The sequence below is a fragment of the Peromyscus eremicus genome, chromosome 7 (assembly GCF_949786415.1).
Source record: "Peromyscus eremicus chromosome 7, PerEre_H2_v1, whole genome shotgun sequence".
NCBI classification, from domain to species: domain Eukaryota; kingdom Metazoa; phylum Chordata; class Mammalia; order Rodentia; family Cricetidae; genus Peromyscus; species Peromyscus eremicus.
Genome location: NC_081422.1, coordinates 48,950,223 through 49,087,376, shown reverse-complemented (window position 1 = coordinate 49,087,376; position 137,154 = coordinate 48,950,223). Strand labels below are relative to the sequence as shown.

At 47.3% G+C, this 137,154-nt stretch overlaps 2 protein-coding genes across 2 annotated transcripts; one reads left to right on the top strand and one right to left on the bottom strand.

The window, feature by feature from the left end:
* The first annotated feature begins 33,069 nt into the window (after positions 1-33,069).
* Positions 33,070-94,382, top strand: Acsbg1 (acyl-CoA synthetase bubblegum family member 1). The gene is made up of 14 exons (XM_059267905.1): positions 33,070-33,373; positions 48,529-48,626; positions 62,760-62,980; positions 63,382-63,470; positions 63,727-63,847; positions 77,376-77,456; positions 77,546-77,695; positions 77,987-78,163; positions 81,978-82,159; positions 83,311-83,541; positions 85,077-85,294; positions 90,041-90,180; positions 90,654-90,900; positions 93,816-94,382. The coding sequence occupies exons 1-14, from the start codon at positions 33,129-33,131 to the stop codon at positions 93,899-93,901; spliced, it is 2,286 nt and encodes a 761-aa protein (XP_059123888.1). The 5' UTR covers positions 33,070-33,128; the 3' UTR covers positions 93,902-94,382.
* A 494-nt stretch (positions 94,383-94,876) lies between these two features.
* Positions 94,877-114,762, bottom strand: Idh3a (isocitrate dehydrogenase (NAD(+)) 3 catalytic subunit alpha). The gene is made up of 11 exons (XM_059267904.1): positions 114,671-114,762; positions 109,577-109,639; positions 106,619-106,702; positions 103,913-104,027; positions 102,841-103,028; positions 102,018-102,151; positions 100,665-100,767; positions 100,499-100,563; positions 99,471-99,555; positions 97,700-97,852; positions 94,877-96,049 (listed from the first exon to the last, which is right to left on the bottom strand). Exons 1-11 carry the CDS (start codon positions 114,743-114,745, stop codon positions 95,966-95,968), a joined length of 1,149 nt encoding a protein of 382 aa, XP_059123887.1. The 5' UTR covers positions 114,746-114,762; the 3' UTR covers positions 94,877-95,965.
* Between the last annotated feature and the right edge of the window lie 22,392 nt (positions 114,763-137,154).

Genomic DNA, 137,154 nt, shown 5'->3' with positions numbered 1-137,154 from the left:
TTCAACTTCTCTAGGCTGCTCTCAACGGGTGTCATCATGACTGTGGGTGTGGAACGGCCCTTGCAGCGCTATCAGAATATTGCAGGCCCCTCTGGCCTAGGCTACCTAGGCTTCTGTTGGTGCAGCCCTTTACCTGGAAGAAGAAGCCGCCCTGCCCAGGTCCGTGGGATCCTCCATAGGGATACAAACGACTCAATACCCATGAGAAATCAAGCCAGGCCTCTAGCGTCTGTTCCCAGGAACATGGATTTTCTCCCTCTGGATCTTACCCCTGTAGAACAATCACCTTTGGGCAGATCCGGAACTGGTCAGGAATTTGGGATCTCATTCCCATATCTCCACCTTCATGAACCTCTGCCTCTGGGCTTATTTCTCCACTACCGGGACATGGTCATTGTCAAGTACCCATATTTCTCACAGGACATCTATCTATAAGGACCAAACAGCATGATGGCTATAGAGCCAGCAAGAACCTGGCTTGCTCAAAGGGATCACTTGGAACTTTTTATTCTTTTCCTGGTTTTGGTATACTGTTGGATTTTGAGACAAGGCCTTGCAACATAGCCTAGACCACCCTTAAACTCAGGATCCCCCAGCCTCAGGCTCCCAAATGCTGGGATTATAGACATGAGGCATTACATTGGCTGATCTGAAAACTTCTAAAACTCCAGCCTGCATCCCAAACATTGCAGAGCTCCCAGGTGGAGTGCAGGTAGCCCTCAGGTGGGCCCAGTGTTGGAGCTAGAGCTGAGAACACAGACCGCCTCACATTCTGGGTGGTGACAACAAGCCTTGACCATGAGAGCTGGGTGTGCCCCCTCATGGAGAGGGCTGAGCTTGACAAACAGGTTTGAGTGGCTGGCCCAGAGAAAGAGTGTGGGGAGGGAGGGAGGAAGGGTCAAGGAGAGGCAGTGGGGAGCACTTGCTTGGAGAAGATGGAAAGCAGAACAGCCATTAGTGAGGCAGAGATAACCCCTGACCCCCCACCCCTAAAATGGAAAGGAGCTGAAGCCACAGAGGATCAGAGCAGTGAGAAAGGGAGAGAGGACCGCTCGGGACCTCCAGAGCCTAGGCTGGCAGGCCTGGTATGTGGCAGGGGAAGAAATGGGGCTTTCCAATGAAGGGATACTTATTGGCCTACAGAACAGTTGCCATCCAAACTCTTGTTTCACTATCACAAGGAACTTCTGCTTGGAGAAGCTCCGCCTCTCACTGGCTGTGTGACTCTGGGCAAGTAATTAAATCTCTCTCTGGGCCACTCCATTCTCTACAAAATGAGAGGAGCGCCTAGTCCAGCCAGGCCAGGTGGCAGAATCACAGCTACTCCGGGGGCTGAGAATCCTGCCTGCTGCTCTAGAGTATATCCAAGGCCAACCTGGACAACTTAGTCCCTCCATATCTCCAAAAGTAAGAGAAGGGCTTGGGTTGTAGCATCCTTCTGTGTGAGCGTGAGGACCCGAGTTTGACCCCCAGCGCTCACATAAAAGCTGGGCATAGCAACACCCCCAGCCAGTAATCCTAGCACTAGGGAGGCAGAGAGAGGAGGATCCCTGGGGCATGCTGGCCAGACAGTCTAATCAGGGAGCCTCTGGGTTCAAAAGAGACCTTGTCTCAAAAAATCAGATGGAGAGTGATTGAGGATGCCACTTTATGCCAACCTCTGGCACACAAGTGTACCACCACCACCAAACATAAAAAGAGCCGAAAGGGTGGTGAAGTGTTTGGCTAGCATTCCTGATGCCCTAGGTTAATCCTCAGCATTAACTGTGGGAGGAAGGGAGGGAAGGAATAGAAGAGAGAGGAGGAGGACAAAGAAGGAAGACTGAAGGGTGGAGGGGCGGCCAGCAGCAGCTGTCTCCATGGCTACTTTAATTGAATGGGGAGTGTATCAAGGGCTCAGCATACACAGAAAATGGAGCACGTGATCATGCCATGGTTTGTGTGTGCCTGCTCTATGGTGACACCTGGGTCCTTGAGTTGCTCACACACTAGCTAGCAGTCCCTGAGTATCTGAGTGACTCACGGAGCTCTCCACACCATGGGAGTTGTAAAGAACTCACTGAAAGAGCTCCTCACCCACTGTCATCTCGCTTGAGCAGGCATAGCCCGAGTGTCCTCTGCTGTTTCTGTGGGTTATAGACTCTGGTCTCTGAGAGGCCACTTCCTTCTGGGAGCTGGCCTTTACCCAGAGTTGATGTCACCTTTATTTGGGGATACAGAACTATGGGAATGACGATGTGACATCCAAGTGTTTGTGACACATTTTGTGGCCTAGCTGAAGAAGGTATAGGACACAGAATCAGGCACCAGTCTCACCATCACAGAGGACAGTAAGTTGGAGATAAAGCCCCTACTGTGTGCTGTGATAAGGGTAGGGAAGGAAGAGTTTTCTTGGGTGTTCTCTGTGGTCAAAAGGTGTCCTGGCATTGGTGAACTCCATGGTGGATCCTACAGGGCTGAGGAGGAAAGTGCCAGAGAAGAGTGAAGGCCAACTGGGAAGACCTTGGCTTCAAAGGAACGGAAAGGGACCATTGCCTCTGGAGCAGAGAATGAAATGGGGAGATGGACCTTTGTTGGGGGTTATACTTTTTTGGGGGACTGAGATGCCTCTAGAAGGCTTTAAGGGTGAGATTGTTTCATATTTAGTTCATAAAATTTACTTTTTTATTTTTTTTAGAGATAGGGTCTTACTATGTAGCTCTGGTTGTCCTGGAACTCACTATGCAGAACCAGGCTGGCCTCAGAGATCTGCCTGCCTCTGTCTCGTAAGTGCTGAGATTAAAGGTGGGTGCCACTTTTTTACTTTTAAGTTAAATTTATTTTTAACTTCAGCAAACTCACCATGTTGTCATAAGCAACATCTTTTCATTCTTCTAATTTTAGTAATGTGGAATTCTAAAACATTTCTTGAGTCATTGTGTCTTTTAGATTTAATTTGGAGACAGTTTGTTCTTCTGAAGCATAGCAAGAGTCTCAATTGTCAAAGCAATGTTAGATTCAAAATGACAATGAATTTTATGCATCAGACTTGAACATTATAATGGAATCACATAGAACAAATGATGGTCACTATAGAAAAACTACAGATATTTTTCTTCCGTTATGCACTTGTGATCTGTTTTTTAAAACGCTATTATTGAGGAATAATTGGCACCCAACAAATTGCACATAAAGTGTACCATTTGATACATTTGGATATCCTTATATACCCCCATTAAGCCATCCCCTTAATTGAAATAGTGAACATAGTCACAGCTTCCAGAATCTCCTCCCGAGTGATATCGGAATGGCCTGCCCAAACTTGTAGCAGTTAGCAGCTGAGTTGGAACCACACCCTGGTTTATTCTTTGCAGAATGAACCCATCAGTAGCTGGGGTGTGGGATTGACTCTGCCGGTCCCTGGCTGTGTAACCGAGCTACTTCATTGCTTCACTTTTGTTTTGATCTGTAAAAAAGTATCTGCCTCACAGGACTGTAAGGAATGTTGATACATAGTAAAAATCCCCAGGTGGTGCTTGACAGAGAAAGCAATCAATGTGGGCAGTTGTTATTCGCTACAAAGTACTCTGTCTAGATGTAAAAAAGCTACATGGTGGGTGGGGGTGAGAGGTGGTTCAGTTGGTAAGTGTTTGCTACGCTAGTGTAAGCCCCTTAGTTCAAATCCCCAGAATTCTTGTCAAAGCCCGAGGTGTGGCGGGAGCATTTTAATGCCTGTACTCCCACGGGAAGATGAGGGACAAACACCAGAGTCTGGCCGGAAGCTCAAACACTGGCCAGCCTGGAGGAAGAAAGGAAAACAACAAAGAGGTGGAAGGTAAGGCTGGGTATGGTAGCTCATGCCTTGAGTCGCAGCACTAGGCAGAGGCAGGTGGATCTCTGAGTTCGAGGCCAGCCTGGTCTACAGCACCAGTTCCAGGACAGCCAAGGGCTGTATAGAGAAACCCTGTCTCGAAACAAACCAAAAAAGTAGAAGTTAAGAACCAAGACACAAGGTTATCTGCTGACCTCCACACACATGCTGTAACATGTGCATACCCACATTTACCCACAGGAATGTGTGTGCATACACGTACATGTACACTCACACAAAGCCTAAGAGGACAGTAGTTTGGAAAAATCACTCCCTTCTCCGGGGAATCAGCTGACTCATTCATTCACCTCCATTATACCACTGTTCTGGGATGCTAAATGTGTACGTCCAGATCTTCCCACAGCTTTGGTCAGTCCTGCATCACTGGTGCTGGTTCATGATCAGCAGAGTGCCCAGCAAGCTGCATAGTACTCCAGACCAGAGTGTGGGGTTGACCTCATCCTCCAACACGTGGGCTCAGCCCTCACAGCTTCCTTTCCCTTCCGCAGTTTTTCCTTTGCCAAAGCCTCCCATCCGTGGTCTCTAAAGCAAGCTCTCTTTAGTCTTGGCCCCTTAGTCCCTCGCACCCTCCACGAATTCTCCTATTGCAGCTGTTAGCCAGATTGTGAAATTACAGGATCCAGTAGCAAAATGTGTTCCAAGCATGCAGGTTTCCTGTGCTTTAAACCCCAAGACCCACTCTGAGCAGTCTCAACTGTCAGAACAGTACAGTGCTGTCCTCAGCCCAGGAGGCTGGGAGGAGAGGGCTGGAGTTCACTAAGAAACAGAGACACATCGCAGTCCCGCTAGCCTGGAGGCGAGGGAACATTTTCAAATGTGGGGCTGGCAAGATGGCTCAGTCAGTAAAGGAGGCCTGCTGTCAAGCTGAATGGCCTGAGTTCGAGCCCCAGGACAAACATGCAGAAAACTGACATCTGCAAAGTTGTCCTCTGCCTCTACGTTTACACTGTGGCATGTACCCCTCCTACACATACAAACACATGCACACGAATAAAAATGTAATTTAAAAAAAATGTGAGTCCAAGTAACTGGCTTTGAATTCTTTAGAAACTCTAACTGGAAAAACAAACAGATAAGCAATTTAGAGAGGAATTTGAGATTCTAAAGGCCAGGCCTGAAGAAACAGAGCTGAGTGTGATGGCATACTCCTATAATCCCGGCACTCAGGAAGCCGAGGCAGGAGGATTGTCTCAAGTGTGAGGCCATCCTGTGCTATATAAAAATAAGCCAGCCAGGGCTATAAAAAAAAAAAAAATGAAAAAGACTGAGTGATGGATTGTCTTCATTGTCCGCTTGACTGAGTTGGGAGTCCCTGAGACACCTCTGCACAGGTCTGTGAGGGTGTTTTCAGAGAGGTGCATCCAGACGGGGAATGACACCGTCTCGTGAACTGGAATCCCAGGCTGAATAAAAAGGGAAAAATCCAGTTGTGAACCTTCGTCCTCCTCTCTTCTGCTCCCCAGCAGGGGCCCTGTGAGCAGCTGCCTTGTTCCTGTTGACATGCTTTCCCAGTCCATGCTGGACCTGGACCTTCAACTCATGAGCCAAAATAAGCCCTTCCCCCTGAAGTTGCCTCTTGTCCTAGCAATGACACAAGTCACCTCCTCCCTGCTGAGCGGCCGGCACAGCCCTAGAGAATGCCAGGCTCTGAACAAAGGAGTCAAAAAGGAGCCGGGCCGTGGCAGCACACACCTTTAAGAGCCAGGCGGATCTCTGTGAGTTCGAGGCCAGCCTGGTCTCCAAAGCGAGTTCCAGGAAAGGCGCAAAGCTACACAGAGAAACCCTGTCTCAAAGAAAAAAAAAAAAGGCAGTCCCACCATCAACTAGAAAAATACAAGTTCAGTGATGGGATGCTGGGGGGTTTTCTGTTTGGTTTTGGTTTTTTGCCAGTGAGGAACAGTGAGGGGCTGGGTCAGTAAGTCCCTGTGCAGTATAGAGAATGCCTACCCACCCCAGTTCTCACAGAGGATGCCACTGGGGTTCGAGCACACTGGGCAGCAGGCGCGGTGGGTCCAGCATCCAGGGAGGAGGAGTAAATTCTCCCACATCCCTAGAAGCTGGGACTGACATGGAGAAAGTGAGCATCACCCGAGTACTTGGTGTAGCTCACCTGACTGGTGGAGCATGATTTTTAACTTTGAAATTTCTCAGCGCTCGATTACAGCATAATAGCAAAACACACAAAACTCGGTGTGTTTTTGCACATGCACACACTCCCATGGCCACCTGAGTCAGATGAATCAGATATGGGACAGTTCTGTTGCCCTGTAAGTTTGCCCACTGTTCTGAATTCTAGCAACTCAGAGTTGGTCTACTCTTGACCTCCATTTAAATTTAAATGCAATGCTATTTTAGTTTGCCAGCTTTTGCTCACCATACTTTCCCCCCCTGATGTTAGGATCAAACCCAGGCTTCATGTCTGCTAGGCAAGCAGTCTACCACTAAACAACATTTTTTTTTTTTTTCAGAGACAGTCTCACTGCATTGTCCAGGCTGGTCTTGACAGTTTGATCCCCCAGACTCAGCCTCTGGAGTAACTGGGATTATAGTCCTGAGTTACCAGATCCCCCCTTGACAGTGATCTTAATGATTTGTAGGCTGAGCACTTACAACTGTTACTGTGATGGTGGTGGTGGTGTATGGGTGTGGGTGGGTAGGTGGGGGTGTTCTCCCTACCAACAGCCTAGCAAGCAGTTCTGCTGCTGAGTGTCCTCTGTTTCATGCTGTTCTGACCCTGTCCACTTGGAGACAGTGAAGACCCTACAGGGGAGGGACTCAGTCCCATGAGACTGTCCTTCACTTCAGGTGGCCTGCAGGCATGGGTTGTGACCAGTGCCTCTGACCCACTGGCTATAAACAGGTTGCCTGACACCCACCTTCCTTAGGTTTGAAGAATTTGTGAGAGCAGCTCATAGAATTCAGTTCAATAAGATAATGCAAAGGATACAGCTGAATGGACAGATGGGAGAGACTTGTTGGGCTCATCTGGGAAAGGGCAACAAGCTGATGTGCTTTCTCAGAGTGTGTCCCTTTCCAGGTCCTTCACAGGCTTGGCTCTCCAGGAATACTCAGAAACCTGTTCTTAGTTCTCATGGAGGCTCTGATAAGTGGGTAGTATTGATTCATCACTGGCAATGAATTTGCCTTTAGATCTTTTCCTGGCAATAGGGTGGGTGGGGTGTGGGAGTCCAGCTCCCACCTTTTGAAGGGTTCTTAGGTGGAGGAGATAGGAATGAGGAAATATCAGATAGAAAGAGAGACCTAGATGATGAGAAGAAAGACAAACACAGGAGAGCTTCGGGAGGGCCTGGGTCAATATCCAACAGCCCCTTCATTTATTCAAAAGGGCTTTTTATGATATGCCAAGGGGAGAGGCAAAAGACCTCCCTCTTGAAAGATCAAAGCACACCGTACAGCCAAGTGTAGACCCTTCCAAATACCTGGTAAACACGCCCATGGTCAAATCATCCCATTATGCAGCCCCGCTGGGTAAATCAAGCTCTGATTCTCTGACCCTGAGTAATTTCTCATTAGGAAGCCTCTGAGGGCTCCTACAGTAGGGCTGTCATCTTGGGGGACTACTCTTACAACTTCATCTAATGCTAAGTATGTCCCAAGGCCCACCTCCACAAACTGCTAACATGGGAATGGAGGATAGAGTTTCCAACACGTGAACTTTTGGGAGACACATACAAACCATAGCTCATCTCTCTTCCCAGCAATGATGGCTGTTGTGAGCATCCAGTGAGCAAGAAATACATTTGCATGGCGTAAAGCTGTCATTATGTGGGGACTTTTTCAGTAGAGCAGCCTTAAGTGATACAATTAGCTAGAGCCAGTTTATGCTGCCTTCAGCCAAGAATTGAAGGATCAAAATATGCATGGTGACCAGTGAGCATGGATCTGAAGGACACACACAGAAACGTTAGCAGTAGTTATCTTCAAATGATGAATGATGCATTGAATATTTTGATTTTGCTTTCTCATGTTGTTTCAATTTATTTTTTTTTTTGCATGAACATGTATATACTGCACAATTAGGGACAAATTATTAACAATAGACAGATTGGGTTTTCTGAGAGTCGGGGTCAGAAAAACACTAGTTGCTATATAAAAGGCCAAGAAACTCAGAATCCCTTGGATTTGTGAAAAGCAGTGTCTCCAGGATTTCTGTGTCTTCTCTGAGCTCCCTGCTCCCACAGACTTTCCAGCTGTCTCTCATGTGAAAAGACTCTTCCCCATTTCCTATCCTGGATGCATCCACCTACAACCCACCTGCTCTGGGTGTGAGACCCAGAGCTGAGCTCTGCCTCCAGCTCAGGGAGACTCCCTAGGCAGGCACCTGCTGTGGGTGCTTTCTCCAGACACTGAGCTGGAAGACAGGTCCCAGAGCACTAGCCCATGCCCTTCCCAGTTCTCAGAGCAGCGTTTCACCCTGGGAGGCTTCTGTGTCCCTGCCTCCCAGAGACTGGCAGCCGTGGCAGGCCCGAGTCCCCCACAGTAGAGTGGGATTGGGCTCTTGGAACAAAGTCTCTGTGACTGTAAAGGAGACATCTGCTCACTGGAGGTCCTCCAGCCTTAGAGGAGGCAGTAGGCAGTGTCTATGTTTAGTTTGGACTGAGATCAAATGTGTTCCTTGCCCCTCTCCCAGCAGGGAAGCCACTTAGCCAGGCCTCACCATGAAGGTTGTTGGGCACTTTTCCGGTAACTAGCATGCCTTGCCAGTACTGTGGCCATGGTCACGAGCGTTGAGTTATTAGTGAGGAGACAAAAACATGCCCAAGTTCACACACAGTTAAAATGGGACCCTGGCAGACTTCTAACCCAGACAAAAGGATCCTGAAGCCCATCATGTTCTTTCCAGTTCGCCACACACCTGTCTCCGTGGCCAAGGGCCAGGAATCTAGCCGACAGTAATGGAGCCAATTTGTCCTGTGACCCCCCTTTAACAGGGAAACAGGAAGCAGCTCCAGCTCCAACAGAGCCCATCCCTCCCTCCATCCTTCCCCTTTAGCTAAGTTAGCTATAGCAGCAGCATTTTGTTGAGCGTCTGCAAAAATCCCACAATCCATATGCAGCATAAAATAAAGGTACTGTGTTTATTTCTTCCTTAAAAAGTATTTCATTACATTTGTAAGTGTGTGTGCATGCTTGCACAGGTAACACAGATGATACTACTCATGGAAGTCGGAGTGGAGCTGTTGTCAGGAGTTGGGTCCCAGTGGTTAAACTTGGATCATCAGGCTCAGTGGCAGACACCTTTACCCCCTGAGTCACCTCACCAGCCTCTCATTCTGTTTTTAAAGGAAAATTTAAAAGCCGTTTATTTTCAGCCAAATATGAGTAACCATGGCCTGGAAACACGTGTTCAGATTACCCTGAATAGCATATCCCGCTGTGGGAGAGGTCACATGAATTTCCGTAGCAGCAGAACAAAAGACAGATCAATCTACCTATCAGTTGCGTTGATGATGGGTTGGGGTGGGGGCTGGGGAGTGGATACAGCAAGGTGGGCAATCTTTTCCCAGGTTTCAGCTGCCACCATGCAGTTTTAGGATAGGTAGAGGCCAGCCGCTGCTTTTGTGATGCATTCTGGGACATTTACCTAGTAGTCGTGGTGTTAGGTCAGACACAAAAGTTAAGGTAATAGCTGTTAAACAGCCCCAGATAATTTTGGTTCTGCATCTAGAGCATTTCCTCTCTCTTGTAAACACAATGTCTTAGTCAGTCAAGGGTCAGCAGCTCAAAGAATCTTTGATACAGATGAAGTTCTTCTCTGTTTACCTTCACCGCTGGGGATCAAACCCAGGATTTGGGGCATGCCAGGTAAGCATTCTACCACTGAACTATACTCCAAGACCCACGGACACAGTCTCTTCAAGAATATTCATTCTCATTATGCACACCCTTCCCATTTTTGGATGCAGGAAACAGGGACCTAAAGAGGAACCAGAGCTTGCCCAGTGTCACTCAGAATCTTAGCCCAGGCAGATTAACGTTACAAACCTGGGCTTTCTAACTCCAAGACAATATCACTCACATCACACAGGCACCTAAACATGTCCCGATACATTCATTAGCACTTTGTGGGAATTTGGGGATCCTGGGAGCAGTAGAGCACTTACTAAGCATGTCCAAGCCCTAGGTTCAACCTCTCCCACTGCAAAAAGAGAAAATGTGAATGTCTCAATAGATGTATTGTGATACACTGAACGCAAAGAAAACACACAGATTGTAAACACACATTGCAGCAAAACATCACGAATGGCTACTCGTATTTAACTCCATCCCCAAATGAAAAGACACTGCCAGTGCCACAGATCCCTGTGCCTTCTCCTGGTCATTGTTCGCTCACTCATCGCTAAGGGACTTGGGTCCTGACTCTTTTCTGTGTGTGTGACACTGGGGATTTAAACTTTATTTTATGTGCATGAGTGTTTTGCCTGCATGTATGTCTGTGCGCTACATGCATGCCCAGTGCCCAGAGGGTGTCCGATTCTCCAGGACTGGAGTTACAGGTGGTTATGAGCTGGAAATTGAACCTGGATCCTCTGGAAGAGCAGCCAATGCTTGTATGTCTTTTCCTGGATGCCTGCCCCAGTTGAGAAAGGGCAGATGATAGCCAGGGCACAAATTTGCCACAATCAATGGCTGCCAACAGTCTCTGTCACATCTGTAAAGTGCTCCCCTCTGTTTGTATCAGATAAGCCCCCTACAGAAGGCCCTGTAGCTGACAGGAAAGCACAGGCTCTGTTCAGGCTGCTAGTCACTGCTAATCTCCCAGCTTACACACACTTCCAGTCCTATGTGGCAGTTGGAATGCCCACAATGACACTGTGGGTCCCTCCCAGAGGAGGAGCTGCATTTTTTTTTTTTTTTTTTTTGGCCACATATTCCCCTGGCTTAGCCTGGAGCCTGATATGTAGAAGGTGCTTGGTAAATATTTGTGGAATGAACATAACATCCTAAAATGCCGCTTGGAGAATGCTGCTTGAAGCCTCAGTGCCTACCTGATGCTGGCAAGGAACCTAGACCAGTTTCTTGTGGTTCTGGTAATGAACAGCCACACATACATAAACTGGTGTGTGCTGGTTGTCACACAGTTCTGGATGTCAGAAACCTAAACTAAGGGCTGGTGAGATAGCTCGGGGGTAAAGGTGCTTCCAAGCCTGGTGACCTGAGTTCAATCCCCAAGACCCACTTGGTAGGAGAGAACCAACTCCTGCAAGTTGTCCTCTGACCTTCATATGAATTCTGTGGCATGCCTCCCCAAACACTCTCTCTCTCTCTCTCTCTCTCTCTCTCTCTCTCTCTCTCTCGCTCTCGCTCTCGCTCTCGCTCTCTCGCTCTCTCGCTCTCTCTCGCTCTCTTGCTCTCTCGCTCTCGCTCTCGCTCTCGCTCTCTCTCTCTCACACACACACAGGGGTGGGCGGCTCTGGGGGTGGAGACTGAATAAATAGATGTAAAAAAGGAAAGAAAAAGAAACCCAAACTGAGTCTGACGGGGGTCTAAATCAAGGTGTTCACAGCCTGTCCCCTTCTGGAGGTTGCAAGGATGATGGAAACTGTGTCTTTGCCTTTTTCAGCTTCCAGAAGCCTCCTGCGTTTGCCCTCATGACTCAGGGCCCTGCCTCCGTATGCAGAACTGGCAGAGTCACACCTTTAAGTCTCTCAAATCCCAAGTCTGTCATCATGCCACCTCTCATTCTGACCCTCCTGCCTTACGGTGTCACTGTGATTAGAAGCCTTAACTAACACCGCGTGCAAAGTCCACTTTGACAAATACATGTCCAGACACTTTGGGACATCTACCACTACGTCTACATCACCTGGAAGCCTTAGACTGAAAGGCTTCGAATGTATCATGGTGGCTTGAATGAGACATCTGTCCTCCCTAAGTCTCTGGCATGTGAAGACTTGGTCTCCAGCTGGCGGCTTTTGGAAGGATTAGGAAGTGTAGCCTTGTTGGAGGAGGCATCCCTCTGAAGGAAAGTTTAAGTTTTCAAAAGCCTCAGGCCATCCCTGGTGTGCCCTCTCTTCCTGTTTGTGGATCAGGATGGGGAGCTCTCGGCTGCTGCTCCAGTGCCATGCCGCCAGCCTGCCGCCCTGCTCCCTGCCGCGACGGTGAGGGACTCCCATCCCTCTGGAACTGTACGCACAAAACAAACCCTTCCTTTGATAAGCTGCTTTGGCCATGGTATTTTCTCACAGTGATGGTAAAGTAACTAAGACATCTATGAATCTGTCCCTTGCGCTTGTCAGCCCATAGCCTCCCCCCACCCAGCACATGGCTTCTTGGCCACCCTCCCCCCAGCCAGCACATGGCTTCGTGGCCACCTTCCCCCCGACCAGCACATGGCTTCTTGGCCACCCTCCCCCCATCCAGCACATGGCTTCTTGGCCACCCTCCCCCCCGACCAGCACATGGCTTCTTGGCCACCCTTCCCCCACCCAGCACATGGCTTCTTGGCCACCCTCCCCCCATCCAGCACATGGCTTCTTGGCCACCCTCCCCCCGACCAGCACATGGCTTCTTGGCCACCCTCCCCACAACCAGCACATGGTTTCGTGGCCACCCTCCCCCCAACCAGCACATGGCTTCTTGGCCGCCCTCCCCCCCAACCAGCACATGGCTTCTTGGCCACCCTCCCCCAACCAGCACATGGCTTCTTGGCCACCCTCCCCCCAACCAGCACATGGCTTCTTGGCCACCCTCCCCCAACCAGCACATGGCTTCTTGGCCACCCTCCCCCCACCCAGCACATGGCTTCTTGGCCACCCTCCCCCCGACCAGCACATGGCTTCTTGGCCACCCTCCCCCCGACCAGCACATGGTTTCGTGGCCACCCTTGGACTGTCATACCTTGTTTTTAGAGTTTCCATGTCCCCACATTCAGTGCCTTCAATCAAGTCCTTCCTTCAAATTTCCACTGAAAAGTCACCTGTACCCGGAAACCACTCTGCCCCCACATGAAAGTGGCCTCCTCTCTCGTCTCACACATGCCTGGTGGCTGTGACAGGGAGCCCTGCTTGGCTGTCTGAATCTGTTGTGCGCCGCAGCCCATGTAAACAAACGGGGACAAACTGGGGCCTGTGTTGTACTCTCTTCCTCTAAAAAGCAGTAATAATAGTGATCTGGGCTGGACGGTGGTGGCGCACGCCTTTAATCCCAGCACTCAGGAGGCAGAGGCAGGCGGATCTCTGTGAGTTCGAGGCCAGCCTGGGCTACAGCGTGAGTTTCAGGAAAGGTGCAAAGCTACACAGAGAAACCCTGTCTCAAAAAAGCCAAAAAAAAAAAAAAAAAAAAAAAAAAAAAAAAAAACAGTGATCTGATAAAATTGTGTAAGGCCACATGGGTATGTGTTAGGCTCAGTGGTTAAGAGTGCATACTGCTTTTGCAGAGGACCAGGGTTCAATTCCCAACACCCATATGGCAACTTACCACCGTCTGTAACTCCAATTCCAAGGAATCCAATACCTTCTTCTGGCCTCTGCTGACAGGTACTCAGTGCACAGATAGACATGGATGCAAAACATGCATAACATATAAAATAAAAATAATTTTTAAATGATATAGCACAGAGCCCTATGTATAGTAAAAGCATGATTTTAAAAGAGTACTGTCTGGGACTGGGGCTATAGCTCAATGGTAAAATGGCTGCCCAGAATGCAGGGGACCCTTAGTTCATCCCCATTACCACACACACACACACACACACACACACACACACACACACACTCACCCCACTGATCCCATTGTTGTATCAGAGGCTTCTGCCTTGTGTCTTGCAGTTTGGTCCTGGAACCCTGACTAGAGGCAGTAAGAGAATGAAGAAAGGACAGACACACAGACACATATACAAGAAAGCTAGAATCAGGCGGAGGTGTGCTCACTCTGATGAAGAGGATGGAGGACTCCTACTATGGCCCAGCAACCCTGAACATCATGTTTATTAGGTACAGCAGAGGGGTAGGGGCTCACTAGTTTCAGTAGAAGGTCTCTGTAGGTGAGCATTCTTAGGCTGTAAATGTCTGGGAGGAGGAGGAAGCTGCAGTTGATAGGTTTTGCACACACTGGCCACTCCCACACATATTGACCACATCCACACACTCTGATCTGGGAGGAAAGCTTTGCTATCCCTCTTGAGCCTGGCCTATATAGGGAAAAGGCTCTGTTAACTTCCCATAGATCTGCAGCCTTGGTCTTTGTCATGACTGTGCCCATGTCAACAATACACATTCACTCAGGCCTTCCTCCACTCCCTACGATGCCCCCTTTACTTCTTAGATGTTCAGGATGAGTCTCCATGCTTAGTCTAGGGGTGATTCCCTGCAATGCTCCACACCAGACTGTAATCATGAGAAGAGGGAAAAACAAAAACAGCCACTCTGCCCAGGAAAAACAAAAGGACGTTTCAACAGATTAAAGGGATTACAGCCTTGAAGCTCACTGCGGAGCATTTTTGCAATATTAGCAGGAGAAACAGTCTGATCACAAACCTTTTGTATTTCTAGGACATGTTGACATAATTGAGCCATGTCCTTGGTATCATTATTGTGTGTCCAAACACCAAAGAGGTGGGCCCCAATTAATTCCCAATTATATCTGTTCTAATTCTCAGGAGCTGCCACCACACATGTGTGTTGGTAATTCATATGACAAATTAAATCTTGTCTAAATCAAAAGGCTATAGCCTGCCCTGACTACTTGAACAGTGCCCACTGCGTCTCCAGGTGATTAGAACAGTACCTCCCCCCCACACACACACACAAATGGAGGGAGTCATTAGTATAAACAGGTATTAAAGAATGTGACCAAGCCACTGGACATAAAGTACATATAAGTCCAGTAGGCTTTCATCTGACAAGACTTAACCTGCACAGATATGATGCAGACATGTCAGAAATGCAACTGCTGGGTTCTTCCCTGCTCTCAGGCTACCTCAAATCTTAAGCCAGGCTCTTAGCTGAACCTAAAGTGGCTCTTCCTCCTTCAGGGAAGGCACGAGCATACTCTCGCCCCGACATCGGGGGGGGGGGGGGGGGGGGGACGGGACAGGACGGACAACGGATGGGGGGAGGGGGGACGGAAGGTGAGGGACGACAGGCCATTTCCCCTTCATAGCATCTTTTCATAGCATCTTAGGTTTTACTCCTCCTCTGTCTTTTGGACTAATGCTCCACCATCACGGACTCTAACCCTCTGAAGCCATAAGCCTAATGAAACACGTTCTTTTGTAACTTCCCTTGGTCATGGTGTTTTGTCACAGTGATAGAAAAACAACTAAGACATTTGGATACAATTTAAACAACAACAGCAACGGGAAAGCTAGCCAGTGGGGGATGCAAGCTCTGAGGCAGGGCACTCACTACTACAGGCAACCTGGAACTTCATCATGTTTATTAGGGACAGCACAGGGGGAGGGGCTGGCTAGTGTCCGTAGGAAGTCTCTGTAGGCCGATAATGTCCATCTGTAAAGATCCCAAAGGATGAAGACACTCCAGTTGCTAGTGGTCTGTGCACACACTGGCCACTCATTCACGCTCAGATTGGGGAGGAAAGCTTCATCATTCCTCTCGAGCTTTACCCAGGTAAGGCTTTGCCATTCCTGTGGGGTGAGTCCTCGACGTGGCTTCATTCATGTCAACAATACACATCCATGCGAGGACTCCACTCACTCAGATCTGATCCCTACAGGCTCCCCAGCTGACACATAACTCATTTCAAGTGGAAGATGTCACTCATTCCTGGGCCTCCAAGGAGGAGGAATCATGTTGCAATCATAGGTGACCATTAGTTTTTAATTGGGGAGACACGGGCATGGTCCCATCTGATTGCACTCCATGGAGCCAACAACAAGTCCTGTCTCCTATGACCCAGGCCAAGCAGTACCAGAAATGTCAGTTTGGAAGTGTTTCCAGAGGGCATATGAGGGTGTCGGCTAAAGCAGGATCTTCCAGAAAAGCTTGCTAGAGGAGGTAAGTGTGAGAAGCAGTAGAGGAGGCTGTGGGGTACCTGCCCTGTCTACCTGGGCCCATTCCTCAAAGATGGCAGTTCCTAGGCTCTCCTCACCCCTCTGATCTTCTATAGCATCTCCTTCTACAACCTCAAATGTGGGCTTTCTCTATAAATGGTGGTAAAGTCACTCCTAGATGTTGGGAAGGTTTCTAGGGATGAGGTGGATTTTCTTTGTCCCAGGGTTCCTCAGAATAGGCCGATCAAGGCTGGTTCCACCTGACCCGGCCAAAGTAGGCACTCTGATGTCTCAGAGAGTGGGCAGAGTCTGTCTGGATTTGCCTTGGAGAGTCCCCATAAAGAAAGTATCTCCAACAAGGATCATATTCTACTTGGAAAAAAGAAAAGAAAATGACCTTTAGACTCTTGGGTAACATTAGAGAAAAGAACAGGTCACTCATCTGTGACCCTGTACCTTAAGCTCCACAGGGCTTCTTGAGGTTTCCTGCCGGGTCACTGTCACCACAACGGCTTATCCATGGCCGACTGCAGAGTTGAACACCACCACCACCACCCGACGGGATGCAGAGGTCTCGATCTCAGAGATCGAGGCCTGGGCTGTGTGGAACTGCAGCAGGGCCGAGCAGCTCAGAGCATCCCCACTGGTGTGGTGGCCTCATTATAAGGCTTCCTGCCAGGATGGTCGAAGGCACACACGAAGCCTTGGCTGTGGGTGTCTAGTGTGAATCTGAGCATGCTGCCCCCAGTGTGACCACTGTCCTCCTCTACCTCCCTTGAGAAGACCAAGAAGCAGCAGCCAGTCCTGAGGGGTGGGGTATGAACTGCTCTCTTGCCCCCTCAATGTGGAGTAGCACATCTGGGACCCTGACACCCCCTCCTCCACTCTGCCTCCTCTTGCTTCTTTCAGAAGTGCGTCATTAAGTGAGACATGAGATTTGAGGGAGGAAGTAAATTCTCTGTGCTTAGGCGTCTAGGCCCTGGGTAAGCGACATTGCTCTGCCAGCCTTGGCCCTGGTCCCTGGCTCCCAGGCCACTTGCCAGGACCCTGGAGTCCTGCTATACACCCCTTCTCTGGTTCTTAGCCACAGCCTAGGCAGGGACTAGTGAGTCATAGACTTAGGGTGGACATGCCCTTCCAAGATCTGCGGGGCCTGCAGCAGAGGTGGTATTCTCTTTCCCTCTCTCCGTCCTTTCTCCCCTTCTTCCTCCCTCCCTTTATTCTGCCCCTTCTCTCCTCTCTCCCTCCCTCCTCCCTGCTCCCTCTGTTCCCTCATCTGTTAATGAATGCATTGGGTTGGAAGAACTCTCTTTGAATTTTTCCACATCTGACACTCTCAGACCCCACAGGTAAGTGACCCTTGGGTTTCTGTTCAGTCAGTGTAGCCACTGAAGAGAAAACAGTTCTGAGATATGGAAGTCTCTCCCAGGATCATGTGGGCTGGACCCCAGTGCCCGCCTCTGTTGGTACATGCCTTCCTCACCCTCAGGACACTCTTCCAATTCTAGACACAACTAGCCAAGTGGGGTACAGCCTACGGGAGCACCCTGAGCCCCAAGACTATGATTGCCAGGCTCTGGAGAAAGTCCTCCCTACCTCCATGCTCCTCTTGATGACCCACCTCAATCCCAGCTGTCTAAAGCTATCTCAGGCTACAGAGTGCTATGAACAAATACTAACTCTACTTCTTTTGATTTTTAAATACGCACGTGCGTGATCCTGCATAAGTATAGATGTACCACATGTGTACATGAGTCTTTGAAGGCTAGAAAGAGGGGTCAGATCCCCTTGAACTGGAGCTAGAGGCAGTTGTGAGCTGCCACGTGGGTGCTAGGAACTGAACCCAGGTCTTTTACAAGAGCAGTAAACACTCCTTTTTAAAAATACAAATGTATTTTTATTCGATTTTTTAAATGTATGTTCTACCTATATGTATGTCTGTGTGCCACTTGAACGCCTAGTGCCAGAGAAGACCAGATCCTCTGGAACTGGAGTTGTAGACAGTTGTGAGCCACCATGTGGATACTGGGAACTGAACCCAGGTCCTCTGCAAGAGCAGCCATTTTTTTTTAAACTGCTGAGCCATCTTTCCAACATCCCCCCCACCGCTTTTTTTAAATCTATTTTAATTTTTTGGACAAGTTCTCTCCATGTGGCCCAGGCTGCCCTGGAACTCTCAGGCTCAAGCTGCTGGCTCCTCTCGGCCTCAGGAGTGGCTAGGGTATACCCCTGGGCCCAGCAACACTCAGCTTTGTTGAAACACAGCAGGATGCTCTCAGGGTTCCCTGTGTATTTAACTTGGGTGACCTCAGGACTCCATCCCACACAGCTGGCTTAGGTTCCCTAGAAAACAGGGCCAAGGCAAAGTTCATGACCAGAGACTGAGGGGGAAGGTGCAGGACCCAGTGAGGAAAGGCTGTGGGGAAGAAAAGACAAGACAGCACAGGTGGCAGTGAGCTGTGCTCCGAGCTCCCTGGCATTGCCCCCCAAAAAAACCATAGATAGCTCTCTGCCATGTAAGACATCTAGACAGGTCCTGGCTCTGCACCTTGGCCCATTCCTTTTTTTTTTTTTTTTCTTTTCTTTTCTTTTCTTTCTTTCTTTTTTTTTTTTCTTTTCTTTTGAGACAGGGTTTCTCTGTGTAGTTTGGTGCCTCTTGGCCCATTCTTTTGAGAGAAGGGAGTGGATGGGTGGGCAGACTGTGAATGAACACGAATTTCCTGGGTCTCCTCCCCATTCCCGGTGTTGAAGTGCAGAGCAGGTGATGGGAAGAACAGCAGTCCAAGTGAAGGGTGGGCGTCTGGTAGAGGACGTAAGATCTCACCCACCCTGTTTAATTGCTCTCGCTGTCTGGAATCCGTGAGCCAAGCCTTCCTTTCTGCCGAAGCTGGTTTCTGATAGGATTTCTGCACCTCACGACCAAGAGGTTACAGACCAAGACAGAGCAGCCGGGAAGGTAGGTGACTTGGCCCAGGTCATGCAGCAAAGCCAATCATCCATGTTCCCGTGGCCCTCCATCGAGGCCCTTCCAGGTGAGGGAAGCAGCTGTCCCCTCTGCCGAGGTCAGGCAGGTATCCGTGTTTGCTTCCTTTCGTCTTCTGCCCTGATTTCTTCCTCCAAAGCAGACCTCGGCGGACCAGTTCCGCCCTAGCAGCGGGAATCGCCACCGTACAATCTTTGGCTCCTGCTCTGGGCACAGCCCTATCCAGATGGAGACGCTTGCCACGCATCCACCCCCAGGGCCTTGGGCTTCCGCAAACTCCAGGTTCATCCAGAGCTGGAAGAGACTGGCTTTTTGACCTGGAACCCAGGCCCACTCAGTCCATGGCGACCAGGCCCAGAGAACACAAAGGCCGCCCAGGGCTGCGCGGTTCTGGAGAACAGCGGAAATCGGGCGTACTCCAGACAGAGGTGTCCATGCAGGCAGTTGAAGGCAGGTACTGCTGGTGAAATGGCTGGAGCTCAAAGGAGCTGTAGCCAGCAGAGGTCAGCAGAGACCGAAAATGCCCACGCTTCTTCTGCGTGACAAAGTCCAGGGCTCCAGGCCTGGGGGCCCCATGCGGAGTATTTGAAAATAAAAAATAAGTAAATAAAAAGAAAGGGGAACAAAGGAGGGGGAAGAATGTTGCTTGGGGTATGCGCATGTGTGTGTGTGTGGGGGGGGGTTTGCTGGAGAGCGCGCGCGCACGCAGGGGTGGAGGTATCTTCTTGAAAGCTGGTACACAGCAATGGCCTTCCTACTCAAGTCTTAGAGGCACCTTTGAAAAGCACCGATAAAAGACTAAGGATGTAGTTCAGTTGGTAGAGTGCTTGAGGTGCTGGATTCCCTGGGTTTGGTTTCCAGCACCACATAAACGGGGCTAGTGGCACAAGCCTGTGATCCTGATACGGGACAGAGGGAGGGCGATCTATGAAGTTCAGCGCCATCCTGAGCTACAGAGCCTGGGCTTATTTGCTTAAAAATCTAAAGAGCTAGTCACCTACTACATTTGCCTCAATGACTTAGGTCATTATACTCAGCGCCCTTCCCACTTTTTTTTTTTTTTTTTTTTCTGAGATAGGGTTTCTCTGTGTAGCTTTGGTGCCTGCCCTGGATCTCTCTCTGTAGACCAGGCTAGCCTCGAACTCACAGAGATCTGCCTGACTCTGCCTCCCGAGTGCTGGGATTAAAGGTGTGCACACCACCGCCTGGCTAGTACTTAATAATTTAATGTGCTGTTTTCACCCTGGCATTTGACCCGGTTTCTGAAAAGCATTCCTGCACAATGAGGATCTGGGCATCCCCTCTCTCCTCTACCTCCTCTTCCCCTCAACCATTCCTTTACTCTGCCATTGCTGAAATAACACACTCTTCCTATTTTTTAAAGATTATTTATTTATCTATTTATCTATTTATTTATTTATTTATTATGTATACAGTGTTCTGCCTGCATGTATGCCTGCCGGCCAGAAGAGAGCACCAGATCTCATTACAGATGGTTGTGAGCCACCATGTGGTTGCTTGGAATTGAACTCAGGTCCTCTGGAAGAACAGCCAGTGCTCTTAACCTCTGAGCCATCTCTCCAGCCCAACATACTCTTTCGTTAAAGAGGGAAAAAAAGTTTTCCCACAGCAAGGAAAAGGGTGTAAAGAATGACCGAGCCAGAGGATGGGGAGGAGCGCCGTGAAATGCTGACTCCTGGGCATGACATGGGCAGTGAACTCAGGGACTCATTACAGCTGTGGTTACCTGCACAAGATCAAGCCGGGCGACAGTCCAGCATGGGTGCGGAGGGACTCATGAGTGCACACCCCTAGCTGAGGAGCTGCTGGCAGTTGATGGCTGCTGGGGTGGGGGAGTCATTTTTCACTGGGGATTGGCCACGGGTAGGGTGCCCACGCGCAGTTGATGTCCCCATACTGTCTGCATGTGGACATCACTAAAGATATGGATCATTACAAAGGGGTATGTGTGTGTGTGGCTGGAGAGATCCATATATGTATGAAATTATGAAAGAATAAATAAATTCTTTAAAAATTTATTTCCCCACTTTTTCCTATAGAAGATTCCAAAAGCACCCTATAATAAACTACACAATAGGTAGACAAGCATTTGAAAATTTGTTTCATATTAATTTCAATATATTAGAAAATACATGTATGTGCATATAGATGTATATCCTTCAGTTTGTGATTTCACAGACATAATTCCTTAGGATAAAACTAAAGCCCATTTTTAAGTTTTAAAAATGAGTTGAGGTGAATAAAAGGACTAGATGATGGGGAGATGGCTTGGAATGAAGATGGCTTGCACCTATGTAAATACCGGGTAGGCGTGACTATAGGCCTGTGAGCCCGGGACTCAAGAACAGGAAATGACAGATCCCAGGAGCAAGCTGCCTAGCGAGACTAGCCAGATCAGTGAGAGATCCTGCCACAATACAGGAGTAGGAAGCAATCAAGGAAGACAGCCGAACTTAACTCTAGCTTCCACACGCTTGCACATTCAACTGCATACACATGTGCATACACATGGGAGCACACACACACACACACACACACACACACACACACACATACGCTTTCATGCCACACGAATATATATACACACACACAAAAATTCTCAGTGACGTACAGTGGCAGAGGAAAAGTCGAGGAGGTAGCAGAGGCCAGCACTGGCCATCCTGGGCTACCCAAGCAATCCTGTGCCGGGCACTGAAGACAGGCGGACTCCATTGCCTTTGAGTTTTCATGGCTTAGTTTTACAAGTTGTTTTTCTTGATTGATAATTCCACTCATCTCGTTTTCCTCACTTGTGATCACACTTCAGATTGAGGCTTCATCTCAGTTATTCCACCTTTGACGTAGGCCTCCCCCTTTTACACAGAGACACCCAGTGTTTCTAAAAGGAGCAGTTTATCATGCCACAGTAGGCAGGGGTCCACAGCGCCTCACTTTGCCACTCATGGGGCACAGTTCCTTCATTTGGCAAATGCTGGCATAGCACCTGTCCTACACCAGGCGCTCTTTCAAAGTGTGGTAACCTGCCTCCCTGATCCACTGAAGTTAAACCTAGGCCCTGTCTTCATTAGGGTTTCCATTGCTGTGATAAAACATCATGACCAAAAGCAACTTGGGGAGGGAAGGGTTTATTTGGCATACATATCCTGAATCACAGTCCACTGAGGGAAGCCAATGCAGGAACTCAAGCTGGAACCTGGAGGCAGGAGCTGATGCAGAGGCCATGGAGGGGTGCTGCTTACTGGCTTGGTCCCCTTGTTTTCTTGTAGAACCCAGGACCATCATACAAGACCCAGGACAATCAGTCCAGGGGTGGATTGCTCACAGTGAACTGGGCCCTCCTATATCAATCATCAGTCAAGAAAATGTAGCACATCCTTGCCTACAGGCCAATCTAGTAGGGACATTTTCTCAATGGAGAGTCCTTTATCCAAAAATCTCTAGCTTGTGTGTGACGTTGACATGAAGCTAGCCAGAGCAGGTCCCAAGTAGATGGCTTAGATCAACCTTACAGATACCTTATGCATCAGCCCCCCTGATTGAAATCTAATTCGTGAATTAGGTACAGTAAAAGATTAACAGCTAATGATAACAAAGTAGAATGCCTAGAGTAGTATATCATAATAGTATATAAATACAGTCCACCGCTCTCAAACGATCTCACATGTCTGCACGGCTTCTGGGAAGATTTGAGGTGATGCGGGGCCTGTGTGATGGAGTGAGGTTAGTTATGCAGGTATCACGTGTTGGATTCGGTTGCTACTGTCTTCCTTCGTCAGTCCTGGGGAAGATGTTCTGAAGAGTGTGTCGGAATCCTATTACCATCCCTCTCCCTTCTGTCCCACATGAGCATCGTCCCTACGTCCGGCCCAATTATCATTAGCCATCTCAGTGTTAGATCAAGTGACTTCACACTGCAATGCTTACATTCAAGTTGCCCTCAGAACAGAAGACAAATCAAAACGAGTGAATTCTTTCCCTCTAGAATTTTCCATTTCATACATTCGGGCTGTGCTTGATGGCAGCTAACTCAGACTATGGAAAGGCAAATCTAGGATAGGGTAAAGCTGCCAAGGCTGGAGTAGGAATCACAGAAACACCTGCATCCAAAAGAGCTAATGAAAGACACGGTATGTCGCAATGCTGTCGGCCAGGGCGAAGCAGGAACATAATGAGGGTAGGAGCCGCTGGGGGACTGGGTTTCAGACTGGATGGTCAGGCAAGGCCTTACTTGGAAGGCGACACTGAAGGAGGGATTAGAGGTGAATGGGTGAGTTGGTAAGCACAGAGGGAAACTGTTCCAGGCAGAGGAGGGGTGGAAAGGTCCGGAGGGAGGAGTGTGCCTGTAGCTTTTCAGAGCGGCAAGGGGCCAGTGTGACTGTTGCCAGAACTGAGCTGTAGAAGCCAAGGTCAGAGAACAGAAGGCTGTCCCAAGTAAGAACTTCAGCTTTTATTGTGAGGAGGGAAGCCTCTGGAAGCTTCTGGAAGCTTCTGGCAAAGGAGCAGTGTACTGTCAGACCTGAGTTCTGACGGATCCTTCTGGTCTTCCAGCCACACAGAGGTCATGACTCCAGCCTGTGGAGAGTTCATAGAGACTCACGAGGATCAAGGCCAGCTGTCCACAGCGGAGGGCAGGCAGGCCCTCTCCCCTCAACACATATTCCAATCCTCTCCCTGCCATCTCCAGAACTCCTCCCATAACCTATGTGGCTCATTCTCCCTTCCTTCTCCTGCCTCCCTCATCCCCAGTGCCTTCTAACCTGAGAGAGGAACAGGCTTCAGGCTTATTTTCACCACCCAAGCTTAGCCAGTACTTTCTGGACGTCACGGTTTCTGCCTTGGTTTGACCTGTTACAGGAGTTAACAGTTAAGGTCAGAGTCTGGACCGTGGGAGCCCTAAGAGGGAAGGCTCAGCCAGATGGCCTCAAGAGGACAGGTCAAGAGATAAGTTAGGGGCCAGTAAGATGGCCCAGTGGGTAAAGGCTCTTTCTGTCAAGGCTGGTACCTCGAGTTCTGTCCGTGGTAGGAGGAGAGAGCCAACTCTTACAAACTGTCCTCTAACCTCTAAACACACACACATACACACACACACACACACACACACACACACACACCCCACACATATGCGTAATCTTTTTTTAATGTAAAAACAGTACTTCTACAGAACATTAATAGACAATACATAGTTGTAAAACTTCATGAAAACACAACTACCAGGCTAGGGAGATGACTCAGTCATTAAAGTCCTTGCTGCCCAGGCGTGAGGACCCGAGTTCATATCCCCAGCACCCACATAAAAGCCAGGTGCAAGGGTGCATGTCTGCAGTCCCAGCACTGGACGGAGCAGAGACAGGCAGAACCCTGGAGTTCATTGGTCAGCCGGTCTAGCCAAATTGGTGAGACCCTATCTTGAAAAATAAAACGGAGAGCAATGACAGAGAAAGACACCAGATGTTAGCCTCTGGCCTCCACACACACCTGTACAAACACATATACACATACCATTTACAGACACCCACATACACCCCCACACAAATACAACTATCAACAGCAACTACTTCTACAGAGCATTAAAAGACAATGTTTATGAAGTTGTACTGAACACAACTAACAAGAGCAACTTTAAAAAAAAAAAACTAGTTTGAAAATTAAATACTTGTTTACATATGTACCTCTCTGGTGACCAATATCCCTTTTAACTACCAGGAGGCATGGCTTGGAGTGCATAGTCTTAGGGCATGTTTGATTATCATTGCAGAAAGAAAATAGCCGTGATACATTTAGGAACAACACAAACTATGAGGAGGTTAGCACCTTTGAGGTTTGTAGGACACCAGAGACATGTTCTCCTAAGCTTTGCATCTTAGCTTCTACAGTCCACGACAACCACCATCCAGCTCTACACAGAACACACAGAAGTCCTCTGCTCATCACTCAGTTTCTCCTGAGGATCGAAATGTGGAGTTTTGGGCTCAGTAGGATAATTGGGCTACAACAGGACAAAAATAAAACAGTTTAGACCTGACAAATTTAGGGAACAGGGCTAGGGATGAGACACACACTCACTTTCTGGTGTGAAAGTGCTTCTCACACAATAACAACATACTTACTTACTTGAGGCATATGCCAGGCTTTCAAATAGCAGGATTGCCCCCAAATGGCTAGAAAATGCTTTTTTTTTTATACAATATGCATTACATATAAAATAGCCAGTAAATTGGGCGGTGGTGGCGTACGCCTTTATTCCCAGCACTCGGGAAGCAGAGGCAGGTGAATCACTGTGAGTTCGAGGTCAGCCTGGTCTACAAAGTAAGTTCCAGGACAGCCAGGGCTATACAGAGAAACCCTGTCTTGAGAGAAAGAAAAAAAAAAAAGCATTTTCTGCTTGCTTTGTGTATATTAAACTTGAATTAATTCTGTAAACTTTTACAAAATATATAAAGTTCAGACAATTGTTCTGTGTGTTTATAGTCACAGAGAGGTGTTGTACTGAGTATGATAATGTAACTTTTAAATAGATACTACAGTGCAGGCATGGTGGTGCACCACTTTAATCTGTCTGGAGGCAGAAGCAGGCAGATCTCTGAGAGTTCAAGGCCAACCTGGTCTACAGAGTAAGTATCAACCAGGACAGTTAAAGCTACATAGTGAGATCTTGTATTGAAAAATATAAAACATAAAAAAATAGGTACTACAATATAATTTTTAAAGATTTGCCTTACTTTTATTTATACGTGCATGTGCCTTTGTATATGTACGCATGCATATGGTGACCAAGGAGGCTAGAAGAGGGAATGGGATCCCCTGGAGCTAGAGTTACAAGCAGTTATAAGCTCTTCAGTGTGAGTTATGGGAATTTAACTCCGGTCCTTTGCAAGAAGAGCATCTGCTTTTAATAGCTGAACCTTCTCTCTAGCACCAAGATACAATTTTAAGTAGTCAAAAGCCTGAAAAAAATCACCAGAAGACATAAACTTTCAAACAACAAAATACAAAAATCTCATCTTTCAAGTTAATTTCTTTTTGTAGACGTTACTTAGAACAAAATAATATCTTTGGGCTAGAGCAGTGGTTCTCAACCTATGGGTCGTGACCCTTTTGGGTCAACTGACCTTTTTCACAAGGGTCACCTAAGACCATGGGAAAGCACACATATTTACATTCTGATTCATAACAGTAGCAAAATTATAGTTATAAAGTAGCAATAACCATAATTTTATAGTTGAGGATCACCACAACCCGAGGAACTGTATTAGAGGGTTGGAGCATTAGGAAGGTGGAGAACCACTGGGCTAGAGAGATGGCCATGCAAACCCTGCCATGCAAAGCTGGCAGTCTGAGTAAGGTGGACAACAAGAACCAACCCCACAAAGTTGTCCTCTGACCTCCACATGCTCGATCCATCCCCTCATAGTAACGATAAATAAAAACATATAAAAGCCATTCTTCTTAAGAAAGCTTTGTTGCTTTAGACACAAGAATTGGGCTCTAGTTGAACACTGGTACCTTTGCATTCGTCACAGACATTTCTTTAAACATATGAATCTTATTTGATCAGCTGTCACACTGTGGGCTTTTACTGTTTGTTTTTGACAGGGAGGATATCAGTTTCTCTGTTGTACGTGTCTCTGCCTTAGTCTAGATTTGTGGTCGAGACAGGCCTAATTCTCCGAATAAGGACAGAATGACCCAATAGTATCCATTACGTGATATATTTGTTTCAAAATGTCTGAACACTACAGGCAGCTATTCACAGACACAGACTGCCTTGTATTGTTCCTGTTCTCCAACAGGGGTATAAAGTACACAGCTATTTGTCAAGCAGCCAACTCTATCCACCTCCTAGAGGTTTCAAAAGCCAAGCATCTGTGGAGTTCTTCCTCGGCCTCTGCACAGTTCTCCACAGTTTATGAAATAGATAATGGATGGTTGAGAAAGAAAAGCCTAATTTTAAAATGCAATCTGTGGGCTGGCAAGATGGCTCAGCAGGTAAACATGCTTGCTGCCAAGCCAGACAACCTGAGTCAGATCCCTGGGATGTGTGTATGATAGAAGAGAGAGTACCCATTCCTGAAAAGTTGTCCTCTGGTCTCCACACACATGCTGCACATCTTACTTACTGATCTGTTGCCATGACAAGACACCTTGACCATGGCAACTTACAAAAGAAAGCGTTGGCCGGGCGGTGGTGGCACATGCCTTTAATCCCAGCACTCGGGAGGCCGAGGCAGGTGGACTTCTGTGAGTTTGAGGCCAGCCTGGTCTACAGAGACAGACCCAGGAAAGGCGCAAAGCTACACAGAGAAACCCTGTCTCGAAAAACCAAAAAGAAAAGAAAAGAAAGAAAGCGTTAAGTTGGGAGGCCTTGCTTATGGTTTCAGAGGATTAGTCCATTATCACCGTGGCCTTGGAACCTGGCGGCAGCCAGCAGGCAGGAACGGGGCTGGAGGAGTAGCTGAGAGCTTACATTTTGTCTCATTTTATCTGCAAGATGGAGGCAGAGAAAGCAAGACTGGAATGGGTTTTTCTTAATTGAATTTTTTTTTTTTTTTTTTTTTTTCCGAGACGGGGTTTCTCTGTATAGCTTTGCACCTTTCCTGGAACTCACTCTGTAGCCCAGGCTGGCCTCAAACTCACAGAGATCCTCCTGCCTCTGTCTCCCGAGTGCTGGGATTAAAGGTGTCCACCACCACCGCCCGGCTAATTGAAATATTTTTTTCATACACTATATTTTGACCATGGTTTCCCCTCCCCCAGCTCCTCCTAGATCCTCTTTGCTCCCCCGCCCACCCAAATCCACACCCTTTCTTTCTCTCTCTCATTAGAAAACAAAGAGGAATTAAATAAGAGAAGATAAAATAAAAACAAACAAGCCAGAATAGGGCAAAACAAACAAACAGAGAAAAAAAGAGGCAAAGAAAAAGTACAAGAAACACAGACTCAGATACACACACATTTGCACACACAGGAAACCTATAAAAACAAAACTGGAAACCATAATATAAAAGCAAAAGATCTGTAGGGTTAAATAAAATGCCTGACAAAGCTTTATGAACCAAAAACCTCCAAAAATGCTATCGGGACCTGTGCAGGCCTGGTGCCCGCAGCCAGCGTCTGTGAGTCCACTGACAGCGTCTGTGAGTCCGTATGTGCATCGGTCCCGTTGTGGCTAGAAGGCCTCATTTCCTTGGTGTCCTCCATCCCTTCTGGCTCTTACAATCTTTCTACTTCCTCTTCTACAGAGTCCTCTGAGCCCTGAGGAGAGGGGCTTTGATGGAGAACCCCATTTGGGACTGAGTGTTCCAAGGTCTCTCACTCTGCACACTGTCCTGTTGTGGGTCTTTGTATGAGTTCCCATTTTCTGCAGAAGAAAGCTCCAATGATGCTGGCAGAGCAAGACACAGATCGGAGTGTAGCAGAAAGTCATTAACCGTCATTTTGCTGCTACATTCCTTTAGCAGAACAACTGTAGGGTTAAATAAAATGTCTTTGTTTTTCTTCTAGTCTTATAGTCTCAGGTTCATGGCCACTGGAGCAGCGTCGAGCACGGGTTCCATCTCATGGAGTGGGCCTTCGTGCCAATCAGACCGTGGTTGGTGGCTCCCAGGACTTTTACACTACTGTTGCACCAGTGTGTCTCACAGGCCGGTCACCACTGAAGTTCACAGGGTTTGTAGCTGGAGTGGTGTTTACCTTTCTCTGCTGGTAGTGTGCAGAGCACCTTCCAGTGAGAGTAAGACAAACTCCATTTAAACACTTTTATTTCTAACAGTACTAAGGTAGAAGCTGAACCAAGTTCCAGAGACATAAATAACCAGATAGGACCCCCCCTGGTCAAGGCGACCTCTCCAGGGTGGGTAGGCTGCTGGCCAAGAAATAGTTTTGAAACTAAAACAAAGGCTCAATCCATCAAAGTCTATAGTTCTGGGAGAGTCTCCAAACGTATTTTGTCTTCCGTAGTTCTGCTACTGGCTAACTGTTCTTATTAACTGAAGTATGTTGACCCCTCACTCTGAGAGCTCAGGGCTGTCCTCCTTCACCTGCATAGCCAGAGTGTTGGACACAGGCCAAGCCCGGGCTTGCTTACTGTTAATAAACCCCTTTGGACTTGCATCGGATATTGGCTCTGTGGTGGTCTTGCTTGGGGGGCTCGAGACATGGGCACAACAGCAGCATCACGAATACTAGTCAGTAGGGGTAAAGGCTCTAGGTAGGCTTCTGCTTGACTTCTCCATGTTCAGTGAGTTATGTCTTCATCAATAGGACCTTGCTATCAGTTTGTAGAGAGTAACCAATAGCCTTGGCAATAGCCTGGGTTGTCTAGGGGTTTCCACGATGTCTAGTTGGGGATTTGTCTCCTTTTTATTTGGTGATTCCATTGAAGATTTCTGGTACGGGCTTTTGAAACTCAAAGCTACCTCACCCTCCACCCCCCCTGCAATGACACACCTCCTCCAACAAGGCCACACCTCCTAACCATTTCAAAACAGTTCCACCAACTAGAAGACAACACATTCAAAGATATAAGCCTATGGGGGCCATTCTCATTCCAGCCACAATGTGTGCATATGCACTTGAATACACACACACAAGTAAAAAAAAAAAATTAAAAATGCATTCTGGGCACCCACTACTTACATTCTAAATTTTTGAAAGGGTGAATTATGCTCAACTTTTAACCTGTAAGCATTTAAGAATATTTGCAAAGACCAAAATGTTTTTTGTTTATTTTTAAGTACTTTCTTCTATAACACTAGCCAGGTGATGGTTTTCATTAAGTGACCATTTTCATACAGTTTGTCAAACGAAAACTTGTGAAATTGCTCAGTTGCCTTGTGATCTCTACTGGAATCTTAAATTGTACACACACTGAGTAAGAATTCAAGACACACAAGCACGGCAACATTTAGAAAACCCTTCTCAGGTAAACTAACCCAACATGTGATCCATTACGGAGGGTAACAGAACCAAAAAAGCAGGCGGTGTGAAGCACAGAGAACTCATTTACAGAAACTGGATTGTAGAAGGGAGATTTGCTTTGCTTTTTTTTACTTAGATGCTTTTGGAGTTGACTCGTACACCCCATGAACTGTATCCAGACAGTACATGTCACTTGCAGAAGTCATTTCAGTGGCCCAGCAGCTAAGAGCACTGGCTGCTCTTACAGAGGACCCAGGTTCAGCTGCTAGCACCCACATGGCAGCTCACAGCCATCTGTAACTCCGGTTCTAGGAAATCTGATGCCCTCTTCTGGCCTCTGCAGACACTGCAATCCGGAGACTGATAGACTTCTAACATGCAAACAAAGACTCATACACATAAAATTAATATTTTAAAAGAGAGATAGACGCAGAGGCCCACGGGCTAACGGACGAGGGGCCTGCATGCTGCTGTCCACTGATGCTCCCCTTAGAAAGACAACCGATGAACTGAACTCAAACTGAAGATTTTTAAACTAAAAATGAGAACTCGGCTTAATAAGCATATTTTTTAGGTTTCTTTTTGTGTCATTTAATATTTATTTTATTTTATGTGTGTCACAGGATCTCAGAGCATCTTTCCCACTGACGCCTTCCCAATCATTCAACTCATTCCTCACCTACAATTTCATGACATGCGGTGTTAACCCCCCTTCGCAGCGGCAGCTTAGGCTAGGAGAGATGGAGCATCTTGGTCAGGATCACTCAGCTCCCAAGTGGAAAAACCACGAGTTGAGCTCAGGTCTGAAGAGTATCAAACTTTCACTGTCTCCATGGTTCCCCACAGTCAGATACAGGTCTCTGTGAAGGCCAGTGGTTGGGGGAGCTCTCTCCTACCCGGAGCCAGGGAGGAGCCGCACAGTAAGAGATGTCGCTAGCAACAAGGACAAGGACTTCTCTGCTGCCAAAGGAGTCGCCACGGGAGGGTAGAAGGGTGGGAGGGAGACACATCAAAATTCCAAGCGCAGGGCTGAGGAAACAACTAAGTGGGTGAGGGTGCTTGCCGAACAAGCACGAGGACCTGAGTTCAGATCCCCAGAGCTCATGAAAAAGCCTATCCTGCAACCCCCAGCAACGTGGGGGGCAGGGCAGAAAGGAGAGGGTGGGTGGGACTTGCTGGCCAGCCAGCCTAGTTGAACCAGTGAGCTTTAGGTCTCAAGGGAATACGGCAGAAAGAAACAGAAGGCACCAGATACCCCCTGGCCCTCTCAAACTCCTACACCCCTGCACACATATCCCAAGCACAGGTTCATGGACCACTCATAACACACACTCTCTCTAACCCACCTTCTGTTCTCCGCCGTCACCGGAATTGGCCTCATTTACCCAGAGCCCAGAGGCCAGGAAGTCCATGGGTGATTGGCCTAATTTACCCAGAGACTAGAGACCAGGAAGTCCATGGGTGATTGGCCTAATTTACCCAGAGACTAGAGGCCAGGAAGTCCATGGGTGATTGGCCTAATTTACCCAGAGACTAGAGACCAGGAAGTCCATGGGTGGAGACTCCCAGGGTTAGCCCTCCTCCTCTTGGGCAGCAGTCAGGAAAGTGGACAGAGGGACTCTGGCAGACAGAAGAACCACCACGGGGCTGTATTTATTTTGCAAGAGGAAACTAAATTGCTATTTTCAATGTGGCTAGAGCAGTCTCTCCCCGTCCTTGGTGTTCAGTTACCGTGCCAGCGTGGACTTTCTGCGGACACATTTATCCCTTGTCCCCAGGTGACTCTGAGGGTCAGTTCTCATCAGCCCCTGTTGGCATCTCTCACAGGGGCTGAGATGCAGGCCACTGCCTGCTCTGGGACGTAGGGCTGCCTGGCCCTATTGCCTCTGATGTTCCTCTGTGGCCTTGGCGTGGCACTCTAGGGCCTTATCACTTCCCAGGGTCCCTCCACCCTCAGGTCTCACTTACCCCTCCTGGTTCATTTATCTGCCAGCAGTAGAGTTGGTAGGGCCCTCCACAGTACGCTATGGACTCAGATCCACAGTCTGGTACTAAGCCCGGGTTCCTTTTTCCTTCTCCTTGTCTGCGTTTTAGCCTAAATATGCTTGCTTTTTTTTTTTTTTAAATCACTCGCCATTTCTCTGACTCTCATACCTGACTTTCCATCTCCTTCCTCTGGCAGGATGTCGAGGCTTTTTTTTTTTTTTTTTTACCACTTGCCATGTTGTTTCTCTCTCAAATTATAATCATCCTCAGGCTTCTTTCTGTGTCTATTTCTAAATTCTCTTATTAATGTCCGAACAGAGCTTCAGCGAGGGGCCTTATTTGGAAATGGGGTTTATGCAGGTGTAATCAGCTAAGGTAAACTCGTACAGGATTGTGATGGGCCGTCATCTGATACTTGGTGCTTTTATATGAAAACAGAGACTGAGGGGAAGACAGCCACGGGGAAGCAGAGGGGTACAGACACTGCACCTCAAAGCCAAGGAAGACAGACGAGCAGGAGCGGCCGGCCTGCAGAAACTAGGCGAGCGAGCCGTCTTCCTGTGAGCCGTGGAGGGGGTGCGGTCCTTTCACACCTGGATTTCAGGCCCCTGGCCTTTGAACGAGGAGAGAATGCCTTTCCATTGCTCTAAGCCATCTGGATTGTAGTTTTTTTGTTATGGCAGCTGTAGGAATGAATATATAGTTCACCTTAGAGGGGCTTTCTGGTATTCAGAGACATGCCTGCCCCGCGCATTTCCGGTCTCTGTTCATGGCTGCCTGCCAACTAGCCTTTCCTCCTTTAACTAAAGGGGCAAATCTTTGCTTGTGTTTAGGTGTCCCTGAATGGCCCCATTTTGGGGTTCCCTGTCATGCCTACTTTAGTGCAGAGGCTTCTATGAACTATATAGTAGTCCCCCCACCCCATTGGCAGTCTGCTTTCTTGTCCTCCCCCAATACTGAACTCCTTCACAGCAGGAGCTGGGGGCTCTCCTGAAGTGTCCAGTACAGGATCTGGAGCCAGGGGGCTCCAGGCAAACCCTCTTGGGTTGCATCCATCTGTTTAAGCTGAGGTGGCAAACTGAGCATTGGGACTAGCAGCCATATCCGGTTCAGGGTCTGGATTTGTGGTGGGAACCCCCTTTGCTCCAAAGTGTCCCTTTAAAGACAGTGAGGAGGTTTTCTGGGGGCCTAGAAGTCCCGAGCCCATTGGCTAGACCTTCTGGGAGAACCCGGGTCAATTTGCATAAAAATGAAGGCTGGCTTCATTGAAATTCTCCTCATCTTGAGTACAGCAAAACCAGGAAGAAAAGGAAAGTTTTCATCCGGAGCAACTTCACTGCCTAGGAACATTCTGAGCTTCTGAAAATAGAGAGGAAATGGGGCCCTCAGGGTCACTCCAGGCACCGCCTACCTCTGCCCCATGCCCGCCCCCGCTGCCCACTCAAGGCCAACCTCTCACTGTGGGAGACTGCGCTGTCTTCGGTGAATGCCCACAGCAGATGCCACGCAGTTCTGAAGCAGGATACTGCTGCCTGTCCAGGGACTCCAACATGCCCAACAGCAGAGATGCCCAGCAGCAGGGTGCCGACGTGGGGACCACCCAAGACAACTCCCAAACCAGGTGAGTCCAAGTCAGGTCTCCGCACGTGGAGCTGAGGGCCCAGTTCATTCTGCCCTAGGACCCCAGCAAGTAACTTGTCTTTCTGAGCCTTGGTTTCTTTACCTGATCTCTGTGATGGAAAAGGAATAGGATTGGGACACTTGTCCTTTGGAGTACCATTTAATGTGCCTGTTCCTCTAGTGGCCATAGGAGGTTCAATTGAGGAACGAGCCACACTGCTGTTAAGAAAGAAGGTTTCAGTCCACGGGCAGGTTCCTCTGTGTCCCTAGGGTTGGGGGTGGAGTGGCACATGGCATATGGGGTCGATGACGGATAAGTTCAGGGAAGTGCCCATGAGCCCAGCTCCAGCCTGCTGTATGACCTTGGCAAGTCCCTGGTCCTTTCTGTCAGTACATGAGCAGCGGCTGAAGTTGTCCAGAGCCACTGATTTGGAGGAACTGCATCTGTGCCTCACGAAGGAGTAAGAAATAGGCAGAACACGGAATAGTGGAAGACAGGGGCTCAGGGACGGCAGTGTGCTAAGTGGCTAGATTGTATACAGGGTAGTTCAAGGCTAAGTGCCAAGGTCTGAGCCTTTGGTGATAATGTGCAGAACCTGCAAGGGTTTGAGCAACAAGAACATGGCCACTGTCCTCATAAGGGCTATGCAGAAAGAAAGGTGGGGCGGATGGGAGGACATGCTAATCTGCCTCATGAGGTCCTCTGGACAAACTCGCCAAGCCAGAGTGGGCTGCTGTTCACCCAGAAGCAGTATCCCTTCCCCCTGGAGGGGATGCAAGCAAGTATAGGGAACAGCTGTGGCCCTGGACGTGGGCTCTAGGCACAGAAAGGCCTGGGCCCTAGAGACTCTGGGTACCATCTCTCACGAGCTCAGAGAGCAGGGGCTAGCAGGCCATCCTAGCTGATGCTCATAGATGCCTGAGAAGCTCAGACCTTGAAAATGAAGAGCATCCGCTGGGTTTCAAAGTCCCCTGTTTCACTAAGTGAGGGGCCTGAGTTGGGTCAGTAGCCCCAGGGTTTGCTGAAGTCCACATGTCAGGTCCCTGTTGACAAGGACTTGGCCACTAGGGAGGGAGCTGAGCATCTGAGTTGATAGGCCCTGGGTCTGCTTCGCTGATATAATGAGGTGGCTAAACCTGGGGGCCATCTCCAGCCTGGGCAAGGAAGGACTCTGTTATGGGATGGAGCAAAGGCTCAGGGCCCTGCGGGACAGACAAAGACTGGAAGCCAGGGTTGGAGTGCCAGCTCCACCACTTACTGAGCCAACTTACTCCACCAACTTACTGAGCCACTGGGTAAGTTGTTGAGAACCTCTCTGAGTTTCCGTGTCTCCCTCTGCGCAATTGAAGATGAACGGCCTGACCTCCCTTGACCTTGATCATGTATGACGATGTCTCCAGGGCTGCAGGTTCGCACACCACAGGCACAGAAACCTCAGAGCAAACCCACCCCAGGGCATCTTGGCAGCAGACTGCAAAGCTCATGGCTTGGACTCTGGTCAGGCTCTACTCCTGACTTACCCTGTGACTCAAGGCGAGACATACTCTGAGAGACATACTCGCTCTGAGCCTCAGTTTCCCCATCTGTCTGGCAGGGCAAGTCCATGTACCCCAGCAGCCTAGCAGTATAGCTGCAAGGAAAGAGCATCAAGCCCTTATTGGAGTCACCAAAGTGCCACAGCCCTGGCCAGGGCAGCTGCTCCTGGGGTAGGGATGGTTCCAGAAACCTTCCATAGGTGAAGAGACCCTTGCTTCTTCTTTCCTCCCTCATGTGTAGAGGGGTTGCTGGTGGTGGAGGAACAGGCATTGGGGTACCTAGAACTGGTGTACCTCTTGAGACTGAGGCTATAGACCCTGACATCTACCAGAGGCTTTACTGAGCATGCCCTGAGCCATTAGGTCCTGGTCATGTCAAGTCCCAGGTCCAGGAGAAACACCCTAATGGAAGAAGTCCTCAGAGGAACCTGAGAAGGGGACAGTTGGTCTCAGGTTTGAAAGGCTCTGGGTTCCAGGGTGGTAGCAGGGGCAGTATGTTTGGGCAGAAGTGGCCATCAGACCACCAGGCAGGGGCCAGGTTAACTCATGGGTCTAGAGAGTCTGAGGTACTCTACTTGTGATGGACAGACCTAGGGCAGCCAGCCAGAGAGGAGGAGGAAGCAGATAGCTGTATCCCTTCATCCTTTGAAGGTTCCAGAGCCTCTCACAGTGGGTGGCAGTCTGTGGGAAGTAAGGAATGAATCTGGTGGTGGCCACAAAGGGGCTGGGTATGAGGTAGCTGGGGGAATCGAGACAGAAGATTGGCCCATAGGATCGCTGGCTCCGAACTGCCCACACTCACCCTAAGCTGCCCTGCTACTCTCTTAGCTCTGCCTGGCAGAAGCCAGGTGTGGAGAGGACCCCCCACCTGCAAGAGCCCAAGATGGAAGATGGTCCAGGAGGCCACAGCAAGCTAGGCAAGAAAGGCCGTCCTCACAGATAAAGCTTGCCAAGGATGGCAGGGAGGGATCCCTCCATCTCAGGGACATGCTAGCCTAAGAGGAACAACCAGATTGGAATGTTACCAAAGGTACAAGTGTCCTTGGCATTGGGAACACACAGAGCCTTCCAGTTCTGAGGTCTCTCCCAACTCCCACTGCCCACTCTGCGGAGTACAGAAGTGTAGCTGCCTTTTCTTTTCTTCACGTTTTGATATCTCTATTGTTCTCCTCTGTTTTATTTATTTATTTTATTTATTCCACTCACCCCAAACTGCTTCTTGTTGAGTCTTCAGGAATTGCACTGAACACTAGAGAATATCACAGACTACAAAGCAAGCCTCTGTCGTAAGGAGTTTACATACCGACCAAGAAGACAAACGTTAATAAATAATTATGCCATGAGTCATTAAACTGTAAGTTTAATGACAGGGACCAAAAAGGAATTTCAAAATGCAAAGAAAAGTGCTGGTGTGTGTGTGTGTGTGTGTGTGTGTGTGTGTGTGTGTGTCTGTGTGTCTGTGTGTGTGTGTGTGTCTGTGTGTGTCTGTGTGTGTGTGTGTGTGTGTCTGTGTGTGTGTGTGTGTGTGTGTCTCAGTGGTAGGTACTACTTTGGATTTTGTGAGGACACGGGTTCTGTTCCCAGTGTGTGTGTGTGGGGTGTGTGTGTGTGTGTGTGTGTGTGGGTGTGTGTGTGGGTGTGTGTGTGGGGGGGCTGGTGAGATGGCTCAGTCAGAAAAGTTGCCTGCCGCCAAGCCGAACAATTTGAGTTCAGTCCCCAGAAACCAAGAGAACCATCTGCGGCCAGCTGTCCTCTGACCTCCACACGCACATTCCCCCAACACACAAATAATTTTTTTTAATGTAGTAAAAGAAAAAAAAAAAGGAAAAACTATTCAGGGTCAGAGAATGATACACTTTAAATGGTTAAAAAAAAAAGTCAATTGTTATGCTATACTTATTTTACCATAATAAAAATGGTTTTTAATGTTGGTAATTAAAAAAAGAAACAGAGGTGATGTCATAGAGATCCAACTTTGTCTTGGGGACTGAAGGAGACTTTAAATCTGAGCCCTGAAAGGTCAGCAGAGTTCCATTAGGAAAAAGAGCTCTATAGAAAAGTTGGGAAGGACCTTGGTGTTCAAGGCCAGTGAGAACGCTAATGGCCACAGGAAGTCAAGGTGTCGGTATCAAGAGTCTCGTAGAAACAGTGCCTGCCTGGGAAGTCAGAGTCCCTGAGGCAAACTAGGCCTGGTCCCAGATATGTGAAATCCAATCTGGATGTCTTCAGACTAACCCAGGCCAACTCTGGGTCCATGCAGGATTCTCAGCTGTTAGCCAGGAGCAGCAGAGACCAAGCAGGCTCAAAGTCAGGAGCTGGGACCAAAGTTAATCACTGTATCCCCAGGCAAGCCCTTTTAAATGACAGACACCCTCCATAGTCTTACCCATTCTGTTACTTCACCCACACAGAATCAATCTACTAGAACTTGAATACCTTCAGGGAAGGAGAATTTGCTGCTTAATTTCATCATCTCTGTAAAGGGCAGGGGTGGTAGGAGGGAGTTCTGTTTCACACCTGGTCCTTCAAGAGACCCCTGTGGGACAGAAAGGATGGAAGGGCCAGATAATGAGGCTGTGGGGCTGGGGAAGGCTATCTTCTAGGCATTAAGTGACTGTCAAACTCATGAGCTCAAAGCAGCTGGGATTACCTGCACAAGATTGGACCCATCAACATTCAGTCATACATGAGGGAGGGGCTCATGGGGCCTGGCCCCTCCCCCAGGTATTAATTGGCAGCTGATGGCTATGGTGGGAGGGGAAGCCATTGTCTTTAGGGGTACAGCCACTGATGAGTTGTCTATGCTGACCATGTCCATGTATGCAGCCCTGCCCAAACTCAGTGGGTCATGAAACAAAATTCATGACAATATGGGATGGAGAGATGGCTCAGTGGGTAAGAGCACATACTGCTCTTGCAGAGGTTCTAAGCTGAGTTCCCCACACCCAGTGTAACTCCAGCTTCTAACCACCACAGGCACTGGCACATATGTACCCCACCCCAACAAGCACATAATTAAAAATAATAAACATAAACCTTTAAAAAATGATAGCTGATATATGTATGACCTATTGCGGCTGACCTCTTTTTTTTAAGATTTATTTATTTATTCATTCATTCATTCATTCATTCCTTTATTTATTTATTATGTATACAGTGTTCTGCCTGCATGCCAGAAGAGGGTGCCATATCTCATTACAGATGGTTGTGAGCCACCATGTGGTTGCTGGGAATTGAACTCAGGACCTCTGGAAGAACAGTCAGTGCTCTTAACCGTTGAGCCATCTCTCCAGCCCCTCGGCTGACCTCTTTCACCTAGCATTAATGTTTTCATGATTCAGTCATGATGTAGCATGTCTTATTGTCTCCTTCCGTTTGTGCGTATATGCATGTGGGGTGTCAGGGTGACAAGGTCTCGCTGTGCTCCCCAGGCTGGCCTTGAACTCAAAGCAATTCTCTTGTCACAGCCTCCCAAGTGCCAGATTAAATGTTTGGCAGTTTTTCATTTCTTTTATGCCTAAATAAAATCCCTTTATATGTCACAACTTGTCTACCCCTTCATCCATTGATGGGCACTTGGGTGTTATAATTATCAGGCTACTATGAATATTCATGTCCAAGTTTGGGTGTCAACATCTAGTTTCATTTCTCCTGGGTATAGATCTACGAGGGAGTTGCTAGGTCAGATGAAATTCAATACATAACCTTTTAAAATTTTATTTTCCTGTTGCAGACAGGGTGTCACTACGTAGCCTTGGCTAGCCTAGAACTTTTTGTGTAGACTAGGCTGTCCTCAAACTCAGAGATCTGCCTGCCTCAGCCCCCCAGGTTTGGGGGTTAAAGGAGTACACCCCACACTCAACACTTAACCATTTGGAAGCTGAAAGACGCCAGCTTCTGAGTAGTTGCAAGGGCACCAGTATTTCCATACCTCTGCCAGCTCCTTAACCTTTTTGATTACCACAACCCTGGCAGGTGCAAGCTGTTGCTTCATATGGCTTTGATTTGTGAGTCCTGATGGCTGAAGACGTTGAGTAACCTCCAAAGAGCCCTTTATCTCCTTCAGAGAGACGTCTTTTCAAATCTCCTTTGTCTATTGTTCATTATTGACTGGTGAGGGGCTGCTCCACTTGGATTGAAGACTTTCTATTATTTTGTCTTCAAGTTCACTAGCATCTCTTTTCAACTGACCCTGTGGTCATCCGGTGAACCTTTCACTTCAGAGGTTGGACTGGTCTTATGTTTTCTTTTTTTGTGGAGACTTCCTCCCTGGGAGCTAGGGGGAAGCCTCCATCAGTGAAGAGCTTGCCATGTGAGTGAGTGGACCAACATTGATCTCCAGCACCCATGTAAATCTGGGTGGATGTTTTCATCCTAGAGTCCAGGAGGTAGAAAGAGGGAATCCTGAGATAAGCCAGCTAACTAGACTCACCAAATTGGTGAGCTCTGGGTTCATGCGAGAGACCCTGACTCCATGACTAAGGTAGAGTGTGGTGGGAGAAAACACCCAACATCGATCTCTGACCTCCATATGCACCCACACAAGCAAGTACCCACATACATCCCAGCACACACATACAGATACCCATTGAATAGGACAAAACATATACACAGCATGCATATACCCAGACAGACTGACCGACAGACAGACACACACACAGGTGATACCTTTTCTCCCTTTAATTCTCCGGTTTGTCTTAATCACTGCTATAAAGTCCTGGTGTGTTCATTTCCACATCTGTCATATCAGGGTTTGTTTCGGTTACTGCCTCCCCGCTTGACTTCACATTCTCAGATGTCTAGTCATTCTTTGCTGGATGGTCGATATTATGAATTGGGTGTTGGATGGAATGAGACTAGTTAGTTTGAAGGATTTGCAAATACAAACATATTAAGCCGGTTCCTCAGTCACCATGTCTGCTGTTCTGGGTCAGTTGTTTCTAGGAAATTCCATGTTGCTAAGACATAGAATGGAGCTGGGGCCTTCATAGAGCTGGGGCTGGAGTATAGCTCAAGGCAGAGATTACCCAGCATGCACAAGTGAATTATTCAACTTTATTCTATTCCCAACACCAGAAAACAAAATAAAAAAAAAAAAAAAAGAACTCTGGAGTCTGCTCACCTGGGTTCCAGCTGTCCCCGTCATTGCTTCATGGCCTTCAGCAATTTACTTCATCTTACTTCCTCATAAAATGGGGCCACAGTCGTGCAAGACAGTCAGTCAAGACAGCTAAATGAGCAAGTCCTGTAAAGTGACTGGGACGTTACCTGGTATAGTTTAGTGCCTCAGAAATGTTAGCATTAGATTCCCTTCTGCTGCTCAGTGACACTCCAGCCACCCTCAGCAGAGCCCCCTGCCTGCCAAGGTCCAAGAAGTACAGACTGTGGTTGCACGTCACCTCTCTCTCTTCTTTGGCTGGTGTGTCCCCCAGGACGGGGACAGGCATCAGCACTCAGCTGGGCGGACTGATGGACGGCTTCCCGCCTCCCGTCTCCCTGGGAGAGAAGCTGGGATTTACAGCCCACCCACTGCTCCAGTCCTATTCTGTAGATGGGGTAGCCGAGGCCCCAGGAACAAACGAACACAGAGACACACGCGCGGCCCTTCGAATAAAAATGGCAGTCAGTGGCTTTCAAGTCATTTTGGGGCTAGAATCCTGCCAACTTTGAGCTTCACACTGCCCCCCACTTGTATCTGTCATTAATGCCATGTAAGAGATGGCTCAGGGGGTGAGGCATTGGCAGCCAAGCCTAAAAACCTAAGTTTGATCCCTTGACCCCACACAGAACAAGAGAACCAACTCCTGCAATGTTCAAGCCAACCCCTGTTCTCTGACCTCCATATGTGTGCACACATGCCCATGTACACACACACACACACACACACACACACACACACACACACACACACTACACACACACACACACACACACACACACACACACACATACATACATATATACAATTTTGGATCTGGAAAAGAGAAGACGGCTTCCTTAGGATTTCAAAACTTGAGTTCTGACCTTTCTTACTATCCGTAACATTTGATCACAGTCAGGAACAGGTGCAGAAGAGGGTGAAATGCTCCATTCTCTACTGGCCTTCTTGTCCCTGCCCTGTCCCACTCCAATCACCTGGGGGCAGGGGAGGGGGCAAGACTTCCAGGATACATGAGCTCTGGAGCCCACCTCTCTGTATCTGAGTGTGTTTCTTCATCTGTAAGATTCTGGGCGGCAGGAGTTTTTCATTGGGCTGTTGTGAGGATGGATGTTTCCACACAGATGTAAAACATGGAGAGCATTGCACAACACCCCGTAAGCTCTCAGTACAGGAGAGTTGAGAGCACATACTCATGTGCCTCCTCTGCACTCTCGGGTGTGGGATCCTGGCCACACGCAAATGCCTTATCTCTTCTTAGAATAGCAGAATTCTCTCCCAGGCCCTTAATTGTCAATAATAATCATGAGACTGGGAGGCCTTTTATCTATGACATCTCAGAATATGGAGTACCAGAAGGGAACCAGGAGTTGTCTGAAGTCACGTGATTAAGGCAAAGCCTGGGCAAGAATCCAAAGATTAGTGTCCAGAGAACTCTGCCTCGGGTTTGACCGATTTCCTAGCCAACTCCTTTGAGTGATTATAGTAGAACTTAATGATTGGTGTATTTATTTCCATGCACAGACAATGGGATTTGGCTTGACGAAGTTGAGCACTCAGTCTAGGTACTGCCAGCTGGGTTAAAAGTGAACTGGCTAGATGGCTGCCCCACCCATCAAGATGGGAGCCAAGGCTTAGGATGGATTGTTGGAGGGTGAGGTCCCTCAGTAAACAACACACTCCTGCTGGGACTCAGTCAGTCAAGGGCCCTGGGATCCCTGCTCCAATCTGTTCCTTCTGGTGGTTCTGAGCCTATGTTAGATAGTGTATGCCTTGCCCTAACCCTTTTCCAAAGACTACACATACCCAGCAGATCTTTACTTTGGCCCAATGCCCCACCCATGAGCTGGGAACTAAGACTGGATAGTCCACAGCCCAAGTCTTTACCCATACTAGCTTCCCCTACCCTACCCCCATTGCTTCACATGAAATAATCGTATCTTCAGCCCCACTCAATGTTCTGTGTCTGCCCTCCCCAAGGTTGCCACTGACGACACCTCCCACCCCCCAGTAGCCCTGAACACATACATTCTCATTGACCATCAAGCACACGATCTCTAAGCCACATTCAGTTTGCTCACCTCTGCCCACACAGCCCACATCTCACCTGGCACATAGAAGGCATTAAATCAACTCCCAGGGTAGGAGGGAGGACCCCTAGAAAGCTGTCCATCTCTGGGACAGGGAGAGGTTATTTGCAACTCTGGGAATAAGGGCTGAGTTAATCTAGTTTCCTAATGATTGCTAGTCCTTAAGTGCTAACTAACTGCCTTGGACTAGCTAGCCAGCTCCAGGAAGAGACGTGACAGCTGGGGGTCCCTCTCAGAATGCTTCTTGGAGCAAGTGGGGCTTGGAGAGATAGGACTCAGCTAGAGGAGGCCAGCTGATGGGTTTTTCAAAGGATTGGAAAGGGGCTTATATATTTCCCAAGCTCCCTAAACCCCATCAATTTAGAAACTATACCCAGCCATCCAGGGGGCCTGAAAACTTAGATCCGAGGCTACCTTTGCCTTCAAGTGGAGAGGTTACCACCCCTCCCCCACAGCAAGACCCAGTGCTGATCCCAAGCCATGCACCACTACTCAGCCAACCCCAGGGAAGGAGGAGAACTCCATCACTAGCTCTCCAGGTGGGAGGAAAGTCCGAAGGCCTTTCATATGGCTGGGCCTGGACTCCTCGGGTCCCACAGATTTCTCAAATAGGAAGAGTGCTTCTGAGTGTGGAAGCCTATGGATGGAATGAGCAGTGAGTTTCTAGAAGGTTCTCAAAATGGCTCATCACCAGGCTTCAGAATGAAGAGTGAAATGCCTTGGATGTCACCAGGTGGAACAGCGGACAGGGGCCGCTTGGGAACGAAGCTGTTAAGGACTTAAAACAGGAGGAAGGGTCAGATTATCTGGAAGATGGGGTGCTGGTAGTTATCTGTCACCCGAATGGGCAGAGGACCGCCCTACAGTCCCCTGCCCTCCTTGCTGTCTCTGTGCCCTGCTTGTGGGTTTAATTAGGGTTTGAACTCTCCCCTCAGGCTGGCTGGGGTGCCTCTAGCCTCTCGTCTCTGCCTAGGAGGAGTGTGATAATTAAAGATGGAGATAGGGGTGGATTTCTCAAAGGGGACGAGAAACAGAGAAGCCTAAGGAGAAGCCGGAAGGAAGGTGGGCAGAGGCTCTCCCAGCTGCAGGACCCTTGTCGTAGAGGGTACTAAAGGAGCGGCAAACTTGCCAGGGTTGTGGGCAGTGGGGGCACTAGAACGCCGAGGGCAAGGTCCACGGGCGAGGGCTCTCCGAGGTAGGGTGGATAGAATGGTTGAGTCGGTGTTGCAAGTGCCGGATAAACCTGTGTCCTGGCATCCTGGCTTCAGGGCCAGCTGTGGCGGGCCAGCTTCAACCCGCTCACTCTTGCTGGCTGTGTGACATGGAGCAAGTCTAGCGCTCCCTGGACTCATTCACTCATCTGGAAAATGGGGCTATTAACACTGACATTACAAGGTAGAACAGAGGATACAGGAAGCCCAGCCCAGCCCATTTGACAAGACATGTGTACTTAGGAGCCATAAAAATGGACACCCCCCCCCCAAAACCAAACCGAACAAACCAGTCAATCTTCTGGCCCAGCCCCAGAGGCCCCAGGGTGGGCTCTCCCAGGTATATGGCCCAGTAGCAGGAGTGATTTCTCCAAGGCTCTGGGAGGGATCACAGCCAACAAGCTGTCTCCAGTACTGCTCTGACAGGTCCCTGTCCTGCTTCCTGCCCTGCTTATGTAAGAGCCACATAGGTGGGCAGCTGGGTCCTGTGCCATGTAGGTCAGAGGTATCTGGGGCCACACCTTGCCAGGAGCCCCAAGGCGGGCTGGGGCGGGTCCCCACTCATGCCCAGCCCTTATGGCTCATCACCCGGAACCCGGGCCACTTCGGCAGCCAGTTCTCAGACTCACCATGCCTTAGCTGCAGGAGCAGGGGGTATATAGCCCTGAGTCTGCTGCCACAAGGAAGAGGAAGGTGAGAGGGCAGTTTGGGGCAGAGCCTGCGAGGCAAAGCTTCTGCTGTGAGTCTTCTGTGGGGGTCTGGAGGGGGGATAAGGACTGCAGAGAGCTATCAGAGGGGTCCTCTTTAAGACCAGGCAGTCCATATAGACCAAAAGGAAGCTGGGATGAGGTCTGGTGAATGAGGGAGCAGGATGGCAAAGCATGGACTCAGCCTTCTTTAGGGAACCCCAGCATGTCTTTGGGGTTTTTAGGGTGCAGGGTGGCACTGAGGTAACACCTCCATTAAGAACTTTCTCAGGATTTCTGGAAGTTGGTTTTCCCTTTGCTTCTGAGCAGAGAGAGAGGCTCACTTCAAGCACCAGAGAGGCTAGTGGAAGTGGTCGGAAGTTTTTGCAAAGCAGGAGTCCTGGAAATCTGATTGATTTGCTCTTGCAGGTGAGCGATTGGCTCTAGGGAACATTGAGCCCAGAGCCTCAATGAAGCCACCTCCTGTGAGCTTGTGTTGTTCCCAGATTGAAGGAACGTGTGGGTTTAGGAGGCAGTAAATTGCAGTCAGGTGCCAGCCCCAGGAGCGGTGAGTCATGCCCCGAAGGAGGGCAACTGCCCCTGCCCTGCCAGGCCCGGGCAGTGACTCACGCTGTGTCTCTGTTGCAGGGCGGTCTGGTCGAGTTGGGCCTCTCTGGGGCTTCGGTGGCTTTCCCCAGGGGACGCTGTGACACGCCCTCTGAGGCTCTCGCTCTCTCCTGGGTGAGCTCGAGGGGTGCAGCCACCCCACAGGGACCATGCCAGAGGTGCTGCTTCTCAGGTCTGCCAGCTCCATCCTGAGGACTGTGTAAGGAACCAGGCTCCCACCATCCTCCTGCCTCCTGCCCATCACCACCTCCCAAGGCGGAGTACTGAGCACAGTACCTGAGTCCCAGACCGGGGTTTAAGACTATTCACCCTGCTCTCTCACCCTCCCCATCTCACTGTCTGATCTTCTTACTTCTCAAGAGATGTGTGGCAGATCACCAGGCATGATGAGAGATGACTCTGTACTGAGTACTTTTCCCTACATCATCTTCTCACGATAGCGTAGAACAGCTCAGAGACACACGGGGACTGGACCATAGCTTTACAGCTTGAAAAGTTAGTTGAACCCTAACAGACGGACAGACTTGATGCTAGGCTGTTTCAAGAAAATGTCTATCTACCACCAGCTGCATTACTGCTCGGGGATAACTGGGAAGAATGGCTGCCAAGAATATGTAGGAAATGGGTCGCTGTGAGGGAGTCCGGAGGAAAGCAAGGGCTCTCCTTAACTTACGTGTCACACAGTGATGAGATGATGGGCCGACCCCACCAACATTTACTGGGCTTCCACAGTGATTACTCACAGCCAGAGAACATTGATTGAACTGGGAATGACTGACTTTCCAGGAACTTCCTGTGTGTGACCTTCAAAGACCAAGCTAGAGGGTGTTGAGGGACTCTAGGAGGGCTTCCTGAAGGAAGAGTTAAGGAAGCTAGGGAGGCTCTGCACCCAGATGGTTCCCATTAGTTCTTCTGGCAAGCTTTGGGTGGCTAGGTGAAGTGGAATGATGGTTGAGAGAGGTGGTGAGTAGGCCCCGCCACACGCCTCTGCTCTGTTCACACCACACTGAGTTGCTCAAACAATACCTTGGTTTTCTTGTTCCCTGCACACCCAGGAAGGTGGCAAACAGCCCTGGGTTTTGTTGGTTTGTTTCTGTGAAAAGCAAACAACGTGCTTGTGTGAGGAGAACACTGGGTGAAAGGGAGCCGGCCTCTTGCCATCTTGAGATTCTCCCTCCTCGGAATTCAAAACACAGACAGACACAAGTCAGCTCAGGCCCTTCTCCCACCAACACTGTCATTTTATGACTTGAGATGACTTCCTTCTGGAAAGCCGCCAGCTTCCAGAGCACTGATTCAGGAGGAGTCTAATTTTCCAGAATGACGGGTATAAAATGTTCGTCGCCGTCAACAGGCTCGTTACTGTCCCTGGTGTCTGGTCGCCTGCTGGGGGATCATTCACTGGTCACCTGTCCTTCTGGAAAGAACAGAGCGCCCCCAGATTTTCCCCTTTAGCACTGGGGATTGAACAGGGGGCCTCATACACTCTAGGTGAATGCTCTACCACCCGGGACTTCCCAGTGCTCTCAGAGGGTCTGGGAAGAGCAGGGTTTTGAGGAGAGCACAAGGCATCCCATTTTGAGGTCTCTCTTCTGACGTAACACTCAGCCCTCTTCTTTCCTGTCCTGCCATAACAATGATGCCCTGCTAGAAGTCAACATCGACAGTGGCAAAAACTGATGAAGGAGAGAGTTAAAAACCCACAAGCTGCGCATGTGGCAGTGCCATGCTGGTGGTTCGTACGGACGGCTCTCGGCCATAATGCAGATGAACCCACTTCTGCCACTGGCTAGAACCCCGAGTGAGCGGGAAGGGCACGACACACGTTCTGACTCAGGTGATAGCCCCTTGGAGGGCCTCAGTTTCCATGGCCCTTGCAAGGGGAGAGCAGCTCAATTTGTCTGGAAAATTCCTTTTTGACCTTTTTTCTTAACCCAGGTACCCCAAATTCTTTAAGCCCAGGACACGAGGGTTGAATATGACCCTCTGTGGGCCAGCTGTAAGGGTAAGTGAGGTTTCCCCTCCCACCAAGGCCTGGTGGAAGAACAGGGCCCACCTGAAGGGAGGGAGAAGAATAGGGTTACCAGATAAGGATGGAGAGTTCTCCTGCACTGGGTGCCAGACCTCAGAAAAGGCCTGTTCTGGGAAGACAGGCTTCCCTCACTCTGTAACCAGAAGGCTCTCACCAGAATAAGTAGCTTAACCTCTGCCTTCCCCAGGGTGGCTGTCTTTTCACTTCCTCTGTGTAGATTTGTGAAAGCCAGAACCAGTTTGCCCACATGTAGTTAGGAGTGGAAGTACACCTGTACTTCCATGGTGGGGCCTTACAGACAGACCTGTTCAGAGGAGGCTGCTGAGATGGTGGGTGATTACGGCTAATTTTCTGGTGGCTCTCCAGTCTGTGATTTCAAAGGTGGATCAGCTCTGAGCACAGGGTTTGGCCTTGTGGTCCAGGCCCCATCTTTCGAGGGCACACCTCGCTAAGGGAGCTCACAGCCTCATTGGGTAACATTACCGTCTTCATCCCCATGTGGGGCAGCTTCCATCCAGCATCCCTAGAGAACAGTGGTGTAAGAGATGCTCCGAAGTCAGTGAATCCAGAATGCTCAGAAACCTCAGCTTTGTCATCCTTTCGTCCTCTCTGGAGCAGGTCGCCATGGCAACAGAGGGGATGCTCCAGCCTTGTGGCCCAGGCCTTGCCCACAGTGTGCATAAGAAGGAGCCAACTCAGTCCTTCCCTTCTGTGCCAGGTTGTCATAGCAACAGAAGGGATGCTCCAGCTCTGTGGACCATGCCCTACCCACAGTGTGCACATAGAAAGGACCAACTCAGTCCTTTCCTTCTCCCCCTTCCGGCCCTTCTCCCTTCATAACTCCCTGTGTCTTTTGCTTTAACACATATCTCAGGTTCTTAAGCAGACTGCTGCCAGGTGGGCCTGGGTGTGTTCGAAAACTTAGTTTGAACCTGCAGTACCAGCAAGGAATAAGGCCGAGTGTACGAAGCAGGTAATTGGCCTGGCTTCCTGGAAACTGGGCAGGGATGGGGATAACCCCACCCTGACAAACAGATGGGACTCCCTGGAGCCAGGGTCATACATACCCTTAGGGCATCTGTGACCAGCTATACAGGTTACCCACTACACAATTCCAGTAGGTTGTGTTTACATAGCTATGACGATGATGTGTCTCTGGTATTGTACAATCTTGCAGCCCTGTGTAGTCTTGAGGGTGTGTATTGAAATCCCTCTGCTCATCTATCTACCCGGGAAGGTGAGGTGTGGCCAGGTAAATCCTGGGAAAGATGGTGCCGAGGGACACTGGGGCTGAGATGGTAACAGAAATCCGGGAGCCAGCCTCTTCTGGCGGAGAGGGGAGACCCTTACTCAGAGCCATCCAGCCTGGGAGGAGACAGAGCTAGGACAGGCAAAGCCCCAGCTCTCCCTGGCCCATGCCCTCTCCATGGGACAGTGGAGACTACAGGCAGACACCATGGAGGGGGGAGCCCCTTAGAATTCCGAGAGTTCTAGGAACGTCCCCAGCTCCACTCCGAGCCTCTCGGCGAGTTCCAGGACTAGTGAGTATGAAGAATGATGGGGTGGGGGTCTTGCCCAAACCGTAAAGCCTGTACCCTCTTAGAAGGGAGGTTCAGAGTCCCCCAAAGCCCAACCCTTTTCTTGTCTGGATGAGTTTCCACTGAAACTCAGAGGGAAACATGATTTTATATGGAGACACAACAAGTCAGAGCACAGCCAGACTTGATTTCTCCTACAGAGGGAAAGGGAGGGGACTGGAGGAAGTGAGACAGAACACAGGATCTTCTAACCTTTGCTACCCATCTCCCCCCACCAGCTCCCTAATTGATGGGCGGACACTCTCCAAAGAGTCCCCAAGTCATGGCCTGGCGCTCTCAGCTCCAGAGAAGGCCTCGCCGCCGTCAGATGCCGCAGGTGAGTTTGCATGAGTATTTCTGGAGGGAGTTGTGGGGGCTGCTGGGAGCCACGGGGAGAATTTGGGAAGAGTCCATGGAAATCTTGCTAGGTCCACATCCCAGGGACCCCAGCTGACTCATGGCTGCCAAGCTGCCATCAGGGCCAGGCGTGATGGAAAATAACAGGGGGCTGATTCCTTCCTCGGTAAGGTTGGGAAGGAGGCCAATGATGGGGAGAACCTAGTAGACAGAGCTTGCATGCTTAGGCTGCCAGTGGACAGGAAGGGGCCCAGCAACACCTCAGGGGTTTGGACCTAGTTAACTGGGGCACGGGGCAGGCAGACGGGTGCAAGCTAGCACAGTTTGTTTTGGAAGCTGGCTTGTCACATGCTCTCTGTGGCTTTCCCCTCAGATAAGTGTGCCTCAAGGAAGGCAGTGATCATTCACCCTGAAAATTTATCTGGACGATAATCATATCATTACAGCATTTGTTCACTTTTGTGTGCAGGACAGTATTGTAACAAACACAGCATTTCAAAAATAAAAAAAAAAAAGAAAGAAAGAAACACTAGGCACCCGGCTCAGGGGTTCCCAGCTTCCCACTCTCTGTGCTGTCCTTGAGATCTAACTGTCCCTGGCATGGGTCACCTTTCAAGGCTGAGCATTGTGTTGCTGCTCTTCCCAGCAGGAAGTTAGTTTGCTCCTGTAGGCTCCTCCAGAAGACAGGCAGACAGCCCAGTGGCCCTCTATGTAGGAGCCGGTTGAGGGTTGAGGTTGAAGACAAGACACTGTTAAGTGGCTATGTTTGAAGTGGTGGTGTATTTTGGTGTATGGCCTTCCGTTTGGGTATGCCTGTGTTTTCCTCATGCTTAGAGTGTCTACGAGTTTGGGAGCATGGGTGGCAGTGTGTGAAATGAGGCAAGGCAGGGAAGAAGGGGCCGATCCTAAGTCCCCGGACCACGGAGTGATGTTAGAACCAGGGACCAGGGAAAGAGGAGGAGGCCCATGGCCTCTGTCCCAAACTTTCTTTCCTCGGATTTCTGATGACTGGACCTTTCTGGGGCCCCAGAGTGGCTAAAAGACAACAACAGGGTCCAAGTTTCTCTGCTGTGTCACAGGTATTGTCATCGGCTAGAGGGAAGTCACTATGCCCATTTTCAGCAGGGAAACTGAGGCATGAAGAAGTATCTATTTCAGGCATAATAACACATACCTGTGGTCTCAACACTTAGGATGAGGCAGGATAATTGCTGTATGTCTAATACCAGCCAGGGAGACATAGCCAGTTCCTAGCCAGCCACGTCTCTAAATAAATACAAAATAAAACAGCAATCAAAAAGGTAGAATGCCGAGAGGCCCTGGACCAGGACTCTGGCTACTCCATTCTCCAGTCCCTTCACTGAGTGGGCTTGCTGCTGCCTCTGGTGGCCTTGGCAAGAGTGTGGCCTGAGGGCTGAGAGTGCCTTCTAGAGATCTTTAACACATCCTCCTGTCAGAGGTAAAGAAGGAGGAGCCAGGCCATTCCCTGGTTTCAGAGAATGGTTTGCTAGGCTCCCAAGGAGGCAAAAGCTGAGCTAACATGAGACCCAGGCGGGCTTCACTGGCACGCTCCTGGGAGCCCAGGCACCTCACTGACCTGTCGGGTTCCCAGGGCAATGTCCTCCCCGACAGTATCCCCTCCCTGCATGAAGCCAGCTTGCTTGTGCAGATGTTTAATTGCTTCCTGAGGCACTTGAAGGGCGAATGCCAGAACCAGGGCTTAGGCCGGGGAAGCAAGCCCTGGGGCTCAGCGGTCCTGGGGGTGGGCGGTAGCATTGACATCCTTGCAGTGGAAAGAGAAGGCAGAGAGCTGATATGGGAGAGCTCAGAAGGGCATCTGGCTTCCTCGAGAGGAGTGAGTGACATTAGCCTAGGGACCTCAGTTGCTCAGCAGCTGCAGGCACGGGAAAGAGCAGGTCTGAACAGGCTGGGTATGGAAGGTGCCCAGTGAATGTGCCATGTGCAGCGGGGACAGGCGGGACGAGGAGGAGAGGACACTGAAGTTAATGTAGGGTGGGGTTACAGGAAGGGGACAAGACCACCACAACTAGTTTGCCAGGACTGTGGGCGTCTGTCAGACATAGGCCAGCTGGCCTCTGTCTTGTGTTCTGGGCTCTGGAGACAGTGTAGTAGATGAGCTTCCTTCCTGTCCTCCATGGACTCCCAGCCTGGACGCAGACACACTCTGAGGGACAGCATAGACAGAGGAAGGTAGGTCTGCTCCTGGAGGGCTGGGGCTCGTGTGGGCATCCCAGATGTGGAGGGCCTTTTGCCTCAGATCCTCTTGCTCCAATAGGGCTAGGGATGGCGGCTGGAGGGCTAATGGGCCTCTTATCCCCATGGCTGTCAGCAGGCACCCAGAACAGAGGATGCATGGGCTCCTCCAGGCCCCACTCACATAAGCCATGTCTCTGGGGTGGGGAGGATGTTGGTGGGACAGCCCAGAGTGCCAGATGTAACTGGAATGAGTGTCTATCATCAGCATGCTAGACCCCGAGTTTAGGCCTGGCATCCTTTGTCTCCCTGGGTGAGGAAGCTCCTGGGAGTCGCGGGGAGGCTGGGCTATGGCGGTCATTGAAGGAAGAGGCGGGGAAGGGTCACAGGTTGAGTGGGTGGGTTGTGAAGCCGCCCTGTGGCACAGTGCTTTTCAGAAGATTGAAAGCAGGCAGTGGTCTATTCCAAAGGCCTAGGAGGGGCATTTGTGGGATTCAGACAGGATAGAAAGCCCCTGATCCTCCCCAGCAGCACATGCATGCAGCTGCCCCTTGTTGAGCAGTTACTGTGGCCAGGCTCAGAAGGCACGTTTTCATTTCCTTCCTCCTGGTAGCGGAGGGCGAAGGTGCATATGTCACTTTCAACTGAGAAAATAAACCCACACAGAGGTTTAGAAATTTTCTACTTTTCTTCTCTCTGCCTGTCTCTGTCTCTGTACGAGTGTCTGTCTGTCTCTCTTTGTTTCTCTCTGTGTGTCTGTCTCTCTCATCTCACCCTGTAGCCCAGCTGTCCTTGAACTTGCTATCCTTCTGTCTCAGCCTCCTGAGTGCTGGGGTGAAAGACGTAGGTCTCCACAGACAGAAGTGATTCTCTCTGAGCCAAACAGCTTTCTAGAGAGAGACCTCCCAATGGCCCATTTGGTCTCTTTGGGCCCTCGACTCTGTTGCACAGAGGAGTCAGGCCAGCCCCAGCCTCCCCACCACCTAGCTACAGAGCTCCTGGATTCTTGCCTGCAGGAGTCAGGGTTCAGCGTGGGCCCCTCAGAGGCGCCTTGGTCTCCTTAGGTTCCCAAGAGGGTTGAGGGTCCTACAGTCCAGTCCTCAGGCTGGACTCCCAGGGAGCGGCCGTGCCAAGCCATGCTGGAATCTGACCTCCACACAAAGGCAGCCTTGTGCCAGGGCCTGAGACACATTTCTTTCTAGCCCTTTCAAGGTTGAACATGAACCCCAGCTGAAAAGGGGGAGAGGCCCAGGGAGAGCAGCCACCAGGGACAAGGCTAATGGGGTGCTGACTGGGGCTAGCTCTCTCTTCCACACCCCCCACCCCCAGGAAACGCTAAGCTGAGGATTGGGAGGTGGGTTACTCAGCCTAACTTGGTCCCTAGGCCAGAGAAGACCTTAGGGCCCAAAGGATTTATACCATTTCATTGTCCCTTACTCTTATCCCAGGGGCACGTGTGAGGGCCTAGGCTGGAGCAGCAAGCTGTAGAGACAAAAGGGAACAGCGTCCTACCCTTATGTCTAGAAGCTCATACCCTGAAGCTGGAGACCAGGAAGGGGTGCAGCTCTTATTCTAGCCTTTGTGGGGACAGGATTCAGGGAAGTGGGAAGGGCTTCCCCGAGATCTGGAGAAATGGTGGGGGTGCTTCTTCATCTATAAAGTGGGAACAGGAGGTGATCACAGCCCTGTCAGCCAAAGACACGTCTGAGGCGTCCTTGGAAAGCACTTTCCGGGGACAAGGTACATGGCTTCTTCCAGACACTCTTTCAGACACTGCTTGATGGTCCAACCCTCTGCCCTCTCCTGGGGACTTTGCTTTCAAGGCAGGTAGGAGAATTCCAGACTTCATTCTTCTACAGAGATGGTCTCAGCCCAGAGTCTCCTATGCGTCTTCCAAGCTGGCTAAAACCCTAGAGCAGTAACTGGGAGGGACTAATAGCAGGTATGTTTTTCCTTGTTATCATTCAGACAGGGAAACTGAGGCTCAGGAAGAACAGGCATCTGCCTAGGGTCACTCTTCTCTTGACCCATCACAGGGAAGCCTAGCAAGAACCACCAGCTTCAGGGCCTCTCCTACAAGCACAGAGAAGCAAAATCATTGCACTTTTAGCAGAATAGTCTACACCACACCACCAAGGTCTTGACAGGCCACTCAGACCTATGTGCCTTGTCCTTATCCCTCCTCATGTCCTGAGGCCAATGTGACCTCTACACCTTCTACATCCCTAAAAGTGCCCCTCTAGGTGCCCACCTAGAGGCCCTCATCATGGGATCTCTGTGAGAGAAGACCCCCTAGGGTTGGTTCTCCATAGGTCATTGGGGGAGGGATTGTGGGTGCCGTACCATGCTGTGAAGCTGTTCTGATGTCATTCATGTGGTCTTGGAGAGAATTCTGTCACTGGCCTGAGAGCCCCTTGTCCTCAGGCCCAGTGTATGTCATCCCCACCCCTATACCCCACAAATATACTTGGTTTCTGAGGTTGGCTATTCCCACAGGCTACAGGAAACACTCCAGTCCCCTATTCTCCACCCCTCACCCTCTACCCCTGTGCTGGAGTTTTTCTCCTTCCCAGAAAATGTGGTGATTTTTCTCTGCTGTTCAGAAGCCTTTGTTCCAAAAATCCAGAGTGCACACCTCCCTGCCTGCCCAGCACCCTTTAGCACAATGGGTGGATTGTAAAAGCACCCTGCCAGGGTCAGGTCAAGAGGAGAGGCAACATGAAAGGTACTGGAAGAGAAGGGAGGCACAGATAGTGTGAGTGGGGCAGGAAAGGCCCACCCCTCATGCCTACCGGCCTGGCTCTGGGGTGGGTGGTACCCAGCTGGCTGATAGACTGTGGTTCTAACACAAGCTTCCTAGCAGCCTGGCTCCATTTGCATGGCAGGTTGAGCCATGTCCGGAGTCTTCTATGGGGATCCTGGCGCCTTGCTGGGTGATGGAGATTTCAGCTGGCTTCTAGCTGTGGGGCGTGGGTATTATCCCAGCACTAACCTTAATTTAAGCACAACAAAGAGCCCTGTTAAATTCTGAGGGGTATCGGCAGCTCCACCTGATTCCCTAAGTCTTTCCAGTCCCTAGCAGACCACCCCAGACAGAGAGGCAGAGGTATGCACAGCAAGCATGATCTTTCCCTCCTGCGTGACTCTGAGCAGCCTACCATAGCTCACAGACTCAGATCTTCTCACCCTCCATTCACTGGACAGTCTTTCTAGCTATTGGACACAAGACAAATGCCAGGACCAATGGAGATAGTATCCCAACTCTGCCTTTGACTTGCTATGACTTTGGCACATCCATACCTTCCTGGGATTCAATATCCTCCTCAGAAGCAGATTCTCTCTCTCTCTCTCTCTCTCTCTCTCTCTCTCTCTCTCTCTCTCTCTCTCTCTCTTTCTCCTCCATCCCGCCCTCCCATAAATTAAAAAAATTGTATATGTCTATGTTGTATATGTGTAATGTTTATGCAGGTGCACATGTGAGAACATGTGTGTGTGTGTGTGTGTGTGTGTGTGTAAGCCAGTGTCCACACTGAGTGTCTTTCTCTGTCTCTTTCTACCTTACTTCTCTGAGACAAGGTCTCTAACTGAACTCAGACGACACAGATTGGATACACTGTCTTGCCAGTAAGTTTGGAAAAGCCACCTGACTCCACCCCACAGTTCCAGAGTTATAGATAGCTCCCACCGCATCTGGCTTTTTTACATGGGTGCTGGGGACTTGAACTCAGGTCCTCATGCTTGGATGGTATCTTCCCAACCCCCATTTGCTCCTTTATTCTAGCTTGATGCTAGAACTGTGAGTAAGTTCGGCATAGCACACTACAGCCCAGAACTCAGGGACTCAAGCGATCCTCCTGTCTCAGCCTCCCAAGTAGCTGGGATTACAGGCGTGTGCCACTGCGCCCGGCCTTCTCGAATGGGTAGTCTGGATGTTTAAGTCTGTTCTTAGAGAGTACAGAGGTATCTCTGGTAAGGTACTTTCCTCCGTCTGGGGATGGACCTGTCCGGATGCTGCCAATGACGATAATTACAGGGAGGCTTGAACTGGGGTTCTGGCTGAGCATAGCTATCAGTGCAGAAGGTTATCTAAATATTCCTAGAAGTGGTTAGGTAAGGAGTTAGAGGTCCATAAAGTTAGTAAGGCTGTAAGAAAAGGAGGGTCTGAGCTAAATTGTGCAAAGCTATTACTTAAGGTGCACCTGATCTAGGCAGTGTCTCCATGCGGAATTTACCTTACATCAGGAGACTAGCATGTGGTGGTCTGGACTTTTATTTCTGTTAGTCCTTGAATGTGGCTAAGGGAGATATCTGATTCCAGTGCTGAAAGGGGAGAAACGGCTGGGCTGGGGGGAAGGAAGCCTTTCCTGAGGCTGTTCTCCAAATACCTGGAATGTGTATGTCCAAAGAGTGATCAGTCCACACTGTTAGCAATTCTTAGGAAAATCAATTGGGAAAACTATGAAGACACACATGATTTTCATAACAGAAGACAGCTGATATATAACAAGCCAAATAACACCAAAAGCTCCTTGGAATTTGGCTTCCTCTGAAGGAATTCCTTGATCCCTTCAGGTGGTGGCTTTGCCATAACCAGCCGAGTTCTTATAATATATTCCTGAGGTCCATAGCATGTGAGCACTTCTTTGTGTCATTAAGCATTTTAACATCTTATTTTAATGACTGTCTGGGAATCCCTGGTTCCCGTCATGCATCTCATTAGTCCCTCTTAGACACCGAGGCTGTTCCCAACAGAACACAAGGTTGCTGCCCAATGCCATAGGCTTGCCGTACTGTCTCACTGTTTCACTTGAGCAATCTCTTAAGAGCGTCATTGCTGGCTCCAGGAACACCCCTGCTGTGAGGCAGCACTGTGAGCCACCCTGGGGAAACCATCAGTTTGGGTCCCACGTTGTATGGCGTCCTTCCCAGCAGTGGAGCCCGGCTGGGTGTTTGCTACTGTGGCTTCTTTCCCTCTGGGAGAATCAGGAGTGGGAGGTAGCAGGGGCGTGAGACGCTTCAGGGGATGAAATGCTGTTTATCTAGAGGACAATGGAAGAGAAGAGGTGTAAAAAGAGGCTAGTGGGAAATGAGAAGGAACGGACTTCTGGGGTCCCCGGGGGAAAGGCTCCAGCTTCCCTCTGCCCCGCCGCCTCGGCCTGCTGCTTCTTTCTCTGTGTTTCACTTTCTATGAAGCGGCTTCCAGTACCTCACCATCTCAGCTTGCCTGCCTGATCTCAGCATGTCTATCCCCTAATCTCGTCAGTCACTTCTGGGAGAGAGGGGAGAGGGGAAGAGCTCTGATTGTGTCCATCCTTACCTACTTGGAGTAGTCCAGCTGGACTGCCTGCCTGCACACTGATACATGGACACATGGCCAAGCTTGAAGTTCTTTTTCACTCATGTGGCCAAGGTAGCAGGACTACTTACTGTCCAAGGCCCAGCACCTGTGGGCAGGGATCCTTCTGACTGCTCGGCCCTGCGTTTAGCACACCACACCAAGAGCTAAAACCCAGGCTCAGACCTTTTAACCTATTGTCCAAACATGTTCCCTTGGCTACAGGGTGGAGGTTGGAGGAAGGCAGTGTCAGTGTGGGCTTGGGAGCAGGAAGTACAGACAGGAGGAATCGGGGAGGAGGTACCCCAGACCTCTGTTTGCCCTTCTTTCAGTTCCCAAGTCCAAGGGCAGGCTTCTCAGCTGGCAACAGAAACCCAGGGGCCAGGGACCTGTGGTAGACTCAAGCCAGCGGGATATTGGCCAATGGAAGTTCCACCAGACCCTATCGTTTGGGGCTTGGTCTGGTATTTACTGCTCTATGGGTTTGTGGGTCCCCCCTGCCTGCATTTGGATAGCACCATGCCCTGCCCTGTCATCCCACTGTCCTGTGGGACCAGGTAAAGCGAAAGATAAGGTCTTGGGTCTCTTGGACACACAGTCACTCAGGGTGTGGCTAGGATGAAAGGAGACCAGCTTGTTCTTCTATAAATACCGAAAATCACCGTGCCCAAGCTAACCGGGTACTGAGCCATAGCTGCACCTGCCTCTCCTGCTTGCCATACAGGTGGCCTCCTCTTTGGATCCTGAGTATTAGCAGCCTGGCACAGAGTAGAGGCCGTTAGGTATTGAACCGACACAGAATGTGTCCCTGTAGCAGAGCGAAGGGTCTTCCAGCTAGAGTCACAACATGCACAAAGGTACAGAGGAAGGAGGCCAAGGGCTTGCGAACGTCTCAGGATGTAAGGAAGGGGGTACTGAGGCTAGGATTGCTAAGGGAACCCTGTGAGAGACGGCCCGTCCGAGAACAAGGGGGTGGCCAGCACCATGAGCTCACCCGAAGACTTTTGAGCAGATCTGATTTGGGTGTAGAAGGGACACTTTGGAAGCCTGAGGAATGTGGGACAAGTTATCAGCTAGAAGTCCAAGGTTACGAAGACAGGATGTGGGCAGGAGTCTCCATCTCCTCCCAGAGGAGATATGGAGACCCAGTTTACAGCGCAGCCCACTACGAGGGACAGCACACCAGAATGAGGACAGGGTAAGTGTCAGGCAGTGTGGCTCTGAACCACAGTTCTGCACCCAGCTCTGCTACCACTCAGCCGCCCTGATATCTGTAGCTTTAGCTAGGTGATGGGAGGCTGTAGGCATGTAAGCCCACACTCAACTCATGTGACCATGGTGACCTGTTCCTGGGAAAAGGATAACTGGTCCTCAGGGAGGGGAGGGGCAGGCCCTTCCCCCCTAGGTTTTTTCTTCTGGCTAATGTGAAGGGCCTATTGGCCTAACTGGGCCTATGGACAAAGAGGGCCAGCAAGATTCATGCTGCTAGCTAGGAAGCCCCGTTCTTTGTGACATGGTTCCCCAAGGCCAGGGCTCTGGCCTGTTTCATGAAACAGCTGGACTAAGAGGGAGCTGAAGTACAGGCCAACCAGCTTCTCCTCTCTTCCCACTCTGGCTTTCTTCCTTTTAAGCAATGGGTAAGCTGAGCGCACAAAAGCACAGACTCCAGGAGCTAAAGCAGGAACAAGACAGAAGAAATGGGATGAGGAACTCTGTCCAAAACTGTAAACATGGCTGGTGCTGGAGACCAGGGGCAGGAACGCAGGCTTAGAATGTGCTTGTGTTCAGTCCCAAGCATCAAATTCCCTAGTACCAAAACAGAAGTTAAAAAACGTTTCTTTTTTCTGATCCATTAATTCTACCTCTGGATATCTGTCCTCTAGATGGTTAATAGTTAATGACTGTGTTTGATCTGTCCCACATACTTTTTTAAATATTTAAATGTTCAAACACACACACACACTCAGATTTCTTGTAACTCTTGGTCTCCATTTGCCTTAGTTACTTTTCTATTGCTGTGATAAGACACTACAACCAAAGTAACTTATGAAAGAGAGTGTTTAATTTGGGGCTCATGGTTCCAGAGGGTTAGAGTCCATGATCATCATGGCAGGGGGTATGGCAGGAGGCAGGCAGGCTGGGTGCTGGAGCAGCAGCTGAGAGCGCACATCTCAATCCACAAGCACAAGGGAGAGAGAGCTCTAACTGGAAATGGTGAGGCCTTATTGAATCCTCCAAACCCACCCTCAGCGACACGCCCCTTCCAACAAGGCCACACCCCCTCCAACAAGGCCACACCCCCTCCAACAAGGCCACACCTCCTACTCCTTCCCACACAGTCCCACCAACTTGGGGGCCAAGCTTTTAAACATATGAGCCTAAGGGGGCCATTCTCAATCAAACAACCACACCGTTCCTACTGGGCACCCAATCCCACCACTGAGGAGCAGGCCCTCTTTTAATGTGACACATCCTCTTCCATTTCTGTAGTATCCCCTACCAATCCCTGTTACCTCTCTGACACAGAGGCACAAATATCGTCCTTGCATTATAAATTTCCCCCCTTACATTTTTAAATTGACCAATTAAAAACCATATATAGTGTGGAATGGATAAATTGAGACTGTTAACATATACACTACATCACAGACTATATTTTTTTGTACTGAGAACACAGAATCTACTCAACCATTTTCAAAAATACATGTTGTTATTAAGTGTACTCTCTCAAATTGTGTGGCTTTTCTCAGACTAGAGACATGCCATGGTGTCCAGGGCCTCCGTCAAAAGGAAAGAAGCTGAGGGTGGAAGTGGAGACCCCGAGTCTCAAAGAAAGCAAGAGGGTTCCTCTCTTTGTGGAGATGAAGACCGTGCTGTGGGTTCCATGGCACGTCCTATTGCTGGTGCGCTCACTCATTCATTATTTATTGTCATGCATTATTTATTCTGATGCTGACACACGAGCCACAGAAGTCTCAGGGGCATTTTGAGTTTTTCCTCCTTGGTTATGACTCAGATGGCACGATCTCTCCCTCCCCACCTTGCTTTGTTGTGAATAACCACTAACTGCACTGCTGAGCTGTGTCTGTAACCCAGTGGTAGGCTAGTGTATAGGGCACATCCCCAGCAGCACACACAACCAAAACCAACCCAACCTCGACAACAGCCGAAGAAAAACCAGCTCCTTTTCGCTGTTTGGATAAGGAGGCCACCCACTTTTGCACACCACAAGCCTCTGAGCCATTTCATATTTCTTAGAGGATGTATTCCATTTTTTGTCATTAAAACGAGATTATAGCTGCTTAACGTTAAGCCTCTTGGTTTGGACTGGGGATGCAATACAGCCGTGGAGCACCTGCCCTAGCATGCACAGGGCCCTGGCTTCAATCTCCAGTCCGTGTAGAAACAGAAGGAAGGAAATTCTTGGCTTGAGGGAGGCTTTAGCAATGATCTCAAGACTGACACTTAACCTCTGCTTGTCTTGGCAGCTAGGGGAACAGGTGCAGTGGGGCATGGGTTTTTGGAAGCCATTACAGGAGGAAGGATACCGCTTTTTCTGGTCCAAGCAGTCAGAAGTTTCTGTTTCCCTGGAGAGGGAAAAGGATTGCTGAGAAGACAGCACCTGGGCGCCCAGCTCCACACACACTAAACACACCAGCTTCCGGGTCCTCGCTCTGTTTGGAAGATCAACATTCTTTTTTTTTTTTTTTTTTTTTTGAGACAGGGTCTCATTCAGCCCAAGCTGCCTTCAAACTTGCTGTGTAGCTAGAAACAATCTTGAACTTCTGACCCTGCTTTCTCCACTTCTTAAGTGCTGGTTTTATAGGCGTGCACTGCCACACTTGGTTTATGTGGTGCCGGAGGTTCGTGCCTGCTACATGAGCATCTGCCTGCTTTTCTGTATCCACAGACCTTCTGCCACTCATTTTCCTCCTCCTGTTCTCTTAGAAGCAGCTTCACTAAGGTATAGTTTATAAACCATATACGCCTGTTGTACGTGTGCAATCCAAAGGTTTTTTTTTTATTTACTTATTATATGTATGTGGGTTGGGCTGGGGATGTGGCAGTACGATGGTACTCAGGTAACATGTGGGAGTTAGCTCTTTCCTTCCAGCGTGTAGGTCCTAGGAGTTGAACTCAAATCATTAGGCAAGTGCCTTTACCTACTGAGCCGTCTTGCCAGGCCCAATTCAACGATATTCAGGAATTTACAGAATTCTGTAATCATCACCACAATTCACTTTTAGAATATTTTCATCAACCCCAAAAGATTCCTTGTACTCTTCTTGTGGTCATTCCCGTCCCTACCCCTAGCCTTAGGCAACAAGCTGCTCTTTTTCTGGGTCCTTCTTACGGCCGGAGTCATGTGGTACATGGTCTTTTGAATCTGCCTTCTTTCACTGAATGTGGTTTAAGCTGTCTCCATGTTCGAGTCAGAATCGGTGCTATGTTCCTTCTTAGAGTAGAAATGGATCCCATCCTGTGGATCATGCACATTGTGCCTTTAGTCACCTGTCTGTGGACATCTGAGTTCTTTCCCCTCTTGGGCTGATAAATTATATTGGTATGAACATCCACATACAAGTGTTTGTGGGGACAAGTTTCTGTTTTTCTTGAGTAGATATCTAGGGGCCACAATGCCAGGCAGTGTAGTAACTCTCCAAGAAATTGCTAAGCTGTCTCCCGATAGGGCTGTACCACTGCCGCCTTTCCCACCAACCAGCACTGCCTGAGCATCCGGCTTCTCAGTCCTCACTAACCCTTCTTTACCTTCCGCGATTACAGCGCAGCCAAGAGGAAGATCACTAATTAGGGTCACAGCAGGGAATGACAGGGTCAAGGTGTGGAACTCAAGTTACCCTGACTCTTTTTCAGTTTATGGGTTAGTGGACGGAGTCTTCAAAGGGCAAGGTAGGGGACTGGGGATGCCGGGCCAGGGCTTTGGGACAGTTCTTACACCTCCACCCTAAGAGCAATGGGCTCCAGCAGTGGCGGCAACAGGAACTTGGTCTGGGAAAGAGGGGGTTGCCAGCCAACTTCCAACTTGTTCTGGCTTCTGCCAAAACAGGTCACAACAAAACGTTCTCTCTGGTGCCCTCCCCTGGCCCAGCCTATATGTCTCACAGGCTGCCATGCTCTCTTCTTCACATTTCCTTTCGACTGGGCCTGGACGTGTTCTCCTGTCTCAGCGCCACGAGTTTTACCTCTTTGTGCCAATGTCAAAGTCTATCTGCAGTCTAAGAATGTGTTTATGGAGGACGAGGGCATCTGGTCTGTCTGTCTAATTCAGGCAGGACCAGAGGCAAGATGTCCTGCTGATGCCGGCCTTGAGTCAAGCATTGTGAAGGAGTTGGCTTCTCAGGGGAGTGAACAATTGATAAGATGTGTCTGGCCAGCAGCAGTGAGGCCTCTTGAGGGTCCTGGACAGCTCACTCTCTACCCACATTGTGCTCACTTTTTTTTTTAGAATGACCATCCTTATCCCAGGGAAGGGAGGCCCAGCCAGATACGGTGGCACATACCTATAATCCTAGTACTTGGAAGGCAGAGGCAGGAAGATTATAAATTCGAGGCTACCCTTTAAGACCCTGAAAACAAACAAACAAGCTAATGAGCCTAAAGGGTCTAAAGGGGCTCAGAGTACGCACGCAAACTTCCTTTACAAACAGAATGGAGGGAATGTGTATTTATTGAGCACCTGAGTCTCCTTCATACACATCATTTCTTCCGATCCCCACACTCGATGACAAATGCCCCTCCTTCCCTCTGAGGAGGCAGACTCAGGCGATACTGTTTGCCCCAACCCAACATGTTAAGTAGTTCAGCCAGTGCCTTCTCCTGGCCTCTGTTCTCACCCACACAGTGTCGCAAACTTGGGATGAGACACCAGGCACATGTGAGATCAAGTCTTGACTCTGCCACTTCCTTGCTGTGTGCTGTGGGGAAAGTGAGTGAGCCTGTCTGGGCCACAGCTGCCCGCGTGTGCCATAATGCTGTCTCAGTCCACACCGTGACGGTGGGATGAGAAGATCCAGGCATGACTGCCTGTCTAGACTTCTGCTGCAGGCTCTGCTGGCTAGGGATCTAGGCCTGTTGGTTCTCAGCCCACCTCCCCACTCCAGTTTCTCTCTAAAGCCTTGACTTTCTGTCCAGCTAGATCTGTCCTCACCTGCTTCCAGGAGCCTGAGAAGCTCTGAGCCCAGAGACAGTCTTACTCTTGTGAGCGGGTGTGAGTTTTGGTTCTGTCCAACCTTGGCTGGCAAATTCCAACTGGATAAAAGCAGAGGAAGGCCCAGAAGTCTCCATCTCTGGGGCTTCCCTCCCGCTGTCTCTTCTCCTCTTCCATGATGTATCCCTAAGCTTTGCTCACCTTCCAAGCCAGGCTGCCTCCTCCAAGCCACCTCCGAGCCCACCACAGGCCTAGCTTGCCTGCCAGCTCTCCAGATCCTGTCCTGAGGGGACTGTCGGCAGTAGCAGACATGGAGGCTCTGCCCAGAACTGGATTCCCTACAGACAACCCAGGTAGGTTTGACCAGACTGTGGTCATCCTCTTCCCCTTTGCAGAGGACGCACTGTGGACGACGCGGGCAGACGGGAGAGTGCGCCTGCGCCTGGAACCCCTCTGCACGCAGCTGCCCTATACCGTGCACCGGATGTTCTATGAGGCCTTGGATAAGTATGGGGACCTCAGTGCTCTGGGCTTCAAGTGCAAAAACAAGTGGGAGCGCATCTCGTACTACCAGTACTACCTGATTGCCCGCAAAGTCGCCAAAGGCTTCCTGAAGGTAGGAGCCCCTTGCTGCACACTCTTTTTCCCCCCAGACCTGCTCTCTAGCTTGAGCTCTCCCCAACTCTCCACCAGGCAAGGTGTAACCACCGTTGTAAAACCTGACACCATCTGTTGGGCTAGCACTATATCCTGGGCCCTGCACTAAGAATTTTACATTTAGGGAGCCTCTACCGCAGGCCACCTTCAAGGAAGGCTGGGAAACCGAGTAGACTGGGCTCCCCAGAAAGCCATAGGAAGGGTCAACAGGGCTGCCAGAAACTGATTCCCTAGGAGGTTTTCTGGCTGAGTAGACTCTGAGATGGGCCTGGAGGGGTCTCTGCAGTCTACTGGGAGGCAGCAGGGGAGGGAAAGGTCATCTCTGTGTGACTGACCTGCCTATCTGCCTTTGGCCTGGAGCTCGGCCTGGAGCGAGCCCACAGCGTGGCGATCCTCGGCTTCAACTCCCCAGAGTGGTTCTTCTCTGCAGTGGGCACCGTGTTTGCCGGGTGAGTGGCTGGGCAGGGATAAGGTCTCCTGTGGGTTGGTGGTGGGCAGAAAGTACAGAGAGGGTTATTATCTCTTTAGAGAGCCCTCTACCACTCCCCAGCATCCCATATCTCCCGTAGGCCCTTCCGGGCCTGCCTTTTCCTACCGGCCGAGATGACTAACAGCATTGGAGCTCCCTGGGGATGGAGGCTGTGAGGCTGTGGGGAGGGGGTGGTTCCTCTGTGCCTGATAAGAGTCTTCCTGTGCCTCCTCCAGGGGCATTGTCACTGGCATCTACACCACCAGCTCCCCAGAAGCCTGCCAGTACATCGCCCATGACTGCCGTGCCAATGTCGTCGTGGTTGACACACAGAAGCAGCTAGAAAAGATACTGAAGGTTTGGTGGGAAGGAGCAGTGGGGGTGTGGGTAGAGGCTCTAGTGTGTGAAAGATGCTTTTATTTGCCCATCGAGAGTTCTTATCTCCTACAGCCTATGTGCACATGCAACACACACACACACACACACACACACACACACACACACACACATACAAACACACCCGGGGCAGGGGTAATAGCACCTTTTACTCACACCCCTGGCCAGCCCATTGTCTCCCATGGCTTTCCCTTTGGACAGGGTCTTATCTAAAGGGAGAGGTGTGGACATTGGGCCCCTCTGTGGCTTAGTTTGTATTCTGGAGATGTTCCTTGGGCCTTAGCCACTCATCTGCTCCTGAGGGTCAAGTGGTCAACTTTCTAGAACATGGTCTAGAACCCAGGTCTCTAGAGAGACCGCAGTAGGTGCCTGTCTCTCTTCATCTCTGCTGAAGAAGTCTCTTAAGCCAAGAAGAAGCTGGAAGTTGTAGTTCTCACTTGGCTGTGGAGACCTTTCCTGGGGCAGGCCCAGCTCCTGAAGAGGGTCTCCTCATGACTTTATATAGCTCCTTCAGGTGAGGCTGTGAGCAGCCCTGACTGAGACTCACTAGTTCACAGCAAAGTGAGGAGATCCCCCCGCCCCCAGGAAGCCTCCAGAGTCCGAGTCTGCTCAGGGAATGCTAGAGCAACAAGAAAAGCTGAGCATCACTCCTCCCTGAGAGGGGCCAGGGGGAATTGCAGAGCTGTGGACCAGGAAAGTTGTGGGAGGGGGACCCTGACTCCCCAACAAGATCTGAGCAGGGACCTGAATCATCAACCTAATAGACAACTCCTCAAACAGCAGAGTTGGCCTTGGCGGGTGTGGCTACACAAGCCCTCCTGAGCTTGTCAGTGAGACTGGATAAGGTACCCACCTTTGCGTATTGTGTTGAGCTACCCGGTGCTAGAGTCAGACTCCATGGAGTTTTGCTCTAATCTAAGACGTGATCACAGCCTTTTATACCAGTTCAGAGTGATTATGAAAACTCCATTTCATGGCTTCTGTTTTACTGTGTGGGGTCTCTCCAGTGGTACTTTGACTAGTGAGGGATTATTCTGCTTCCTTACGGGGCCCTTCTTCTGAGCCCTGCTTTTAGGATATCACTCTGAGCATCTCCATTTGTCCAGCTTGGATGAATGTGTAGGATTGGGAGCGGAGAGAAAGGTATGGATTGTGTGGCCCCCACCCTACTCTGAGCTAGGAGTCCTAAGTTATCTCCAGGCAGCCTTCTCCCCTTCTCCAAACTCTTGGTCTGAGGGCCAACTGGTCAACCTTCTGGAACCATGGGTTTCCAGAGAGGCCATGAAAAATGCCTTCCTTTGTCTCTATTGGAGTAGTCATCAGGGATATATATCTATTACTGGCCTTTCCAAAGCACCTCTGGACTTATTATGACCCAGAAGTCCTCAGATGCCAAGTGGCCTCAGAGGCACCTAGGTCATAGGTCATTTTCTGAGCCTCACTCATCACAGCCTAACCTAGGACAGAACCAGCCTCCCCCAGGCCACTTAGGTCTGAAGCCTTGATGGTTTAGGAACCAATCTAGCATAGGGTTGAGGCCTCATGACCTCTTATCACCATCCGTATTAGCATGTCTATTGGGGTTGTCCTTGTTCAGCTCATGTTTAGGCAGTCATGTTGGTGAGACTTTATTGGTATAGCTTCTGACATTACTATGAGGTACAATCTCACAGTAAACTCCCTGATCCTCTGGCCCTTTCCAGCACAAAGAACTACAGGCAAGTAGTGAGTATTGGGAGCAGGGGAAATAATCCTCCCCAGGGTGGAGCACACCGACTGGTTATCTAATCCTAGATGGTCAGCTCTGAAAACATATACACACAAGTGACATTATACAGACTAAATAGGCTGTATTTATGTATTTAGGAGTGTGTGTGTGTGTGTGTGTGTGTGTAAAACAACAATTAATGAAAAAAGAGGCCATGAATTTAAAAGAGAGCAAGGAAGGGTCGATGGGAGGAAATTGGGAAGGGGTAAATGATGTGATTATATTATAATCTCAAAAGAGAAAGAGAAAGAAAGGAAAAAAGAAAGAGAGAGAAAGATTTAAAAAAAAAAAAAAAAGGAACCAATCTAGCGGGACTGGAGAGGTGGCTTAGCAAAGCGCCATCCAAGCATGCATGAGAACCTGAGTGTGGATCAGCAGCACACACATGAAAAGCCAGGCACTGTAGCAAGTGCCCGGATGCACAGGCACAGGTGGAGGAGGTGAGTAGATTCCTGAAGCTCACTGGCTAAACGCACCAAAAGACCTCAGAAAATAAGGCCACACACACTGCACACACACACACACACACACACACACACACACACAAAACACATACATACACACACACATGCACACACACACATACATGTGGTGGTGGGGGACTGTTAGGCAGTGCCGCTGACAATGTCCTAAAGGACAGTCTGGCCTCAGCTCAGGCTGGCTCAGAGGATGGCTGGCAGAATGATAGACACCTACTCATGATAGACTCATTCCTCAGGAACCTGTGAGATAGGTCTCTGCCTGCCAGCAAGAGCCACTTCCCCTACTTCTGGTAATCAATAGAGACATCTAGTTCCCTATTAGCACATACATGTAATACATATCAAAGCTCCAAACTAACCTCCAGGCTCTTTTCTCCTTATTAACATTTACCTGTAATGCACGTGAAAGCCGCGGGGCCTTCTGGCCTGCACGCTTCCTCTTCTCCTCCACTCTAAACTTCCAGGCTAGTTCAGATTCTGCCCCGTCCCTTCCACAGCTGCACTGTTCTCTTTAACACTGGCAAGAACACCTGCCCCTCTACCTCTCTCACAACCACCCCCTGTCCCAGGTAGCCATGGCTGCTTTGGACTTCCCGAGTGCCTCTGACTACTCTCTCTCTACCACCTGATAGCCATGAGGCAGTTTCACATCTACAGTAAACCTCCTTCCCACCCGTGGAATGGCCTAGTTCAGTAGTTTCACTGAGCCCTCACTTAGAAGAAGGAAAACCAAGTTGGCAGGCCCTGTAGCCAATGATACACCCTCTTTTGAACCCTCCTATGCTGAGTTGGGGAGGGCTGGACAGCTTAAAAAGCCGCATACTATTTTCTGCCAGGGAGACAAACCATCCCTAGCATATAGCTGAAGAAGATGAGGTCCAGACCCAGGGCCTCGGTTAAATGACTGCCTTAGGTGTTGTTCGAATCTTAGATGGTCTTTTAATAAAAAACTCTGAGCCAGATATTGGTGAAAGATGAAAGATCAGAGAAGTAGAGCAAGCCACAGCCAACCTCACCTCACCAACTCCTCAGCCAATCCTGTTTCCATGAATCCTCAGACTAAAACCCTCTGAGTCCTCACCCAGAAAGGGTCTCAGCTAAACTGCTTTAGTTCCTGTTTCCTCAGGCCTTATGTACCTTTCTTCCACTGGCATCACTTCCTGGGATTAAAGGTGTGTGCCACCACTGCCTGGCTCTGTTTCCAGTATGGCCTTGAACTCACAGAAATCCAGATAGATCTCTGCCTCCCGAGTAATAGGATTAAGGGTGTGTGCCACCATTGTCTGGCCTCTATGTCTAATCTAGTGGCTGGCTCTTTCCCCTGATTCTCAGGCAAGCTTAATTGAAGTACACAATATATCACCAAATTTTCCTTTTTTAGTCTAAAATAATAAAAGGTTATAACTAATATAAGAAAAACTATGTACAATAAGTACATATAATATATACAGTCAAGAATTACATTAACAATATCCAGTCCATTAACATTTGACAAATTCAGAGAAAATACTCCATTATTTATCCTATTTTGGTGAGTCCAAAATGTTGTATCTAATTCACTTTCTATCCTAACTTACATTACCAACCAAAAACTATCTTTTGTTGTCTTTCAAACTTACACATTTTACACCTACTTAGTGAATTTCTTTTCTGAATGTGTGAACAAGGAAAACTACAACTATAACTATCTAATCTTCAATTCCCCCAGAGACCTGAGGAGGAAATAATATTACCTAAGTAAGCAGGAAGTACAAACAAGCAACTTCCAAAAAAATGTGAGAAATGACAGAAACAGCTGGCTGCCTGCACAGTCACCCAAGGTTTCTCTGCAACATTGGGGCATCCATCTTTGGCCTACAGGCTTAGCATATCTGACAGACTCATCTATGAAGCAGGATTTTCTAAAGGGCCTTCCTACCTTGTCTAGGCAAGGTTTAGCAGTCCTTTTTTGTGTGTCCTGCTTGTCCATTTTGGACAGCATATTGTCAGCAGTTGAGGCAAGGGCATTTTCTTGCCTGTAGCTAACTTTTGCCACAAAGAAAATAAACTCCATGAGGAGTTTCTTCAGTGCCCACAATCTTCTCTGAAGTATATTGGTGCTGCCAGGGGCAGATATGTCTCATTGTCATAAAAAAAGAATCTATGTTATTAAAATATCTTAAATGCCATATTCTGTAGGTCTCTGAAGTGTTTGAAGATGATCTGTATATCTAAAATATATCTCTACTTGACCTTGAAAACATACCTAATGTAACTAGAAGTTCATTTGTAATAGGTGACTAAATACTAACTTGTATTTCTTTATATCTTAATTAGTTGGTAATAATAACTTTCAAGGACTAGTAATTTGCATTACATTTTTAATTGAACTGTATAAGTACAATACCTTGAACAAGGTTAGAAATATATGTATAGTATTTTCTAACAAAATCAATCTCAAATTTGTATCAATATACATAATTTGTATACAATATACAAAAATCCAATCCAATGTTAAAAAAATCCAGAATAAAAAAATCCAAATTTAAAACTAGTAGATGCTTTGTAACAGGAATCTTAAAAGTTCTTATTAATAAAATCAAACCCGGAGCCTGTTATTGGGGTGAACACTGGAAGGTAGAGAAGCAGACCAAGCCACAGCTAACCTCACCTGGCCAACTTCTCAGCTGGTCTTGTTTCCTCAGACTGGAAGCTTCTGTGTCCTCATCCCAATGGCTCTCAGCTGAACTGCTGCTAGAAACCTGAAAGCTTAACCAGGCCAAATGCTTAACCAGCCAAATGCTTCTAGTTTCTGGTCCTCACACCTTATAAACCTTTCTGCTTTCTACCACCACTCCCTGGGATTAAAGGCTTGCTTTCTGGGATTAAAGGCGTGATGAGTCACCATGCCTGTCTGTATCCTTGAACACATGGATTTCTGCCTCTGGAATGCTAGGATTAAAGGCGTGTGCTACCACTGCCTATCCTTTATGTTTAATATTGTGGCTGCTCTGTCTCTGACCCCAGATAAGTTTATTAGCATGCACAACATTTGGGGGAATACAATACCACATTTCCTCTTTTTGTCTAAAATTTTAAAAAAGCTTATAACTAATACAAGAAAAATTATATCCAGTAAGCATATACAATATACACAGTCAAGATTACATTAACGATGTCTAGTCCATTAACATTTGACAGATTCAGATAAAAACTCCATTATATATATTAAAAATGTCCAGTCCAGTAACATCTGATAAACTCAGACCAAAAAATTTTCATTACTTATCTTATTTAAAACAAGTAGTTCCTTTTTAAAAGTAGATTCCATAATCTCCCTTTTTTATCTTATCATATCCATATTCTCTCTTTTTTCTTTTCATAATACGTTCAGTAGTCTACCTTTTGTCATTTTTATATTTTCCCCTTTTTCTTTAGTGTAGATTCAGTGATCTACCTATTTATCCTATTATTTCTTTATCTTTTCTCTCAGAGTAGATTCAATGATCTATCTCATATCTATGCTTTCTAAAAGTAGATTCAGTAATCTACCTTTTTATCTTATTATATCTATAGCCTCTCTTTTTTCGTTTCAGAGTAGATTCAATAATCTACCCTTTATTCATCATTTCTGTTTTTTTAGAGTAGATTCAATAATCTACCTTTTATCTTATCACATCTATATCCTCTTTTATTTTTTCAGAGTAGATTCAATAATCTACCCTTTTATCCTATCATTTCTATATTTTTTAGAAATTCAATAATCTATCTTTTTATCCTATCATTTCTATATCATATTTCCCTTTCTTCTTTTAGAAAGAGATTGACTATGACCAAGAACAATTTTTAACCAACCCCTAAACAAAGACAAGTACCCATAATCCATTGAAAGACCAAAAACCACCCTCCCCAACTTTTGGGAATGTGGGCATCATGGTCTTAAAATTACTTCCTGCTGTTTGGGGGCAAAGGCATCTTTAGGAAATCCCAAAAAGAAAAATTTTGGGTTAATTGTCAGGTCCTGGGAGTATTAGCTATATCATTTGTCCAGTCTCTGCATAATGGGAAAGTGTAGGGCTTGACTCACATCCTTGCTCGAGTAGTTTGTGAGGCTGGATCATCTCAGCTAGCCATCTTGAAATTGTCCTGAGCAGTTTGTAGTCCAAAGCTGATCTTTGGGTGGTGTTTGTCATCTTAGTGATATTATCCTTGTCCTGATAGAATTGTCATTGTGGGGCCTCATCATCTTTTTGGAGACTTCAAAGATCACATTGGGTCAGATTTTCCTTTTCTTGGTAAAATTTCAGGTAGTTCTCTCTTACTCTTTGGATGCTTATCTGTTCAAAGGTTTTTAAATTTTTAAGATGGTTGTTTTTATTTTTCTGAAAGACAAAGACAAAACCCTTCCCCAACCCTAACTTTAGGGAGTTTCCAAATCTAATGTTTATCACTTTTGATTTGTGGGTTTTTTTTCTGAAATTTTTTTGTGGTTCTATCACCCTGAGCAGTATGGTTTTTTACAATAGGCATTAGGTTCTTTAATTGCTATGAAAAAGAGTTTCTTCTCTGTTGACAGGAAAGGACTGAACAGAATTTGACATGGGGGCCTGCAAGAGGTCCCCTGGGGTTTTTCCCCCCGATGGCAAAGGCAAGGGATTACCTTGTCTGTCCCTTGTTGATCTACATTCGTTAGTCTAATGTCTGCCTTTGCCACACCTTCTGCATAATCCAGAAGGGAGGTGCGTTCTGTTGGGATTATTCCTTGAAAAAAACATTGTTTCTAGGAATGCCCTGTTTACAGTCCCTTTTTAGGTGACCTTGTTTACCACATTTGAAACATCTGACATTACTATTTTTCTTCAAACTTCTAGAAATCACCTCTCCTGTCCAAGTATTATCATGGTCAATTCCATTCCTCCAAGGGTGCTGATCTTGCCTTTAATGGCCTAATTACACTTTTACATTGTGCATTAGCATTTTACAAAGCTAGAGGTTCAATTATTATATGTCTAGCTTCTGAATTTGGTATCGTTCTATTTACTCTATTTACTATTTATTGCCTTTGTAAGAAAGTCATGAAGGTTTCTTTTGGGCCCTGTATAACTTTCATAAATGACTCAATTTTCTTTCCTACTTCTTCAATTCTGTCCCAAGCATTCAAGGCTGCCATTTGGCATAAAGCCAGGGTGTGGTCATCATATAGAGATTGCCTTTTTACATTAGCATAATCTCCCTCTCCAAGAAGTTGATCTTGGGTGATTTCCATACCTCTAGCCCTATTTCGTTGTTCAATGGTCTTGGCCTCATCCTTCCACCAGGTCCCCATTGTAATTGTGGACCTGCCTCTAAGACAGCTGTAACCAAATCTCTCCAGTCTTGAGGGATAATTCTATTACAAGTTAACCACGGGTTTAACATCTGCTTCACAAATGGGGAATGCATACCATATGACACTATAGCTTCTTTTTGAGTCTCCTCAAATCTAACATTTGCACAGGATTCCAGTCAGCTTGTACACAGCCTTGAGCATTTAGCAGTTCCTGTAAGGTTACTAGATAGATTAAAGTTGGCTGTTTGAAAGCCTTGGGCTGTTTCTCTGTAACCGTATAATGCAATGCTGAGAAAGATTCACCTTTTAATTCTTCTGTCTGCGTCTGAATATCATTATGATCTGTTTTAACAGGTTGTTCTAAAACTTTTATCTTGGCACTCATATTAACCAACTTTTTTAATGATGAAACAATATTTATAATTGACATTACATTTATCTCATCAACATTAATTATCCTCACATTTAATTGTTCCATTTTCAGAATGTCAATTGTATTATCAAACAGAGACCAAACACTCTCCATTGTAAAAATGTTTCCCATTTTTTTAATGTGGGGGGAAAAACTTTCTTTTAACTAATTCCTCCCTTTAAGAAATCTTAATTGACTCACCAAATCTGCTGATAATGCCGGTTCAGATCATGGTGTGGCAGCAGCCTGAGGAAGGGGTCCAAGGAAAGCCAGGACCCACCAGGAGAGGAAAGAAGCCAAAAAGCCAGCTGTCGGCACCAAGGAACATGCAAAGGCACCCAATTCTGGGGTGTTTGGAGCTTGAGCCTGGGGGGTTGCTGCAGAGAGGCTGCAACAGAAACTTAGCCAGTAGGTTAGGCGCTCGGGCCCCCATGGGGTGGAGACCCCAGCCACGTGGAGCTCAGGCCTGAGCCAGGGCTTGCAAGGCCACAGGCAGCTGGCTTTTCCGTGAATTCATGCCCACAAGTTTGACGTCAGATGTTGCTTGAATCTTAGATGGTCTTTTAATAATAATAATAATAATAAAACCCAGAGCCAGATATCAGGGTGAAAGCTGAAAGATCAGAGAAGCAGAACAAGCCACAGCCACCACCTCTTACCTCGCCAACTCCTCAGCTGTTCCTGTTTCCATGAATCCTCAGACTGAAAGCCTCTGAGTCCTCACCCGAAAGGGTCTCAGCTGAACTGCTTTAGTTCCGGTTTCCTCACGCCTTACTTAGGTTTGAAACAGAATTTGTATTGTCAAAATTCTCCAACAAATAAAAACAGAGACAAGTCCCTGCATCATCGGGTTGCATACTTACCAGTGTGCTCTCACAAGCTTCTTTGTCTTTTTGCTAAATTAAAGGGCAAACATTCTGACATCATGTTATTTCATTCCCCAAGTACTTCCCTATGCATCTCTATCAGCTGTGAAGTCTTTCTTAAATAATCTCAGGTAACGAGGGCTGGGGGTGCTCAATTAATAGAATGCTTGCATGAAGCTCAGCACCCAGAAGGTGGAGGCAGGCAGATCAGAAGCTCAAAACCATTCTCTCGTTACATAGAAAGTTAGAGGCCAGCCTGGGGTACATGAGACCCTGTCTCAAAGAAAAAGATAAAGGAAAAACAGCTGCTAACATGGTTCAGCAGGTAGATGCTTGCTGCCAAGCCTGGTGACCTAAATCCGATCTCTAGAATCCATGTGGTCAAAGGAGGGAGCCATCATCCTCTGACCACACACATACACAACCATGCACATACAGACAGACAGAAACAAATAAATAGAACTTTGTGTCTTTAAATTTCAATGAGTCTTTCGCACCCAGCATGTATTGGGGTCTTACCTTTTTATCCCATCTGACAAACAGAATCGTCACTAATCAATCACATGGCTACTTGTTCTTTGCCCTTGTCTGACTTCTGTATGGGGCTGTGTTGTGTTTGGCACTCCATTCTCTCTTGACCGTCATTTTGCTCAGGGTTTGCTCTAGACCTTATAATATGCAACTTGAACATATCACAGTGCACCTTCAGACAGCATACTGCTTCATGTGTGATGGGAGCCCACAGCAGCACACAGGCAGACCTACAAACCCCACCGTGAGTTTCACAGAAGCAAACCAACTAACTTCAGAGGAAAATAGTGAGGGCTTTGCATTCATGCTGAACATGTACGTGTGTGTGGCCGGGGGTGGTGGTGGTGGTGGTGGCACATGTATACTGAGTGAATGAAAAAAAGATGTAAAAGGAAAGGACATGACTGCTCCTAGTTATGATGGAGGAGAAAGTTTATTATAGACATATGGGAGAGCATAGCCAGAGTCAGGGACATCTGGGAGAGTCCTGAGTGGACATGACCCTGAGCCATGTGAGGAGGGGAGCGGGAAGAAGGGGAGAGAGGGGAACTAGGTCCAGCAGCCAGGAGGTCCAAAGGAGAGTAGACAAAAAAGACCAGGTAACCAAAATGGCTGGGTTGTACAGGGAAGAGCAGCCCAGTCCCTGGGCTGGAGAAGTTTAGGGTAGGGTGTGGGGGGACAGCCTGGAGGACCCTGTAACAGGAGGGGACTGGGGACACAGGGAGGAGTCGGCTTTGATACATTAATGACACTTCAGCCATTTGTCCCAGGTTTGAACCTATCAGAGAAAGTCAAAGGACAACTTTCAGGAGTTGGTTCTCTCCTCCCACCAAGGAGGTCCTGGGAATTAAACTCAAATTGTCAGGCTTCAGGGCAGGGTATATCCTTGAAGGCATCTTGCTGGCTCATTCCTCAGCATTCATTCCTTAGGTTTCTATAGCAACACATTCTTTCAGCTCCTCTTTTCCTGAAAAAAAATATTACTTTTGACTTCATTTGTTGAAAGATTAATTTCATCTGATTTTGAATTCTTGGTTGACCCTTCCTTTCTCCTTAAAGATTCATCAATGTTTTCTTTGTGTGTGGTTCCTGGTAGAAGTCTGTGATCTCTCTTTGTTCTGCATTACAATATGTTTATTTCTCTGGCTGCGTTTGTTTGTTTGTTTGTTTGTTTGTTTCTTAAGACAGAATTTCTCTGCGTAGTCCTGGCTGTCCTGGAACTCACTTTGTAGACCAGACTGGCCTTGAACTCATGTAGATCCACCTGCCTCTGTCTCCTGAGTGCTGGGGTTAAGATGTGCACCACCCTGGCTTCTCTGGCTGCTTTTAAGACTTGTTTTGTTTGCTCTTTTGTGGCTAGCCTTGAACACCTAATCCTTCTACATACGTTGTCCAGGTACCGCATTATCATGCCTGACTCAAGATGCTTTCTGTATTGCTGATTTTAGGACTTATCTTTAGGCTGTATCTTGGAGAGTTTTTTCTTTTTAGTCAATTCATTCATTTGTGTGTGTGTGTGTGTGTGTGTGTGTGTGTGTGTGTGTGTGTGTGTGTTTATCTTGCTTTGAATTCATTGAGATTCTAGGTTTGGTGGGTTTATAGTTTTAATCTAATTTAGACAATTCTCCAACTTAATTTTTAAAGCATACTTAGGGATTTCAATTATACATATATTAAATTTCTTTATATTATGCCACAACTAATTTTTTTTTTCTGCTTTAAACTTCTTATGAGGGCAAGTTCAAATTCAACCCCTTTAAGACATGGCTTTTCTGGGTCTCTGCTTCATGGCCTCCAGGGTACCCGTATGAGGCCTGTTTCCTCCGGCTCAGCCATTGCTCTGTCTCCTTTCAAGAGCTTTCACCAATGAGATAGATGTCTGTCAGCCTGGATGTTCGGCCAGTGAGTCCCCGGCCCGAGGAGAATGTCTGGGCTCACCCTTCCGTAGCTCTCTGGTCCACGCATCTGAGCTACCTTGCCTTCCTGACCCGTCTCTCTCACCTCAGTCCAATAAGCACTACATCCTACATGCCTCCCCCCTCCTCCCTCTCCTTCTCCCTCCTCCTGCTCTCCCTCCATCTCACCCTCTCACCCCTCCCTTCTCACCCTCCTCACCCTCCCTTTCTCCCTCACTTTTCACCCTCTGCTCTTTTTCTCCTCTCCTCTCACATCTTCAGACAGAACACTGAGTCCGTAGAAACTCACCTCACTCATTTCTCTCAGGAGTGTGTGTGTGTGTGTGTGTGTGTGTGTGTCTGTGTCTGTCTGTCTGTCTGTGTCTGTGTCTGTCTGTGTCCAGTTAAGTCATAATTCACAGTGATAGCTTTGATTCAAACACTACATGATGGGGATTTAACTTTGATTTTATTCTTGAATTTCCTCTTATCTAGCCTTAAAAAACAGTAGCAGCTAATAACATTGATCTAATCCTATAATACATATCAAATAATTTCAAAATAACAGTATAGATTTATTGCCAAAATAAGACTGGTGAAGCCAGACATGGTGGCACACACATGTAAGCCCAACACTTAGGAAGTGGAAGGAGAAGGTTTAGAAGTTCAAGGTCAGCCAAGGCTACAAGTTTGAAGCCAGCCTGAATTACATGAGGCCCTGTCTCAAAAAGCAACACACACACACACACACACACACACACAGAGAGAGAGAGAGAGAGAGAGAGAGAGAGAGAGAGAGAGAGAGAGAGAGAGAGGCAGGGGAGATTGGGCTGGCTAGATGCATAAGTCTGATGACCTGAGTTCAATCCCTAGAACTCACATAAATGTGGAGCCAACTCTACAAGGTTCTCTGACCTTCACACATGTGTGCCATGACATGTGTATGATTATACCCATCATATACACACAATAATAATGAATAAAAACCATTTAAAGGCAAAGTGGGAGAGAGCAAGGAAAGGGACCCAGCCAGTGAGGAGCTTGCTGTATAATCATGGGGACTTGAGTGCCCCCAGACCTTACAAACGCTGGGCACAGCAAAGTGTGCGTACGCATGAGCACACACAGGTTAAGTAAAAAGACTGCTCGATGAAGTTCACAATTTCCTTTAACTCTCCCCTAAGAGTGAAGAATCAAAATGCAGGTATGAAATCCCCTGATGAGGCCAGCACCACACACTTTAATCCCAGCACTTGGGAGGCAGAGGCAGACAGAGCTCTGTGAGTGTGAGGCCAGCCTGGTCCATAGAGCCAGTTCCAGGACAGCCAGAACTACATAGCAAGACCTCATCTTAGGGAAAAAACAAAACACACAAGAATAAAACAAAAAACCTCTGATGCAATTATGTGTGTATTGTTTATGTGTGTGTGTGTGTTTATGTTTGTGTGTGTTTCACCATCTTGAAGTGTGGTTTTCATTTGTATTTGCTTGAGGATTTGTTTTGTTTTGTTTTGTTTTGTTTTCGGCTTGTGATCCTCCTGCCTCAGCCTCCCCAGGGCTGAGATTCCAGGCACATGCTGCCACACTTGGCTCTTGGATTCAGGTCTTTCAGGTTGCTCTTAAGTACTGGAGAATCAATCCTTTCTCTTTTACACATGAATGTATTTGTCAAATAATTATAATATGTACATGATCCCAAAGTCAAAATGATATGTTATACTGAGGAACTTCTCTCCCCGCCCCCTCCTTCTCCCACTTGTTCCCTCTCTTTGCCTGTAGAGGGTCAGGGTAATTTGTTTTAACCTTTCCGGGTCCCTTGTGGCAAACAGAAACATGCCTCTTGCTCGTATGTATGTACGTATGCTATTCATGTGTCCACACTGCATTCCTTCCTCGGGTGAAAATGTCAGGCTGCAGACACACATCTTTCTCTTAGTAACCTAGGAGACACTTGGCATTGTTGAGGACAGTGCTCCCTTTGTACCTCTGTCTCTGTCATCTACACTAACCTAACATTCTGTTGTGTGACTTGTTCAATCAGGCCCTCGGTCCCCACTGTCCCTGCACCCAAGTTCCCGTAATGGGGAGCTATGGACAGAGACGTCCCATTGGAATCAAGGATCAGAAATAGGAGACTTTTGCCACAGACCAACACATGCAGATGATGCTCTTTCTGAGATGTGACTGTTTTCTTGCTGAAACCCAATTTGTTTTCTTGTCCATGCAGATCTGGAAAGACTTGCCACATCTAAAGGCAGTGGTGATATACAAAGAACCACCACCAAAGAAGATGGCCAATGTGTACACGGTATGAATAGCTGGCCCTGGGGGATGGGCGGGCCTGTCTGGGTCCACACTGCTGACCCAGAACAACGCCTCTGCCCTGTGTTGCCACAGATGGAAGAACTCATAGAACTGGGACAAGAAGTGCCCGAAGAGGCTCTAGATGCCATCATTGATACCCAGCAGCCCAACCAGTGCTGCGTGCTGGTCTACACGTCAGGCACCACTGGAAACCCCAAGGGCGTGATGCTGAGTCAAGACAATGTAGGACAGATGCCCAGATGGGTGGGTGGGATGGGGGTGACGCTGGGTCATGGTCCTGCCTCAACAGCCTCTGGGAAAGCCTCTTTGACAGCTCAGCTTAAGGAGCTAGATGAGTAGGAATGCCCACCCATTTGTGGTGTAGACAGAGCCCTGCAGAGGGGAAAGGGAAGAGAGCATGTTGGGGGCTGTCCCTAGAGGTCTCCAGAACCTGTAGAAAAGCCTGAGAGGGCACCTGCGTGCTCTGGGAATCTACAGAGGTAGCCCAAGCCCCCATGGCTTCCTTCCCCTCAGATCACATGGACAGCTCGGTACGGCAGTCAGGCTGGGGACATCCAGCCAGCAGAAGTCCAGCAGGAGGTGGTGGTCAGCTACTTGCCCCTCAGCCACATTGCTGCCCAGATCTACGACCTGTGGACCGGCATCCAGTGGGGGGCCCAGGTCTGCTTTGCAGATCCTGATGCCCTAAAGGTCAGTCTCTCTTCCTGACTTCTGGCCTTGTGTGTGTGCAGTGTGTGAGCCAGGGCACACCCAGCTCTGTGCTCGAATCTATCGGCCCTGTGTGCATCCATAGGTTGCTGGTTCTCGGTGCACATAGCGCTCAGAATTCTTTCAGCAGCTCTTGGTCCAGCCTGACTCAAATGACCAAACAAATAAGGAAGTTGATGACATTATGTTAAGTCCTATAAACTGCCCCCTTCGGTTTCAATACCATCAAGCCACAGTTTCCCCAGAGTGTGACCACAAGATGATTAGAGGGTGGCCACAGCTTCCTGCACCTCAGTCTTATGACATATACCTTTATCTTTACTTTAACCACTAAGAAGAGTTCCCAGAGACGCCCTAGCCAGCTCCCCTGACCTGGTGTCTTGGTAGCTTGGGCAGCGTTACATGTTTAGTCCTAAAACAAACCCTGCTGGGGGAAGGAGGCAGCAGGTCCTTGTTTGGCTGTTGTTGTTATTGGTAGTGGTGGTGGTGGTGGTGGTGGTGTGTGTGTGTGTGTGTGTGTGTGTGTGTGTCATACATGCTCCTGTGCTCACCTGTGTATGTATGTCATACATGCTTCTGTGCTCACCTGTGTATGCATGTCATACATGCTCCTGTGCTCACCTGTGTGTGTATGTCATATGAGCTCCTGTGCTCACCTGTGTATACATGTCATACATGCTCCTGTGCTCACCTGTGTGTGTATGTCATTTGAGCTCCTGTGCTCACCTGTGTGTGTATGTCATATGAGCTCCTGTGCTCACCTGTGTGTGTATGTCATTTGAGCTCCTGTGCTCACCTGTGTATGCATGTCATACATGCTCCTGTGCTCACCTGTGTATGTATGTCATATGAGCTCCTGTGCTCACCAAGGCTTGTCAACATGGGCTGGTTTCTTCTATAATTCTCCATCTTTAAAATTAAAAAAATTAAGATATTTTTAAATTGTTTAATTTATGTATGTGTGTCACATACATGGAGACCAGAAGAAGGCATAAGATCCCCTGGAGCTTGAGTTTCAAGCAGTTGTGAGCTGCTGGTGTGGGTGCTGGGAACTGAACTCTGGTCCTCTGGAAGAGCAGCAAGCACTCTTAACTGCTGAGCCGTCTCTCCTACCACATCTACCTTATTTTTTTGAGATAGGCTCTCCCCCTCTCTGTAATAAAGCAAGTGAAATTAGTTTTGATAATGTTAAATTCAACCCTACAGATAAAGAACTTTAACCTACAATTGATGTATTTTTTTATTTTATTTATTTATTTATTTATTTTTTTTTGGTTTTTCAAGACAGGGTTTCTCTGTGTAGCTTTGCGCCTTTCCTGGAACTCACTTGGTAGCCCAGGCTGGCCTCGAACTCACAGAGATCCACCTGGCTCTGCCTCCCGAGTGCTGGGATTAAAGGCGTGCGCCACCACCGCCCGGCGATGTATTTTTTTAAATATTTATTTTATTTTATGTGTGTGAATGCTTTGCCTGTATGTCCCTGGTACCCTCAGAGGTCAGAAGACAGAACAGGGCATTGGATCCTCTAGACCTGGAGTTCTGGATGCTTGTGAGGCATCATGTGGGTGCTGAGAATTGAACCTGGCCCTTTGCAAGAGCAGTAAGGGCTAACTATGTAAGACCAGGCTGGCCTCGTATTCACAGAGACCTGCCTGCCTCTGCCTCCTAAGATCTGGGATTAAAGGCATGAGTCATTAAACCTGGCTTATTTTTTAATTTTGAGATTATAATATAATTGTAACATTTCTCTCTTCCTTTTCCTCCCTCCAAATTCCTCTATATACCCCTCCTGCTCTCTTTCACATTCATGACTTTTTCACTCATTGTTACCGCGCACACATAAACGTATTCCTACATATAACCTGCTCAGTCCATATAATGTTACTTCCATGTATGTTTTCAGGGCTGACCATTTGGTCCTGGCAACAATTGGTGTGCTCTTCCCTGGGGAAGACTGCTTCTTCCACCTCCAGCTTTCCTCGGTTGCCTACTGTTCTTTGTGTAGGGTTGTGTCCTTGTGGGCTTTTCCCTGTCCACTTTGGTAAATCTGTGGGTGTCCTTGTTCAGCTCACAGGTCCCACGTGTTGGTCGTGTTGATCATGTTGGTGAGACTTTATGGATGTAGCTTCTGACACATCTGGAGGATACAGGCTCACAGAAAACTCTCTGACCTTCTGGCTCCTGCCATCCCCCCGCCCCCCCTTCTGCAATATTTCCTGAGCCTTGGCTGTGAAAATGCTTTGTAGATGGATCTGTTGGGACTGGGCTCCATAATTCAGCATTTTGGTTAGTTGTGATCTTCTGTTGTGGTTCTGTCTATTGCAAAGAGATGCCTCCTTGATAAGGAGTGAAGACAATACTTCTCTCCTTATATTTAACAATACTTCTCTGTGGGTATAAGGATGAATATTTATAGATTGTTGTTAGGGATTATGCTGGTTTAGTCAATTAGGCCTTGCAGAGTCTCCTCCAATAAGCATGACTTAACTAGGTTTCAGTTAACTGGGATACCAGGCATGGTATCTCTCTTGTGGAGTGGGTCTTAAGTACAATTAGAGAACTGTTGATTACTATCAAAGTATGCATGCCGCTACTCAGTCTTAGGGTTATGAGGCCATGCTGTTTGCTGATGTGTTTCATCGATGTTGTCGTTGGGTAGGTGTAGCCGTAAGTTTCTCCGGTCCCGCCCAGCCCCGCAGTCCCTCAGCTGCCTATAAAATAATCATTCAGAGGCTTAATATTAATTGCAAAATACATGACCTATGGTTCAGGCTTCTTGCTAGCTAGCTCTTATAACTTATCTCAACGTATAACTACTAATCTATGTATCACCACGTGTTCCGTGGCTTTACTGGTGTCCTGTTACGTGTTGCTCCTTGGACAGTGGTTTGTTGTCTCCCCACACTCTCCTTTCTCCTCTCACTATCTCTCTTGGATTTTCCCGCCTGGCTCCATCCTGCTCTACCATAGGTTAATGCAGCTTTATTTATTAGCCAGTGGGAGCCACACATATTCACAGCGTACGGAAAGGCATCCCATAGCAGATAGGACTGTTGGTCTCTTATCTCCTTTGGAAGCTTGCGTGGTACCTTCTGATACCATGAAGGCTAGTCCTCAGGGAGGGGACATTCAGGTCAGTTCTAACTCAGGGCTTTCTGAGCCCTGTTGCTGAAGTATGTGGTGTCTTCAGCAATAAGGATTTACTTTCCATCTCTGAGTGGGCGCCCAAGGGCAATAATAGGCTATATTTGGGGAGTCTCTTAGACAGCCCAGGCCAAGAACTGGAAAGACAGCTTCTCATGTCTGGTATTTGGATTTTTGTTGTGTGGGCTTTAGCTCTTAGAGGGCGCACTGTCAGTCCAAACGAGAAAAGTTCATTAAAACTATATATGTTTATTTATACGTGGAATTGTGTATTGTGGGTTTTTGCTTTTTAGATGAATAGTTAGTAGTATGATTCCTTGTGGCCTCCTGCTTCAGCCTCCTAAGTGCTGGGATTACAAGCGTGTACCACTCTATGGAGCAAAAGGAGGTTATCGTGTTTGAGTTAAACAGGTGCAGAAAGATCTGAGGGATCAAGGCGCTGCCCAAGCATCTGGATACAGTGGTTGGCAAGGGATACCCAAGTTCTGTTAGCAGACATGGAGATACAACTGTTGAACCACAGCCACCGGCATGTACACAAACTGGGTACAAGTATGTGCACATCCACGGGGCGCCTGTGGATAGCGTTTATCCTGTGAGGCTTATGTCTGCAGGCCCAGTACCACCTCTGCTTCTCTCTGGCCTTGAGCAGGGGAGCCTGGTGAACACACTGCGGGAAGTGGAACCCACATCCCACATGGGGGTGCCCCGTGTATGGGAGAAGATCATGGAACGGATCCAGGAGGTGGCGGCTCAGTCTGGCTTCATCCGGCGCAAGATGCTGCTGTGGGCTATGTCAGTGACGTTGGAGCAGAACCTCACCTGCCCTAGCAAGTAAGTTGGAGGCAGGAGGCCTGGGGAGGTACAGGGATGGCTCATACACAGTAACAAGCAAGCATCTCAGAGGTTGTCCTGGTTCCAGAGGACTTCAGTTTGGGGAAACGTTGTACTATATATAGTCTGTTTGCATCTCGGCTTGCACTCTGATACCATCGCAGACCTGATGGGGGGCTTTGGCCGGGAGGGCTGCCTTGATCTTTCTGAAGCTCCTAGGGATAGGTAGCTCTTGCCAGCCTCTTGCCCTCCGTAGTTGGTTTCAGCGATACAGGCTTAGCCATTCCAGTTTTCCCAACTGCCCGTTTGACTACTCAGATGTCTCCCAAATCCCTTCTGATTGCTTATTATTATTACTTTTTGTTTATTGAGACAAAGTCTTACTATGTAGCCCAGGCTACCCTCAAGTTCAGAATTCTCCTTCCTTGGCCTTCCAAGTGTTGGGGTCATAGGTGTAGACCATCACATCTGTCTCGTGACTGCTTTTTAAATTCCCACAGGGTGCTTTGGGGATACCCACAGTAGACATCTGGCCTTGTTTCAATATAAAAATGCTTTTCAAGTTGAGGCTCCAGTTAACTAAGCGTAGAGTGCTGACCTAGGAAGCCCAAAGCTCTGGGCTCAGGTCCTTTGACCTGCAAGAGGGAGGGGCATTGGGGTGGGGTGGGGCTTCCATTATTAGTGTGACTTCGGAAGCAGTGTCAGCTTTGTGGCAGAGATGTGGACACATCTGTCCCCTACGGCTTCATTAACACACACGAAAGGTGGCTATGCAGCCGGGCCTGGGGGAGGTAGACAGGTCTGTCATCCCAGCTCTCAGGAGGCTGAGGCTGGAGGATCGGCAGTTAAGGTATGCCTCTGCCTCAGAGTAAGTTCAGTGCCTGAGTAAATTCATGAGACTGTCTCAAAAGAAAAAAAAAAATGAAAAAGAAGGGGCTGGAGAGATGGCAGCTTGTTTGACTTCGTGACGTGTCTGCATGCAGCAGGAGCACTCACAATTTCACACAAATTCACGTTGCACACAAGGCCAATGTCCAGACTATTTGCAGTTCATCAAAACAGACAGCGTCAACGGCCACGCCGGTGTGTGCTCACGTGAGTGTCTTTCTTTTTCTTTCTGTGGACCCTTCTTACCCCCAACCCTCCCACAGTGACCTGAAGCCCTTCACAAGCAGACTGGCCGATTACCTAGTATTAGCCAGGGTCCGTCAGGCTCTGGGTTTTGCCAAGTGTCAGAAGAACTTCTACGGAGCGGCCCCCATGACTGCAGAGACGCAGCGCTTTTTTCTGGGTCTGAACATCCGCCTGTACGCAGGCTACGGTCTCAGCGAGAGCACAGGCCCCCACTTCATGTCCAGCCCCTACAACTACCGGCTTTACAGGTGAGGTCTGAGGTTGGGACACAGCGGGAGCTCAGACGTCCTTGCTGACACCCTTGGGTGCCTTGGGGAACTGTTCCTCTTACTCTCCCTTCCACATTGGAGCCTTGGCCTCAAGTGTCAACAGTGCCATCTTGGGCCAAGCCCCTGGCTTGCCCTCCTTCATCTAGACGGGCAGTCTTTGCCACTGTGACATGTGTCCTGTGGCTGAAGACACCTTAGCTGCCAAGGCCAGGAGTCCCTGGTAAAGAAACTTTCTTTGGGGGCTGGAGAGATGGCTCAGTGGTTAAGAGCACTGGCTGATCTTCCAGAGGTCCTGAGTTCAATTCCCTGCACCACATGACGGCTCACATCCACCTATAGCTGTAATACCATGGGATCTGATGCTCTCTTCTGGTGTATAGTGGCATATGCAGGCATAACACCCATATCATAAAATACGTAAATAAATTAATTTTAAAAAAGAAACTCTCTTCTTCCATTTCTTGCAGTAGGGTGGAGCATGCTAGAGTGTGTTCCAGGAGAGCTGACGGACAGGTTCCCACTGGGGTGGGACTGAGGGTCAGGGCCAGGCTTCTGGAAGGCAGGGAGGGCAGTCATTTCTAGGGAGTGACTTAAGAGTGGTCTGCTGTGCTTTGGCACCTCCCTCTGTGTCTGGTATGATAGTGCTCCAGTTTCTACTATTAGCCTTTTGGCCATTCATTCATTCATTCATTCATTTGATGAAGACCTTTTAAGTGGGTCTACCTGATACCGCTAATGTGCTAATTAAAATACAAAACCTGGGCTGGAGAGATGGCTCAGTGGTTAAGAGCACTGACTGGTTTTTCCAGAGGACTCGGGTTCAATTCCCAGCACCCACATGGCAGCTCACAAACCGTCTGTAACTCCAAGATCTGACACCCTCACACACAGACATATATGCAGGCAAAACACCAATGCACATAAAATAAAAATAAATTAAACTTTAAAAAAATAAAATAAAATACAAAACCCCTCTGCTTTTAAGATGGCTCAACTGGTAAACCATCTGGCACACAAGCATGAGAATCCGAGTTCACATCCCCTGCCCCCATGTAGAAAGCCAGGTGAGAGACAGAAGCAGGTAGTCCACTGTGAGTTCAAGGCCAGCCTGGTCTACACAATAAGTTTCAGGTAAGGGAGAAATACATAGTGAGAACCTGTCATAAGTGTCATGGCTCATGCCTAACCCCAGTGCTGAGGATATGGAGAGCACTAGAGCTCACTGGCTAGCTTGGTGAGTCCCAGTTTCAATTAGAGGGTCTGTCAAAAAAAAATCAAGTCAACTGTGATAGGGGAAGACACCCAACATTGACCTCTGGCCTACACACACACACACACACACACACACACACACACACACACACACACACGCACGCACATTATTTTTAAGTCTTAAAAAGCAATCCTGAGAGGGGACCCTTGCTGCCAGTGAAGACTGAGAGGTTGGTGATCCCAGAGCACCCCATCAGGGGCTGACCCAGGACTTCCTATGTCCTTGTTTCTTTTACCACCAGCTCTGGCAGGGTGGTACCCGGCTGCCGGGTGAAGCTGGTGAATCAGGACGCCGACGGCATTGGTGAGATCTGCCTGTGGGGCCGCACTATCTTCATGGGCTATCTAAACATGGAGGATAAAACATGTGAGGCCATTGATTCCGAAGGCTGGCTGCACACGGGTGACATGGGCCGTCTGGACGCTGACGGCTTCCTCTACATCACTGGGCGCCTCAAAGGTGAGCACCCCTGCCCCGGGGCAGATGGGGATTGGAGGTGCAGTAAGTGCAGTCCACTCCAACACTGGTCGTTCAGCCTTGAGCCCTCGATGAGTGTTCCGTGCCTCTATCAGCATCAGCTCTGGGGCAAGTACTTTCACAAATAAATAAGGATGTCCAGAGAAGTTATGTAACTACTTCAGGGTCACCTCGATAGTGAATGGGAGACCTGGAATTTACTTCCCTAGAAGAAACAATACAAGACTACAGGAGACTCCGAGGCATAAGTATTAGGTATTTTTATGTAGAAACACAGACATGGTAGAGAGTGGGGCAGAGTGGATACAAAATTTAAAATAACATGAAACTTCAAAGGCGTTTTCTGCAGAGAAAGGGAAGTATAGGAACTCCTCTGTGGAAAGATGTTTGTGTGGTACCAGAGCCCCCAGGTGGCAATCCCACACTCTTTCTGGAACTTACCCAGGCAGGGGTGCAGCTCAACCTGGGTTCCTTCCTGGAACTCACACAGGTAGGGGTGTGTGGAAGACCAGGCCCCACACTTATTTACCCCAGAAACTCTTGAGGAATGAGGGATAAGAGACTTAGCTGGAAATAGTGAGGAGAAAGAATAGAGAGAAAATACAGGATAGACTCGGGTGGGCCTGGATCCTTATCCACTGACCCAGAACTTTATTCCAAAGGTCTATTTATAACAATGCCAAGGGGTGGAGCAAAAGACCTCCCCCTTGCTAGTTACAGTCTCCTGGTACCTGGGCCCGTGGTCCAATCAACCTCTTATGCAGTCCTGCTGGGTACAGCCACTAGGAAATCTAGTGGGCTTCAGCAGGAGTGCAGCTCAACCTAGGTTCTAACTGAAGGAGGCTCTGGTCCTTTCGGGGTGCAGGAGGTCCCACCGACTGGGCTGTGTTGGCCAGTGAGCCCAGGGGTAAAACCCTGACTCTGGAGCAACAGGAGGCTGCTATGGGAACTGTGCTCACTTCCACCACCTAGTGTTCACTTTTGTAATGACAAATGAGGAAACCTGCATTCCAGCCCAAGAGAAATAGCCGTGCTTTTAGATAGCCATGCTTTTAGATAGCATGGTGAAAGGTAAGAATCCAGATCCCTTTTCTCCCACAAACATACAGTTAGACCAGTACTGTCCACCAAAAGACACCCTTTCCCCATTGTCCCTCAGTGCCACCTTTCTCATCTGCCAAGTGACCCTCTGTGAGTCAAGGTTGAGTTGATGGGGGGCGGGGGCGGGGGCGGGGACATGACTGGTGTCTGGTTCAGTGGGTTCTACAGCCATGATCTTCCTCTCCGCAGTGACCTTGGACATTTGCATTTCCATTCGGATGTTAGACTCACTGTGCAGATGTATTCAGTAGGGTGGCTTAAATGATGATTTTCATCTCGTTGAGTTGGTAGATTACTTTTGTGAGGTTGTGCGTCTCTCAGAGTTGACTCTGCCGGTCCCTGAGTGTGCTGTCTCTCCCCTCTGTTAACTAACATCTTTTGACTTTTCTCCCAACAGTGTAGTCTAGTGTTCAGCATAGAGTTTTTGCATCTCTTTACTAATATCCACTTGGAGAATTTTATTTGTATGCTTATTGTAAATAACAGCATTTAAAATTTTTTAGTTTTGATTTGTTTGTTGCTGAGATATAGAATGCAATTAATTGTTTTTTAATATATTGGTCTTGGGCCAAATGACCTTTTTCTTATTCTAGGGATTAAATGTAGGTTCTTGAGCAGGCTTTCTACCATTGACCTATTGCCCAGACTCTTACTTTTTTGCCTGAGGACAGGGTCATGCTACATTGCCTAGGCTGCCCTTTTTTTTTTTTTTTTTTTTTTTTTGGTTTTTTGAGACAGGGTTTCTCTGTGTAGTTTTGGTGCCTGTCCTGGATCTCACTCTGTAGACCAGGCTGGCCTCGAACTCACAGAGATCTGTCTGGCTCTGCCCTCGAACTTTTAATCCTTGCGCCTTAAGCTTGCCAAGTAGCTGAGATGACAAACACCACCAGGCCCCGCCGCAAAGGCCGTAGCAAGTTCAGGGCAGTTATTTCGGACGCTTGTGTTTGTTTGCTTGTTGTTTGTTTGCTTGTTGATTTATTAAACAGGGTTTTGCTAGGTAGTCCAAGCTAGCCTAGAACTCATAGCAATCCTTCTGCCTCAGCCTCCTGGCTGCAGGGATCACAGGTTTTGTGCCACATGCATGACTGCTATTGATTTTTTTGAAGTTCTGTGGAATGAAAGCAGGACATTGCCCACAGCAGCCAAGTACTCTACCACCGAGCTGCCTCTCCAGCCCATGCTAGTTCTAGCATGTGTGTCCTTTTGAATTTCCTTTGGACAAATCATGTCATCTATACATAGTAACAATTTTATTCCTTCCTTTTCATTCATCCACCATCATTAGTATTACTATTATTATTTATGCACTCTCACTCAGGTTACGCAAACCTGTTCTTTCACGGGGTTGAACAGAAATGGCAGTAGTTGGGCTGGGTTTGACCCAAGCTCTGACTGCATAAAGAACAGAAGAAACAGTGTGTGGAGAGAGCAAATTCCTGTTTTGTTCCCAATTGCAGCAGAATAGCTTCAACGTTTAAAAACAAAGAACATTATTTAATTTTCACATTTTGTTTGCATGTGCATGGGCACACACAGGCCATGGCTCATGTGTGGACGTCTGAGGACAACTTTTAGGAGTCAGTTTTACCTTCCACCTTATTGAAGAGGGGCCTCTCTTGTTTTTCTTCACTGCGTACTCTAGGCTAGCTACCCACGGGCGTCTGGGTAATTCTCTTATCTCTACCTCCCACCTTACTGTAGGAGCACTTGGGATCATAAGTGTACACTACCATGCCTGGTTTTTCATGGGTTCAGGGGAATCGAACTTGGGTCATCAGGCTTGCCTCAGCGAGTACTTCTACCTGCCGTACCTATCTCGGGAACTGTCCTCCAGAGTTTATTGCTAAGTGTGCTTGCTGCAGACTTGCTGAAGATACTCTTCATTAGATTTAGGAAATTCCATCCCATGTTAGTTTTCTAAAGGGCTTTAGTCCCTTAACTGAAGATAAGGAGTGGGGAGGGTGGCAGTGACCGAGGAGTGAGTGAGGCTCACGAGGGTAGCCATGGGCGAGGCCAGAGCTGTCTCTCCATGGTTCCAGAGTTTGTTTTTCTCTGCCATCTGCTACTCCAGCAAACCCTGATCATTTGAACTCACGTGGCTCTTTGTCTGGCAAGCTCCTCCCCTCAAGAACTCCCATCCTCTCAGTCACTGGCACGATCACTGGAATATTCTACAGTGCTTCCCATCTGCGGGGAAGACTTCCCCCTCGTGACGATTGGTCCTGAGCCCTCTTCACCCTGGCTCACCCACCTCAGCCCCCAGAGGCTATGCGCTCCTATGGGCTCTGCCGGTCAAGCCTCTCTATGCTTCTCATCTGTGGGGCCACATGCTTCCTGTCCCCTGTAACTCCAGTGTTCCCATCAGACCCACCGTCCTATGAACGCCTCACCGCCAGGCACTGTCTTGTTCTGTGCCTAAGGTCAGGCTGGACCTGTGCACAGAATGTGGCCGGTGACTGTTTTTGAATTAGATAACATAGGAGGACAAGAGACAGTCTCACAAACCAAAGTGTATTAATGCATTTATTTTATATAATTTTATCTTATTTTTTTTTCTAAAAGGCAATGGGTTTGTTTACACTTCGGCTGGACCAAGGGGAAAGAGGAACTTCTCAGCTCCTCTTGGCCCTTGCCCACAGCATACTGCTACAGTTTATGGAAATGCAGGAAGTATGGGCATGCGTATAAGGAAAGAAAATGTCAGAATCTTGTCCTGGGAGATGGCTTTTCCTCTGGCAGGGTTTCCAGCTGCTCTCACATCCAGTACGGGATTCACTGGAAAGATTTTCAGTGTTTGGTTCCATTGAGTTTCTTGCTATCTAGCCTGGAAATCTATCATCACGCAGAAGACTGTAACCGTGAATGGTGTGCTGTGGCCTTGACCTTTCCCACAGAGACACCATAAATACTAAATGAAACATGTGCCCTGGGTGGGTAGATGCATGAGAACAGCTCCCAGAACGGCTGGGGGTGTGGAGGAAAGCTTGTTGATGGAGGCTGCCGAGCAGCACCTGGAAGAAAACAGGTAGAAGCTGGCCATGTGGAAAGGAGGTCTGTCCAGAGGGAATGGCTCGGGGCAATGAGGGGCCCCATGGCAGGGGAGGGAGGATGTTAAGCGCTGGGTCTCAGAACTGAACTGGGTGTAAACCTTAGGTCTGTTATTCAGCCCCAGGAGGCAGTGGACGAGTTACTAAACTTCCGGCCTCAGTTTCCTCTCTGCAAATGGTAATGAGAGAGCCCTTCATTAGAAGCTGACTGTGGGCACTGAATAAACCTGTGTGTGTAAAGCTCTGGCCTGTGCCTCCCAAACCATGCACCTGGGCATGACTGTCTTATAATTAACTGGCAGTTGGCAGGCAGAGGGAGGGAGGGGAAATGTTGCTGGCTGAGCAGGGGCAGAGTAAGAAGCTAGTGAGTACCATGGGATGAGCTGGCTGAGCAGAGAGGGACTCAGACAATAGGCTGAGGAATGGGAGCCTTAGGAAGCAGTTGTCCTCAAGGGCTGCGGGAGGGCCAGGCCCTGCTCCTTGGCTCTCACAAGGGCATCTCCAGCACTGTGCCTGCTGCTCAGGCCTCCAGCTGTGGCCTAGGAATGTGGTTCAGCCTGGACCTGACTTGCCTCCACAGAATTAATCATCACCGCAGGTGGGGAGAATGTGCCCCCAGTGCCCATCGAGGAAGCTGTGAAGACAGAGCTGCCTATCATCAGTAGTGCCATGCTGATCGGGGACCAGAGGAAGTTCCTGTCCATGCTGCTAACCCTGAAGGTATGTTGAGGGCTCTGGCTCTGGAGGTGCAGCAGGAGGGTGGCCTGTGGTGTAGCCTGAGGCAAGCCTGGCATTCATAGTTTGATCCTGGCATCACTCAGCCACTGCTGCGCATGTGGGGGTGGGTGGAAATTCCTTTGCCCCATTGGGTTACCGAGGTGATCCTTTCCACTTTCCAGTGCATTCTGTTTTGCAAAGGTCTAGATGCCCTTCCATATGCTCAGGGCCCCAGCATCCCAGCCAGGTAGGGGTATGGGCCCCTGTTGAACAGGTGCTGACATCACCAACAGAGGATTAACCCTCAGCCCACTGTCCTTCCACTTCTCTGGGCTCAGCACAGCATCTTGCCCACCCTAGAAGCATCACTCTGAAATGGAGTCCGCAGGAATTCCCACCTTGCTGTCTGTGACATCCTCCTAAACCAGAGCTTGGTTCTGCGGGGAGGGATGGGTCCTCATCTTTCCCCTTTTCAGTGCACGCTGGACCCAGAAACATCTGAGCCAACAGACAACCTGACTGAGCAAGCTGTGGAGTTCTGCCAGAGGGTGGGCAGCAGGGCCAGCACTGTATCCGAGATTGTGGGGCAGAGAGATGAGGCTGTGTATCAGGCCATCCAGGAAGGGATCCAGAGGGTAAATGCGAATGCGGCAGCCCGGCCCTACCACATCCAGAAGTGGGCCATTCTCAAACGTGACTTCTCCATTTCGGGGGGAGAACTGGGTAAGTTTTTCTTTTCACCGGGCCTGGGCTGTATGGGAGGGCAAAGCCCGGGGCAGTGGCCGGGAGGAGCCTTAATTAGGAAGTAGCCATAGCAGAAGGTGTCAGATAGGGCTTTGGACAGCATCTGAGCTGGGTGCCTCTGACTGCATTCAGCCTGAAAAACAGTCACTTCCAAATCCATTGGATGCAACCACCTTGAATTAGAAATGCTAAGAGGAAAAATTGTATCTGTCCTGAACATACACAGCTTTTTTTAATCTCTTAAATAATAGAGTACAACTCCTCACAAAACATTTACAGTGTCTTATGTATCAAAAGCCATGTAGAGACAACTTATAAGCATAAAGGAATTCATGTTGGTCATTGGCAAATACCTGCCATTTCACATACAGGGCCAGAACACTGGAATCTGGTATTGGGGTAGAGATCTCCTGAAACCTGTGAACACAGGGATGCATGTATTACACATGTGCCAGAACTTACCAATATGAACATGAATATTTAGCTTTGCCTTAACCATGAGACTCTACTCTGTTGAGTTATAGTGCACCCATCTGGTACACACCATAGGCCCGCTGGCGCTGGGACTGTAGGGAGACCACTATAGTCTTTGACATTAACAACATGGCTGTTAAGAGGATAGAACTATCTGGACCATAGTCCAAGCCCAGAAGAGCTTGAGGTGCAGCCCCACCTGGCTAGAGGAGTCTCTCCTAGCTGTTGGGCATCCTGGGGTGCTGATGGCACAGAACACTGAACACGGCTCCTTGGTGAGACCCTCAGATCCACACACACTGAGAGTAGACCCCCTGTCTGCAGCAATGCTCTGCTGTATCAGAGATGCTGGGAATATAGAACCAGGTGTGTTCAAACTAAATGCAAGGACAACTAACTGAATGGAAGGTGTCTTCTCCAGGCAGCTTATAAAGACCCTGACCTTGATGTTTCTAGTTGGGGGTTGAGTTATGTACAAAAAGAACTTTAAGTCACCCAGTACTTTTAAGCTGGGGCCCTTTCAACCTTGTATTAAATGGGAGAAACAAAGGCTAAGAAAACCAATTTGAGGAAGCCATTTTAGACATTAAGAGGTTGGGAGCGTCCCGCATCCCAGCCCATCAAAGCTAAGTCCGTCGTTCTGAACTGTCCCTGAACCGCGGGGAGGTTTTGCGTATAAGCTATTGCTGTGAGACAGCACCTCCTACATGGAGGAGCTTCAACAAGAGACATGGAGCCTAGTGTGGTAGGATGTGCTTGTCATCCCAAGCACTCAGGAGGTGAAGGCAAGATGCTCAGGAGTTTAAGGCTAGCCTCTGCTACACCGTGAGTCCAGGGCCAACCTAGACTACACAAGACCCCGTCTCAAATAAATAAACAAATAAGCATTATCTTCATTTTGGTGGGCCAAGAATCGGGAGCGGCTGAGCTGAGTGGCCAGCCTGGGGATTTTTCATGACACTCGTCAGAGGGGCCTGGGTGGCAGACACCAGGAGCCCAGGGCGCACTTGTTACCCACGCGTATTATAACTGCTCCCTCAGACTGGCTCAGCGGGGAGACAGGCTTCGGTTCTTGGTCTGCAGACCTCTCCACAGCTGCTTGCATGTCCCAGCATGGCAGCTGGCTTACCCTAGAAGGAATGATCTGAGAGAGCGCCCGAGACAGGCCGGGTGGGATTGCGACAATCATGTGCAGTCGATACTCTGCATGCACAGGCCCCACGTCTATGGATCTAATCAACATCAGATCAAAAACTTTGAACAGATAATTCATGTGACTATGTAGACCCCCTCCCTGACCCCCCCCCCCCCCCCCCCAGTTCTGGGACTGACTCTAGGACCTTCAACATGCCAGGCAAGAGCTCTACCACTGAGCTATCTCCCTGGTTCCCTTTACTTTTTAAAGTTTGAGACAAAGTCTTTCTAAACTGCCCAGGCTCAAGTCTTTTTGAATTGCCCAGGCTAGCAGCCCTGAACTCACTGTAGCTCAGGCAGGCCTTGAACTTGTGATTCTCCTGTCTCAGCCTCCTGGGTAGCTTGGATTACGGGCCATAGAGGCCTGACTACCCAGACATTTTTTTCCCATTATATAAACACTAGTTTATTTACATACCATTTGTACTGTATTTGATACACTCAGTAGTCTAGAGATGGCTTGAAGTGTATGGATTTTCATGGGCTTTGTGCAAATACTACACAGTTTTATGAAAGGATTTTCTAGCTTAGGTATCTGAAAAGGTTTCTGGACCCATACCCCCTGTATTCTGACAGACAGGGTATGTTCATTCAAGGGAGAATCAGTTGAGGATCATGATGGGGACAGACAGGTCAAGGAGAAAGCGAGCACTACTTTATTATGTAATGGAAAACCAGTCACTTCTGCTCCTGGAAGTGACACTCTGTCACCTCCTCTGTATCCTACTGGCTGCAGACCAACCTTAGTTCACGTTGATACAGGGAGGCTCAGGGGATGATGCTGAGGGACTCTTGCCTCAGAGGCTGGCTGCACAGCACACCCTGCTTCTCTGGCTTACTTCCTGTCTTCTAGGTCTCATGTGAGGTCTGTTTTACTTTCCTACTGCTGTGATAAAACACCATGACCAAGGCAACTTATACAAGAAAGTATTCAATGGGCTTATAGTTCCAGAGGGCCAGAGTCCACAATAGCAGAGCAAAGGCCTGGCTGCAAGAACAGCTGAGAGAACTTGAAAATGGCACAAGTCTTTTGAAACCTCAAGCCCACCCCCAGTGACACACCTCCCCCAAGGCTGATCTCCTAGTCCTTCCCAAACAGTTCCACCAACTGGAAACCAAGTACTCAAACATAAGGAGCCTTCAGAGGCCACTCTCATTCAAACCACCTTACTTTCTCAAGGCACCAAACCTAGGCTTCACTCGTTCCTTCCCATTTTTCCTTTCAGGTCCCACCATGAAACTGAAACGGCTCACGGTTCTGGAGAAGTACAAAGACATCATCGATTCCTTTTATCAAGAGCACAAACAGTAGTCAAGGGCCACGCTCATGGTGCCCACTGGAGGGAGGACAGGCTGTCGGGCATCTTCCTGAGCTCCAGGTGTCTCCCCTGGACACAGGAACTCTGACAAACTGCTTTCACCCCTGGTTCAGGGCACAGCACTGACATCTCCAATACCTTAACCACTGCTCCTGTTCCGGTGTCAGATGTGATCATTCTCCTTCCGAAAGGAAGACTGTTCATTTTGGCCTCACTCCAGGCAGACTTACGAGGTTCTAGTTCTCGGAACAGGTCTCCCAGGGCTGGTTGTTGGAGGAGGGGGAAGGATGACAGTCCCATTACTAATGTGTGCTGCAGAGACAGCACGGCCTGACTTAACTCCCGGCACCTTCTTGGACACTAGTACCAGATGCTCTTCCACCTCACACACAACATGCTTGATGCTTAACAAACTGCTGCCGCCTATGTGACTGTATTTAATGTGTCATTTTGAGTATTAAACCTTTTAACGGACCTCAGCAAGTACCCGGTGTTTTTTGTCAATTGGGCGGGTAGGATAGAGCATGAACAGTTAACCCACAGGAGTGTGAGTAACCATTAGTACATCATTAGTAGCCTACCATAAACAAAGGTGCAGGGTCAGGTGAACATTCTAGTTAAAGCAGCCAAGTCTATTACCACCCATTACAACAAAATGTCCTAAGGCACCTGGACCAGGAAAGAGGCAGAGAATGCAAACATCGCAGTCAGTTTTCAGATTCTTTATTACTGTGAACCCAAAGCCACTGATAACTAGAACAATCCAGTAAGACAGAGACAGCAGCAGTTAAAAGTAAAATACAGCTTGTAAATCTGAATAAAAGCTTTAAAAACAACCCAGATGGGGACGTCTGTTGTTAGGAAGTCCTCTTTGTCACCCGGGTACATTATGCAAAGCCACGGGTTTGCAAACTGGTACAAGGGCTGAGGGGAGACAGCTTGACTTTGATGTGGGCCAGAGGGTGGCTTCATGCTGTGGAGCAGAGGCTGTGGGGAGGGACGGGGATAGGAACCTGATGGTCAGAAGCTGGCAAGGGGGCCCCAGTTTGGGCTGAGTCAGCTCTGCCTCTGCAGTGGGGTCTTTTGTGGGTGCTACTGGGGCAGAAGGCAGTGACTGGGGCTCTGGGGAAGTGAAGGGGCAGCGATGAAATAGGAATCCAGGCTCCTGGACTGCAGCCATGACAGGCGGCCAGGACTTTCCAGGGTCAACTGCAGCACCAGCTAGAGTGTGGCCCCTTCCCAGGGCCACACAAGAGTGACTCTGCGGGGCTGGCTCCCCGACTGAGGTGAGTTCAGGGGTTCACACAGCTCATTGACTGAGCTTACTTACAATGTGCCTAGTGAAGAGGAATGACCTCTCTTAATTAAGAGTTCTCCCAAAAAAATAGTCAATCTCAAGGTAACAAAATAATCAAATACACATGGCATCTGGGGCTCTGACTCAAGGATTACCTGTACGTTATTAACAAAATTACATCGTTCATTATATATTTCTTGGAGTTTACATTTTTATTAATAGTAATTCATGTACAGGACAAATATCTCTATTTTCCATATTGCTAAGAAATATACCGTTTTTGCTGTGAACTTTCCCAAGACATTTCTTTTGTGCCCATTTAGTCTTAGAATGTTATCTTGTGCGATTGTTAAAACCCTGTTTTACTCCCAGTATGTTTTTCATAAACCAAAACCAGGGCTTTTGTTAAAAAGTTAAATATTTTCTCTTATTAATTCTGTATCAGAATATTTACAGTTGAGGGAAAACTATTTTGCCTGAAGTGTAAAATGGGTAACAATGGTAAATGATACAGTTCACTTACAGTTTACAAAAAAAGGTTTACCAGATAGACAATAAATACAACAAGCACTTGGGAAAACCCTCTGAATGAAGGCCTAGGGCCATCATGTGTGTCTGTTGCAAGGGTCTGGTTAAGAAAAGGCCAGATTTGAAAATGTACTCTGTCAAGAAGCAAGCAAACCGATGGCGGGCATTCTCGAGGAGGATTACAGGGTATCCTTCTGGAGTGACTAAGAGCAGCAAAGCCCCTGCAGGAGTACTAATCCAAGTCCTTTACTCGGCGACAGATTTCTTCTGTGAAGTCAGAGCACTTTGCGTTGCCTCCCAGGTCTTTTGTTAAGCTCTGAGAAAAGGCAAAGGCAAAAATAAACATCCATCACCACACTAAGTCAAAGCGAGGATATTTTTACTTAAAGTACTCAGTGGAATAGGAACTGAGCAAGGTACCTGCCTACTGACTTCAAAGGGAGGTCCCATTACACACTATACCTGCCATAGGAGGCTTGGGGAAACCCCATGAGCTGTGTACCCCAAACACTCCCAAGTCAGGCAAGATGGCGCACTGCTACAATCCCAGCACTGAGAGGCTGAGACAGGAAGACTCTTTCAAGTTCAGAGCCAGCCTGGTCTATACATCGAGTTCCAGGCCACTGAGGACTAGATAGCAGGACCCTGTCTCAAAACAACACTGTGTACAGAAACCATGGCAATGGCCACTCCAGTAAGGGGAATGTCTTTATTGTGAATAAGAAAAGGTATCCAGAGGAATCTGGAAGATTCCAGAGCTGAGAAAAAAAGAAACATACTGGACATGGCCAGGGCTATCTTCGAGAGAAGTGAGAGAGCAGGAGAGAAGAGTGAGCAGTGTGACTGGATGGCGGAGGCAGGGACAAAATGGTGTCTGGGAGGGGGGAAGCCTGAGGAGGCAAGAAGGGCCAGGATGCTATGGGAGGGCTTTGATAGGTAACCACAGGAGCACGTCAATGGAGAGCTACAGGTCCTTCCTGCCAGAGGCAAGAGAAATGACTCTGGGAAGAAAAAGTTTCACAAGTTCCCAAGGGATGCTGGGTTTTATCTAACCACCTAAAGTCCTTCTATAGCTCATTTCCAGATAGACAGACAGACTGCCAGAGACCTAACAGACGCCTCTCAAGGATAAGGCCTTTCTAAGAAGCAGGGAAGTTCTCCCGAATTTATTCTTTGTTCAAACTATTGACCAAGAAGATACTGGTTGGTTATGGATAGTTAAATGAAAGCAAATCTAAGCATAAAGTCTTTGGGGAAATTTTAAAGCTCAAAAAAATTTTAAGACATGTTCTGATCAATTTTGGTATTTGGAGGCAAATAGCATGAAAATATTTACACAGCCAACTCCTAACTTTGCTCTTTAGAAGTCTCTAGTGTGACCAGTCTGTTTCTACCGACTCATTTCCTCTTTACTGCAAACAGGAGTCAGTATTTAGAATTCTCCTGTAGCTACATGCTGCAGAACTAAGAGACCCTGCGTAAGTCTGGCATCTTTCTGCTCGGCTCTAGACTATTACTTCCCAAACACAGGCCAGGTATAAACAACAAGATCACGTGCTTGCTAAAGTGATGTCAGGCTGTTAAAAATACGTTTGCAGTCACTGTATGTTGGCCATAAGTAATCCCAAGTTGTAACTTTGAGAAGGGCCAGCTTTGAGGCACTATGTTAAGAATACCTGACCCGATCACACACTAACACCAGTTCAGCAGGGTGCATCTGTGCCTCTCTCTGGCTCGCATGTTCTTTCCACTGCATACTGCTGCCCATCAGTGCCTCTTAATTCTTTCAGGGGAAATATCTGGATCTTCCCCCAGAAAAATGCATACATGTGCACATGTCTTCCTTAAGTTCAATCAGGGAGTCCACATTAAGAACCTCCATTTAACATCAAATCTTTCAAGGCTATTTCCATCCCACAGAAGAAACACAATCTGCTCAGTTTACAGTGGTCTAGATTAGAGATACCTTTCCATCCTTAATTGTAGCAAAACACGCAGCCTCGATTTTGGCTGCATGGTCAAAAAGTCCCATGTGGCGCAGCATCATCACGGCACTAAGCAGGAGGGCAGTGGGATTGGCCATGTCCTTGCCCGCAATGTCCGGAGCTGTTCCATGAACCTATGATGGCATAAGAAGACAGCATCAGCTGGGGGTGGGGGTGGGGGTGGGGTGGGGAATAGGAACAGGCAGCCCAGCCCTCCCTGATCTTAGCATGCACCCAGCATGCACCAAGTTCTAGGCTCAATCCACACCACCAACAAAAACAAAAAGACAACGCAGCCTTCCAGAGAAGCTGAGGTCTCCATCCTCCTCTTTCTTTGCCAACAACAAAAACTATTTATTGAAAGCTGCTGTGTGCCATTCATTGACACAGATCTTAGAAATAAACTGAAGCTGAAAAGCAATGAAAACAACAAAAACTATTTATTGAAAGCTGCTGTGTGCCATTCATTGACACAGATCTTAGAAATAAACTGAAGCTGAAAAGCAATGAAAAGCTAATTTTTGAGTGCAAAAATAGGGGCCCAAGCTAGGGAGATGGCTGGGTGAGGAAAAGCACTCGCCGCATTGAGTTCACATCTCCAGAACCCACGGAAAAGCTGAGCATGTAGAGAAGCAGCTACAATCCCAATCTCCAATAGAGAGACCGGGGTGGAGACAGTGGAACCCCAGGGAGTACGTGGACTAGCAAGCCTGGTGTTTGCAGCAGAAAAACAAGAGATCCTGTCTCAAAAAAGGTGCAAAGAACCAACACTGACCTCCATATACACAAGCATTGGCACACACATGCCTACAGAGTGTATGTGTGTGTGTGTGTATGTGTGTGTGTGTGTGTGTGTGTGTGTGTCTGTCTGTCTGTCTGTCATACATATACCGTATACATTCAGCATACACATACACACAAAAAATTGTGGGTCAATAATATTTTCCAGGCTGGAGAGATGGCTCAGAGATTAAGAGCACTGGCTGCTCTTCCAGAGGTCCTGAGTTCAATTCCCAGTACCCACATGGCAGCTCACAACTATCTATAACTCCAGTTCCATGGGATCAGACACCCTCACACAAACACAACAATGCACAGAAAAAAGTAAAAATAAAGAAATCATTTATAGATAGACAGACAGACAGATAGAAAAAGCTGGGCATGGTGACACATGACTTTAATGTCAGCACTCAGGGGAAATGGAGGTAGATGGATTTCTGAATTTGAAGCCAGCCTAGTCTACATAGCAAATTCTATGTCAGGCATGTTTGAGACCCTGTCACAAAAATTTAAACAAATACAATAAAACCAAGTCTAATTTCCCAGACAACGTCGAAATCTGCGGTTGGGAGCCTGTGTGTGGACTACAGTGCACCCAGCAATGGGCTGAGTGCTACTCTCAGCTGCACAGGTACAGACGTGGGCAGAGTGCTCCGTGACGCCAAGGGCTTTCCAGAGCAGGCACAAACTGGCTGAGGAGAGGAGGGGGTGCGGACAGAGAACAGGGGGCAGGACCAAGTGGATGAAGGTTCTAGCTGGCCATCAACTCTAGGACTCAAGCTTCTATAGAGACAAGCTAGACTGACAGGAAATGGTGGTCTGAGGTGGGAGTCTTGAAAAACTGAAAGCCAGGAGTGATGACGCACACCTATAATCCCAACTCCAGGGACTGCGGCAGGAGGATCATGAGTTTGATGCCAGCCTGGGCTCTACAATGAGACATGAATTCTGTGTAGGTGTCAGGGTCCTTACCGATTCAAAGATGGCGACACCGTTGGCTCCAATATTGCCACTTGGAGTCACACCAAGACCTCCAATCAGACCTGCACACAGATCACTGAGGACAGGAAAGGACATTGTGAAAAAGAAAGCAATCCACCTAGCACTCCTCCGTGTTTAAGTACAGTGCTCCACTAGAGGACAGCAGAGTTCCTTGGAGAAGTGGCTCATTCCAGGCCTCAGGGTCAGAAGCGCATACGAGCCTGCAGCAGCTCATGTGCCAGAGCAAGGCAAGGCTGGAAAGAAAGGCAAAGAGCAGGCCCAGCCCAGGACACAGGAGCCATGGAATGGAGGCGCCGAGCCCAGTCAGGACAACCTGAGCCAGTGAGGAGCTCACCAGTGACTAAAAGAGAAACCAGGAGTACACACGCTGATGCAGACAACTGGCCACGCAGCTGAGACCCTCCTCAAAGATTCAAATGAATGACATTTAAAAAACAGCACAATTTCCTGATAACGTGCAAAGCTCCAGAGTTAAAAGTCTATGTGCAGACTCTGAGAAGGAAAGCTATAGGAAAACTTCCCAACAGAACACCACGTACGAAATGTAGAAGAATGGGCTCCGAAAGTCAACATTTCCCAACATCCCGTGGGGGAGGAGGGAAGACTCCAAAGTGGGAAGAATGCTAGAGAAAGAGCTTGCACGATGCCACCATGTGAGGACTGAGGGTCTCAGTACAGGGGCTTCCTTGTACCATTACTGTGAGACGTTTGTCACTCTTCATGTCCACAGTGACTGGGCTGGAGTGAAGCTCCATGACAGCTCAGCACAAAGGGGCAAGAAGAAGAGAGGGGACACTGTGATAATGACACCAATCTACCAGCTGTGCATGTAACCAAACACACGAAAGTGACACTGAATTCAGTTCATCTTCTGCTTACAAAGACAAAAAGATACAATAATTTATACTACATTACTGAAAACATAAAGCCATGATTCACTTTAGGATGTTTAAGTATAAACTATAGCTCAAAAGTAAAAAGGGCACAGTCAGACTTACCTAAGGATGTCTCCATATAAATTTGGCATGACAAGAACATCAAATTGGGATGGGTCTTGTACCATCTACAAGGAATACAGTTGTGCATTTAGCAACCATATCTGTACACCATGGATACACAGTATGCACCATGAAAAGCAACCAGTAAGCGTCAATGTATACTTACATTTAAACATACGGTATCAAGGTACATCTCATTAAACTTAATATCTTTACAGTTCTCTGCAACTTCCCTGCATTTCTGCAGAAAAAGCCCATCTGACATCCGCCTGTATTTAATAAAACACATAAGTAAATAGTTTAAAATGACTTGCAGCAAGCGAAGAATCAAATCAAAGAAAAGTTCAAGAAAGTTAAGTTCCAAAGCGGCTGGAAGATGAAGTCAGTGAAGTGCTCAAGGCCGGGGTTCGGATCCTAGCACACACAGAAACGCTGCAACACCATGCTGGGGATGCAGACAAGAGGAGCCCCAGAACCCACAGGACAGACAGTCTGGCCAAGCAGTGAGCTCCAGGCCAATGAGAGACATGGTTCCTAGAGACCACACACATGTCCACCTACACACACATGCATGCACGCACACACGCACGCTCACCCACACCTGAAAGAAAAGCCCAGTGCGGTGGCACGTGCCTTTAATGGCAGCACTAGGGGGCAGAAGTGGTGAACATCTGTGAGTTCCAAGCCCGATAGGGTTATAGAGTATGACCTGGCCTCAAAAACCAAATAAAATAAACAAATAAATAAGTTAAGTTCCAGAATCCAAAATATCTGATTTTAATTACAGTATAACTATTTCTCGGGCAGTTAATAAATTGGGAGTTGGAAAGTTTTCAGATCCTTACAGGTGCACAAAATGTAAAAACAGGACAGTTGGCTCACCACAGAGAAGACTAGATTTGTGTAGTATTATCCACCAAGAACTAAGAAATAATTAAATTATTTTTGTTTGGTTGGACCTTTTATTTTTTAAAGACAGGGTCTCATGCAGTTCAGGATGGCCTTGAACAGGGTGTGTAGCTGACACTGGCCTTAAATGCCAAGTGCTGGGATTACAGGTACACATGACCCAGTCCCCAGCTCATATGAATATTGCTTTAGGAGGGTAACTGTTAGTTAAATGGCTTCCTACTGTGCAGGTTCAGTCCTTTCTTAGGTTTGGAAAGTCATGTCTGTCCAGTCAGAGGAGCCTTTAATAGACGGGGCTCAAGAACTGAACTGTCAGAGAAACACTCAGACAGGATCTGCTCTATTTTAAGCCCTGAGCACACAGCACTTCAGAACACCCCTGCTCTCCCACTTGGGAATCATGAACTGTGTGGCCTCTGCAACCTAATGTCTTCTCCAGTTAGCTTCCTTCCGATACCTCAGCCCCTCTTAACACCAAGGAGAAAACGCCACTCTGCTTAGTACAATGTTCTTTTCTAAACTCTGGGGCTCAGAGGACAAGCTGGAGGTTGAGTCCTGGAAGCTCCATCTTCCAGGCAAAGCCAGTGCACCCGGGCCTCTCGGGACTCACATGATGTTGGCTTTGTGCACAGCCGTGACGTTGCTGCGGTGGTTGTTCCGAGCATACTCGAAGGCAAACTCAGCAATGCGCTTGCTCGCCTCTTCCGTGATGAGCTTGATGCTCTGTACAACTCCATCAACGATCTGAAAGAGAGGAAGCCCTGCTTCAATGGAAGAGGTGGTCTGGAAACAGTTTGGTACCAGCCAGCTTCAGAGTATAGGCCACGTCATTGTGTCAGGCTGTGCAGTCAGTGTTAACTCCAGCCCCACAAGACAGGCATCACAGCTTTGCTGTACAGAGATGGCTAGCAGCCACAGACATACCTGTGGAGTGGGATTCCTATATACTTACACCCAAACTATACCAGGCCAGGTTCTTCCTCTCACCTATTCAGCCAGAGACCCACAGCACCAAATACCCACCAACTTCGGCTACCCCTAGAGGTGACACTGTTCTGTCTTTCAGAGGCATTTCCAACTGAGAATTTGAACAACTGCCTCAATTGCACAGAAGGAAATCCCACAGGGAATACAACTCTCTGAGCCAGGTGTGGTGGTACACACCTTTAATCCCAGCACCAGTAAGGCAAAGGCTTTTCTGGTGCTGGGATTAAAGATCTCAGTGAGTTGGAGGCCAGCCTGGTCTACACAGTGAGGTCCAGGACAGCCTAGACTATGTAGAGACCCTGTGTCAAAATACACACACACACACACACACACACACACACACACACACACACACACAAAAGCACCTCCCAAAACATCAACAACAAAGAACCTTCCCCCCGAACAAACAAACAAAAACAAAACAAAAAACTCTGAGATGAACATACCACATGCTCAATTCCACTGTATTCTCCTTCCGTGTTCTCTCGGATGGTGACAATATTTACATCCGTGTAAGGGGTTTTATAACCTTCGATTGAGACGCATGGCCGGACATTGGCATAAAGGTCAAATGTCTTACGGAGCAATAGGTTCATAGAGGGATGGCCAGCTGCTATTGGGGTCTTGAGTGGGCCTGTAAGAAAGAACAGTCAGTCGACAGCAGCACACACTTGGTCTCACAGGGAGCCACTAACCCACCTGGCTCCTGTAAAACGTGTTCGCCTTCAACTGCACCCCTCCCTCAGACCCAAGAGGAGGAACACATCCTCGAGGGAGGTTTCTGGGACGTGACCTGCATTTCCTGTCTTGAGACCTTCTGAGGATCAATCACTACATTGGGTGCTTAGCACCCACTAAGTCACTGCCCCTAAGGGACACAAAGGAAAGAAAAAACCCAAACAATCCCAGGGAAAGAACTTGGCCTAAGCTTACCAGCCAGTGGCTCACAAAACATAGATGTGAACATGGTTTAAAGCCTGCTCCAAATTTCAATCTGTCACATGCTCATTATTCTGAATCATGGCCTTAACCATGTATAAAAATAACAAAAACATTAAAAATCTGACTAGATGTAAGTGGAGTTAAAGTAACAGACACAGTAAAGTTGGTACTGGCCAGCAATACTTTAATGTTTTTACTAGAGTTTTAGAACTAATGTCCCAAACAAGAAATAACCATCTCAGGCCAAGAATACAGTTCCATGGTAGAGCAAATCAAGAAAGCATCTAGAGATGCTTGCCTCTAATTCCAGCACTCCGAAGGCTGAGGCATGAAGGATCTCAAGTTTAAAGCTAACCTTGGGCACAAAGCAAGTTCTAGGCCTGCTGGGCTATACTGTGAGAGACCTAGTCTCCTAAACACAAAACATTCAATAGATAAATAAAGTACCTTACCACAGGTGATACTTCACAAAAGGAAGTCTTTACTTTTGATAGACTGTCAGGCTGGATTTGGCTGACAGGCACGAACTCTCAATCAGAATGCCTAGGCGCAACCATAACCTCCTCTCCACTGTACCTTTCAAGCCCATCTTGTTCTTATCCATGGATTCTTTGGCTTCTGGAGGGATCATCCACTTCCCTCCTGGTCCTTGAATGGCAGTGACATTCCGCTCCTCCCACTGAATAGGGGCCTAGAAGCCACACAATAGCACAGTGAACTGGACAGACTTGAATGACTCTGGCAATGATGGTTCATCAAGACTGGATGCAGCTAGTAAAAACATGTACCGTAAGGTCTGAAAGTCCCTGACATGCCGTAAGTGATATTCACTAGTGTGCCCAAGGGACTCTCTGCACTTCCCTGGCCCAGTCACACATCCAGCTGCCAAATGCTCATTTATTTTTTCACAAGGACTCTTGAGGTGGCTATAATTAGATCAGCATAAGAAGTAGATATAAGGTTCGTAGAATGAGTCATACCACAGATATGTGAATGAGCCTTGAAAACATAATGCTAAGAGCAAAAAGTCTACCAGAAAAGATCATGTAAGTCTGTTGATATGAATAGGTTATTAAATCTATAAAGAGAAAGCAAATGACTGCCTGGGGCCGGGTGTGGAGCAGACCCAAGAGTGACTGCTATGCATTATGGGATATCTTTTTTAGTGATAAAATTGTTCTAAATTAGACAGTGTGGGTGGCTACATAACTCTGAATATACTAAAAATCACTGGACTGTATTGTACGGTTATTTGTGGATACTTTTTTACTGTCACCATGAATGTGTGGAGATCAGAGGTCAACTCTGGTGTTGGTTCTCACCTTCCACACCTTGTTAGAGACAGGGTCTCTTACTGTTTGCTGCTGCCCATGCCAGGCTAACCTGCCTGCCAGCCCCCGGGGACCTGATCTCTGCCTCCCATCTTACAGTAGGAGCATTGGGATTACATACAAATGCTTCTGCATCCAGCTTTACATGGGAGCTGGGGATTTGAACTCAGGTCCTCACACTTGAACAGCACTTTCTCCAGAGACACCTCCCCAGCCCTGGACTGTACAGTTTTAATGAGTGATTTGAATAGTATATGATTATACCTTAGTAAAGCTGTCTAAAGAACAAGAAATCCCTAGGAAGGTGCTGCTTAAAGCATAAACTCATGTTTCTTTCTTGCTTTCTTTTCTTTTTTTTTTTTTTTTTTTTTTTTTTTTTTTGGTTTTTTGAGACAGGGTTTCTCTGTAGCTTTGGAGTCCGTCCTGGACTAGTTCTGTAGACCAGACTGGCCTCGAACTCAGAGAGATCCACCTGCCTCTGCCTCCCAAGTGCTGGGATTAAAGGCGTGCGCCACCACCGCCCGGCTCATGTTCCTTTCTTTCTCCCTCCACCCGTCAGATGAGAACTGACATCTGACAGCCAGCACACACACAGTCCGCACAGAACTGGACAGACAAGTACAGAAAAAGATGTGGACCCTGTTCACAAGGAGAGTACGTACAAGTATTACCTCATCTGCAGGAATTGCCATTAGAAACTCACATAGGAAAAAAAGAGTTCCTAAAATTTCAATACATTTTTCACTCTTTAACTCATCGCTATTGTTTACACTGGGCAGTTGTAAAAACATGAAAACCGACGTTACAGTCCAAATATCCTAAATCCCCCAAACAAAAACGTTTTAAGATATCTCCCTGAATTAAAAGCTGGGCTGCAGGAATAATAATATCCCATTCTTGATGACAATACCACAACAGAAAAAAAATTAATTCTCAAGGAGCTAGGGGCATAATTCAGTGATAAGGATGAACACTTAGCATGTGCAGAGCCAAGTTTAATCTCTAACACACCAAAAGTGTAATACATGAAAAAGCTTCTTTCAAAAAATGATTACATAATAAATAATGGATGCCAATGTGGTAGTTTCAGCCATCCATAATGGCAGCGGCAGACAGTGCTGAGACTCGGATCATCAAAGCGACAATCATCCAGCTCTCAGGAGACAGAGCCAAGAGGAACACTGCAGACTCAAGGCCAGCCTGGGCTGCACACTGAGTTCTAAACCAGTCTAGGCTTCAGAGCAAGACTCTGTCTCCAAGGTAACCAGGGCTGGATAGATGGCTCGGGGCTTAGATCACTTGTTGCTCTTGCAGAGGACCCAGAGTTAACTTCCTATAGACACATGATGGCTCACAACCATCTGTAACTTCAATTCTGGGGACCCGGCATCCTCTCCTGGCCTCCACACACACCAGGCATGCATGTGGTACACATACATACATGCAGACAAAACACTCTTATGTACAAAACAAAATAAATCTTAAAAAAGGTAAATAAATAAAACAACCACCTTGGTTTTTTGGAGATGGTTTCACTAGGTAGCACTGGCTGGCCTTGAACTAAGAGATTTGCTGTCTCTGCCTCTCAAATGCTGGGATTAAGGCCTGGACAACCACACTCATGTTTAAAATGTTATTCATTCATTCATTCATTTATTTGGGTGCACATATATATGTTCCTATGTGTGTGGGGGGGTGCGTGCCACAGTAGAGGTGGCAGTCGGAGGATGACTTTGGAGAGTAGGTTTTTCTCTCTCCCCACGTGGAGCTGGTGACTGAACACAGGGCATCAGGCTGAGCCATCTCACCAGCCCTGATTTTTTTTCAAGTAGAAAATCTGTGGAGATTATTTAACAACAAACCCCACAAACCATATAGAAACTTAGAACAATTCACCTCGGCTGAGATGGTCTCTGTGGAGTATCTTTAAGAGGATTTTAAAAACACTTACTTTTGCAGCATCAAAAATCTTCATAACTGAGGCCGAGATTTCTGGGCCAATTCCATCTCCTGGAATTAAAGTTACTGTCTGAACCTGAGTAGGAAAAAAATCATCGAAGAAAACAGTAAGAATTGATTTTCAAATTTTTTTTAAAGAGTATCACTCACAGAGAAACTCACTTTCCCAGGTATGTTGGAAAGACCCAAATGCTCGAAAGAAAGAGACAGACCTCCTGCTGCAATCACCACAGTGGAGAGAAACCGGCTCCACGATGCTCCATGTCTCTGCTCTCCAGAGCTTGCAACTTAAACAGCAACGCAAACGATGCTCTTCAATCCGACAACAAGAAACCACCAAGTACTCTTCCTGACTTGTATTGCTTTTCAGACAAACTTCAACTCTAACTAACTCAAGTCTGTAAATCCCAAGAGAGCAACACATTTCGGCATTGTTCCCTCACTGCTGTGGGGTCTGCACGAAAGCCCCAGCTGTCTGGTCTGTGGACTCCTGGGTCAGTCTCGGGAAACTCCAACAGAATTGCAGAGGTCTGTTTTAACCCCACAAGAAAATCAGACTCCATCTCTAGAGGGCTTCCACTTTTCTTAGTTCCTCTATAAAATTGGCTCCTTCATGAGGTCTAAGTGAGCGTGGGATGTTATCAGCAACCAAGACCATGATCGGACCCGCAAGGCCCTAGTTAGAATGACAGCGAGGGTGTCTTCGGGGTAACATCGGTTACATTCATCCCAAATGCTCTGGACAACAGTGAGCAGGCATCTCGAACAGTGAGTGAGACGTGTCAGGAGAGATGAGAGGGTTAGACACCCATTCAGACCCTCACTAGGAACTGCATTTACCTGCTGTACTTGCTTCAACTACATATTTTTATAAAAAGTCACTAATTAAGGGGGAAGACTGACACAAATATGATAAAATACACTGTACACATGTATGACATTCTCAAAGAATTAATGAAAATATTATGTATGTTTTAAATCATAAATTCATTTTTAAATCACTAATTCAACTTTCCCTAGTCCTCTGCCTTACAATGACACCTGGACAGGTTGTCTAATTATTTCTCCAGTTTTACGTACAGCTGAATCAATCTTTTTTTTTTTTAAATATATATATTTTAAGATTTATTTATTTATTAATGTATACAGCATGTATGACTGCAGGCCAGAAGAAGGCACTAGATCTTGATACAGGTGGTTGTGAGCCACCATGTGGTTGCTGGGAATTGAACTCAGGACCTCTGGAAGAGCAGTCAGTGCTCTTAACCTCTGAGCCATCTCTCCAGCCCCCCAATCTTTTTTTTTTAATTAACATATCCTCTTAATCTTTTGAAAATAACCTCATCAACCAGGCTAACATATTTTTAAAAATCAGTAGCCTAAAGACTAAATAACAGCAGAGAACCATAATCGTCTCACCCATTTCCAGGTGTGCTGGTTTCTTTCTTCTTCTGTTCACTTTGGTGTTGAGGGTGGAATTCAGGCCCATATGTATGCTAGGCAAACGCTCCGCGCACAGCTACCTCCCTGGCCCTTCTTGGTTTGTATTCTGAGACAGGTTTCATGTTTCCCCAGCCGGCTTTCCACTCTCTCTGGAGCCCAGCAGGCCCTGCACTTTTTTTGACCCTCCTGCCTCAGCCTCCTGAGTGGCTGAGATCACAGACCCATACCATCAAGTCCAGCTTCAGAATGGCTTTGAAATGTTGGCTTGGTTATTCTTGAACTTGAAATGAAAGCCTTATTCTATATTTTTAAAAATTTGTATTGGTCCTTTGAGAATTCCATACAATGTGTTTTGATCATATTCACCTCCCTCCCCCAATCTCCCAGATCTACCCCTGTCTTCCCCACCCATCCAACTTTGTGTCCTTTGTCTTCTTTTTCACCCATCAAGGCCAATTTGTATTGCTCGAATATTCTAGGATTCGTGGACTTCAGTGAGCATGGTCATCTGACCAGGGCCTATAATCTAACTGGAGAAGACTGACTCTCTGTCTCCCAGCAGCTAATAACTGCCAATCACTCCACAGCTAGAGGTAGGTTTTGTGCCCAACACCCCTTCCATGCTAGGATTTGGTCTGGTTTGGGCTTTTGCACTGGTCTTGTGCATGCATTCAGATGCTCTAGCTCCTATCTGCATTTCTGGCATAAGCAGGGTCAAAGACTCCTTATTCCTGTTCTCCCACACGTGATGTCATCCGAGAAGCTACTTTTCCTTTCCAGTACAGATACAAACAGTCTCATCAATTCCTTACAGCATAAAATGTGGGAGTACAGGAATGAAGGAATTACAGAATCCAAATCAGAGTCTACGAAAGGGGAAAAAAGAATAAATAGGAAGTCACTGACACACAGTCTTGGAATGCTCCAAAAATGTGGCATCAGCTTTTCAAGCACAGAACTCTAAAGCCAGGAGTTCCAAAAGCAGCAGATTTAATGGGCACTAGGTGATCCACTAGCAGGGGTCTACAGACTGCATACGGAAGTGAAGGCCTGTAGGCCCACAGACGCACAAGGCACCCACAGTTGGTGACCAATCCACTGTTTTCAGGGAAGCACAGAAAACAAAAATGCAAAGCAGATTTTTGAAGCTTCTCAACAATTCTCTCTCAACTTGCACTTGTTTCTGAAAAAACAAAACCCTAAGTGTCTTAAGACACTAATGAGATTACAAAATAGAGTGACAGCCTCAGGATAACATCTATTTTTATCATGGCTCCTTGAAGATATTAATGGGACAGGCTTACATAGCCAGATGTAACAGACTAAATAGGAAAATGACAAGAGATTTGTGTAATTGTCAGCCAATAATTTCAATATACATTAGAAGTGTGGCCAATTCCCTTTAGTGTTAAATAAATGAGGATGGAATGCTAAATAATAAACGTATTTGAGCATCTTTCTTGAGAAACTTCTAAAAGGAAAAATAAAAAGACATAATTATACTCACACCACCAGCAAAGCCTCTCGTCACCTGTTTTGTATTGTGGAATGCACCCAGCAGCCGAGAGACCTACATTAACACAACAGAAATGTCATGCACAGAATTAGAACACAAACACATGAGACAAGTCATTTTTGATAGTTTTCTTTGGGGGAGCTGGAAGAACTTGATTCTTTTTCTTTTTATTATTACTTTAAACTTGGAGACTTTTCAGGAATATTTTTCTCAACTACCATTAGCTCAATGTGGCTGACTTAAAAGTGTAGAACTGAAGTCTGTACTTTTTCTTTCTTTGGGGGTTTGTGCGTGCATGTGTGATATATCAGTGTGTACGTGCACATGTGTGCATGCATGTGAAAGTCAGAGGCCCACAAGTGTCCTCCTCTTAGTTTTTGAGAAGGGTGAGCTCACCAAACCTGTAGCTCACCAATTCAGGAAGAAATGGCCAGTGAGCTACAGGGATCCTCCTGTCTCAGCCTCCTTAATGCTAGAATTACAGTCACGTGCCACCACTCAGCCTTTTTTTTTTTTTAATTTATTTATTTTACATCCTTGCCACAAGTTCCCCCTCCCTCCTCTACCCCAACCCCTCCTCCTCCCCCCCCCCCATCCACTCCTCTTCCATTTCTGTTCAGGAAAAGGCAGGTCTCCCATGAGTATCTACAAAACATGGCCTGTCACCGCCCAGCCTTTTTAATGTAGGTGCAGGAAATCTGAACTCAGTCATCATGCTTGCAGGACAAGAACTTTACAGACTGAGACACACACACACACACACACACACACACAGCACTTTACAGACTGAGACACACACACACACACACACACACACACAGCACTTTACAGACTGAGACACACACACACACAGAGCACTTTACAGACTAAGACACAGACACAGACACACAGACACACACACACATCTCAGCATTGAACTTTTTGGAGGTCTGAGGTTTTAAGTGTAAATTGTCAAAAGATTTTGAAGACAGAATGGAACTATACTTTTTTGCCTCAAACCTTAGTTTCTCTCTAATGTTGTGGTTAGTTTGGTTAATGCTCTTGGCCACCAGAGGATGCCATATGCTCTAAGAAAATTACCACCAGATTTAAAGCCAGCAGGGTCCTTAAGAAACCCAGAGCATGACTCCTCTCTGAACTTATTCTGTAGAATAGAGGGGCAGAGACCAGGGATTTATCTAAGATCAAAGTGACCAATCAGCAAATTACTGAGTTCTTATTAAAAAGTATTATTATAGAATTTTATGTATATGGGTATTTTGTCTGCACATGTGTACCTGGTGCCCAGGGAGGCCAGAGAGGGAGTTAGATCTTCTGGAGCTAGAGTTATAGATGGTTGTGAGCCACCACGTTGGAAATGGAACTCTAGAAGAGCAACCAGTGCTCTTAACCACTGAGCCATCTCGCGAATATCCAATCAGCAAATTAGGAACAATCTTGCCTGGCCTCATGGAACAGACTTTGTGATCCCAGCTACTCGGTAACCTGAGGCAGGAGGTTCCAAGCTCAAAACCTGTCTGGACTCCAGGGACTCCTCAAGACCAGCAAAGAGAACTCAGCAAGACCCTCTCTCAAAAAATGAGGGCTGGGGACATAGTTCAGAGGCAGAAACACCTGCCTAGCATGTACCAGCCCCAGTACTGCCAAAAGGGGAAAAAAAGCAACCAGGTCTTCTGTGTCAGTCATAGACCAACTCTTCTGAGAATATTATAACAGCTTATACTAAACCTAAGCTAGTTTACTCAGCACTATTTGATGTCAACGCCACACAGCAGATTTTAATTATTTAGATCTTCTAGTAGTACAGGCAATAACTTTTACTTGTGTTGTTTGTTAATTTTTCTGAGACTACAGAAAGATATTTTAAAAAAGGAAAATAAAAGTCATTCCAACAATCCTACCACTCTAAGACATTAGCCGAGTGTCATGGTGTACTCCTTTAATGCTAGCACTTGGGGAGCAGAGGTAGGTGGATTTCTCTGAGTTTGGGGAGCAGAGGTAGGTGGATTTCTCTGAGTTTGGAGGTTAGCCTGGTCTAGACAGTAAGTGCTAGGCCACATAGTGAGACCCTGTCTCAAAGAAAAAGCTTTTAAGAGCCGGGCAGCGGTGGCACACACCTTTAATCCCAGCTCTCGGGAGGCAGAGCCAGGCAGATCTCTGTGAGTCCGAGGCCAGCCTGGGCTACAGAGTGAGTCCCAGGACAGGCTCCAAAGCTACACAGAGAAACCCTGTCTCGAAAAACCGAAAAAAGAGAAAAAGTTTTCAAATGAACAGCTCACTCCTTCAGAAATGGTACAAAGCCTTATTGCAATAAAATCAACACAAATAATTGAGTACACAGACCAAAGTCACTCAAATCTGCTAAAAAAATTTAATGTAACTTTTTCAGGTTAGATACATGAGCAGAGAGACATTTGTTACACCCTGTCTTATTTTTACCAGGCCTCATGGCTGGAGTTTGTAAGCCCAGGTACTCAGGAGGACTGAACGTTCAAGGCCTGCCAGCCTGGGCTGGGCTACAGAGTGAGTTTAAGGACAGCCTGGGTAATTTACTGAGACCTGACTGTAAAATTAAAAACGGAGGGAAAGAAAGGTGCTGAGGCTGCGGCTCAGTGGTAGAGTGCCTCCTCCCTGGCACCAGGCTAAGCCCCCAACACCACAGCAGTAAACAAACAAATATGCCAAGACATGCAGGCCATCTTAGGCTTTGTCTGCTCCTGTATCCACACTGCCTGGTACACTTCCTGCCTCACAGCTGATACTCAGTAAATCCCTTCTCAAACAAGCCCGGCCACTCTCAATCCTATGTGTAGTTGAGGGTTCCCAGCCCAGCTTCTATGCCTGTAATGACTTCCTTCTAACAACCAGTATTTCCCATGTTTCCATTGCTCCTCTATGATCTTGGACAGAATAACACATTGAAAAAGTCCATTCAAATAGAACTTTACATAAATGTTTAGCGCACACACTGTCCTTTACTTTATAATATACTTGGGTGTCATTTTCCTCTATAAAACCTAAGGAGATGAGTTTTCGGGTGAGAGGGCTAGCCTTGGCTTCCTGAACTTGATTTCAGGCCCTAGACCACCTGAACCCTGCCTCTGGCTCCTCACTTCCTTTTTACTTTCATATTCCAACCTAAAAACAAGAGCTATCGCGTGGGAAGTAGAATGAGAAACTGGCTCTTCATAGTCTTTGGAGCCTGAAAAGCCTTTAAAACCCTCATTTTCTTGGTGGGAAATCTTCGATCTGCCAATGACCTAAGAAATAAAACCTTAAATGGAAAATGGGTGTGGTGGCTCACGCCTAGAATCCCAACCCTTGGGAGGTAGGAGGAAGATCAGGAGTTCAAGGTCAGCCTTAGCTACAGTCTCAGCTGGACTAGCTGAGACCAAAACAGAAGCCTTGAATGGAAATCCAGTAAAGGAGCCGTCCCGATGGAAACCCCAAACGCCACTCAGCGCTTCACCCTGCGTTAGCCTCAGCAGCCCCTTCCCAGGCCCTAATCCCTAGAGAGAGACTGACCCAAAGGCTGGGCCACTCTGCTAAAGGTCACACAGGAAAATCATGTCCCAAGGGAACATCTTCTGACCCTACAGTCAATAATTTCTGAGCTCTTGTGAGTTTTTCTTGCAGAGCTAAAGGCAAAACCAATTTCCAGCACACTCTTCAGCAGGGTAGCTTTCTTTATCCTTCCCCTGAAGGCTGACTGTACCTCCTAACGGTGGGTCAGGGAGAGAGTGGAAGCCCGAACTTTAAAGGATGGACTTGCTGCTACACCTTTAAAAGGAAATGTGACCCAATAGCATCTCAAGCCAATGGGGGTCTGAGGAAAAGGACAAGGTAGACTAGTTACTGATGTCCAAGAAGCACTGTCTTATTGACAATTGCCAAGACAGCTACACTGATAGCTAAGAAAGCCCAGGGTTTCCTGTCCTGCATGGGCTAGGTGCTCTCATGCACACACAACTCTGTGACACAAGACATCTTACAGGTGGGTTCACCCGACATTAACTAATTTACTCAGGGCACACAGCTGGTCAATGGCATTGTAGGATTTAAAACTAAGACCCCTAACTTGAATTATCAGTCAATAATAGTGTATCTCTGAACTTCTCTTTAAACTTACAAGAAAGGGGGGAGCAATACTAAATTTTATAAAAAAAATTGCACTGCTTATAGCAGATTTCTAGGGAACCACTCACTATAGCACCAGCTGACCTAAGGCCTGGTCAGTACTATATCCATAATAATTGACCTTGGCCACTGGACAGGCAGAAGGGAAATGAAAATCAAAATACTTGGGTTTCTCTCCCAGATGACAATGACATCCTGTATGACCTTGAGTAAGTTTGTCTTTGGGGACAGGTCAGCTCCACCGGGAAACCAAAAGATTGCATATGTAACCTCAAGTGCCTTCCGCTCTGGTACCTGGGCTATCAAAGCGAGCTAGAGCGCCAGATCGCAGGGTTCCCAACAACCGGACGTGAAAGGACGATGCCGCGGTCTCCGTCTCTGAGTGTTCAGAGTGTAATTCCAAAGAGCACGATGCCCGGTGTCCTCTGAAGGGGAGATAGCTACCGGGGCACCAGGCATCAGACTAGGAAGAGCTCCAACAGGGAGAAAAAAAAAATCTAGCCGGCAGGACCGCCCCGGGATTCCCTCACCTGGGAAAACCTCTCACTCCCTACCGGGTCAAAGGCTGAGGGACCCGGGAGGGGCGACCTGGGCCGTGCCGCAGGGCTGCCCTGAGACCGGCAGGTAACAGGGCCGCCGGGCCTGGGCGGCCACTCGGTGACCTTCCGGGGCTCCGCGCGAGGCCTGTGCTCCAGTCCTGGAGGAGTCTGGTAGGGACACCCGGAGCAGAGCCGGCCGCCTTGACCTTGACGCCGTCCCCGCCGAGGGCGCGGCTGTCCCGGCTCAGGGCTAGCCAGGCTCGGCGTGCTGGCCACACTCCCCGAAACTCTGCCCGCGGGCCGTGCGCCGCCTCCACCAGCCCCGGGCGCTCGCCTCCGCCGGGCATGAGGAGGGATCACAGTCTGCCCCCGCGGCCCGCCCGCGTGTTTGCCGCCCTGTGGCGCTCACCTTGGACACCCACGCGGACCCAGCCATCGCGTCCACTTCCCTCACCGCGGCGACAGCGGCAACGCCAGGGCGCATGCGCGTAGCCGGCGCCCCCGAAGCCCGCCCCGCACGGCCCCACCCCGAGGCCCCGCGAGGCCCCGCCCCGAGCTCGGATCTGCGCGTCGCTCTCCCCTACAACCCCGACCCCTTCTCTGCGCCGCTGCCACCAGCTGGCCAATCACTGCCTTCATCTGTCGATGACGCGGAGCCCAGCTGCGACCCGGAAGCCCCCACCCCCACCCCCTGCTTCATTCATTAAGTAGCTGTGTGGATGAGGTGTTTTGTTTCCCACCTATTAGGGGCCAGTGAGCCTTCTATATTTGGGGGATAATGGGCCCATTAGGACTTTGCAATCCCACTGCGACAGATATTTTCATCACTCCCCAAATGTTAGTTCGTTTGTTTCTTAGAGACAGTCTCATGGAGCCTCAAACTCACTATGTAGCTGGGGCTGTGTTTGAACTCCTGATCCTCTTTTCTTGCCTCTACCTCCCAAGTGCAGGGACTATAGGCGTGCCCCACCATGCTAACTTGATTTTTATTTTTTTTAAATAGCTTTACTGAAATATCGTTTAAATATAAAAGGTACTCAGTGTTGCTCAGAGGTTAAGAGCATTTGTTGTTCTTACAGAGGACCCAGGTTCGATTCCCAGCACCCACATGGTGGCTCACAACCATCTGTGACTCCAGGTTTAGGGGATCCAGCACCCTCTTCTGGCCTCCCGGGGCACCAGGTACCAATGTGGTGCACACACCTACATGCAGACAAAACACTAGTATACATAAAATAACACTAGTGTGCATAAAATGTAGAACAAAGTTTTAGTACATGTAAACTGTTGGATAAAGTCAACTCAGAAAACACAGCTCTTGGGCTGGGAAGATGGCTCAGTGGGTTAGGTGCTTGTTTCAAAAGCATGAGGACCTGAATTCAATCCCTGGCACCCATGTAAAGAGCTGGGGTATGAGAGCGAGCATCTACAATCTGAGCAATGGAAAATCAGAGCTAGGTGGATCCCTACCCCCATTTGCCAACCAGTCTAGCTGAAATGATGAGTCCCAGGTTGAGTGAGAGACCTTGTCTCAAAAATAAGGTAGGAATACCTGCCATGAAACACACACACATACATACACACACACACACACACACACACACACACACACACACACACATTCTCTACAGCTATTACCTCAAAGAGAATAAGAAAGGGTTTATTCTGGCCAAATATAAGTAACTAAGGCCAGGAAATACAGGTTTAGGTTAGCCCAAATTCCTTGTTTCTACATGATAAAAAAAAAAACAGTGTGTGAGTTAAAATGAATGTTAAAATGTTAAAGTTAGAATGTTGCGGGCGGTGGTGGTGGCGCACGCCTTTAATCCCAGCACTCGGGAGGCAGAGCCAGGCGGATCTCTGTGAGTTCGAGGCCAGCCTGGGCTACCAAGTGAGTTCCAGGAAAGGCGCAAAGCTACACAGAGAAACCCTGTCTCGAAAAACCGAAGGGAAAAAAAAAAAAAAAAAAAAAAGAAATAAAACCAAGAAAATTAAAAAAAAAAAAAAAAAAAAGAATGTTGAAGACAGGAACACCAAGGGGGAAAATAATAGCTTGCAAGTTGGGCGTGGCAGTACACGCCTTTAATCTCAGCATTCAGGAGGCAGAGGCAGTTGGATCTGAGTTGGAGGACAGCCTGACCTACAAAATAAGTTTCAGGATAGGCAGGGCTACACAGAGAAACCCTGGCTGGAAAAACAAAAGACAGCTGGGGGTGAGACAGTTAAGCTCAGCCAGACGAGAGAAGAGTTGGTCTCAGTCTTGGCAGGGTCTGACTGGCACCCACATGATGTCAACAAAAGGGGAGAGGTATCAACCCACAATGTAGAGGCTCGTCTAATGATGTCGCATTTCCTGAGGATGCAAACCCTTTGATTGTGGGCATGTATAGGTAAATGTCCCGGTGCCTTAGGTTTCTGATATAGTAGAAACGACTGAACTGCTTATCCAAGGATGTTTACTCACGGAAGAGCGGTCTGACTGTCAGCAGGCATGTTTACCAAGAGGTACCTGCAATTTTCCTTCACCACCTCCTATTTAGGTATCCCCGGTGGGGGAGGTGTCTCCTTCCTGGAGTTAGGTGATGCTCTCTTACAAGCTTTTCTTTAAAAAAAAAAAAGTTTTATTTTTATTTATATGCTTGTGTCTCTGTGAGCATATGCTACATGTATGTTGGTGCCTAGGGAAGCCAGAAGAGCATGTAACTCCCTGGAGCTGGAGTTCTGGGGGATTACGAGCTTTCTTTGTTGAGTGCTGAGAACCGAACTTCAGTCTTCTGGAAGAGCAGAAAGTGTTCTTAAGCTCTTACCTGCTGAGGCAGCTCTCCTTTCTGCAGAAGGTGTTCTTACTCAGTTTAGTCTTTTGGCATCATGGAAAGAAATGTGCAAAAAAGAAGAGGATCCTGCTCCTGATTTGAGAAGGAAAAGATTGTCATCTTACCTCATGAATATGTTACTTACCTCATAAATATTCATAATAACTTTTTTAAAATTCACAATGCATAACCCATTATGGTGCTCCTTGGGCAAACGGGGTGCATTCTAATCTCTCTTTGGGGTGCTTGCTTTACCTACTGAGCTGTGGCCCCCAGCTTGGGGCAGTTTAGTTGACTAAACTGCTGTTAAGTAAACTTCCAGTCAAACTGTCTAGTCTCCTGATTGAATTCATTCCTTCAAGAAGACAAGAACTGAGACACCCACACAAGACAACATCCATCACAGCCCCAGTTTTGTGAAATCCTTAGAGTAGTAGAAGAAGAAAAATCATCAGACACTTTTCAAATGCTTTGGGAACATCAGGCAGGCAAAGCTGAGAGACCCCTGCCTGTAGACCTCAGATGTATTCTGACGACATTCCTAGCCTTTGAGGTAGGGAAAGCTGGAGTAAGAGCATTCGAAGAGGATTTAGGATACTGGGTCACTCACAGGGATGGACAACAAATGCCTGTGTAGGAGATAAGATCGCTAAGGTAATTTGGGTCTGGACCTGCAACATTCCAGTGCTCCACATTCAGCCTCGCAGAATATTTAACATCCATGCGGCTTTTTTCCCGGGAACTTAAATTCACAACAAGCATCACTACAATGCAGTTTTTAACATACAGTTTTGTTCCTCAAGTCCATTTACACTCAGTTCCTGCTCCTGACCTCTCTCCCTGGCAACTGTTGATCATCTTTTTTTTCTCTACATTGATTGATTGATTTTTGTGGCAGGTGTCGGGACAGAGCACACATGTACCATAGCCCACATGTGGAGGTCAGAGGACATCCTGTTGGAGGTGGTTCTGTCTTTCCACTATGTGGTTTCTGGGGATCAAACTCAGGTTATGAATCTTGGTAACAAGTGCCTTCACCCACGGAGCCATCCACCCTGCCCTTGATTTATCTTTTTTTTTTTTTTAAAGATTTATTCATTTATTATGTATACAGTGTTCTGTTTGCATGTATCCCCTGAAGGCCAGAAGAGCGAACCAGATCTCATGAAAGATGGTTGTGAGCCACCATGTGGGTGCTGGGAATTGAACTCAGAACCTCTGGAAGAACAGCCAGTGTTCTTAACCTCTGAGCCATCTCTCCAGCCCTTGATCTATCTTTTTATCTTTACATATCCACAAACTTTTGTTTTTTAGTACTGGGATAACTATGCCCAAGCTCATGCTAGGCAAGAGTGCTACCAATGAGCACCGGGTAGTGGTGGCACACTCCTTTACTCCCAGCACTGGGAAGGCAGAGGCAGGCGGATCTCTGTGAGTTTGAGGCTAGCCTGGTCTACAGAATGAGTTCCAGGACAGCCAGGGCTACACAGAGAAACTCTGTCTCTAAAGCCAAAACAAAAACAAAACAAAACAAAAAAAAAGTTTTTTAAAAAAAAAAAGCAACAAAAAAGAGTGCTACTAATGAACTACATCACCAGCCCTCTTCATTTGTACTTTTTTTTGGAAACAAAGTCTCACTAAGTTACTCGTACTGCCCTAAACCTCACTCTATATTCAGGCAGGCCTTGAACTTTCCATCCTCCTGCCTCAGCCTCCAGAGAAGCTAGGATTATAGGCCTGGGCCACTAGACCTAGCTTCTACACACACTGTTTAGTGTCACTTACATGTCAGGCCCCTACCTTCCAGGTGGGTGCATCCTGTAGGTACATCTAGGTAAGTGTGCCTGTTGGTGATCAGCGGCACCTAGTACTGCAGCTTGTACATAGTGGGAAAGGCAGGCATCAAACCAAGTCTGGATCAAGTATGGAATTAAACTGTAAATGACAAGAAGCCAGGGTGTTGGAGGTGATGAAGGCTGGGGCACTCTCAGAGATGGACATAGAGACATCTATCCAGGGTTCCCAGGACCTTGTCACCCTTGGAGCAAAAACTGAGAGGAGATAAAGTAAGGAATTAGGAGAAAGTTTCATGACAGACAAAAGTCTACACTCAAAAGGGAGAGAGGGTTTCTCAAGTCACCTCCCTTTCCAGAATTTTCTTGGTGGGCATAAAACTTATCCTAAACCCAGAGGACACACAACAAGCTTACATAGTCTGGGTTTTTTTTTCTCTTGGCTTGTTTTTTTTTTTTTTTTTTTTTTTTTTTTTTTTTTTTTGCTGTGGTTGTTGTTTGTTTGTTTTTAACACTTTTTAAAAAAGATTTATTTATTTATTATGTATACAGTGTTCTGTCTGCATGTATCCCTGCAGGCCAGAAGAGGGAGCCAGATCTCATTATAGATGATTGTGAGCCACCATGTGGGTGATGGGAATTGAACTCAGGACCTCTGGAAGAACAGCCAGTGCTCTTAACCTCCGAGCCATCTCTCCAGCCCTTGTTTGTTTGTTTTTTAACATAGGTTGGTTTGAACAAACTGTATTGGTTATGGCCTCTTGCTATAATAAATACCCGGACAAAAGTGAATTAAGGAAGGACAGTTTATTTTGGCTCAGGGTTCCAGGGACAGAGAAGGCATGATGGCAGGAGCTTGAGGCAGCTGGTCATAGGTGTCCACAGTCAGGAAGCAGGTGGAGTGGATGCTGGTGCTCAGCTCTTTCTCCTTTTTATTCAGTTCAGCAATCTAAATTAACCTAATGTAGATTGTAGCTGAAGTTTTCCTGGTCCTGCCTGGCCCACGGTCAGGACAAATTTCTCTCACCTGCCAGTCCTGCAGCCGCTTAGACCCAACCAAGTAAACACACAGAGACTTATATTGGTTACAAACTGTATGGCTGTGACAGGCTTCTTGCTAACTGTTCTTATATCTTAAATCAACCCATTTCTATTAATCTATAAGTTGCCACGTGGCTCGTGGCTTACTGGCATCTTAACATCTTCTCATGGCAGTGGTTGGCAGTGTCTCTCTGCCTCAGCCTTCCACTTCCCAGAATTCTCTCCTTGTCCTGCCTCTACTTCCTGCCTGGCTACTGGCCAATCAGTATTTTAATTATTAACCAATCAGAGCAACACGTTTAACATACAGAGCATCCCACAGCACTAGATAATCCCTCACAAGCATACCCAGAGGCTTAGATCATTCTAGGTCCTGTCAACCATTATAGTGATTTGACAAAGGAAGGAAAGATTGATTGATTCCAGTTAGAAGGTGACATATGATGTCTGCAGATGATTTGTTTTTCTCTCAACGAAGCCCAGTTTGATGGTTATTGACTCTTGCCTGGATAGTATAGAGTTTAAAGAGTTTAAGCCCCTGGAAGTTGCTTGTTTAATTCATTTGTAACATTCTTTCTTGACTGTATTTCTAAGTCTTCACTTTGGCCCCTTTCTGCTTCCTGGTCAGTTCTGATTTCAAAAGGATCTTGGCAAACTCAAACCTAGCACTCAGCCCAGAGAGGTTTCTTTGAGGAAATAAGGTCCATACTCATCTTTCCACCACAGGGCTCCTAGCTGGGAGCCAGGGAGGTAGGGTAATTTAGACCATGTCTCCCCAAAGTCCATTCTGGAAAGGGCTCTATCTATACAGGAGGGTGATGAATCCAAGTGGCAAGGGGATACCATGAGATGAAGTGAACGCCAGGTAAATCTGTGGCCTTTTCAGGAAGGGGGGGCCTCATCAACTCCATGCCCTGTGCCATTCCCTGCAGTCAACCCCCACCCCACTCTCTGCAGGCCCATCCTGAAGTGTTCTCCCACAGCTGCCCCATGCCTGACCAGCTTGTGCCCATACAATACCCTTCTAGTCCTTTCTCCCAGCATTATTTGTACTCACCAGTACACACACTCCCGTGTGTGTGTGTGTGTGTGTGTGTGTGTGTGTGTGTGTGTGTGTGTGTGTGTGTTATGGTGTGTGCGTACATGTGGAGGTCAGAAAATAACCTCAGGTTATGCAAGAAATCCATAAGAAGGCTTAAGGGGTATCAGGGAACTTATTAAGATATAAGTTGGGGAAATACACTCATGAAATACAGAACTGAGTATACAGCTTAAATCTTCCTCTGTTCTGTCCGGCTGTCTGGTTTCTGATCACGCCAAGAAGAGACCATGATCCCCTCTAATTTTCCTTTTTCTGTAACACTGGGGCATCTATCCTCAGCCTACAGGCCTAGAGTTTCTAGCAGACTGTTTAGTGAAGCAGGAAATTTGAAGGATTGTCTCGCCTATTGACAAAGTTCGTCAGTCGCTTTCCTCTGTGTCCTGCAGAAAGTCTGGCAGTATCTTCTGTGAAGCAGGAACCTGAAGGACTATCTCGCCTTGTTTTAACAAAGTTCAGTGGTCACTTTCCTATGGGTCCTGGATGTCCAGTTTACCAAGCAGTCCAGGCAGAGCAGTTTCTTGCCCAAACGGCTAGCCTTTTTCACATTGTAAGCAAACTACATAATGAGTTTCTTTGATGCCCATCATCCTCTCTTAAGTACTTGGTGCTGCCAGGAGCAGATGTGTCTCATTGTCTAGAAAAGTCTAAGTTTTTAAAACATTTTAAATGCCATATTCTGTAGATCTTTGAAGTGTTTGAAGATTATCTGTCTATATGAAATATAACTCTGTGTACCTAGAAACCCTAACTAACATGACTATAAGTTTGACTATTATAGATGACTATTAATTTGTATTTTTTAATTATACATTTTTAAATGAGCTGCATAATCATAATACCTTAAACAAGAGTAGAAATGTGCCAGGCGGCGGTGGTGCACGCCTTTAATCCCAGCACTTGGGAGGCAGAGGCAGGTGGATCTCTGCGAGTTTGAGGCCAGCCTGGTCTACAGAGCAAGATCCAGGACAGGCACAAAAAAAAAAAAAAAAAAAAAAAAAAAACCAAAACAAAAAACACCAAGAGTAGAAATATACATATAGTATAACAAAATTGACCTTAAATTTGTATCAATAAACCAAAATCCATACCAATGTAAAATATGTAACATTAATAGTTGTTTTGATTAAAGTAGATTTAGTAATCTATCTTTTTAAATCATTTCTATATCACTCAGGTATCATTCCTCAAGCACTATTGTCTTAGTTACACCATGACCAAAGCAACTTAGAAAAGAAAGCATTTAATTGGGAGCTTACTTACAGTGTAGTCCATGATCATTACAGCAGTGAGCAGGCAAGGCAGGCATGGCCCTGGAGCAGCAGCTGAGAGCTTACATCCTGAACCAAAGACAGGAGGCAGAGAGAAACTCCAAAGCTTTGGAAACCTCAAAGCCCACCCCAAGGGACACATTTCAACCAATAAGGCCATATCATCCTAATCCTTCCTAAATTGACCACCAACTGGGAACCAACATTCAAATACAGAGTCTCTAGTAACCATTTAAACCACCACAGCTGTCCACATTTTTTTTTTTTTTTTTTTTTTTTTTTGGTGGCTGGAGAGACAGCCGTGGGTGCTGGGAACCGAACTCTTATATTTTTGGTTGTGAGCCTAGCCTTTAACGGCTGAGCCATCTCTCCAGCCCTTTTCTTTTTTTAAGGTAGGTTTCCCAACAGACCTGGAACTCACCAAATAGCTACAATGGCTGGTCAGCAAGCCCCAAAGATATTTGTCTATTTCGTCTCTTTAGTGGGGATTACAAGCATTTACCATGCACCGCTACAGCCAGCCTTTTTTTTCCTTTTCCTTTTTCTTTTTTTTAAAATTATTTATCCATTTATCCATGATGATAATGGACTAACCCTCTGAAACTGTACGAAAGCTCGCGTTTTATTTTTAGTTTTAACAGAATCTCAATATGTAGCCCTGGCTGGTCTGGAACTACTTATGTTGACCAGACTGGCCTTGAATTCATAGAGTTCTACCTGCCTCTGCTTCCCAAGTGCTGAGATTAAAGGCATGTGCCATCATTCCTAGCTTTAAAAAATTAATTTATTATTATTATGAGGGGGTGGGGGTATACATGTGGAGGTCAGAGAACAACTTTGTGAAGTCCTTCCTTGGAAGGATCAATCTCAGGTGATCAAATTTATACAACAAGATCTTTATCTTGGTTGCTGGCCTATCTTTTTTTCTAGTTTTTTCCAGTTCTTGCCTTTTTCTATGTATTAATTTACTCATTTGCCTTTTTAAAAATTATTTATTTATGTGTGTGGATGTTTTCCCTACCCATATATATGTCTGTGTACTATGTACATGCCTGGTGCACATGAAGGCCAGAGAAGGGCACTGGATTCCTTAGGATTGGAGTCACACGTAGTTGTCAGCCACCATGTGAGTGCTGAACCCAGGACCTGTGGAAGATCAACCAGTGCTCTTAACCACTGAGCCATCTCTCCAAACCTCTTTCCTTGCTTGCTTCCTTTCTTTCTAGTATAGGTCTGGGCTTGAACTCAGGTCCTTGTGGTTACAAGATAAGCACTTTACCCACTGAACTATCTCTTCAGCACTCCCCGTCTCCCAGCCATCCTCTTTAAGCAAAGCTTTGACTGGAGTTCCCAATGCCTTTAAAGGGTGACCTCCCTTACTTTCTCCTACCATCGGTGTATTTTGTCAGCTTATTTCCCATCACTCACTCCAGCGTCAAAGACCAGAGGTTCCAGCCAAGTAGGCGCGCTGGCTGGCCCCCAAACCTCTCCCATGTGCCACCCTCCACACTTAGGCTCTTGCCATTCTGTCTCCTCTGCCCTTGTGCCCTTTTGTCCCATTCTCAACGGCTGAAATTGAGCCTCTTGTCCAAACTCAGCTCAGTTGTTGGTTTCTTTGGGAAGCCTCCAAGATCTGTACAGTGTCCCTTCTACTCGGAACACCAAACATGTGACTCCCCAGCCTGAGCCACTTTCCACTACATACCATCAAGCCCTGAGAACATCTTAGCACTTTGTTTCTGGAGCAGAAAGACTAGTGTGCCAAGGTACTTGTTGCCCAGCGATGGCCCATAAGCTCTTACATTTGAATGCTTAGTCACCAGGGAGGGGGACTCTGTGATCGGGTTAGAAGGGTCAGGGGTGTGACCTGGTGGGAGGAAGTGTGTTTCTGGGGGTGGGATTTGAGGTTACTGCTCCAGCGCCATGCCTGTGGTCATGCTCCCCACCATGATTAAACAGACTAACCCTCTGAAACTGTACGAAAGCCCCAGTTAAATGCTTTCTTCTGTACGAGTTACCTTGCTCATGTGTCTCTTCACAGAAATAGAACGGTCACCAAGACAGGGAGTGATTCTGTCTCAAAAAATAAAGTGGAGAATAACTGAGGAGAGTACTTGACATTGACCTCTGACCTTCCCGTGGGTCCCAGGGATTGAGTCATTAAGTTTGCATGGCAAGTGCTTCACCAGTTCATACAAACTCACTAGAACAAATTTTCCTAGTTTATTTTAAATGTCTTTACTAAAGTATGATGTGGTGACTCAGGCTTGTGATCCCAGCATTCAGGAGGCTGAGGCAGAAGGCTCTCCATGAGCTCGAAGCCAGCTTTGCCTACAGAACAAGACTCTTGTCTCAAAACACAGAAATAAAATGGACCTGGGAAGATGGCTCAGCAGTTAAAAGCACCTGCTGCTCTTCCAGAGGACCTGGGTTCAGTTCCCAGCACCCACATAGTGGCCCATAACCACTCATACACGAGTTCTAGGGCATCTGACATCCTCTTCTGACCTCTGCGGGCAGCAGGGACATATATGTTACACACATGTGAGCAAAACACTCATGCATAAAATGAAAATAATAAATCTAAAACGATTTTTTTTCGAGGGGAAGCTGCAGAGATGGCTTGGTGGTTAAGAGCACAGGCTGTTCTTCCAGAGGACCAGAATTTGATTGTAGCACCCACATGGCCACACTCTCTGTAACTCCAGTTCCAGGGAAACCAAGGAGTTCTTTCTGGCCTCTGAAAACACCAGGCACACAGACATACATGCATGCAAACACCCATACACATAAAATAAAAATAAAAATATCATCAGTAAAGCATGCATCTGTGTCTATTTAAAGTTTTTATTGCTGTGATAAAACTCCATGACAAAAAAAAAAAAAAAGCCAGGCAGTGGTGGTGCATGCCTTTAATCCCAGCAAATCGGGAGGCAGAGCCAGGCGGATCTCTGTGAGTTTGGGGCCAGCCTGGTCTACAGAGCGAGATCCAGGACAGGCAACAAAACTATACAGAGAAACCCTGTCTCAAAGAAAAAAAAAAAACAACTCCAACTTGGGGAGGAAAGAGTTTATTTGGCTTCCACATCACTGTCCATCATTCAAAGAAGTCAGGACAAGAATTCAAACAGGGCAGGAACCTGGAGTCAGGAGTTGATGCAGAGGCCATGGAGGAGTGCTGCTTATTTGCTTGCTTGGCCTGCTTTCTTATAGAACTAAAGACCACCAGCCCAGGGGTGGCCCCACCCACAATGGGCTGGGCTGGGTCCTCCCCCATCAGTCACTAATTAAGAAAATGCCCTACAGGCTTGCCTACAGCCCAATCTTGTGGAGGCAATTTCTTAGCTGAGGTTCCCTCCTCTCAGATAACTTTAACTTGTGTCAAGTTGACATAAAACTAGCCAGCACAATTCCCATCTCAGTTTTAGGGGAAAATCCAACAAATCTGAAGAAAGACATTAAATAGAGCAGTAAATAAGTAGACAAAGGATCTGAACAATCAGTTCATAGCCAAAACCACATAGAGAAGCTTTAGCCATATCCAACCTTCGTTGTATTCAAGTGCATGCATATCAAGGAAATACTGGAAACTTTTCTAAACCCCTTTATGCCTAGGGCTGAACTAAGACTCTAGGGTCATACACTATTCCAGTTGATGGTGAAACTGTGACACTGTGACACTCAAGGTTGTGGCTGACCTTGAAGAATTGCCCCGGCTTTTTGGAGGACAGTTTAGCAATATGTCTCAGGAGTCAACAAGCGTCTCACTCTTTCACCCAGTTCGCTCTACTCCTGAGCGTTCATCTCTTACAAAACTCCAGAAAGGGAAACCATCAAAGTTACTCATTATAGGACTTTTCTTCATTTTTTTTTAAATTTTGGACACAGACTGTGTTAGTTACTTGTGTTAAAACACCCGATAAAAGCAACTTAAGAAAAGAAAGGTTTATTTTGACTTGGCAATTGGAGGGTATAGTCTGTTATTAGAGGGAAGTCATGGCAACAGGACCAGGAGGGAGCTGGTTGCCTTGTGTCCGTGGGGGGTGGGGGTGGGGTGGCACGTGGCTGGAGAGATGGCTCAAGAGCACTGGCCGCCCTTCCAGAGGACTCAGGTTCCATTCTCAGCACCCACATGGTGGCTCACAGTCATCTATAACTCCAGTCCCAGGAGATCTGATGTCCTCTTCTGGCCTCTTGGGGCACATGTGAGACACATACCCACATGCACACATGCAATAAAAAATAAATTAGTAAAATAAATAATTTTTTAAAAGAAGAAGCAGAGAGCCATGAGTATTCTGGTTCAGCTAGCAGTCTCCATTTTATGCAGTCCAAGATCCCAGTCTGGTTTACATAGCAAGTTTCAAGCCAGCCAGAGCCACATAGTGAAACCCTGTCTAAAAAAAAAAGTCCAAAGCCTAAAGGATATGGAGGGACACAGTGTGCTGTGGGTGGGAAGGCGTGGTTGGGTGGTACTGTGTTGTCAGGATCAGGTAGCAGCTGGCTACACCCATCCATAGTCAAGGAACAGAAAGAAGTGGATGCCAATGATTGGCTTGCTCTTTCCTTCTCTCTTTATCTCATCTAAGCCCCATCCACGGGACAGTGTCACTCATATTCACCGGTGGGTCTCTCTTGGGTAGCAAGAGCAAAGATCCAGAAGTGCGACAGTCAGAGGGTCTCCGGGGAAATAAAGGGCAGAGCCCAGATCCTCACAGGTGTGTCATAGGAAGTGGCATGGACTCTGTCCTGGACGAGCAAGGGGACGTCATCTGACAGATCATGTGTTTTGCTTACAAATGCATTGTTTTGCTTAATGAACTCTGGCCAAACAATTTGCCCTGTGAGGTTATTGAGGGATAGTATCTCTAGGGTTGCCCAGTAATAAGACCTGGAAACACAATTCATAGGAATTGTTCAAATCGCATTGATCTCAACTGTCTCTCATATTTGCTTACCCTATGGAACCTGGCTTTTCTCTGTCTGCCAAGTCCACAGGTCAAGGGCTCAGGATGCTACGCAAACAGCAATAAAACTTACTTCAAAGCAGATAATGAGTCCCAGGTCTTGATTCTCCCTAGAGTAGCTGAGCCCAAGGCATCAAAGGTAATGAAGTGAGCCTAGCTTGGTGACATAAGCCTATGATCCCAGTTACTTGGAAGACTAAGGCAAGAGGATTTAAAGTTTAGATCCTTCCTGGAATATACAGTTAGTTCAAGGCAAGCCTGGGAAACTTAGCGAGACTGTTTCAAAACCAAAAGTATGGGGCTAGATAGATGATTCCACAGTTCATAACACTGGCTGCTCTTGCAGAGGACCTGATTTGACTCCCAGCAGCCACATGGCAGCTCATAATCATCTGTAACCCCAGTTCCGAGGGGTCTGGACACACCCTCTTCTAGCCTCCAGGACACAAGGTACACATGCAGGCAAAACTGTAGTAGGTAGCCATTCCAGCTTTGACCTGGAAGTTCCAACCCCCATTGAGGCTTTGGTAACTGTCACGCCTACAAGGCGGGGCCAAGAGAGGACACTGAAGACCCAAGATCCAAATACACCGCCTTGCTTGGTTCCTGGACCCTGGACGCTGGAGGTAGACCGAGCAGAGTTCTCCAGAGAACACCGCTGGACTGAGACACACCTTTCCCAGACCCTGCAACCTGCCTATCCCTTCACTTGTAAGTTACACCACTAAATAAACCTCCCTTTTAACTACGTGGAGTGGCCTTAATAATTTCACCAATACAAAACACCCATCCTCATAAAAAATAAAAATAAATTTAAAACCAACCTCCCCCCCCCCAAAAAAAAGCAAAAGCTGGGAGTAGGGTAGGGCCTGGAATATAGTCCTGTGGTAGAGTACTTGTCTAGCATTTGTGGAGCTCTAGGTTCTGTACTCAGTACATCTGAACACATAAAGTAATGCAATGAACACTGGAAAGTCTATTGCCTGTGTCCACAGTACCTAGGACAGACAGAACTTGTTGCCATTTGGAAAGATATGGCATCTATTTTCAGTGAAGGTGTCATGGCAATAGCAGGTAATCCCCAGGCAAACACAGGCCCTCATCCGCACTCAGGCGTTCTCTCCATGTGTGGACTTGAATTCCCACTTCCCTACCTAGAAAACTGAGTTATCAAATCCCCCAAAGTATCCGCAGAGCTCTGTGACGAATGCAAATGATACCTTATAACACCTCAAAATGCTTGGAGCCAGATGTGGTACCACGCACCTATAATCCAAGCATGTGGAAGGTAGAGGCTAGAGGACAGGAGTTCAAGGACATCCTTAGTCACTCAGGGAGTTCAAGACCAGCCTGGGCTATGGGACCCTGTCCTTAAAACACAAAACAAGTGCCAGCAAGATGTCTCAGTGGCCACTTGTTCTCAAGTCTGAAGACACTGGGTACTTGTAGCTCCCTATAGCTGCAACAATTTCCTCATTCTCAAGCCTCTCACCCTATCCCTATAAAGGGCTGCAGGCAGACCCCCCCCCCCCCCCCCCCCCCGCAGATCCTCCACTTTCACTTGAGAGAGGCTGCGATGTATATAGTAATACACGGTCTGCTGAAGGTCAGACTCTGGTCTCTTTCTGCCTGCTGTCTCTTTACTCTGCCTCAGAAATCCAACAACTGGGATCCCATTATAAATATCCAAATCTTAGAAGAAAGCTGGAACATCTGTGTAATCCCATCATCCCCTTGGGAGGCCAAGGAGAGACGGTCTTAAGTTCAAGGTGTCATTGGGCTACAGTGAGTTCAAGGACAGCTAACTTAGGGAGCGCTGTCTCATAATAAAAAGTGAAAAGAGAGAGAGAGAGGGTCGGTGGTGGCTGGGAATACAGTTCAATGATAAAATACTTGCTCACCCATTTGAGAGGCCCTGGGTTCAATTCCCAGTACCACAGAAAGAAAAAACAAGGGACCAAGCAAAGCCACTGATTGACATGGAAGGGCTGTGGGAAGACAGAAAAAAACGTAGTGACTTACTGCATTGATGCAAACCCTTTTACCTGTCAAATTCACTTCTTGGCTACTTGCTGATACTGGTTTTCCTTTCAAATTTTAAATTCATCATGAGACTCAGAAGTGAAACAAACAAAAGGCTAATGTTTCAAAAGTATTTACAAATTGTCAGATACCCCTATAGTATCCCCAACCCCAACCCAGGGTCCCCTCTCCTACTCTCCCCCTTCACTGACTTCCTGTCTTATAGCATCGACAAGTCTGCAATTGACCAGGAACACGGATCCCTTAAACAGTGGTAGCTGTACTTTCCATTTCCTGCCCCAGACAGTGTAATCAAGGGAAGAATCAGGGCTCAGATTTGCTTTTTTCTTTTGAGACTGGGGTCTCATTATGTAGCCCAGGCTAGCATGGAACTTCCTATCCTCCTACTGAAGTTTCCTAAATGCCAGGATCCTAGGGCTCAGATTTAAATCCATACATTAGCCTAGCATGGTGGCATGTGCCTGTAATCTCAATACTCAGGAGACAGATGCAGGTCAGTTGCTACAGGTTCCAGGCCAGCCTGGACTACATAGTGAGACCCTGTCTCAAAAGCAATCAGTCAATCCACCCATCTATAGTTGTGGCACTGGGTGCCTTCTCTGAGACCATTTCTTCATCTATTAATAGGAAAGTATCACCAGACGCTACAGACTGATGAGGTGCTTATGGGTGATTATGTTCAGTTGATATGAAGTATCTGATGTGGTTTGGGACACCAGGTATGCACTCAATGTTCCTTCTCCTTCTAAGCAACAGCCTGTCTTTCTCAGGGCCGGCTCTGAACATCTGGAACAGCTTAGGGCATAAGGCATAGAGAATGAAGTCAGAGCCTTGCTTCCCGACTTCCTAGCTGGGTGGCATTGGGCCAGTCACCTTGCAGTTTGTCTGTCACTCAGGATCCCTTGGCCTTCCTCCCAGTACCATAGTTCAAAAGAGAGGGCGTCAATTAAGGCCATGAAAATAGCAATTAACGGGGAATTAAAAAGGGAACGTTCAACTCAAGTTGGCTTCCTGCATTTCCTGTGAGGGTTTGTTGAGGTTCTGGCTTTTCTACCTAGACTGTGTGGTATGCAAATGAGCAGCATGTCAGCAATTACACAAGAATGTCCCAGAACAGGATCTGAACACACAAAATTCTGGTTTGTTCCTGGACACTCTAAGCTGGGAAAAACATTTGTAATAATGATTGTAGTTTGGCAAGGGCTTCTATTTTCCCCAACTCTTAATATTTGAGAAAGGGAAGTCAGGCAGAGAGTCTTTTAAAGGCCCCTCCCTGTCTGCTCCACAGCGTCCGGCTTTCCTGAGCCTTAGAGGACAGACCTTACTTCTTTCCCACAGGCCCTTGCTGCATGTGTCTACACTGAGTGGAAGAGGATGTCAGCCCCTGAAGATTGCTCAATAGTTCTGTGGACTGCTTAATTTCTTCCTGCCCATCCCAAAGCTACTACTGATGGCAATGCTTCCAGGAATTTGCAGTTCCTGTGGTGGGGCCTGACTGTTCAGGTGACCTCCGCTGTGCATTCTGGGGGCTGACAGAGTAAAGCCTCAACTAGTTATGAGAAAACAGGAAAAGTACGCGTGCCACCTAGGAGCTTTGGCTGCTCTCATAACAAGCCGCAGCCTGAGCCTGAGCACAGACAGGTTCAGGTGTGGTCCAGCAGCAACTAGGAACTTGTCAGATAGATGCCCACAACCTCAGCCACCCAGTCGGACTAAATCAGAAACTCTGGAGTACAACTTCCCTTGTGATTTAGAATCGAGAACCTAAGAAACAAGGCACATCTTGAAGGCCCTTCCTGTCTTGAGTTCCATCTTGATGCTCAAGGAATGTGAAGTATTTTTGTGAGCTATGTGGAGTTGTGCAACAAGGGAAGAAGTCCCCAAGCAGAGAAGGAAGGGTCTTTCTCTTTAGAGCCTTCTGACTTTTCTTGTTTAACATTCTTCTTTTTTAAAATTACATTATTGTGTCTGCACGAGCACTCATGAGCGTAGGTGTAGGATTGGGGCATGTGTGCCAAGATGAGTGTGCAGGAATCAGAGAGTAACTTGGAAGAGTTGGTTCTCTCTTCTTATTATGTGGATCCCAGGGAACCATCTCAGGTCCTCAGGCTTGGCAGCACGCTTTATCTGCTGAACTGTCTCACTGGCCCTGGTTTTGTTTTTTCATGCAGGGTTTTGCTATGTAAATCAGGCTCACTTTGGTCTTGCAGCATTCCCCCTGCCTCTGTTTTCTGAGTACTAGAATTATAAGTGTGTGCCGCCATGCCTCACTTAGACGGTTTTTTTTTGTTTTTGTTTTTGTTTTTTTGAGATAAGATCTCATTATGTCACCCAGGCTGACCTGGAACTTGTGGAGGTTTCTTTTGTTTGTTTTTTGTTTTTGTTTTGTTTTGTTTTGTTTTTTCAGGACAGGGTTTCTCTGTGTAGCTTTGGCGCCTTTCCTGGAATTCACTCTGTAGCCCAGGCTGGCCTTGAATTCACAGAGATCCGCCTGGCTCTGCCTCCCCCAGTGCTGGGATTAAAGGCATGTGTCACCACTGCCCCTCTGACCTGGAACTTGTTAGGTAGCCTGGGTTGACCTTGAACTGAATTGAATCCTCCTGCCTCAGATTCTGAAAGCTGAATACAGACATGAAAACCATATACTTGACTAGATTTTATTTTTCTTATTTATTTGTAAACTTTATGAATTCGTACATTCTTTGTTTTTAATTTTCATTATTAGTGTTTGGTATTTATTAAACTCTACTCCCCCCCCATTCAAGGTTAAACTTTATTGGCAGTCTTGGGAGTATCAGAATGAGATCAAAATATACCACATTTCCCCCGTTAGGGTCCTGGAGAAGTCCTACAAAAGACCACCATCCACATATGCAATCTGCAAGAGCATTTATTACCAGCATGCTGGGGCAGTCCATCCTACACAAAGGCAATATGGTGACATGTGGGCTCCTTTTAAGCACAACTAAGGGGAGTTCCTAGGGCAGTTAGATCATCTCAGATACAATTGGTTTAAGCAAATGGCAATCATATTAGTACATTTTAATTGGCTAGGACTACTCAGAGACTGGTTAAGGCTACAGCTTTTCCATTTTTGAGCAAATCTGGATGAGTCCCAGGTTCTGTCCTTATTTGGTTATTACCTTGAGCTGTTGTGGAGGCTGGCTGGCCTAGTATGTGCTGACTATGGGGGCTGGCTCAGTGGCCCAGGCCTGGTACATCCTATCTCCCTTGTCCCTGTTGTCAGGGGCATTGAAGATTGGTTGTCCTTTGTTCATGGCTTCCTCAGAAACTGTCTGTCCAGTTTCAAGAGGCAGGAACTGAGGCCTAGTTCTTAACTGAGTTATTAGAAGCCTGTTATGATAGTTGTCTGACCTTCTCACGCCCCGTTTTGTCTAAATAAAAAGGGAAAGTTTTAGCTCTAACACAGTAAAACTATGTACAATAAGAACAATTATCAGGAAAGAATTATATTCAAAATGTCCAGTCCATTTGCATTGGCAAATTCAAAGAAAATACTCCATTATCTATCCTATCTTGGTAAGGTCAGCTTTTTGTACCTAATTCACTTTCTATCCTAACTTGTATTACCAACCCAAAACTCTTTTTAGACCTCAAAACATTTTCTTAGATAAACAATTTAAGCTTTTATGTCTCTCAACCTTGTATACTTTACACTTCTTTTGCGAGTTTCTTTTCTGAGTTTGGTAACAAAAAAAACTGTAACTATAACTATCTAGCCTTCAACCCCATCAGAGACCCAAGAAGGAAATAATATTACTTGAGTAAACAGGAAGTGCAGAGCAAACAACTTCTAAAACTATAGGAACAACAGAGACATCTAGCTACCTGGACAGTCACCCAAGGTTCCTCTGTAATGTTGGGGCATCCATTTTTGACCCACAGGCCTAAAATATCTGACAGATTTTTCTGTGAAGCAGGAATTTTGAAGGACTGTCTTACCTTTCTTTGACAAGGTTTGGCAGTCCTTTCTTTTATGTCCTGCTTGTCCATTTTGGACAGCATACTGTCAGCAGGTAAGCCAAGGACAGTTTCTTGCCCAGTGGCTAACTTTTGCCACAAAGAAAGTAAATGCCATATGGAGGTTCTTTGATGCCCATTATCTTCTCTGAAGTAGATTAGTGCTACCAGGAGCAGACATACCTCACTGCCATGAAAAGCCTTATGTTATTAAAACATCTTAAATGCCATATTCTGTAGATCTCTGAAGTATCTGAAGACCATCTATATATCTAATACATATCTCTTTGACCTTAAAAGCATACCTAACATGGCCGCAAATTTGATTGTTAGATGACTAACTAATAACCTTTATTTCTTAATTATCCTAAATAGTTGGTGATAATAACTTTCAAGGACTATAAATTTACATTACATTGTTAAATAAGCTGCATAAGTATAATACCTTAAACAAGAGTAGAAACATATATACATATAATAAAAAATAACCTTAAATTTGTATCAATAAAATCTCTGGAGTCTATCAGGATAAAAACCTGACTGATCAGAGAGTAGTGACCAGTGACCTCTCTTTCTCTTTCCTTGATTCAAAAAGGCCCTCAAATCTTTCTAAGCCACTCCCTACTACTTCCTGTGTCTCTCTAGATGTATCCTGGGTCCTCCAAAACCTCTATGGCTAATTTTGGTCAGCCAATAGCTAACTTCATCTCCTGATTCAAAATTAAACTTTATTGGCAGTCTCAGAAGTGTCAGAGTGCAATTAAAATATCCCACAACATATATATTGCTGTGGAATAATCCTTTTCTACACTATGAATATGTATTATTCTCATTGGTTAATAAAATGCTGACAGGCTGGTAGCTGGGCAGGAAGTTAGGTGGGAAAGCCAAACTGAGAATGCTGGGAAGGAGAAGTGCTGAGTCAGGAATCGCCAATCAGATGCAGAGAAAGCAAGATGAGAATGTAGTACTGAGAAAAGGTACCAAGCCGTGTGGCTAAACATAGGTAAGAATTATGGGTTAATTTAAGTATAAGAGCCAATTGGTAATAAGCCTGAGCTACTGGCTGAGCATTTATTATTAATATAAGCCTCTGCGTGATAATTTGGGAAGTGGCTGCTGGGTATTTGGGAATTGCTGGCAGGACAGAAACTTCTGCCTACATATACAGTCTATAGTCTATTTATTTATTTATTTATTTATTTGTTTGTTTGTTTGTTTATTTATTCGTTTATTATTGATTGATTGTGGTTTTTCAAGACAGAGTTTCTCTGTGTAGCTCTGGCTGTCCTGGAATTCAATCTGTAGATCAGGTTGGTCTTGAATTTAGAGATATGCCTACCCCTGCCTCCCAAGAGCTGGGATTAAAGGTGTGTACCATCATCACCTAAAACAAAGTTCTGCTATGTAGCCCTGGATGGCTCAAATCATAGCAATCTTCCTGCCTTAGCTTCCAAAGTACTAGAATTAGAGACACATACACCACAGGGCGGTGGTGGCGGATGCCTTTAATCCCAACACTTGGGAGCCAGGGGCAGGTGGATCTCAGTGAGTTCGAGGCCACCTTGGTCTACAAAGCAAGTTCCAGGACAGCCAGGACTTATACAGAGAAACCCTGTTTCAAAAATACAAAACAAAAAAGACATGTGCTACCATGCTTTGCTAAGGATGGTTATTTTCAAGTATATATTGATTCATTTATTTACTTAATTTTATGTGTATGAGTGTTTGCTCTGCATGTATATCTGTATACCACATGCATGTAAATTCCTGTAGAAGTCAGAAGAGGGTATTGGCTTCCCAGGAACTGGAGTTATAGACGGTTGTGAGCCTCCATGTAGATACCAGGAGTTAAACCTGGGTCCTCTGCAAGAGTAGCAATCACTTTTAACTATGAAGCAGTCTCTCTGTATTATTATTATTATTATTATTATTATTATTATTATTATTATTATCTCTCCTCATGGATTGTGAGGATTTTCCCATGTTAGAAACAGGTCAGTGGGCAGCTAGTCTCTGGAGACATCCTGGCATTATCTTGTTCCTGGTGGCTTTTTCATCTAATGACAAGGTAGGGGCTAAGAGGAAGGTACATTTCATACACTGTTAAAAATGAAAATAATTTACCAATAATAATAATACCCGATAGATGGGTAGGGCTTGAGACACTGTCATCTCTTGTCCTCATGAGTACCCCTGTCTTTATTTAGCTATGGCCCTCTTCTTTGTAGAATGCAAAGCCCAATTTCTGGAGTCTCTGTGGCCTCTCTAAGAGTAGAAATGACTTACCAGAAATACAAGGTCCTTTTAGAGGAGTCCTGTAAGCCCTTTGGTCTTAGTTTACCTTAGACAGCAAGGGCCGGAATAGTGGCTATCTTCTGTCTTCATTTTTGCTTCGGTCTGCAAGAACAACTAACACTCTTTAACTGCTGAGCTCTCTTTCCAGACCCAAAACCCCCTATTTTAATGTATACTGATTTACTCTCTTAAGTGACTAATCCTAAGTGGCAATTCTTTTAATTGTCAGAGTGGCATCGCTTGGAGTGTCCAGTGCTTAGGCACACCTAATTTTCTTTGTTTAAGAAGCATCCCAGTATAAGCTTGAAAGGACTGTCCTTACTGAATTTCTGTTTGGAGGGTACCAGCTTGATTGTTTTCCTAAAAAGGCAAGCTTTAGATCTCTTAGAAGTTAGGAGACAGTGTTAATGGCCATAAGTGAATTGGATACCTGATGTACAAAAGCATCTCATGTACACAATAATGCTTATTCACTCAAAACAAATGTAAGCAGCCTAGATTTTAAATGACAAGGGTGCTCTGAATGAGAAGTTGTGTTTATTCCACTTGTAGCAATAGGAGTGAATAGCTTTGTATGTGCTAGGTAAGTACTCTACCCAAGCTATAGCCTTCCTCTTCTCTTCTCTTTCTTTCTTTTTGTTGTTGTTCGGTTGATATTCTTTTATTTATTTTTTTCAGACAGCATCACAGTATGTACCCCTGTAACTCACTATGTAGACCAGACTATCTTTGAACTTATGGCAATCCTCCTGCCTCTGTCTCTTTAGTGCTGGGATTACTCACATGATCCCCAAATGACACCTCAGTTCTCTTTTTAGAATTTGAGACAGGGTCTTCCTAAAGTGCTCAAGTTGGCCTTGAACTCAGTGTATTCCAAGTTGGCTTTGAATTTGTAATCCTTCTGCCTCAGCTTCTGAGTAACTGGGATTACAGGCCTGCTGCACCTTGGGCCTTTGCTTCTTTTTCTTTTTTTCCTTATTTATTTGCTTATTTGGTGTTTTTTTTTTTTTTTTAGCTCCTGGAACTAACTCTGTAGCGCAGGCTGGCCTTGAACTCACAGATCCACCTGCCTCTGCCTCCTGAGTGCTGGGATTAAAGGTGCGTACCACCTGGCTCTGAGCTTTGTTTCTTTGTTTCTTTATGAGGGGTCCCATGTCCAGTTGGTTGTACAGTCAATAGTATGTCTGTATGTCTGCCCTAAATCTCTTTTATGTCAAATTAGTGTTCAGGCTCAGGCTGGGACACTAAAAGGATTCTGTTTTTCTTACAATGCATTTAATTAAAATGCCAAGAAAACGTCATGGTCTTTGCCACACTTCTCTGGATATAGTAAGTTCTCTGAATTTTCTCAAGTAGCAAAGAAAGCCAAGCAAACTCTGTCCTCCTCCCCGAGGAACCCAGAGGGCCTGAGAAGCCTTACACAGCTGGGTCAAAGGCCAGATGCTCGCCAGGCTTGCAGTCTTTACACTACCCTCCCCAAACCCCACCTCCTCCCACCCCAACCCCTGGTCACCTGTGCCACACTTCCCTCTTTTTCCTGCTAGGGATGGAACCCAAGGTCTCCCTAATGTTTTGCAAGCACTCTAC

Excerpts from the sequence above, each read along its gene's own strand:
- Acsbg1 (XM_059267905.1), top strand. The coding sequence starts at position 33,129 with ATGGGGCCCTCAGGGTCACTCCAGGCACCGCCTACCTCTGCCCCATGC. Across the intron at positions 63,848-77,375 it reads AGCTAGAAAAGATACTGAAG|ATCTGGAAAGACTTGCCACA; the intron begins GTTTGGTGGGAA and ends TTGTCCATGCAG. Across the intron at positions 77,696-77,986 it reads TGATGCTGAGTCAAGACAAT|ATCACATGGACAGCTCGGTA; the intron begins GTAGGACAGATG and ends CCTTCCCCTCAG.
- Idh3a (XM_059267904.1), bottom strand. The coding sequence starts at position 114,745 with ATGCGCCCTGGCGTTGCCGCTGTCGCCGCGGTGAGGGAAGTGGACGCG. Across the intron at positions 106,703-109,576 it reads CGAGAGGCTTTGCTGGTGGT|GTTCAGACAGTAACTTTAAT; the intron begins GTGAGTATAATT and ends TTTCCTACTCAG. Across the intron at positions 104,028-106,618 it reads AGATTTTTGATGCTGCAAAA|GCCCCTATTCAGTGGGAGGA; the intron begins GTAAGTGTTTTT and ends TGTGGCTTCTAG.